We start from the raw sequence: 144,179 nt of genomic DNA on the forward strand, positions 1-144,179 counted from the left end.
CGAAATCGGCGTGACAGCCATCCAGGGCGCAAGAATGTGGCGGTGATCCCTGAGTACGCAAGCTGCGGCTGGCAGACCCAGTGAGGCAGTGATTGTGGACCAAGGCAGAGCTCACAGCCCAGGAGCCCAGAGAAGGGTCTGAGCCCAGGAGAACCGAACTACCCCCATTGTTCCCTCCCGTCCCGCTCCTGCCCCCGCCTCCACATATAACGTCACAATCTAGCGATTGGGGTGCCCAGCCCCGGTGAATACTTAAGGCTCAGCCCCCCACCATAACAAGAGCAACCAGACTGGGGGGGAAAAAACGGAGAGATAGGGAAAGACATAAGATATGTTTCCAACAGAACAGATCAGTCCCCCAGGACTCATCCTTTTGAGCGACCAAGAAATAGCCAATCAGATGCACAGTTCAAAACCCTGGTGATCAGAAAGCTCATGGAATTGGTTGATTTTGGGTGCAAATTAGATGAAAGGATGCAGGTTACCATAAAAGAGACGCAGGAAGATATACGGAGGAGAGCCAATAGTGAAAGGAAGGAATCTGAGTCTCAAAACAATACAGTGGACCAGAAGGAAGATAGAATCAACCAAGTAGAAAAGCACGATGAAATAAGAATTTAAAAAAAAAATGAGGAAAAGCTTAAGAGCATCCAGGACACCTTTAAATGTTCCAACATCTGAATTATAGGGGTACCAGAATCAGAAGGGGAAAAGCAACAAATTGAGCACATATTTGAACAAATAATAAAGGAGAACTTCCCCAATCTGGCAAAGGGAACAGTCTTCCAAGAAATCCAAGAAGCTCAGAGAGCCCCAAAGAAGAAACACACCAAGGCACATCATAATTACATTAGCCAAGGTAAAAATGAAGGAGAGAATCCTAGAAGCAGCAAGAGATAAGGGGACAGTAGCCTACAAAGGAGTTCCCATCAGACTGTCAGCTGATTTCTCAAAAGAAACCTTACAGGCAAGAAGGGGCTGGAAAGAAATATTCCAAGTCATGAAAGACAAGGACCTACATCCCAGATTGCTCTATCCAGCAAAGCTCTCATTTAGAATGGAAGGGAAGATAAAGTGCTTTTCAGATAAAGTCAAGTTCAAGGAGTTCATCATCACCAAGCCCTTATTTTATGAAATGCTAAAGGGACTTATCTAAGAAAAGAAGATAAAGAAAAAATAGGTATAGTAAAAGGACAGCAAACTCACAATTATTAACAACCACACCTAAAGCAAAACCAAAAGAAACTAAGTAAACAACTAGAACAGGAACAGAACCACAGAAATGGAGGGCACATGGAGGGCTAGCAGCAGTGGGGTGGGAGGAGGAGAGAGGAGGAAAAGGTATAGAGAATAACTGGCATAGAATGTAGGTTGAAAATTAGGGGGAGGGCAAGAATAGTATGGGAAATGTAGAAGCTAAAGAACTCATAAGTATGACACATGGACATGAACTAAAGGGGGGTACTGTGGGTGGGAGAGGGGATACAGGGTGGAGGGGAGAGAAGTGGGAAATGGGACAACTGTAATAGCATAATCAATAAAATGTATTTAAAAAAAGGGAATGGAAATAGAATGGGGCACAGGGATGCAGAGAGGTCAGCAGATGATGTATCATACATAAGGGACCTTAACATCTTTCCACTGTCATCATGGTAGCACAGGTCTAGCCTCAGTGCCCACATATAGTGGCCCAGCTTTTGCTGTGGCACATGGCTTACAATTTCTGTCATTCTGAAATCAGAGTCAGGAAGGTAAGAAAGCAAGGGAGGAAGCACAGAGCAGGGCAAATTAAGGGAGGGAACACATTGAATGTGAATGGTGCAGCTGGAAATTGAAGCTTCCCATTCTACACAGAGCCTGCCCAGTGACCAGCTCATGGATGATTCAAACACTCCTTGATCTTAGTGGCTAATGTATGATAGCAGTATAATAGAGATATTAGTTGGGATATCATGGTGATCTCTAGATTGTGTTCTCTCTGGAAAGAGTGGGAAGAATGATGGAAAGAGCACCACTGGCCTGGAGAGGACAAGTCATCAGCACAAACATCACCCCAGAGAGGGAATGAAGAAGGGGCCTTACTTTAAAGTGGTGGAGGAACTGCCTGAGGATCATCTCTTCACCATTAAGTTGCAGTCCCCTCACCTCAAAGTGATCCCCCAATCCACTTTTAGTCATAGTACTATGGGAAAAAAAACACAGAGGTGAGGCACAACAGTCATCCCAGACCATTTTGCCCAAGTCAATCAACCTGACATATTAATTTAGATCGATCACAACAGCAACCCACTTTTTGCCCCAGAACCCTCCTGTGCCCTCACTATACTTGAGTATACCAATATTGTCACGATGACCACCAACAAAACCACATGCCATGGAGACCCTGCTTTTTTTTTCACTCACCTCCCATCCCCTCTTCCTTCCCACATAATGTCCTCTAACTATATTGGCCCTCTTCTCATTACTTCTAAAACTTTCCAGTCACACTCACACTTTGGATAAGTCTCTAAATCTATGATGAATGATGAAAAGTAGAAGGCACCAACAAAACAAATAGTTCTCAAAACAATGTAAGGCTTATGTGCCTGGCTGGTACAACAAACAGTACAACAAAGGTATAGCTACCCAATTATGGAGATCCTCACCCAGTATGGTGAAGAGTAGAACCTCTTCCTTGCCCCCACCCCCACCCCCACACACAACTCCTACCCAACATCTTCATTCATTGATGCTAACACCAAAACTTTCCAGAAAATTAAATCCAGACTGACCCCAACTGGGGACAAGGTAAGGCAAGGGGCTCAGAGGAGCTGAAGAAGTGCAGGGCCAGGTTGCTGAAACTGTTCTCATAAGACTTAAGCTTCTGGTATCCCTGTACCACCTAGTGTGCCTCCAGACACACAAAGCCAACCATAGCTGCTGTGGTAGTGGAATAGCTGGTGTGATCTTCCCTCCAATCAGCTTGCTCAGTGAGACAGAAGGTGGCCAGGACATCATTAGAGACGTTTCAGGTCTTCAGAAAAGTCCAAATGTGGGAGACTCAAGCTTGGGAAAGGGTGGAAAACTAGGTCTTGACTATCATTACCTTATGCTGGTCTGCCTGGGGAATGTTATAGTTCTCTGCCTGGAGGCTGGATGCAGCCACAGTGAAATCCATATGGAAGTTGCTGTCATCATCCTATTATGAGTGGAAGGGGAAGAAGGATAAGAGATACAGGGTGAGAGAGGGAGAATACTTCCTGGGTAATGGAGAGTCAAGTAAGTATGCACCTCAACTACCTGCTTGACCAACCAAAGACTCCTCTCTGCCACAGACCATGAAGTATGACCGGGCTATAAGGCAGGCCTACAATCCACACAAAAGTTTAGGGTGGATGAGCCCACATACCCTTTTGAGGGCCACCTCCCAGCACCTTCTTAAAATTGATGGGGTATGTCTTGAACACAGCTTCTCTGCGCTGGGCAGCATGGCCTTGAGCTGCTGTAGGTGGCTATCATTCACAGGAAGAGATAAACATGTTAGCCCTTTAGGTCTTAGGCTGGTGTCTGAACCCAAGGTGGGCACCGTTGTTCTAGCAGACAAAGTATTTGAAAATGGGAGACACTGTGGGAAAGGCAGCAGGGCAGGAAGGGGCAGAATAGAGAACCACCCCTCAAAGAAAGAGGTAAATGGGTGTGGGGAAATGGAGAGGGACATATCTGGAGAAACTGAGGAACAGAGATAAAGACATTAAGAAAGGATGTGGATGGTAGCACCATTCATAAGTTCTAAGGGGTAGAGTAACCCAAATGTTCACTGACAGATGAATGAAGAAAGAAAATAGATTTATTTTCCCGAGTCAACCTGGTACATTTAATTCTAAAAAAGAAAGAAAGACGAGGTGGCATATCTATTCAGTGGAATATGCCACTCAGTCTGACAGAAAAAAATAACTGCCACTTGCAACAACACAGATGGAACTGGAGCACACTACACTTAGCCAGAGACAGGCAGAGAGGCACTGCAGGATGACAGTCATATGAGGTACCTGGGACAGTCAAACTCAGACAGATAAAAAGTATGAGAGTGGTTGGCAGGTTGGTGGCAGCCATCACGTAGTCTAGATGCAGGATCTAGAAGGCAGGGTATGGATGGTTTAGCATGTCAGTCCTCACTCAGCAAGCCTTAGCCTCCTTCCCACCAAACTACTTTCCACTAGACCATGGGAGACCCTAGGAGGAGACTTACATTATTAACATCAAAGATGAGCGGTCTGGGCAGTGTTCTGGCCCAGACCAGAATGAGATTCCAGAGCTGGTAAGCTAAGATTATGCAGTGGGTATAGTGGAAGAGCAGGACCTGAGAGGAGGGAATTCTCAGACAATCCCCAGCTCCTCATTTGAGCCACAGAAGTCCTAAACTACTATCCTTGGGCACTAACCTTGTTGCCAGACACAGAACTAGGTATCACACCCTCAGATTGCCAGGCATGGTACTAACTTAACTAACCTAAAGTCAACCCATCTTCAGAAGTTTCCCATAGAAAAAGTTGCCATTATATCTGCACCTCAGACATGAGGATGCTGAGCTGCAGCAAGAAAACACTTAGTTTGCATCAAGGTGAAATGGAGCTGGGATTGCATGCATCTACTTCTTTGCTGTCCTACAGCTCTGGCTGGGAACCAGGTCCGATTCACCCTACACCACAGGTAAAGGAAAAACAGCCAACTATCATGCTTCAGAGAAACGGCATGAAAGTAAAACAGGTACTTAACTACAAAAAGAACTGGCTTAAAAATTGGATAAGCACTCTGTGCCTTGGTGTGCTTGCCATCAAGCTGTGATAACCAGTATGAGCCATTTCTAGAACCTAAAGAAAGTTCCCTATTTCCAGCAAACATAGCCTTCCACAGAGACCCAGCAAGTTTGTGAAACCTGGTCATGGGGAAAGTGGTACAGCAGCTGCTGGACGTTGCTAAAGCACTGGCTGTGACAGTGGTGGCAAGCCCAGGTCATACAGTCAGCCTAGGCCTGTGGCCACTGCAGCACCAGGCTGTGCGGCAGGGCCTCCAGTATTTCCAGGGGTCAGATGCCTCTCAAGCACAGCGTTCGCTCCATGAAGTTGGAATCTCTATCAGGAACCAGACAGATCACAGGGACAGGATAATACACTGAGATCCAGATAGTGGGCTTACCTCCATGGGAAAGCCAGACCTGAACCCCAACAACTGAGTGAGGCCCAACAACTCATTAACTTATTCAAAAAGTGTGACAAGTGCTGCTGAGTGCCCCAGTGTCTACAGGATGCCTTGGTTGGCGGGCAGGGGTTTCTCTGAGGGAGCAAATGGACAGACGGCTTACACACATCAGATACTGGTTCGCATTTTTCTGTTGGCTGCTTGAAGGGGCTTTCATACTCATCCTGAGCCCACTGCCCACAGAGAAAATAGCTTATGGGGCATATAGGGGACAAAATGCAGTTCTGAAGGCTTTAGAAAGACCATCAGTGAATGAAGCAAAGATCAAAAGCAGGCTACTGCGGTAAAACAGGTACTTAACTGTTAAAATGTAGTAAAATTTAAAACTTAAATGTTTTTTCAATTCCACTCATATCAGAGGATATGTCTTCCAGGCAAAATTGTAAAAAAGGAAACAGTGGTCTTATGAGTTACACTGAAATTGATTGATTGAATTGATATTTACAGAGCATTTCCTATGTAAGTTATACATTTTTTATTTGTATATATACATAATATGCTGTAAGGTAGACCACTTAAGAATATGAAACATCACCATATGAAACATCACCATAAAGTCAAGAAATTTTGAAACATATCAAGTATCTTACCAACTAAAATGTTATAAAACTAAAAATCAAAAGAAAATATTGAAAATCACCAAAACTCATGAATAGTAACAGGTTGTAAATTAATGAATGAAATAAAATTGAAATTAATCAAAATCATTAATTCAAATGAATTTATGCACCTCTGTGTTCTTTTTGAATGTTTTTCTATAAGCAAGCTCTGAAAACACACATAGAACCATCCTTAAATGAGTGGATAAATTTCCAACGTAGTGGTACATATAAAAGCGGATAACTAAAAATAATAAGTTTTTACCATTTACAATAGCATGGGTAAGCGTAGAAGACATTATGCTCACTAAAATATGTCAGTCAGTGAAAATAAAATACCATATGGTTTTACTTAGACATGGAACTCTGAGGAGAGCAGGATAATTTGTGCCAAGAGAGTTGGAAGCAGGCTTTGGGTTCAGCACAGCTGTCCCGGGCCACCGAAGACTGCCTGATACATTGTTGTAAGGAAAGAATGACTTGGCTGCTTGCTATATCCCTATACCAAGAAGGGGCAGCAAATATTCTTAAAAAGTAAAACATACCTAGCCTTGTGGTTTGTCTTTCTCACACTCTGCTTCAAACCTTACTCAATATATACAGCCTGACTTCACTGATAAACAGTTCCCTCCTCTGCATCCCAGAGAACGGACTCTGCCTGACCCCACTTCAACTCTATCTCTCTATTTCTCAATCCCCTGTCACCTTCCCTCAGGACCTGACTGATCTAGCCATGGCAGTTGAGGCAGAAACCAATAAACAATACAAATGAATAAACATCATATATACAGACCCAAAATTACAAAGAATCTGCTGATTGCCAGAAAGGCATGCAGCCAGTGGACTGCATGAGAGAGGCGGAGGGATTAAGAAGTCCTGATTGATGGTATAACCACTATGGAAAACAGTATGGAATATTCTCAGAAAATGAAAAATGGATCTGAGTTTTGACCCAGCAATTCCACTGCTAGGATTATACCCTAAGAACACTGAAACACCAATCCAAAAGAACCTTTGCACCCCAATGTTCATAGCAGCACGATTTACAATAACTAAGAGTTGGAAGCAACCTAGATGCCCATCAGTAAATGAATGGATCGAAAAACTGTGGTACATTTACACAATGGAATTCTATGCAGCAGAAGGAAAGAAGGAGCTCCTACCCTTTGTGACAGCACGGATGGAATTGGAGAGCATTATGCTAAGTAAATAAGCCAGGTGGTGAGGGACAAATACCATATAATCTCACCTTTAACAGGAACCTAAACAAAACAAACAAGCAAAATATAACCAAAGACACTAAAATAGAGAACAGACTGACAGTGGCCAGAGGGGAGAGGAGAGGGAATTTCAGGGGAAAAGGGGAAGGGTTTACAGGAACAAATATAAAAGACACACATGGACAAAAACTAGGGGGGCAGTGGAAATGGGAGGGAGGAGGGGAGTGCTGGGTGGGTGGGCTGGGATGAGAGTAAAAGATAGAAAATTGTACTGCAACAACAATTAAAATAATAATAAAAAAAGAAGTACTGATTGATGCTTAGAAACTTGTCATGGGAACATAATGTACTCTGTACGAAATATGACTGATTATATAGCAATAACTGGGTGTAGTCCCAGGTATAAACTGTAAATATATCAGGAAATACTTTCTAAAGATTATAATTGAACAGCATGCTGTTCAAATGAAAATAATTAAATATAAATATAAAAAGGAGAGTTATAATAGGATTTATTTTCTACAACAACAGGTCAAGATAAAAATCAGATTAAAAAAAAAAAAACTTGAATAGCCACAGATTGTTTAAACAGTCAACAAACCAAAGGAAAAATTAAAACTAAAATATTTCAAAGGGATAAAAACAAAAACAAAGCAAACTCATGGAACGTGCAAATGTAATGGTCTAGGTGTACAATATATTTATCAAAAATTATTTGAAGCCCTGGCTGGCATAGCTCAGTGGATTGAGCATGGGCTGTGAACCAAAGTGTCGCAGGTTCAATTCCCAGTCAGGCCACATACCTGGATTGCAGGCCATGTCCCCTAGCAACCGCACATAGATGTTTCTCTCTCTCTTTCTCTCTCCCTTCCCTCTCTAAAAATAAATATATAAAACCTTTAAAAAGTTATTTGAATAAACAATTAGTATCTCAAAGTATAGGAAAACTAAAACTAAACCCAAAGCTTGTAAAGGGAGAACAGAAAATAGAAAAATAGAAAAGAAAATCAACAAAGACCAAAGTTGATTCTTCTATTTTGTTTTGTTTTTTTTTTAATTTTTAAAAGATTTTATTTATTTATTTTTTGACACAGGGAAAGGAAGGGAGAAAGAGAAGTAGAGAAACATCAAAGTGTGGTTGCTTCTCATGCACCCCTGTGGACCTGGCCCTCAACACAACTGTGTGCCCTGACTGGGAATTGAACCAGGAACCCTTTGGGTCACACGCTGGTGCTCAATCCACTGAGTCATACCAGCCAGTGCCAAAAGTTGACTCTTTGCAAAGATCAACAAAATTGGTAAGTGTAGCTAAATAAAATAAGAAATTAAAGAGTTTTTAAATAATATCAACATTTTAGTAAGTCTGGATATTACTAGATTCTACAAAAGTTGAAAAAGGAATATGAAAGATGAAGATAGAGGTCAAGTATGTGGAAGCTGAGGCCACTTTCTCTTGTACCCAACTGGACTCTTGTTTGATCTCTGAAAAATAAACAACAGTCAATGGAAACTTAGCTGATATGTAGTTTGGAAGCCAAGGAGTGCAGAAGATGCTTCACAATGGGTAGTGAGGAGGTTTTAGAGGTAGCAGGAGAAATACCTGCTACATTACCTGTAGCTAGAGAGAGCCTCATCAGAGATTGCAACACTGCAGCTCCCTCCATTCACAAGGCAGTGCATCCCCAGAAGTGGTCCAAGAGCCACTTGGATACACAGAGCCTGGGACCCAGATTACACACATACAGTAGGCAGCACACCTATAGCTGCAGGTGGCAAACATTAACTGGGAGAGGGGGTACTTCCTGAACCTGGTTGGGTGGAGGTGCTCAGCTGCAGCCAGTCATTATTGTGAGAGACTCAACTTTTCAGAGTGGTGGAATGTAAGGAAAGCCAGAAATGACTTAATGCTATAGTGGGAGTACCCAGCATGGATTTAAAAGTGGAGCTGAGACACACTGGGCTGTGACCCTGTGAACAGCTTCCCTGTTAGCATTGAGAAAACATTGAGAGCATAATTGACTCCCACTCAGTGCAGCTGGGCTGATTACAGAAAGGAGCAAAGATGAGGTACTTAGTACCAGCCCAGTGCAGCTGGCAGGGCATGGAGGATGCAGAGAGTGGAGAGTGCAGAACTCTACTGTAAATTCAGGGGGATGAAAACTGGAAGGGCTTCTATTGTGCACCTGAGATTATTTAAAGACAGACAGAACCTCCTCCCCCAATGGTGGAGATTGAATCTCCCACAATAGAACATTGCACTCAGGACCCAAGTCCTGCAGGAATGGGGAAGATCTGCAAAACAGGCAGATGAGGTCCAAGAACACTGCATGGCATATTTCTGCAACATTTGGATGGCAAGAGAACTGCTGAAAAGTTCCATTTTGAACTTTCAGAGAGACAAAATGCCTTTGTTCCTAGTGCCCCACATCACTGAATTAACAAAGCAGGGAAATCAGAAAGCAGTGCAGCAAGGGGTAATCAAGGCCATATTAAGCCTTGCCTTTCACACAAAACTGCCATCAACACCAAGGAGAAGAGAGCTGACCCTTCTACAAAGATTGCCCTCAATGATGAGGCAAACAGCTAATTAATCAGAAACCACACCTTATTGGAAATGATCTGAGACAGACCAAGATGGGTGGTGCTGAGCACATCCACAATTTTCCCAGAAAACTGAACAGTGCCTCCCAGGGAAAACAATATGTCCCACCCTTCAAATTGCAACAGAAGCTCCCTCTAGGGACAGATGAATGTAATAAAGATAGTTGCCAGAAGTTGGATGATCCACCCTGGGACCTTGAGCTCATAAAAAAATGGAAGTGGAACAAGGAAGAGAATAAGAAGGTGAATACTAAGGAGCTCAAATGAATTTCACTTCCCTCTCCTTCAGAATTTATTCTTCCTTGCACATAATCTTTTAATATCTCTTCCTTAGCTTCCGTTGTATCCCAGTGAATTAACCATTGTCTTTTCTATTAGTTGTATTCAGATTTTGTTCTTTTTATTATTTCAAATCTCATATCGCACCCTTTCCTGTCTTACTCCATTTTGTTTTCTTCCTGACCTTTATTTTTGTTTTAAATTTTTAAAAATATATTTTATTGAGCCCTGGCTGGTGTAGCTCAGTGGATTGAGCGTGGGCTGCGAACCAAAATGTCGCAGATTCTATTCCCAGTCAGGGTACATGCCTGGGTTGCAAGCCATGACCCCCAGCAACCGCACATTGATGTTTCTCTCCCTCCCTCTCTTTCTCCCTCCCTTCCCTCACTAAAAAATAAATAGATCTTTAAAAATATATATATATTTTATTGATTACGCTATTACAGTTGTCCCATTCACCTCCTTTATTCACCTCTGCCCTGCACAACTCTCCCACCCACATTTCCCCACTTTAGTTCATGTCCATGAGTCATACAAATAAGTTCCTTGGCTTCTACGTTTCCTATAGTATTCTTATCCTCCCCCTATTTTCTACCTACCATTTGTGCTACTTATTCTCTGTAACTGTTCCCCCTCTTTCCCACTGATAATCCTTCATGTGATCTCCAGTTGTGTGATTCTTTTCCTATTCTAGTGGTTTACTTACTTCATTTTTGTTCCTGTTTTTGTTTAGGTTTGGCTGTTAGTAGTTGTAAATTTGTTGTCATTTTACTGTTCGTATTTTTTAATTTTCTTTTCCTTAGATATGTCCCTTTAACATTTCATATAATAATGGCTTGGTGATGATGAACTTCTTTAACTTGACCTTATCTGAGAAGCATAATTGCTTTTCATTCTAAATGACAGCTTTGCTGGATAGAGTCATCTTAGGTATAGAGCCTTGCCTTTCATGACTTTGAATACCTTTTTTTAGCCTCTTTTTGGGTGCAAGGTTTCTTTCGAGAAAGAAATCAACTGACTGATAGGCACTCGTTTGTAGGTAACTGTCTCCTTTATTCTTGCTGCTTTTAGGAATCTCTCCTTATCTTTAATCTTGGCTAATGTAATTATGATGTGCCTTGGTGTGTTCCTCCTTGGGCCCAAGTTCTTTAGGACTCCCTGAGTTTCCTGGAAGTCTATTTCCTTTGCCAGATTGGGGAAGTTCTCCTTCATTAATTTTTCAAGTAAGTTTTCAGTTTCTTACTCTTTCTCTTCTCCATCTGGCACCCATATGATTCAGATGTTGGAATGTTTAAAGATGTCCTGGAGATTCCTAAATCTCTCCTCATTTTTTTTGAGTTCTTGTTTCTTCATTCTGTTCTGGTTGAATGTTTCTTTCTTCCTTCTCCTCCAAACCATTGAATCCTGGTTTCCTTCCTGCCACTGCTCGTTCCCTGTAGATTTTTCTTTATTTCACCTAATGCAACCTTCATGCTACCTGGGTCTTTTTTATGCTGTTGCAGTACCCGGTTAGTTCCTGGAGCATCCTGATAACCTGACGCAGACGCTGGCCTGCAGTGTCCATGGCATCACGGATAAGACATGAAATAAAGTCACACAGACTACCGAGTGAATTTTCCTGTGGAGGAAAAGGGCCGGCACAGCTATCCTCTCATGGGGAGGGTGCCTCAGAGGGGCCTGGCCACTCTGTCAAAGGAGAGCACCCCAATCCTTTCCTTCACAGGATTTTTATTGGGTTTCAATTTGCACAGGAATACAAGTAAAGTTCATTAATCATTGTCAGGCAGTAAGGATCAAACAATAGAATGTGTTCAAAGAACTAAAAAGGGCTCCACTGAGTTGGGGTCTTATTACCTAAAAAACAATACTTGAGGAGCTAAATCCATTTCCTGCCCAGGCCTTCATAATCTAATTAAGATGATTATGGCTTCACAGGAAGCAGGTTTCACAGGAGTTTACATATTCCTTTTTCAGGTCTGATCATCCTGGGAAATCTGCAGTCCCCAGTGTGGATGTACCAACCCTTGTTATTGTCACAAGCTTAAATCAGGCAGAGGAGACAAAGGCAGCCAGGAGATTTGGATGTCTCACAGGCAGAATGAGGACTCAGGCTTTGTCAAAGCTGAGGGGCAAGGGTTGGTCACCCCCTTTTTCCAGAGCCCCCCAAGTCCTTCCCTGGGGCCTCCATGTGATCATGCCCATCTTAGATGATTCCCCCCTTGGAAAATGTTACCCATCATTGGCTAACTGATCAAGCATTTGGGGCCAGGCAAGGAGCAGAAGCAGCACTCCTGACAGGGAGATAAGTTTGTCTCAGTGGCTTCTGGTCCAGAGGTCTCTCACTCAGCCTTAGTCATGGGGGTTACAGCTCCTGAAACCAGGCAGGGTGGTTCCCAACAATGACCAGTATTTTGAACTGTGCATCTGATAGTTTGGCTCTTTGTTGTTTGGTTGTATTTTTCCTGGAGCTTTGATCTGTTCTTTCATTTGGGTCTTTTTTTTTTTTTTTTTGTCTCGGTGCTCCTGTTATGTAGTAAGGGGTGGAGCTTTAGGTATTCACCAAGGTGGGGCAACACATGTCAATTCATTGTTTTGCTGTATGTGGGGGAGGGGCCCAAGAGGGAACAGTGTCACTTGCTCTACTCTCTGCTGGTTTTTAGTCACTTCTCCAGCTCCCCATAATCAATTTGGGCCTTTCTGGTGCTGATTCCCGGGTGGGTGGGTTTGTGTACATTCCGGGACCCTGTGGGTCTCTCTGATGAACTCTACTGTGAGGCTGGGAGTTTCTCCTGCTGCCACCTCAACCCCCATAGGTGTTTTCAGTCAGAGGCTTTGAGGCTTCATTGCCCAATACTGGAACCCTGGGTTGTTCAGTCTGTCTCACTCCCTAGTTGTTCCTCCTGGTTTATCTGCATGTGAATGTAGGACTGCCCAGTCTGCAAGTTACCACCTTGCCTGGTCCCCCAGTTGCTGTCTTGCCACGATTCCTCTCTATCTGGCTGCCCATCTCCACCCCTCATACTGCTCTGGATGAATGTTTCTTTTTTAACTCCTTGGTTGTCAGACTTCCATACAGTTCAATTTTCTGACAGTTCTGGTTGTTTGCTTTTAAATTTGTTTTCCTTCTTTTGATTGTGTGAGGAGGCACAGTGTATCCACTTATGCCTCCATCTTGGTTGGAAGTCTGTAAATTTTGTTTTCCTGTGCTACAACTTATTCCTGTTCCTTATTCTTACTATTTCTACTCCCTTGATCCTCTCAAAAGCATTTCCCCTTCCTTTAATCAGCTCATATTCTTTATTCCTTTTATGATATTCTTATTTTCTTTCCAACTTTATAAATTGTGGCTTTTAAACAGTATTTTCCACTTTCTCAACCTCTGCCCTGTTCCCTCATTATCTCTAAGCTCCTTTCTGAGTCTTTTAATCACCTTGAATTTATTTTTGTGTATGGTGTAAATTGGTGGTCAAGTTTCACTTTTTGTGTGAAATTGTCCAGATCTCCCAAAATCCTGTTGAAGAGGCAATTCTGACTACATTTTATTCTTCTACCCCTTTGTCAAATATTAATGGACCATAGAGATAATGGGTTTATTTCTGAGCTCTCTACTCTGTTCCATTGGTCATTGTGTCTGTTCTTAGGTGAGTACCAGACAATTTTGATGACAGTCACCTTGTAATAGAGTTCCGTATCAGGTATTGTGATTTCTCATGTTTTGTTCTTTCTTAAAATTGCTATGGGTATTTGGCACCATTTATGGTTCCATATAAATTTTTGAAATGTTTGTTCCATACCTGAGAAATATGTCATTGGTATTTTAGTAGGGGTTGCACTGAATCTAAAAATTGCTTTGGGTACTATGGTCATGTTGATGATGTTAATTCTTCCAATGCATGAACACAGTATCTGTTTCCCTTTGTTTGCATCTTCTTTAATTTCTTTCCTCAACATCGTGTAGTTTTGTGAGTAAAATGTCTTTTACCTACTGGTTAGGTTTACTCCTAGGTACATTCTTATTTATGTTGCTATAGCACATGGGATTTTTTTTTTCTCTGATTTCTAATATTTCGTCATTGGAGTATGAAAATGCTTTCATTTTCTCAGTATTGATTTTGTATCCTGCTGTTGGGTCAAATTCAGTGATTAGGTCAAGTAGTTTTTTGATATCATCTGTATGATTTGCTATGTCCCATATAATTTCATCTACACACAATGACGACTTCACTTCCTCCTTTCCAAATTGGATAACTTTTATATCTTTTTTCTCTGAATGCTGGGGCTAGAATGTCCAATACTGTGTTTAATAGAAGTGGTAGAAGCAGACAACCTTTTCTTGTTCCTGATCTTGGTGGGAAAGCTTTTCATCAAGGGAAAATTAACTATGATGTGTCTTGGTGTGCTCTTCCTTGGTTCAAATTGTTTCCAACTCTCTGAGCTTCCTATAATTTCATGTGTTTCTTTTGCCAAAATGGGTAAGTTTTCTTTTACTAATGTTTCAAACAATTCCTCAATTTCTTCTCTTCCTTTCCTCCTTCTGATGCCCTTAAGATACTGATGTTGTAACATTTAAGGTTGCTTCAGAAGTTCCTATGCATCTCATCATTTTTTTTGAACTCTTGTTCTTCATTCTATTTCAGTTTATGGTTTATATCCTTTGTTCCAAATAATTGATTTAAGTCCAGGGTTTATTCCCTTCACTCTTGTTTCCTGTAGATTCTTCTATTGCATTTTGGATAGCATTCATTTCTTCCTTCATTTTGCGTTCAAACTCAGTCATTTCTGTGAGCTTCCTGACACCAGTCTTTCGAACCCTCTCACAGGTTTGCTATCTTCTTGTCAGTTATTTTTCTGGAGTTTTGATTTGTTCTGTCATTTGGACCATATTTCTTTGTCTCATCACACCTATTACATTGTAAGGGGCAGAGCCCTGTGTGTCTACCAGGCAGGCACAACCCACTTTACTACATTGTGGTGCTGTACGTAGACTGGTGTTGAGAGAGAACAGTGACACTTGCTTGGGTCTTGCTGTGCTTCAGTCACTTCACCCACTTCCCAAAAGTGAATTGGGCCCTTTGAGGTGCTTCCCTAGTGCTGATTCCTGGGTAGTGGGCCTCTCCAATGGACCCTCCTATGACACTGGCAGTCTCTCTTGCTGCCACAACACCCACAAGTTTTTACAACTAATAGTTTTGAAGCTTTCTATTCCTGCACTGGAACCCTGGGTTGGATGGTCTGTATTGCCACACAATGGTACCCCTGGTTTATCAGAACTCAAATGTGGGACCACATGGTCTACTAGCTGCCACCTTGCCACATATCCTCTCCACCCTGGCTGCCTATCTCTGCCCCTTCTACCAGCCTGGATGAATATTTCTTCTTAAAGTTCTGGATTGTCAGGTTTCCATACAGTTCAACCTTTTGGCAGTTACAGTTGCTTCTTTCTTTTTAAATTGGCTGTTATCCTTCCTTTTGGTTATGCAAGGACATAAAGCATATCTACCTATGTCTCTGTCTTGGCAGGAGACTCTATTTTATTTTAGCCTTAAAAATACTTTTCTTGTTGACTCTGTCACAGGTTTCTCCACATTCTCCCCTCACCAGCCACTCCCCAGGTCTTTCCCTTCCCTCTGCCTTCATCACATTGTTCTATGTGTCCAAGGGTTATGCACAGAGGCATACGTTTTTTTGGCCAATCTCTTCCAGTCTTCTCCACCACCTTCCACTCTAAGGTCTGTCAGTCTGTTCCATGCATCTTTGCCTCTCATTTTATATAGGTAACCAGTTTATTATTTTTTAGATTCCACATACACATGAGATTATGCAATATTTGTTTTTCTTTAACTGGATTATTTTGTTTAGCATAATAATCTTAAGGTGCTGTCAAAAAGGGTAAAAATCCCTTGCTTTGCAGCTCCTACAATTCCATTGTGTAAATGTGCCATGCCTTTTTACCCACTGATCTACTGATGAACACTTAGGCTGTTTTCAGATCTTGGCAACTGTAAATAATGTGGCTAAATAGGGGTGCATATATTCCTTCTGATTATTTAGTGTTTCAGTATTTTTAGAATTTGGTCTCCCAAGTGGATTCCTATGTCAAAAGGCATTTGCATTTTCAATGTTTGAAGGAAACAATACACTCTTTCCCACCATGGCTGCATTAGTCTGCAACACCACCTAAAGTGCACTGGAATTCTCTTTTCTCCACATCCTTGCCAGCACTTGTTGATGATTTATTGTTGATTGCCATTCTAGCAGGTGTGAGGTGCTATCTCATGGTTTTAATTCACATCTATTTGATAATTAGTGACTCTGAGCATTTTGAAAAATACGTCTACTGGCCATCTCTATGTCTTTTCTGGACAAGTGTCTATTTCAGGTCCTTCACTCAGTTTTTAACTGGATTATTTGTCCTTGTGGTGGTGAGTTGTATAAGTACTTTATTATGTTGGAAATTTATTCTTTATCAGCTGTGTCACTGGCAAATATGTTCTCCCATACAGTTCCCTTTTGAAACATATTGACTACAATATTCTACACAAGATGTCTGATATTTAAATGTCTATATTTGTTTAAGTACTTTTATGGTTTGTGACACAGCTCCTTCTTTACCATTTTGAATTCATTCTTTTTGTATAGTGTAATTTGGTGGTCTATTTTCTTTTCATGTATCAGTCTAATTTTCTTAATGTCACTTATTAAAGCAATTGTTTTGACTCCATTGTGTGTTCTTGTCTCCCTTGCCAAATATCAATTGTCAATAAAAGTGTGGGGATGGCTGGAGTGGGGTAAGTGGCAGGGCTGGGGGAATGGAGACAACTGTACTTGAACCACAGTAAAAAAGGGAAATAAAAGTTAAAAATACATTTTAAAAGTATGGGAAATCTGGGCTCTCTGTCCTATTTTGTTGATCAGTATACCTTCTCTTGTGTCAGTATTGGAAAGTTCTGATTACAACAGATTTGTGGTAAATTTCAATATTCAGTATTTTGACCCCTTCAACTTTCTTTATTTCTCAAAACTGCTGAAAGTATACCAAATATTTTTTCCATATAAATTTTTAAAAATATTTTTGTAGGTCTGTATGTCATTGGTATTTTAATAAGGAATGCATGGAATCTACAGGTTGCACTGGGTAGTATGAAAATTCTAATAATTTTACTTCTAATTCATGAACATATTGTATGCTTTCTCATGTGTGTGTCTCCTTTCATTTAGTTTACAATGTTTTATAGTGTTTGGAGTACAAGTCTTTTACCTCTTTGGTTAACTTTATCTCTGTCTATGTACCTTAATTATTTGTCATTGCTATTGTCAATGAGATTTTGCTTGTTTCTTTGATTTGAGCATTAATTATTGGTGTATGAAAAGTGCCACCACTTTTCTGTATATTTATTTCTTATGGTGCTATTTTGCCAAATTCATTTACCAAATCTAGTAGTATACTGGTGGAGTTCTTAGGAGTTTCTGTGTACAGTATTTTGTCATCAGCAAATAATGGCCACTTACATTCTTGTTTCCAGTTTTGATGCATTTTATATCATTTTCCTAATTACTTTAGTTGCAACCTCCAGTACTATATTAATAAGAGCAGCAAAACTTTTTTTTTATTGTAAGGAAATTCCTATTAGCTTTCACCCATTGAGTATGATGTTGGCTGTAGGTTTTTCATAAATGGCCTTTATTATGTTGAGTGATGAAATCTCTATTCCCAGTCTGCTGACAATTTTGTAAAGGAATTCTTAATGTGATTGAACATTTCTTCTAAATCTATTGTTATAATTATGTCATTTTAATCTTTTGTTCATGTGCTGTGTCACACTTACTGATCTGCATATATTAGATGAAACTTGCATTACCAAAATAAATCTTACTTGGTTGTAATGTATGATTTTTGCATTGATTTGCTGGCTCAGGTTTGCTAATATTTGTTCAATGGTCTTAGCACTTATGTTAATGAAAAATATTGGCCTACACATTTTTTCCTCTGTAGTATTTTTATCTGATTTTAGCACTAATAAAATGCTAGCCCTGTAAAAGCAGTTTGGAAGTCTTGGCTTTGTTAAAGTATTTTGGAATACTTTTCAATATTTTCAAGAGGGTCAGTGTTCATTTTGTGGTTTACTTTTTTAAATGTTTGGAATGAATAGCCTGTAGAGTCATCCGGTACATGACTTTTGTGAAGCTCTTTCCTCAGAATATGTTTACTGATGCTTCAATTTTGTTCGTCACTTCCAGTCTCTTCAAGTTTTCAGACATTGTTTCATTTCTAGAGAATTTTATATTTTGAGGAATTTATATATTATGCCCATGTTGTTCTAGTTGGTGCCAAGTAGTTGTTCATAGTATTGTCTTACAACATTTGTAACCCTGTTGTCACATCACCTCTTTCATTTCTGATTTTATTTCTTTGGATCCTTTTTCCTCTTTTAAAAAAAATGTTGTTCAAGTACAGCTGTCTCCATTTTCCTACCACTACTACCCACGGTCCACCCATACCCACCACCATCAATCCTACACGTCTTTGGCTTTTCCATGTGTTCTTTACACATGTTCCCTAGTGATCCTTTCCCTATTTTCCTTCATTATCCCCAATGTCTCTGGTTTTATTTTGCTTGCTTGTTCATTTTGTTGATTAGGTTCCATTTATAGGTGAGATCATATGGTATTGTCTTTTGCCACCTGAAAGTCTTCCAGGTAAGATATCTAGTCTAGGACTTCTGAGGCTTTTTAAAATCACTTTCTCAACCTCCTTAATGATAACAATTTGCATCATATTTTCTATATTTTTATTATTCAATTTTGCTAAGTTGTGTTTTCTAGATATTTCACCATTTCTCCCAGGTTACCAAATTATTTTAATTATGATGTTCAGAGTAGTTTCTTGTAATTCTCTTAATTTTTGTGGCATCAGCTGTTTATCTCCTTTTTGGCTTTAATTTTTATTTATTTGAACACATTTTTTTTCTTGATGTGTCACCTAAAGATTTGACAATACTGTTTTTCTTTTCAAGGAACCATTTTTTGTTTCACTTATTATTTTCTATCATCATTTTAATGTATATATTATTTTTTTTAATTTACTGAGGTGGCATTACTTAATAAGAGTATATAGTTTTAATAAAATCAGAACTCATAATTGGCTGATGCCCAGCTCTAGACTGAGAAGTCCTTTTTCTCTCCACTTGAATTTCCCTTGATTCTGTCTACTTGAATGGAAACAAAGTTAAGGTTCTTTCTTTCTACAGCTACAGTATGCTTGAGTCTGCCCCCTCAAGTGCATGGAAGGTTGTCCAAGGTGATCCTACTGTAGAGCCTGCTTCCACAGTGTAGCTTCTTTTGTTCTCCCCAAGACTACTTCAGTAAGCCATGTTCTCCCTTATCTCTTGCCTGTTTTTGTTCAGTGTCATGGGTAGAAACTTTCCAATGTAACCATGGATGCTAAGTCAGGCTTGCTTTGCTCTTTATTCTCCTCCATGTCATAGGCAGAACTGTTGACCTTGCAATTTCATCATCCAAGTGCCATCGCAGGCACCCAGGTGCCTGGATATGAATCCTAGCAGGGACAGCCTGCCATGACTGTTTTCACTTGTCCCTTTCCCACTCAGCAGTCAGCCAGGATAAGGGGTTTTGATCCCCAGTGACTACAGCCCTCAAGACAGGTAAATCTGAACTCATTTTACAGGTGTGTCCTGATATACTTTTTGCTGTTCTCACCTTTTCAAATTGTAGTGGGGGAGACAGGTTATGTTTAAAGAGAAAACATGTATGTTTTGCACATACACGTATCATACACAGTAAAAGCCTCCGTTACAACCAGCTTTCCTTGTCTCCATCTCCATTTCTCCCCATTTTTAGCCCTGGGCTCCACCAGCTGTTCCACAGTGACAGCACCTAGCTTCCCTCTGACACTATCAACTGACTGTTTCCACTAGGTACCTTCCCGCTTCCCAACAGATAAGTGAATACTTGATTATTATTTTTTCCTCTCTGTGATTTATCTTTTTTGTTTCTTTCTAGTTAATAAAACTTAAAATTTCTAAATTTACATTTTTATATAGTATGGCAAATAAAAACAAATTGTATACTTGAAAAAAGATTATATAGTTTTGAAGTGAACTTGATATTAATCTGCATAGTCATTACATGCCTATCATCCAAATCAAATCTTCTTCCATCACTATATATGTGTATTTGGCCACCATTATATGCTCTTTACTACCCTCCAACCCCCTTCTCTCTGGTAACAACCATACTGTTGTCTATATCTATGAGTCTCAGTTTTATATCCCATGTATTACTGAAATCATATAGAACTTAAATGTCTAACTACTTATTTAGCTTGTAATTATATTATCTAGGTGCACCCTTATTGTTGTAGTTGCAGCATTTTGTTATTTTTATGGGTCAGTAGTATTCCATAGTATATATGTACCACATCTTCTTGATTCAATCATCCACTGAAAGGCACTTTTGTTCTTCTCTATGTCTTGGCTACTGGGAATAATGCTGCAATGAATACTAGGATGTATACATCTTTGCAAATAAATTATTTTTAATTATTTGGTTATATATCCAGAAAAGGGAATGTTGGGTCATATAGTAGCTCTATTCTTAATTTGTTAAACTTCCATACTGGCTTTATCAGTTTACATTCCTACCAGCAGTGAATCAAGTGTGAAGTGGTATCTTATTGCACTTTTGATTTGCATTTCCCTAATAGGTAGTGAAGTTGAACATCTTTCCATATGTCTGTTAGTCATTTGTATGTCTTCTTGAGAGAGGTGTCAGTTTAGATCCTCTATTCATTGTTTTTAATTGGGTTGTTTGGTGTTGAGTTGTATGAGTTCTTTACATATTTTAGATATTAACCCCTTGTCAGAGTTGCCATTTGCAAATACCTTCTCCCATTCAAATATTTGCCTTTTTGTTAGTGGTTTCTTTTGCTGTACAGAAACGTTTTAACCTGATTTACCTCACCTGATTTACCTCACTTATTAATTTTTGCCTTTAGTTCCCTTGTTTTTCAGATCAAATTAAAAAATGTTCTCTATAACCAATGTCCCTACATGAGTACTTATCTTTTCTTCTGTGTAATTTATTATTTCAGGTCTTATATTTAGGTCTTTGGTCCATTTTGAGTTAATTTTGTGCATGGGTCAAACAGTCATTTTCTGTCATTCTTTTGCACGTTGCTATCCAATTTTTCCAGCATCATTTATTGAAAGAGGCTTTCTTTCCTCTTGTATCTTTTGCAATTTTTTTTATTTGCCCATAAACACATGTGTTTATTTCTGGGCTCTCAGTTTTTTCAACTGATCTCTGTTTATACTTTTCTGCCAATGCCATACTATTTAGATTATCTTAGCTTTGTAGTAAACTTGAAGTCAGTAAATGTGATACCTTTCACTGGGTTCTTTTTTTTCATAGGATTGCTTTTTATATTCAGGATCTTTTGTGGCTCTACACAAATCCAATACATTTTTTTATTTCCTTAAAAATCACTTTGTAAATTTCATGAGGACCGGATAATATCTGTATATTGGTTTGGATAATGTAGACATTTTAACTGTGATGTTTATTTCAACCCATGAACAAAGAATCTTTCTATATGTTTTTCAATGTCTTTAACAATGCTTTGTAGTCAATAATACATAGGTCCTACAAATTCTCTAAGTTCATTTCTAGGGCTTTTATTCTTTCTGCTGATATTGCTAAAGGAATTGTTTATCCTTTTTTTTAAGTTTCACTTTAAGATACACAAGGAGGTGAGGTATAGATGGGTGCTGAAATCACTTGCTTGTGCACACAAGCTGATTTTCTGAAGAACAGAGTGACCAGCCAACAGAATCACAGCTTATATGAAGTTTGAAATCTAAAGATTGCACAGGGTGTTTAAAAATGGATGATGACTTTTGGCCAAAATGGAGGCATAGGTGGACATACTGTGCCTCCTTGCACAACCAAAAGCAGTACAACAACAAATTTAAAAAAGAAAAAACAACCAGAAATGACAGAAAATAAAACTGTATGGAAGTCCGATAACTAAGGAGTTAAAGAAGAAACATTCATCCAGACAGGTAGGAGGGGTAGAGGCGAGCATCCAGATGGAGAGGACTCACGACAAGGTGGTGGCTGGCAGACCAAGTAAGGCAGCAAATGGTGAACCAGGCAAGGCGATAGGTTGTTGGACTGGGTGGTCCCACATTCGCATACAGATAAACCAGGATGAACAACTAGGGAGTGAGATAGACTGCACATTCCAGGGTTACAGTTAGGGAAATAAAGCCTCAAAGCCACTGACTGAAAATACGTGTGGGGGTTGAAGTGGCAGCAGGAGAATCTCCCAGCCTCACAGGAGAATTCACTGAAGAGACCACAAAGTCCTAGAATGTACACGAACCCACCCACCTGGGAACAGGCATCGGAAGAGCCCAATTTGGTTTTGGGTAGTGGAGGAAGTGACTGAAAGCCCACAGAGAGTAGAGCAAATGGCACTGTTCTTTCTGGGGCCTCTCACACACATACAGCATCACAATACAGCAACATGGGTGCCCCACCCTGGTGAACACCTAACACTCTGCCCCTTACTATGTAACAGGAGCACTGAGACAAAATAAAAAATGTCCCACATAAAAGAACAGATCAAAGCTCCAGGAAAAATACAACTAAGTGATGAAGAGATAGCCAACCTACCAGATGCAGAGTTCACAACACTGGTAACAGGATGCTCACAGAATTGGTTGAATACACTCGCAAACTAGAGGACAAAGTGAAGGCTGTGAAAAGTGAAATAAAGGAAAAGGTACAGGAAAGCAACAGTGATGGAAAGGAAACTGGGACTCAAATCAATGGTTTGGAGAAAAAGGAAGAAACATTCAACCAGAACAGAATGAAGAAATAAGAATTTTTAAAAATGAGGGGAAGCTGAGGAACCTCCAGGGTATCTTTTAAACATTCCAACATACACATCATAGTAGTGCCTGAAGGAGAAGAGGAAGAGCAAGAAATTGAAAACGTATTTGAAAAACTAATAAAGGAGAACTTCCCCATCTGGCAAAGGAAATAAACTTTTAGGAAGTCCAAGAAGCTCAGAGTCCCAAAGAAGTTGGACCCTAGGAGGAACATATCAAGGCACATCATAATTACATTAGCCAAGATTAATGATAAGGAAAGGATCTTTTGTTTTGTTTTTTTTTTAAGGAAAGAATCTTGAAAGCAGCAAAAGCAAAGAAGACAGTTACCTATAAAATAGTTCCCATTAGACTACCATTGATGTCTCAAAAGAGACCTTGCAGGCAAGAATTCAAGTCATGAAAGGCAAGGACCTACCTCCAGGATTACTTTGTCTAGCAAAGCTATAATTTAGAATGGAAGGGCAGATTAAGTGCTTCCAGAGAAGGTAAAGTTAAAGGAGTTCATCACCAACCAGCCTTTATTATATGAAATGTTATAGGGATTTATCTAAGAAAAAGAAGATAGAAAATATGAACAGTAAAATGACAAAAACTCACAGCTATTAACAACCAAGCCTTTAAAAAAAACCCCAAAAAACAAACTAAGCAAACAACTAGAACAGAAACAGAATCATAGAAATGGGAGTCACACAGAGGATTATCAACAGTGGAGGGGAAGGGGGAAAGAAGAGAAGAATGTACAGAGAATAAGTAGCATAAATGGTAGGCAGAAAATAGGGGGAGTTTAAGAATAGTATAGGAAATGTAGAAGCCAAAGAACTTACATATACAATCCATGGGAATGAACTAAAGGGGGTGAATGTGGGTGGAAGGAGGTGTGCAAGGCAGAGGGAGTGAAGGGGGAAATGATGGAACCATAATAGCATAATCAATAAAAAATAAAAAGGGATAGTACAGAACCTTTGTAGGCTGATGGGAAGGTTCATCAGCCCTGCACAGGGGACTATGGTTGCTACAGTACCCGGCCCTGTGCCAGGTAGCAAGGTTGCCACAGAAACTTTGAAGGAGAGCCAGATCAGCGATTGTTAAGTTCAGAGTTCCTTACACTCCTAAAACAGGGAAGCCAGTCCTTGCCAGAAGAGACGCTTGAATCACTGGGGAGATAAAGATGCAGTGGGAGACACATAGCAGGTGGTATTCATTGGCTGGGGCTCTGGTTACCAGCTGGGACAGTACTTGAAAACTGGGAAGCATGATGACGCCTAGAGAAGGGAGAGCAGTGGGCCACAACTGACCATGACCTAAACAGTCTTGGGACTGGACAGAGAGTTGGTCTGTGTGAAAAAGCAGGAACTGCCATGACTGTCACAACTAAGGGAAATTTGCTCAAAAAGAAAAGGTTGTCAGCCTCTGTGCAAGGACCTCTCATGCACCGTGGCAAGGCCACAGGAGAGAGTGATTGAGAGGTGTGATTTGCTCCAAATCAGAAGAGTTCATACACTGACTAAAGGTGGGTAGCAAGGACTCAGATAGTAGTTCCCAGAGACATTTAATAGGGGAAATAAACTGCCCTGAAGGGACTTTGCATATGTGCAGAGTCCAGGTTAGCAAAGGGGGAGGAGGAGAGGTACAAGTAGCTCCCACAGTGCACCTCATGGAGTAATCAAAGGGTACCACAACAAAGTGGATTGAAGATGCTAGTCTGGCACATGTGGACAGTGGGGCACATGCAGCACTCTGAAGGCTTGAACTGGAAGCTGGGCACCTGTGAATATGATAGCCGGATTGAGCCCCCATTCTTGCCGAATCATAGAAAAGGGAAAAAATGGAGGCTAGTCCCCCAATGTCTGCAACATCAAGGAAGACCAGCAAAAATCCCTTGGCAGGTATAGAGTGACCAGGAGGTGTCCTCCCTCTCCAACTCCAAGTATAAGACAATAATACCTGGAGCTGTGAAAGGACCAACAACAGATCCAGAGAGAGATCAGAAGACTAATGACAACTGATAAAAAAATCACTTCACTAACCTACAGAAATTGCATTTTATTTTTTATCTATTTGTATCCATTTTTTATTTTTGTTTCATTTTTCTTCTATTTAGCTTTGTTTTGTTTGATTTCATTGGATTTTTTGTTCTTTCATATTGTATTTTAATTTTTTTTTCTTTCATTTCACTCATATACAACTAACACACTGCTCTTGGTCTTTCACTTTTAATTACTTTTATTCAGATCATATATTTCTTGTCATATTACTATTTTCCAAATCCCATAAATATCCCACCCTGGTCTTGGTCCAGACCAAGCTATCTTTCTGAGCTTTATTATCGATGTAGTTAAGTTTATTCTCTTGCACATTATGCCAAGTTTGTGTCCCTTACTCTCACCATATCTCAGCATCTAATCTCATGTAAGTGCTCTGGTTACTGGAGTCAGCTCACACTATTTTATCACTCCAATAAGAGTCTTATCTCTTTCCCACTGAATTCCACAGAACTGAATCCCAAAGAACTGCAGCATAAAAGTTCATCCTATGAATACAGTTGACAAAGCAGAGCACTGGGATTTACAAAAACAACAACAAAAAATAACCTAAAATGGAGAGACAAAAAAAGAACCTGGTGTTGAAAGGAATGGAAGACTCCATAGTAAATGAAATAAATGAAATAGAAGCAAGCAACCTATCAGATATAGATTTTTCAAAAATGGTTACAAGGATTCCCCCAGAACTCACAGACAACTACAATGAACTGCATGAGAACTACAACATTATGAAAAATAAAATACAAACTATAAACAAACAAGGAAAAAATGAATACAATTTTTAATATATTTTATTGATTATGCTATTACAGTTGTCCCATTTCCCACTTCTCTCCCCTCCACCCTGTATCCCCTCTCCCACCCACAGTATCCCCTTTTAGTTCATGTCCATGTGTCATACTTATGAGTTCTTTAGCTTCTACATTTCCCATACTATTCTTGCCCTCCCCCTAATTTTCAACCTACATTCTATGCCAGTTATTCTCTATACCTTTTCCCCATCTCTCCTCCTCCCACCCCCATGCTGCTAGCCCTCCATGTGCCCTCCATTTCTGTGGTTCTGTTCCTGTTCTAGTTGTTTACTTAGTTTCTTTTGGTTTTACTTTAGGTGTGGTTGTTAATAATTGTGAGTTTGCTGTCCTTTTACTATACATGTTTTTTCTTTCTTTATCTTTTTTTCTTAGATAAGTTCTTTAGCATTTCATAAAATAAGGGCTTGGTGATGATGAACTCCTTTAACTTGACCTTATCTGAGAAGCACTTTATCTTCCCTTCCATTCTAAATGAGAGCTTTGCTGGATAGAGCAATCTGGGATGTAGGTCCTTGTCTTTCATGACTTGGAATGCTTCCTTCCAGCCCCTTCTTGCCTGCAAGATTTCTTTTGAGAAATCAGCTGACAGCCTGATGGGAACTCCTTTGTAGGCTACTGTCCCCTTATCTCTTGCTGCTTCTAGGATTCTCTCCTTCATTTTTACCTTGGCTAATGTAATTATGATGTGCCTTGGTGTGTTCCTCCTTGGATCCAACTTCTTTGGGGCTCTCTGAGCTTCTTCAATTTCCTGAAAGACTATTTCCTTTGCCAGATTGGGGAAATTCTTCATTATTATTTGTTCAAATACGCGCTCAATTTGTTGCTTTCCCCCTTCCCCTTCAAGTACCCCTATAATTCGGATGTTGGAATGTTTAAAGAAGTCCTGGATGCTCTTAAGCTTCTCCTCATTTTTTTGAATTCTTATTTCATCATGCTTTCCTGCTTGGTTGATTCTATCTTCTCTCTGGTCCATTGTATTGTTTTGAGACCCAGTTTCCATCCCTTCATTATTGGCTCTCCTCCGTGTATCTTCCTGCATCTCTTTTATGGTAACCTACATCCTTTCATCTAATTTGCACCCAAAATCAACCAATTCCGTGAGCTTTCTGATCACCAGTGTTTTGAACTGTGAATCTGACAGATTGGCTATTTCTTGGTCGCTCAAAAGGATGAGTCCTGGGGGACTGATATGTTCTATTGGAAACATGTCTCTCTTTTTTGTTTTCTTTTTTTTTCCAGTCTGGTTGCTCTTTTTAGGTGGAGGGCGGAGCCTTAGATGTTCACCAGGGCTGGGCACCCCAGTCGCTAGATTGTGACATTATATGTGGGGGTGGGGGCGGGAGCAGGGGCCGGAGGAAACAATGGCAGTAGTTCCATTATCCTGGGATCTCAGTCTCTTTTCTGGGATTCTGAACTGCAAGCTCTGCCCTGGTCCACAATCACTGCCTCACTGGGTCAGCTAGCTGCAGCTTGCATACTTAGGGACCCCCGCTGCATTCTTGTGCCCTGGATGGCTTTCCTGCCAATTTTGCACCCAGTTTTCCCCGACCTCCGCGCACTGCCAACCTGCGCCCGCCAGGCTCATCCACTCCTACCAGTCTGGATATACAGGTCTACTTCAACTTCTTGGCTGTCCGACTTCCATTCAGATAAATCCTCTGTCAGTTCTGGGCGTTATTCTAGTTGTAAATTATTGTTGTTCTAATCTTGGTTGTGCGAGGAGGTACAGTGCATCCACCTATTCCTCCATCTTGCCGCTCGATCGAAGAATACAATTTCTTATATAAAAATCACACTAGAAGGAATTTTAAGAGGCTGAATGAAGTAAAGGACTGAATTAGTGAGATGGAAGACAAGACAGAATTAAATACCGAATAGAGTGACTGCATAAACAATGACACAAAAAATACGAAGATAGCTTAGGGGAAGTGCAAGACAATGTGACATCCAACAACATTTGAATCACAGGAAAGCTGAGGGAGAAGAAAAGAAGCAAGGGATAGAAACCCTGTTTGAAACAAAAATGACAAGTCCCCTAACCTGGAGAGGAGAAACACCATACAGGATCAGGAAACACAGAGGGTCCCAAAGAAGATAAACCAAAGAGACCTATTCCAAGACACATCATAATTAAAATGACATATTTTAAAGACAAGGAAAGAAGTCTAAAAGCAGCAAGGAAGAAAAAGAAATAATATACAAGGGAACTCTGATAAGGCTACAGCTGATTTCTCAACAGAAACATTACAAGCCAAAAGGGAATGGCAAGAAATATTTCAAGTAATGAAAAACAAAGGCCTGGAACCAAGACTACTCCATTCAGCAAGGCTCTCAATTAAAATGGAAGGTAAAATAAGGAGTTGCCTGGACTAAAGAAGGCTAAAAGAATATACCTCCACCAAACAAGGATTCCAAGATATGCCAAAGGGACTGCTACAAGAAGTGGAAGAATAAGAGGGAGAGAGAGGAGAACACAGGTATGAAGGGAAAAAAATGATTAAGTAACTATCAGCAATAACTTTGAAGATTAATGGATAAAAGGCTCCAATCAAAACACATGGGATAGCTGAATGGATAAAAAACACAATCTGTACATATGCTGCCTACAAAGACATCCAACTCAGAAAGAAAGACTTACACAGACTGAAAGTGAGGGATGAAAAAAAGGATTCCAAGCAAATGGACAGAAAGCACAGATAGCAATATTTATATCACAAAAATTGGACTTCAAAACAAAAGCCATGAAAAGAGACACTGAAGGTCACTTCAAAATAGTCAAGAGACTAACTCATCAAGAAGATATAAACATTATAAACATATATGCACCCAACATAGGAGCATCCAAATACACAGAAAAATCTTGGAGAACTTCAAGAAAAATATAGGCAGCAAAACACTTATACTAGTGGATTCTAACTCCACACTGTCAACAATGAATAGATCTTCCAAACAAAATATCAACAAGTACACTGTGGCACTGATCAATGCCATAGATGGCATGGGCTTGTATAATATATAGAACCCTTCAATCCAAAGAAGCAAAATACAGATTCTTTTTTCAAATGCACATGGAACATTTTCAGGGAGAGACCACATAATAGAACACAAAACAAGACTCTAAAATTTCAAGAAAACTGAACCTATAACGTGCATTTTCTTGGACCACAAGGGCCTGATACTAACCTCAAAAACATTCAAATTCATGGAGATTTAACAGCATGCTATTAAACAATGTGTCAAGAATGAGATCAAAGAGGAAATCAAAACGTTTCTGGGAACAAATGAAAATAACCTTTTAGGTTATTCCAAGCTTATTGTTTTAGGTTAAAAGGCCAAAACTTATGAGACAAGCAAAGGCGATCCCTGAGAATGAAGTTCATAGCAATACAGGCCTATCTGAAAATATAGAAACATTTTAAATAAACAATCTAATGATAATTCTGCAACGACTGGAGGAACAACAAAAAACAAAGTCCACAATGAGTAGAGGGAAGTAAAAACCAAGATCAGCAGAGTACAATGACATAGAGATGAAAAGCACAATTTTAAGATCAATAAATCTAGGAGCTGGTTCTCTGAAAAGAAAAACAAAATCGACAAGCCATTAAGGCAGGCTCATCAAGAAAAAGGAGAAAGCACCCAAATAAATAAAATGAGAAATAAAGAGGAGAGAGTACAACTGATACCACATAAATGCAAAGGAGTGTAAGAAATTACTATGAAGACCCCCACATGCCAAGAAATTTGAAAACCTAAGTGAAATGGTCAAATGCACAGAAACATGTAGTCTTCCAAAACTGAAAGCAGCAGCAGCACAAAGCCTGAACAGACTGAGAACAGCTGGTGAAATAGAAGCAGTAATTAAAAAACGTCTGGTACCCAAAAGCCCTGGAATGAATGGCTTCACAGAAGAATTTTGTAATGCATTTAAGAGTTAATCCCTATCCTTCTCAGACTATTCCAGAAAATCCAAGAAGAGGGAATACTCCCAAAATCTTTTTAGGAAACCAGCATCATCCTAAACCCAAACTAGACAAACACACACACACAAAGAATGAAAACTACAGGCCAGTATCACTAATCAACATAGATGCTAAAATCCTCCACAAAATATTGGCAAACCGCACCCCCCAGTATATTAAAAATATCATACACCATGATCAAGTGAGATTCATCCCTGAGTTGAAAGGACTGGACAATATTCACAAATCAATAAATGTAACACACATAACCAAAAGGGAAGACAAAATTCACATAATTTTATCAGTGGATGCAAAAAAGCATTTGATAAGGTACAACACCCATTTGTGATCAAAACAGTTGGCAAAGTGGGAGCAGAAGGAGCATACTTCAACATAATAAAGGCCACATATAACAAACCTACAACCAACATCATACTCAATGGGAAAAAAAAAAGCTTTACCACTCAGATCAGCAATGAGATAAGGAGGTCTATTTCAAATTTCTATTCAACATGGTATTGGAATCCACCCCAACACAATCACACAAGAAAAAGAAATGAGTCATCCAAATTGGAAAGAAGGAATTAAAACTGTCACTGTTTGCAAACAAATATTTTTTCTGTATCTTTTAAACATGTTATCAGGATTACATTGAATTTATAAACTTATTTGAGTAGTATGGACATTTTGATGATGTTAATTTTTCCAGTCCATGAAGATGGTATATACTTTCACTTGTTTGTGTCTTCCTTAATTTCTTTCTTCAGTGTTATATAGTTTTCTGAGTACAGGTTTTTTACCACCTTGATAAGGTTTATTTCTTAGGTACTTTATTTTTTTGTTGCTATATGAAATGGGATTTTTTCATGATTTCTCTTGCTGATATTTCATTGTTTTGTGCAAATGTCTTCAGTTTCTGAATATTGACTTTGTATCCCACTGTTTTGCCAAATTCACTAATTAAGTTTAGTAGTTTTTGGTGGAGTCTGTAGTGTTTTCTATGTACACTACAATGTTTATAATCAAAACAGCCTGGTACTGGCACAAGAACAGACACAGATGCCAACTGAACAGAATAGAGAGCCCAGAAACAAGCCCATGTCTCTATACTAAATTAATTTTGCACAAAAGCGGTAGTAGCACAAAATGGAGTAAAAGCCTCTTCAACAAATAGGTTGGGTGATCTGGAGTTACATGTAAAAAAATGAAACTTGGCCACAACTTACACCATACACAAAAATAAACTCAAAGTGGAGAAAAGACAAATATAAGTCACAACATCTTAAAAGTCCTCGAGGAGAACATAGGCAGGAAAATCTCAGATATTCCACAGAGCAATATTTTCCCCAATATGTCCCCTAGAGTTGGGAGATAAAAAATAAATAAATAGGGCCTCTTCAAAATAAAAGCTTATGCACAACCAAGAAAACAGTGGTGAAAAGAGAAGGGAACCAACAATATGTGGAAACATATTTGCACAAAATACCTCAGGCAAAAGTTTGGTCTCCAAATCATACTAAAAACTCACATAACTCCACTCTAACAAGACCAGCAACCCAATTTAAAAATGGGCAAAGGGCCTAAAGAGACACCTTTATGTCCTTCCCCAATGAGGACATAAAGATGGGATAGAGATATATAAAAGGATGTTCTGCATCACTAGCCATCAAAGATGCAAATTAAAACCACAGTGAGATAGTACTTCACACTAGTCAAAATGGCCATCATCAATAAAGCTACAAACATCAAGTGTTGGAGAGGTTGTGAAGAAAAGGGATTGCATTGTTAGTGGGAATGAAGACTGGTATAGCTACTGTGGAAAACAGTACTAAATTTCCTCAGAAAACTAAAAATGGAACTACTTTTTGACCCAGCAATTCCACTGCTGGAATCATACCCTAAGAACACTAAAACACCAATCCAAAAGGACCTATGCACCCCAATGTTCATAGCAGCACAACTGACAATAGCCAAGTGCTGGAAGCAAGCTAAGAGCCCGTCAGTGAATGAGTGGATAAAAGTCTGTGGCACATTTACACAATGGAATGCTACACAACAGATATAAAGGAGCAGCTCCTACTCTTCACAACAGCATTGATGGAGCTAGAGAACATAATGCTAAATTAAATAAGCCAGATGGTGAAAGACAAATACCATGTGATCTCACCTACAAGTGGAACGTAACCAACAAAATGAACAAGAAAAATATAACCAGAGAGTTTAATATGAACAAACTGACAGTACCAGAAGGGAGGTTACTTAATGGGAGAAAAAAGGGAAGGGACTTCAAGGAATATGTATAAAGGACATATAGACAAAGGCACAAGGCATAGATTCTATGTGGGAGACGCAGATAAGCAATGGGCAGCATGCTAAGCAATGGAGACAAGTGTATTTGAACAGTAAAAAAAAAGTGTAAGAAAATTTTACTTTTAGTATATTAGAATGCAATGATTTTTATACATTTCTTTGTATCCCACAACTTTTCTGCATTTGGTTATTGTTTCCATTCATTTTTGGTTGTGTCTTTAGGGTCTTTTTATTAAAAAAAACCATACCACGTACCAAAAGTAGGTAGTATTTTTTTCCACATTTTGTTTCCAATTTTGAAAGCATTTTATTAATTTCTTCTGCCCCATGGCTCCTCCTAGAAATTCCAATATTATGGTGAATAAGAGTGGTAACAGTAAACATCCTTGTCTTATTTCTGATTTTAGAGGAACAGTTTTCAGTTTTTCCCCATTGAATGTTATAAAAATCAGCTGAGTGTTTACTATTATGACTTTTATTATGTGTAGTTTCCACCTAATACCACATACCATCTTGGGAGGCCTAAGGGAGTCCTCAGGGAGGCCTTAACCAGGACCTTGTCATGGAATACTAGAGGATTCAAGATGTGATAAATATTAAGCAAAGCCTAGTTAAGTTTATTAAAGCTATAGTAAGCAGTTGAGAAGTGATAACAGTGTTCTTGGAGTACTGACAGGTTTATGGCGTCTGGGTGGATGCTTTTCATTAAATATGAGAAAGATGGGAGATAGGGTTGTCTTCTGATGCTAATTGCCAATGAGAGGCATCCTTGTCTCTCCTCTACAGATAGCTACAGATTGTTTGTTTTGGTCCTCCCAATTAGATAATTGGGAAGGGGAAGAGTGAGGGGACAGGTGGTTAGTGAAAATCTCAAGTGTGATATTCAAGCCAAGCTGGTGTAAGGTAGTAGTAGAAATTGAGGACTTTGTTTCTCATTTTGACTTTCCCACCTCATTCCTATAACCATTGTTGAGAATTTTAGTCATAAACGGATGTTGTATGTTGTTAATTACTTTTTATGCATTTGTTCCTAAGATTATATGGTTTTTATCCTGTATTTCCCCAGTGCGGTGTATTACATTGATCAATTTGCACTACACTGAACCATTGTTGTCCCTCTATAATAAACACCACTTGATTATAGTGGGGTGTATTATTTTCTTATCTATTGTTGAGCTGGATTTGCTAGTTATTTTGTTTTGAACCTGTATTTATCAGATACATTTGTTTGTAGTTTTCTTTTCCTCTTGTTTTTATTATCCTTGCTAGGTACTGGATCAGGGAAATGTTGGTCTCATGAAGTATGTAAGGAAGTTATTTCCTCTCATTTTTTGGAAGAGTTTGAGAATGGGTAACAGATCTTCTTTGACTATTTGGTAGAATTCTATACTGTAACCATTTGGTTTTGAATTTTTACTTTGAAAAGGTTTCAGATGGTATCGGTTTCTTGAGTGATGACTGGTCTTTTTAGATTTTCCCTTTCTTCATGAGTTAGTCTACAAAGGTTATATATTTCTAGGTATTTATCCTTTATTTCTAGGTTTTTTAATTTGATGGCACATAGTCTTTCCTAGTATTCTAGCATGATCCTTTGTATTTCTGTGATGCCTATAGTAACTTTTCATGCTTCATTTCTGATTTGGTTTGAGTCTATTCTTTTTTTCTAATAGCTATCTCCTTAGTAAGTCTAACTAGAGGTTTGGCAATTAGTATTTTAAAAAGCAATCTATGTTGAATTATTTTTTATATAACCTCTTTGTTGCCTAATTTATTTCATGATGCTCTAATTTTTTATTATTTCTATTCTGCTTACTTTAGCTGGGTTTCTTTTTCTAGTTTTTTAAGATATAACATTAGTTAACTTGGAAGTTGTTTCTTGAGATATATATATCTATAAAAACCTAAATTTTCATCTCATTACCACTTTTGGTTTTGACATGTCACATTGTTATTCTCATGTTTTCACACCTTTTGATCACTAAATTTTTGACCCAGCTGATTTTTAATGTTTATTCTCCACATATTTATGAATTTATTTGATTTCCACTTTAAATCACTGTGGGAGATACATATATCTTAGTATAATTTTAATGTTAAATTAAGTCTAGTTTTGGGTCCCAACATATGGCTTTCAGGCTGTTCCATGTGCACTAAAAAAGAATGTATAATCTAGTGTCCCGGGATGAAAGGCTTTGTAATTGTCCATTATTTCTATTTGGTTTAATGTGTCACTTAACCCTAATAGTATATTGATTGTTTGGATAACATACCATAGCTGTAAATAGGGTACTTAAGTTTCCTACTATGATTGTAATTTTGTCCTTTTTTCCTTTTGGTTCTATTATTAGCTGCTTTATGTATTTTGGTGCTCCCTGATTGGGTGCATATATACAGAAAAGTACCACGTCTTCTCTATGTACACTTCTATTTTTTATTTTAAAATATCTATCTTTGCCTCTTATTACCTTTGTTATCTTGAAGTCTATGTTAGATATAAGTATGGCTACATTTGCTTTTCCCTGGATGCCATTTTCCTGGAGGATCATTTTCCATCCTTCCACTTTGAGTCTGCATGCCTTTGCAGCTCAAATGGGCCCTAAAGGCAATGTATGGTTGGGAAATTCTTTTTCATTTCTTCATTTTAATTGTTGACCCTATTACAGACATTCACATTTCCCAAGTTTTGCACACCTCCTCTGAGCCATCACCCCCTTCCCTCTGGCCATGACACTGTTGCCTGGGTCTATGGGTTATGTGTATATGTTCAACGGCTAATCCTTTCATTTTTATTCAGACTTCTATTCCTCCAACCTAACAGCTCTCAACATGATTCATGTCTGTGCTTCTGTTCCTGTTTTCTTCCCTAGTTTATTTGGCTCATTATATTCCACATATAAAACATCATATGTCTTTTGTCTTTCTCTGACTGGCTTATTTCACTCAGCACAATAACCTCCAGATCTATCCATGCTGTCACAAAAGGTAAGAGTTCCTTCTTTTCAATAGTAGTCTATTGTGTAAATGTACCACAACTTTTTTTATCCACTCATCAATTGATGGGTACTTAGCTATTGTACATACCTGTGCAATGAACACAGATGTTTTATAGAACTGTACATCTAAAACATACATAAGTTAAACAGTGTCACCTCAATAAAGTCAGTAAAAAGTTTTAAAAGAATAAAAAGAAACATCTGAAAATGGGCAAGTGGAAGGCAGTCAGGGAGGTGGGTAGAAAAAACACAGAAAGTGCCAGGGATGCAGCTCAGACCTCACAACCTAAAGCTCACTGCAGGTCTCAGTCTAGAGAAGGGACAGAGAAATCAGGGTGCCACTGACACTTTCCTCATCTGGAAGGAGGAGAGACATGCCATAACCTTTCCTGAAATAGTGGTAGTACTAGCTGCTACAGAGACCAGTGACCTAGTCAGGGAGAAAACACAGGAGGGTGACCACATTTGCTTAGCAATCACCTTTGCAGATAAAAAAACAAAACCATAGGGCATGATTATGTCTCCTCACCTTCCCAAAGCTTGCAGCAGGCCCTAGAAGAAGTTGTAGTAGTGAGTGATAGGTTGCAGAGTCTGCAAAACCAAAAACTGGCACTACAGAAACATTTTCCCCCTGAGCAATAATCACACTCTATGACTAATATTAGAGTTAGGTAGAGATACAGAGGGGGACCACTGTGGTTTACTAGTAACCATTAGTGGGAAAACAAAGTAACAAAAGCAGCACCCAGCCTCCCCTAGCTCATCTGAACCCCACCACTGCCAGCAGCATCTGGCTACAGTGAACAGCCCTAAGATTTCTCAGATTTGAAACCCTGTATTTCACCATACTCACCCACAAAATTTCTGACCTAGAAGTAAGGGGACATGAACACAAAGGACACACTCACATCACCAAAGAACAAAAGGACATTTTTACCACCAGAAAAGATTTGATGGCCAAAGTAGTCAAGAAAACCAAAAAGCTTGCACTTCACCATCACTTACTAGAAAAGAATAGAAATACTTCCATTTATCAATAGATTACAGAAGTGCTACTCACAGAGAAAAAAATCCATCAAATGCCATGAATAGCCAATGTAATGAAGCAACTCAGAGAGAAAATAAATAAGCACAATTAAACATATTGGAAATGTGAGATAAATAACAAGAGTTGAAAAGTTCTGAAAAACATCCCAATACATACAAGAAAACATAGATAGGTAGTTTAATGAAATAAAAAATAAAATCAGTAATACTAAGGCAGAAAACTGTGCTTGAACAATAAAAAAATGTAGAAAAACTCCAAAAAGTAAAATCAATAAATTAGGTAATTACTTTATCAAAGAAATGAAAACTTAAAAACAGAACCAATTAGAAATTCTGGAGATGGATAACTCAGTAAATGAGCTAAAGAACAACTCATAAACTTAGGCAATAGAGTTGGCCAAGCTTAAGAAATAATTGCTGATACTGAAATGAAGAGAGATAAAAAGAGATTTGAGCATTTAAAAAAATAACAAATGTATGAGAACTATATGACTTCATCAGAAAGAGCAAAATAATAACAACAGGCACTAGAACATGAAAAAGGCAAGAAGGGAACAAAGACCCTATTCAACTAAATGTAACAGTTGACGAGAATTTTCCAAATCAATGAAAAGGTATATCCTTATATCAAATAGCAAACAGGTCACCTAATTATCTCAATTCATAAAAGCCTTCTTTGGGCAGAGTTGAATTGTAAGGAAAGTCTGAAGTTTGTGGCTATGGAGACATAGCGGAAATAACAGGTGCCAAGGATCCATGTGCTACATCCCTCTCCCACACTGTAGATACCTTTTAGGTGAAACACTCCTTTCTAAAGGGCATTATCCTAGGTGAGGGTAACAGGCCCACCCTCTGGAATCCCTTCTGTACCACCCACATCCAGACTTTACACCATGGTGAGGAGTCAACTGCCTTGGCTAGATTGTAGAAATCTGAGCAGACTCAGGGGTTCTCAGTTTCTAAGTTTTGTGGATTTGGGGAAGGAATCATTTCCTCCACACTCCCTTGAACCTGACTGACTGGTACTTCCATCTCATGGAAGATCTGCTAGACCCACCCTCCAGCCTCTAGCTTCAGCAACCACACCCACCCAAATGCTAGCAGTCTGGCATGCTAATGGGGAAAAATCCTGGACAGATTGAGTGGTGTGGCTCCATGGTGAGAACCACACACCTTGCATTCTCTAAAGCCTGACTGGCACCTCCCACTCACAGGAGACCTACTAGCTCTATCATTCCAACTCTTGGCATTCCCACCTTACAGTGTTCCGTCTCCTCCTATCAGAATGTAAGACAGATTGGGTTGCATGGTTCTAAATCAAGGGCCAATTTTTTTCACGCATACCCCAGGATTAGAGCCTTCCCTTCATACAGCCCAATCTTGGTCTTTCAGGGCCTAATGAACTCTGCTGGTCTCATCCTGATGATTCTTTAAGACAGCTACCCCAACACAAAGTACACGAGCACCCAGAAGGTGATGACTAGACTTGGTATACCTGGACACATATGCTGAGGGTCTCACACCCAGCAGTAGCACCAAGTTTAAATGGTTATCAGTTTGATGAACACCTCTTGCTCTGATCTTATGACTCACTGAGAACCTTCCTCATGCAATCTGAATACCAATGGAGGTGCTTTCACTTTATTGTGGACATATGGTATCATGTACACTGATTTGTGGGGTACAGTATCTACAAATCAGTATATGTGATACACCACATAAACAAAATAAAGATGCAATGATCATACAAATAGATGGAGAAAAATCATTTAATAAAACCCAGTACCGATCTGTAATAAAAACTCTTAGTGAGGTAGGAATGAAGGGAACATATCTCAACATAATTAAGGCCACATATGACAAATGCAGAGTCAACATCATCTTCAATGAGCAAAAAGTGCAAGTGTTTTCTTTAAGGTTGGAAACAAGGTAGTGATGTCCATTTTCACCACTTGAATTTATTCAAGACAGTGCTGAAAGTCCTCACCACAGCAATCAGGTAAGAACAAGAAATCATCTGCATTTTAATACACCAGTAATGAACCATCAGAAATGGAAACTAAGAAAACAATCTTATTCATAAGCTCTCAAAAAAAAAAACCTGCCTAGAAACTTAGGAATATATTCACTCAAGGATGTAAAAGACCTATACTTGCAAAATTATAACATGCTGAAGGAAAAAAATGAAAAAGATAACAAATAAATGCAAACATATAACATATTCATCGAAAAAATTAACATCATTAACATGTTATCCTAACTACCCTGAGCAATCTATGGATTCAATACAATTCCTATCAAGATATCAGGGTATATTTCACAGAACTCAAATAAACATTCTAAAAGTTTATGTGGAGCCACTAAGACCCCCATATAGCAACAGTGATCTTGAGAAAAAGCAAAGCTAGAGAAATCATGCAACTTGATGTCAAACTACACTAAAAGGTGAAGTAATCAAAACAGCATGGTACTGGCATTAAAAATAATCATATATATCAATAAAACAGAAAGCCCAGAAACAAACCCACACCTTTGTCAATTAAAGTTTTACAAAGGAGGCAAAAACATACAATAAAGATTATCTATGAAATAAGTGATGTTGGAATATTGGACAGATATTGCAAAATAAATGAAACTAGACTATCTACTTGTACCATACACAAGAATAGACTCAAAACTTATTAAAGACTTCAATGTCATACTCAAAACCCTACATATTCTAGAAGAGAACATAGGCACTACAACTTCATGTATTTCTCAGCAGTATTTTAGTTTGTTTTTTGATATTTCTCCAAAGGACAAAAGAAATAAAAGAAAAATTAAACAAAAGGGCTAAGTCTAACTAAAAAGTTTTGCACAACAAAGAACCAACAAAATGAAAAGACATGCTGAATAGAGAAAATATTCATCAATACATCTAATGAAGGTTTAATATCCAAAATTTATAAAACACCAATAAAAATAACCTATTTTTTTCCAGTGGTCAAAGGGCTTTAATAAACCCTTCTCAACAGAGGGCATATAGATGGCCAATAAACATTAAGATAAGATACTCAACATCACTAATCATCAGAGAAAAAATGCGATGCCACGATGAGGTATCATAATATCTGTCAGAATAGCTTTCATCAGTAAACCAACAAATGCTGGCAAAGATGTGGAATAAGGGAACACTCACACACTATTTGTGGGAATACAGATTGGTGCATCCACTGTGGAAGTCAACATGGAGGCAACTCAACATATTAAATATAAAACTGCTTTATAAATTCCCAATCTGGAAATTTATCTGAAGAAACAAAAAACTCTAATTCAAAATATATGCATCCCTATGTTCACTGCAGTGTTATTTACAACTGCCAAGTTTTGGAGGCAGCCCAAGTGCTGTCAGGGGATGAGAGGATTAACAATGGGGTACTACTGAGCCATAAAAAGGAAATCTTACCCATTAATATATAGCATGGATGGACCTGGAGAACATTTTCCTAAGTGAAATAAATCAAGAACCACAGGATTTCATTCACATGTAGATGTTAATGAACAAAATGAACTACCAAGCAAAATAGTGACAGACACATATAGAAAAGGCTCCCAGTTGTCAGGGATGAGGGGGCTAAGTCAGTGAGTGAAGGGATAGAGAAAATAAAGAGAAATTCATGGACAACACTGTGGTACTTGCTGAGAGGGAGAGGGCTAGAGGAGGTTAAAGGGAATATAGGGGGATAAATGGTGATGGACAGAGACTTGACTTGGGGTGGTAACAACACACTACAATATACAAATGATGTGTTATAGAATTATACACTTGAAATTTGAAATTTATATAATCTTGTTCATTAATATCACTGCAATAAATTGCAATAAAAAATAAATCAGTACATTTTAAAGACTTCTACCCTGAAGTCCCATAGTTAACTACTAACGTTTTCCCACATGACTTTTGACAACTTCATACATGCAATAGGCACACATAGATTTTTGGTGTAAATAGTAAATCTGGAGTTAAAACTTCTTATTAAGAATACTTGAGATACCTTTCCATATCAATTATATATAGCTCTACTTACCTACCTTAATACCTGCAAAAGGATGATGTGACATCTTAAAGCATCATGTGTTTTATGTGTTCCAGATGAAATGATGTTAGGAGCAACTCTTTTAACCAATCTAGTTATGTTTCTTGTCAGCAAAATGGACACAGTCCTAAATACCTAACAAGATAGCCATGATGATTACTACATAGAAAGAGACTGAATGGCTAACAAAGTACTTTGAAACTGAAATGTGCTGGGCACACGTGTGAGATTGGTATTCTTGGAGGAAGGACCACCAACTATATTAATAGTTTATCTTGCCATCATACACAAAATGAACTATCTTTCCCCATTATTGAGACCATCTGTTGAGTTCTTACTTTGCCAGACATTTTTCTAAAATACCTTTACTTAATCACTTCAACAACTGTATGAGGTAGTATATTGTTACTGTCATCATTTCATCGGTGAGACTTAACATAGGTAGGAAACAGCAGCCTTCTGAACTGCACCAAGGTCTGTGCTAATTCGTTCAAGAACTATTTGTTTATTTTGCTATGGTTCAGTTATATAGGCTGTGTGACTTGAAAAGGAAGATTAGGAGTGTGATTGTGCACATTAGGAAAAGAACTGGATACTAAAACATTAAAAATTAACTAACAGAGACACTTCAGTCAAAACAAAGGCATAGGTAAACATGGCTCATTTCTTCACACAACCACAGCATAAATTACAAGCAAATCATAAAACAACTATCACCCAGAATCAACAGAAAATCAAGTTGGAAAGGTGAGGTAGGTGACAGCAGAGCCTTCTTCCCCTATATGCAAGTGGAACACTTAGCCAATCTTCTGAGGAACAGTGTGAACAGCCAAAGTAATCCCAGCTCATATGACATTTGGAGGCCAAAATTGTACAGGACTTGGAAAAACAGACAGTAAGGAGATTGTATTGTGAAGGTAAGGGCCCTGGGACCAGCGTGGGAACCAAGGCTGGTTCAGTGCCTGTTCTGCCACCTGTCACAAGATCCTTGGAGGGGAACCAAATCAGTAGCTCCCTCCCTACCAAAACAGGGAAGATAGAGTAGCACCAGAATCTGGACCTGTATCCTTGAAGAGGCTGAGAGGAATAAAGTGGGAGATGCACAGAGACAGTGTTCACCTGCTGGGACTGTGAATGCTGGAAAGGTCATTATGAAAGAAATTGGGGTGCTGGGTTAACAACACCTGGAGAAGGGAGAACAATTGGGCTATAATGGACCCTGACCCAGGTAGTTCTTGGTCTGGTTAAAAAGCTGGGTTGTGTGAAATGCCTGTGCTTCTTAATAACAGCAGACTTCAGACAACTTCACTGGCAAAAAAAAAGAAAAAAAGGCTCGCTGTTGCTGTTTAAGGAACTCTCCCACCACTGCTGCCTCTCGCCACATCTGGCTTGAGAAGAGGAAAAAGGAGACACCCCATGTGGACCATTCACAGGGCAGAAGGGCTCAGGGAGTTAACTGTACCCAGAAAGACTTAACTTGGTGGGAGCTAAAGTACCCAAAAGAGACTTTGAGAGTGGCGAGTGCACAGCACCTAGGCAAACAAAGACAGAGAAAGTGGTGGGTGAGTTGCCCCTAATTAGTGCACCTGATATGTATTACAGGCACCAGCCTGGTGCAGATGGACAGTGGGGGCACAGGAGTGCATGGAGGAGCTGGGCTGAAGGTTGGACAACTGTGAATATAGCAGCCCAGACCAGGCTGCATCCTCACAAAACCGTATGAAGAGAGAAAAGCAAAGCCTGCAGCACCAAGAAAAGCAGAACTCGTTTGGTGGGTTTCAAGTCAGCAGGAAGCTTCCCAACCACTCCCCCACCCCCACCCCGCCGCCCCTAATAGTGAGAAAGTAAGCCTTGGAGGGTCCAGAAACAGATCCAAAGAAGGAACACAAGGCTAACCCCAACAACTCAGAAATTGAGACAAATTTCACTGTACTATTCTAGAGAATTACCATTTCATTTTCTTCATTTTGTTTGTTTAATTGCATTGTTTGGCTGGTTTCCTTGTTCTTTCATATTATATTTTAATTTTCCTTCTTTCACTTCACTTGTGATTCAATATCACACTACTCTTAATCATGTACTTTTTCTATTATTGTTCTTAAGATCACATATATTTCTTGTCATATTATTGTTGTTCCACTATTATTGTAAACAATTGTTGTTCCATGTAACTATAATGCCATGCAACACCACTTCCTGGTATTAAGCCTATTTCACCATCTTCTGAGCTTTATTACTGTTGTGGTGAACCCTATTCTCTTACACACTGCATCTATTTTCTGTCCTTCACTCTGACTACACATCCTTGGCACCAGGGGTCTCATTTATGGATTCAGCTCACACTTCCCCGTGCCCCCCCACAACAAGTCTTATCTCTTTTTCACTTTTTATAAAAAATGGCTAGTTGGGTGAAATATCAGTTAACATTATACTTATCCAAAGGACCTCCTATGTCTTCTCTACATGTTGGTACTTTAAATCCTACAGACTATTCTCCTGCTGTCCTTCTCCTTGTATCTGATTATATACAAGAGTAGATGGGAATTGTGAAGACCAATATGCCTCCTGGAAAAGACCACCCACCAACAAAGGAACCACCAACAGGTAAAAGCCCCAAGTTCAACAAGAGAGCCCACACACAGAAAAGAAAGGGGAACCCTAGAAAATCCCAATAAGGACATCAAAGAGACCACACCACTGAACCTCACAGAATTCCCATCATAGAAGTTCACCCTACAAGGACAGCTAGCAGAGTGAAACATTAGAAAGTTCAGAAACAAACAGAGTCACCTAAAAGGGGGAGACAAAAAAGAACCTGCAATCAAAAGTAATGGAAGACTCCCCACTAACAGAGCTAAACCAATGGAGGTAAGCAAACTATCAAATCTAGAATTCAAAAGAATGGTTATAAGGATGCTTATGGAACTCAAAGACAAATACAAGGAACTGAATGAGAGCTGCAACAGTATGAAAAAGGAGACAAACTATAAACAAAAAAAGGAAAAATACAATTTCTAAAATAAAAAAATGCACTATAAGGAATGATAAGCAGGCTGCATAAAACACTGAATTAGTGAGCTGAAAGACAAGATGGAAAGAAACACCAAGGTAGAGAAGCTACACAAAACAAGACTCAAAAAATATGAACATCACTTAAGGGACCTCCAAGATAACATGAAACACAACAACATTCAAATCACAGGAATACCAGAAGGAGAAGAAAAGGAATAAGGGATAGGATAACCACAGAAAGAATAACCACAGAAAACTTTCCAAACCTGGAGAGGGAAAATAAAACAGCAAGGTCAGGAGGCATAGAGAGTCCCAATCAAGATGAACCCAAAAATGCCTACTCTGAAAAATATCATAATTAAAATGCCAAGTTTTAAAGCAAAGAAAAATCTTAAAATAACAAGGGAGAAACAAGAAGTAACATACAAAGGAACTCTCATAAGGCTAGCAGCAGATTTCTCAACAGAAACACTCTAATCCAGAAAAGAATGGGAATATTCCAAGTAATGAAAAACAAAGGCCTGCAACCAAGACTACTCTAACCAGCAAGATTCTCAATTAAAATGGAAGGCCAAATAAGGAATTTCCAGGACAAAAGAAGGCTAAAAGAATACACTTCCACCAAACCAGAACTGTTAAGATATGTTACAGGGACTAGTATAAGAAGAGGAAGAAAAAGAGAAAGACAGGAACACAGGTACAAAGAAGGAAAAATGAGTAAATATCAATCATTAATAACCTTAAATGTTAATGGGTTGAATGTTCTAATCAAAAGACACAGAATAGCTGAATGGATAACAAAACATGACCCACACATATACTGCCTACAACATACCTACCTCAGAAGAAAAGACCTACATAGACTGACAGTGAAGGGTTGGAAAAAATATTCCAAGCAAATGGACAGGGGAAAAAAAGCCAGGGTAGCATTACTCTTATTTCAAAACAAAGGTAACTTCATTAATACACACAAGGGGAGAATCCCTCAAGAAGACATAAAAACATTATAAACATATATACACACAACACAGGAGCACCCAAATACATAAGGAAGATGTTGAGAAACTTCAAGAAAGATACTGACAGCAACACAATTATAAGTTGGGGATTTTAACAACCCACCATTAAAAATGGATGGATCTTCCAAACAAAATATCAACAGAGACACTGTGGAACTGAACCATGTCCTAGATCAAATGGACTTAACTGACATATATAGAGCCTTTCCTCCCAAAGAAGCAAAAGACACATTCTTTTCAAATGCACATGGAGCATTTTCAAAGATAGATCACATGATAGACCATAAAACAAGCCTCAACAAATTCAAAAAATTTGGCATCATATCAAGCATTTTCTCTGACCATATGGGACTGAAGCTTTATGCCAATCTCAAGGAACACACTCCAAAACACTCAAATTCATGGAGATTGAATAGCATGCTATTAAACAATGAGTAGGTCAAGAATGAGATCAAGGAAGAAATCAAAAAGTTTCTGGAAACAAATGAAAATGAACTCACAGCAGTCCAAAATTTATTGGACACAGCAAAGGCAGTCCTAGGAGGGAAGTTCACAGTGATACAAGCCTACCTAAGAAAGAAAGAAACATTTCAAACAAGCAACCTAACCCTACACTTACAAGAACTTGAGAAACAATAACAAAGACAGCCCAAAGCAAGTTGAAGGAAGGAAATAACAAAGGTCAGAGCAGAATTTAATGACACAGGAACTAAAAGCACACTTCTAAGGATCAATGAATCCAGGAGCTGGTTCTTTGAATAGATGAACAAATTTAACAAGCCTTTAAGAGCAGGCTCATCAAGAAAAAAAAAGAGGACAAAAACACAATCAGAAATGAAAAAGGAGAAATTACAACTGATACTACAGAAGTACAAAGGATTGTAAGAATTACTATGATGAATTATATGCCAAGAAATTTTAAAACCTAGGTGAAGTGGACAAAATTTCTAGAAAAATACAATCTTCGAAGCTGAATGAAGAACAGACCAATAGCAAGGCAATAATCAAAAACCCTCAGCACACAAAAGTTCTAGACTGGACAGTTTCACAGGAGAATTTTACAAAGCAGTTAAGGAAGAGTTGACCCCTAACCTTCTCAGACTGTTACAAAAATCCAAAAATAAGGGAAGACCCCAAAACTCTTATTGTGAGGCCAGCATCATCCTAATCCCAGAACTAGATAAAGACACAACAAAGAAATAAAACTACAGAGCACTATTGCTGATGAACATAGACACTAAAATTCTCCACACAATATTGGCAAATCACATCCAGCAATACTTTAAGAACAAATATCATGATCAAGTGCAATTCATCCCAAAGATGCAAGAATGGTACAACAGCAACAAATCAATAAACACAAAACATTGCATAAACAAAAGCAAAGACAAAAATTGCACGATCATATCAATGGATGCAGAAAAAGCATTTGATAAGGTATAACACCCATTTATGATAAAAACACTCAGCAAAGCAGGAGTGGAGAGAGCATTCCTCAACATAATAAAGACCAGATATGAGAAAGCTACAGCCAACATCATACTCAATGGGCAAAAACTAAAAGCTTTCCAACTAAGATCAAGAACAAAACAAAAATGTCAACTTTTACCGCTTCTATTCAACACAGTATTGGAAATCCTAGCCATGGCAATCAGACAAGAAAAAGAACTAAAAGGCATCCAAATTGTAAAGGAGGAAGTAAAACTGTCACTGTTTGTGATAGCATACATAGAAAACTCTACAAACTCCACCAAAACCTACATGACTTAGTGAATTTGGCAAAACAGAGGGACACAGAGTCAGTATTTAAAAATCAAATTATACCAACAAACAAAGAAATATCAGAATCAGAAATCAGGGAAAATATCCCAGTCACTATAGCAACAAGCAAAATAAGACACCTAGAAATAAACCTTACCAAAGGGGTAGAAGACCTATACTCAGACAACTATATAATACTGAAGAAAGGAATTAAGGAAGACACAAACAAATGGAAGAATACAGCATGTTCATGGATTTTAAGAATTAACTTCATAAAATATCCACACTACCAAAAGAAATTTATAGATTCAACACAATCCCAATTAAAATGCCCATGTCATATATTAATATAGAATATTTCAAAAATTTATATGGAACCATAAAAGACCCTAAATAACATAAAGTATGAGGATCACAACACCTGATTATCAAACTGTATTAGAGGTGCACTGTGTTCAAAACAGTCAGGCACTATCATAAAACAGACACAGAGATCAACAGAACAGAATAGGGGGCCCAGAAATTAACCCATGTCTCTATGGTCAAGTAATATTCGACAAAAGGGGGAAAGGCATAAAGTGAAATAAAAATAGCCTGTTCAACAAAGGGTGCTGGGAGATCTGGACAGCTACATGCAAAAACAGTAACTTGACCAGCAACTTACACCATACACAAAAATAAACCCAAGATGTAGAAAAGAGGATTTCTGGCAAGATGGAGGCATAGGTGGACGCACCGTACCTCCACACACAACCAAGATTAGAACAACAACAATTTAGAGCCAGAATAACACCCAGAACTGACAGAGAATTTATCTGAATGGAAGTCGGACAACCAAGAAGTTGAAGTAGACCCATTCATCCAGACCAGTAGGAGGGGCTGAGAGGAGGAGCAGGTGAAGGTCACAGCGCGAGGAGATTGGGGAGAACTGGGTGCATAAGGCAACCAGGAGCACATAAGCCTTCTGGGATGCAGCGCTGGATCCTGAGTACGCAAGTGGCAGCTGGCGGACCAAATGAGGCAGTGATTGTGGACCAGGGCAGAGCGCGCAACCCAGAATCCCAGAGAAGGGACTGAGATCCCAGGAGAACGGAGTTACCACCATTGTCCCTTCTGCCCCCGCCCCCACATACAACATCACAATCTAGCGACTGGGGTGCCCAGCCCAGGTGAACACCTAAGGCTCCGCCCCCCACCTAACAAGAGCGACCAGACCGGAAAAAAAAAAAAAAGAGAGAGAGACATACCTCCAACAGAAGAACAGATCAGTCCCCTGGGACTCATCCTTTTGAGCGACCAAGAAATAGCCAATCTATCAGATGCATAGTTCAAAACACTGGTGATCAGGAAGCTCACAGAATTGGTTGATTTTGGGTGCAAATTACATGAAAAAATGCAGGTTACCATAAAAGAGATGAAGGAAGGTGCACAGAGAACCAATAGTGAAGGGAAGGAAACTGGGACTCAAAACAATAGAGTGGACCAGAAGGAAGAAAAAAACAACCAAGCAGGAAAAGAATGAAGAAATAAGAATTCAAAACAATGAGGAGAAGCTTAGGAACCTCCAGGACATCTTTAAACGTTCCAACATCCGAATTATAGGGGTACCTAAAGGGGAAGAGGAAAAGCAACAGATTGAGCACGTATTTGAACAAATAATAAAGGAGAACTTCCCACTCTGGCAAAGGAAATAGTCTTCCAAGAAATCTAGGCAGCTCAGAGAGCCCCAAAGAAGTTGGACCCAAGAAGCAAGGCACATCATAATTACATTAGCCAAGGTAAAAATGAAGGAGAGAATCCTAGAAGCAGCAAGAGATAAGGGGACAGTAACCTACAAAGGAGTTCCCATCAGACTGTCAGCTGATTTCTCAAAAGAGACCTTACAGGCAAGAAGGGGCTGGAAAGAAATATTCCAAGTCATGAAAGACAAGGACCTACACCCCGGATTGCTCTGTCCAGCAAAGCTCTCATTTAGAATGGAAGGGCAGATAAAGTGCTTCTCAGATAAGGTCAAGTTAAAGGAGTTCATCATCACCAAGCCCTTATTTTATGAAATGCTAAAGGGACTTATCTAAGAAAAGAAGATAAAGAAAAAACATATAATAAAAGGACAGCAAACTCACAATTATTAACAACCACACCTAAAACAAAACCAAAAGAAACTAAGCAAACAACTAGAACAGGAACAGAACCACAGAAATGGAGGGCACACGGAGGGCTAGCAACAGGGGAGGGGGAGGAGGAGAGAGGTGGAAAACGTACAGAGAATAAGTAGCACAGAATATAGGTTGAAAATAGGGGGAGGGTAAGAATAGTATGGGAAATGTAGAAGCTAAAGAAATTATGACACATGGACATGAACTAAAGGGGGGGAATGTGGGTGGGAGAGGGTATGGAGGGTGGAGGGGAGTGAAGGGGGGAAAATGGGACAACTGTAATAGCATAATCAATAAAATATATTAAAAAAATTTAAAAAGATGTAGGAAAGAGTAAAATATAATTCACTACACCATAAAAGTCCTAGAAGAAAACACAGAAAGGAAAATCTCAGATATTTCACACAGCAATATTTTCCCCTATATATTCTATATAGCAAGGTACATAAAGGAAAGAATAAACAAATGGGACTTCAACAAATTAAAATGCTTCTGCATGGCTAAAGAAAACATCAGTAAAACAAAGGTAAGCCACCATAGGGGAAAAAATACTTGCCAGTGAAACCTCAGACAAGTATTTAATATCCAAAATATATAAAGAACATGGCTCTACTCCAGGAAATCAAATTTCCAATTAAGAAGCAGACAAACACCTGAACTGCCACTTCTCCAAGGACAACATAGAAGGGTCCAGAGATATATGAAAGGATGCTCACATCACTAGCCATCAGAGATGTAAATGACAACTACAGTGACATGCCATTTCATATCAGTGAGAATGACCTTCATAAACAAAGCAAGAAACAGTGGCTAGCAAGGATATGGAGGAAAGGGAACCCTAGTACATTGTGGTACAAATGCAACCTCTATAGAAAAAGAGTAGAATTTCCTCAAAACACTAAAAATGGAACTGCCTGTTGACCCAGAAATTCCACTGCTGGTAATATACCCTTAGAATCCGAAATGCCAACCCAAAAGAACCTACGCACAGCAATGTGCATAGCAATGTGCGTATCAACACAAGTTACAATAGCCAAGTTTTGGAAGCACCCTAAGTGCCCATCAGTAGATGAATGGATCAAGAAACTGTGGTACATTTACACAATGTAATACTATGCAGCTGAAAGAAAGAAGGAACGTGTACCCTTTGTAACAGCAAAGGATGAAACTGTAGAGCATTATGCTAAGTAAAATAATCCAGGTGGTGAAAGACAAATAACGTATGATCTCACTGTAAGTGGAACTTATAGCAACAAAACAAACTAGAAATCAAAACAGAACCTAAGTCACTAAAATAGAGAACAAACTGACAGTAACTAGAGGGGCTGTGGGACAGGGATAACAAGGGGAACAAAAGGGAATATCTGTCAAGGAACACGTATAAGGAAACTATGGACAAAGAGAAAGGGGTGTAGAACTGAGGTTTAGAAGTTGAGGTGGGTGAAGTGTGGGAGAGTCACAGGAGAAAATGGCAACAACAGTATTTGAAAAAGAATTTAAAAATTAAAATAATAAAGTAATGTATCAAGGAAAATAAAATTGTTAACTGGTATCAAATACACTGGACAGTGATTTACATAAAAATATTCAAATTTTTATTTTTGCATGTTAATCTCAAGTACACATTTACAATAGTGTCATACTTTTCTGTATGAATTTAAGTATTTTACAATGTGTACAGAGGAAGACATATAATATTTAATAGGCTACTTCTATATAACAATAAGTTATGTTCTTGTATAAATCTGGACCTCTTTAAAACATTAAACAGAAACATCCACTTTCTCAGCTTTGCTAATCAAATTGTTTTAAGAAATAAAATAGCCTACAACTAGTATCAGTACATAACAGTAAGAACAATTACATTTTTTGTTAAAGGTTTTATATTCACTAGACCAAATACTTAAATACCTTTTAAAGGTTTCAATACTGTGCTAAAAACAAAACAAACCATTGTGTATGAATTCAGATTGTGAGAAAATAAAGTATGTAACATGTTTTGTTAAGTTTATTTTAAAAATATAAATAGCTATCTTGTTTTAAATGTAAACTTTCATTTAAACATTTCCTTCTATATTACTTCAGGGAAAACAATTTCTTGGGAGATTTTTAAAAAGTTATCACACAAAAATAAGTTTTCAAGAACAGGACCATGGATGAATACTAAACAGGGTATATATATGAGAGCCAAAGGGCTTAAGAGGTACCAAAATCCTTTCTGTGGCTTTGGTTGGCTTTAGGTTTAAATTACTATGTGTCTAAAACATGGAACTAAATTCATCTAGCCTTTACAAGTTCTCAAAACTCCCAAATCATTAGATTTCTTACCCTACAAATATAACTTCTGAATATGAGTATTAGTGGCACAAAGAAAGGCAAAAGGTAAACATATTACAGGAGGAGTAGATGGCAGCACCTTGGTCGAGTTACATTGTAGCTATCAGAGCGAATAAAAATTTCAAATCTCCTTAAGTGCCCCAGCCAATTTAAATAATCTAAAAAACTGTATTAACAAATCCAATACTGTTTGAATTAATTTTCCATCTACATTTATGACTCACTGTTTAAGATATGTTAACTTTCAAATAAAAAGAAAAAACTGTGAAAGACTTGGTGATTCCAAATAAAACCTCACATTTTTCATTATGTACATTATACATTTATCTTCTCTTCTAAAAAAAATAAGTCCGTGTTAAATGTTTTCAACTCTTTTAACTGCTGAAAAAAGGGTGAATCTGTCAAGTATAATTTGCATTAATTCTCTGGTACATGAAGTCACTGCTTCCTTAAGTACACTCTACTTTGTAAAAAGATGTATCTTTTCCAGACTTCTCATTGAGAAACAAGAGATTAATGTCTGGATAGCCAATAGCTTTTCAAAACCAGTAATGAAGTTATGACACTAAAATTGTTAAGAACACATTTTATGTAGAAATAACTTCTTTTCCTAATTACTAAAGATATTCAAAATAAAGATTACCTTTAGTCTTGAAAAATATGAGTGTCTTTCTTTCTGACACTACACTTGAATTTTAATCTCTCTGAATAGGAAGTCTGCAAAAATGGTTTTTCTTATATCCCTGTATCTTCCCATTAATTGTACATTTAATATTTTCCACTGCTGACAGAACTGGCATTGTGTATATATATGTAAAATAAGCAATACAGAAGCACATATTAAATTTAGGGTACATTTTCACATCCAGTTGCAGAAACTCCTATGACCACAATCTACCTCAAAAAAATTTCAAACCTCAGTTCACAGTAAGTCTGATTTGCAGAACACAAGTATTCCCCCCCCCAAAAGCAGTTCAGACATAAGAAAACAGGAGTAATCAAAACCTTTCAGTAAGACTTTTTAAGTGTGTTATATGGACAATATGTAAACACTTACAAAGTCAATCAGAGGAAGCATATTTTGTCCGCTAAACCAAATAAAAAGTAAACACAAGTCTGCCAAAGTTCTCTTAAGTAGCATCACTGTCATGTGATCTGAAAATACTAAAAGAAATTATTTTCATATTATAATTATACCTGAGAGTAGTATTCCCACTCAGCAGATATTTCTAACATGAGAAATTCAAAAATAAAACAATCATTTTTAGAGTCACCAATTTTATCATTTCTCATCTTTAAGTAGTCTGGGAAGAGTACCATCAAAGTGAATAAAGTAAATAGTTAAATAAATAGTACAAGTTCTAAGACTTAAACATTCAACATAAGATCAGAGATTATTTAAATAAAAGAACTTGATTCTTGCTACTTTTCTTTCATTAAAAAAAAAAGAATTCCCTATGGAATAATGTTAAAAAAAAATCAACTAGAAGCAATATTTTATTTGTACACAGTATAAATGAATGTAATGTATGTGAATAAGACTGTGGGCTTTAAAATCAATTTTCTACTTCAAGGACAGGATCTCTCCAAACATCTAGAGTGTCAGGGTGGGCCCACTTCTGTATGATGCCGTATTATGTGCTGGTTCTTTTCTGACGGTCTTCGGAACCCTTTCTTGCAGTACTCACAACGGTGAGGATACTCTTTAGTATGAATGGAAATAACATGCCGTTTAAAGCCTGAGGCATCTGTCGTGCTATACTCACAGTATTCACACTGATAAACTTTCCTGCCACTGTGTGTCTTCATATGCTTTTTTAGCTCATTCTGTTGCCTGAATCCCTTTCTACACCTCTTACACCTGAAGGGAAGATCCTTCGTGTGAATGGAGAGAATATGGCGACTCAGAACAAATGGATCTGCAATCTTAAAGTCACAATGCCTACACTGGTGCATTTTTTTACCCTTGTGGGCAGCCACGTGTTTCTTGAGTTCTGAAGGCCTGTGAAAGCCTTTATCACACATGTCACACTTATGGGGGTAGTCCTTTGTGTGAACTGAAATTATGTGTCGTTTTAAATCACTTGAGTTGGAACTCTTGTGGTCACAATGCACACACTGGTGTGTTTTGCTTTCCTGGTGAATAAGTGCATGTTGCTGTGCCTCTTTGGTATCTAAGAAAGTCAGAAGACAAATGTCACACTTAAATGGTACCTCTTTACTATGCTTAGTTTTTATGTGTGTTTTTAAGTTAGAAGAGTCTGCAGACCGATATTCGCAGTACTGGCATTTGTATGGCTTCTCCCCTGTATGAATTCGCATGTGTTTTTTGAGCTCTGATGGGTGACGGAAACCTTTACCACATTCCACACAAATATGAGGAAAGTTCTTGCTATGAACTGCTAAAAGGTGGCGATTCAATAACCCTTGTTCAGCTGTTTCATATTCACAGAATTTACACTTGTGCACTTTGTTGGCTCCTTTTTCCTTATGCACCATTCTGTGAGTAAACAAAGCCCCAGTGTGAGAGAAATGCTTCCCACATTCATCACATTCAATGGCTTTCTCTACCTTGCCAGTCAGCTTATGGCTCTCCAGATGATTGTGCAAACTTATCTTCTTGTTGGTAGTGTAATCACAGTCAGTACAGTGGTACTTCTTCTTGGTAAGGTGTTCAGGATGATTTTTCATATGCCTTTTCAAAAAACCTCTGGATTTAAACTTTTTCCCACAAATCATGCAAGGATAGACAGTCAAGGGATGTCCATCAGGGCCTATTATTATTGCTAAGAAAAGAAAAAAGTATGATAGAACAAGTTCTGTTTTGATTTCTTCAAGAATATAGTGTATATTCTACACATCACTGGACAAGCACTCCTAAATTGCATTAACATATCTTTTATTTTATTTCAACAAACAACATATAGCAATCTAGTAATAAAGAAAAACTGGTCCAGCCCCAGCTACTGTGGCTAAGTAGATTAAGAGTGGGCCTACAAATCAAAGTGTCACAGGCTCAACTTCCAGTCAGGGCACATGCCTGGGTTGTAGGCCAAGTCCCTGGTAGGGGGCACATAGGAGGCAACCACACACTGATGTTTCTCTTCCTCTTTCTCCCTCCTTTGCCCTCTCTAAAATAAATAAAATCTCTAAAAAAAAAAGAGAAAGTATGGTCTAGAAACTTGACTCAGTATGACTACATCAATCTCATATACTAATTTAAAGCTAAATTTAGATATCTAATATAAATCATTTAAAAAAGAAATTCAACATTAAAAACTTATTTCTTCCATGACACATTTAACTGAAATTTCAACCACAACTATAAAAAAATTTTGATATCCAAATCAGTATACACGATGAGTATGTCTAATAAATAACCAAAGTATTTGTCTTACTTCTCTGTAAATGATGCCTGTTTTATGCTGACAGTAACAAATTCTTTATATATTCACTTAAAGTTAGCAAACATATTCCAGAAATTTATTTTCATTTCCACTAAAATGACCTAAAGTTTTAACTCTTTTTCCTGAATGTCTGAATGTAAAACAATTTATTCTTATCCAAGGTTACCATTCATGGATATCACTGAACTCTTAAAATATATTTGTCAATTCAATACACAAAATACATGTAATCAATCAGCTAAAATGCCATTACAACACCTCTGTGGATACATACCAATTTCAATGACATCAGACATGACCTCTTATTTCAATTTCACTGAGCATCCCATAAAGCACACTATGGTGTTGAACTAATCTGCCCTCACCTGTTTGGTATTGCCTGGAATCAGGTCTTCTCCTTTTCTTTGGTTTTTGTTTAGCCAGTCTGCCAAGCCCAGCCGATTCATCTATGTGCAAGAGGGCACTTGCAGTGCCATTCCGGTTTTCAATTCCATCAGAATTATTATTACCTAAAATGTGCATTAAAAAACAAAATTACACATTATTCATTAACTTTTCAACTACAAGAAATGAAAAGTAAGGCCATCATACTCAAGAATGACAAATCTCCATATAACATAATGGATTTTATGGCCATATTTATAGAGAAGACTGTAAGAAATAACTACCTTCAAATCTAACATCATTTTGCTCCATGAACATATCTTACTATGTTTCAAATTGTAAAATCATGGGCCAGTTATAATCAAGATAAAGAATTTCAGGCTGAAAGCCTATATATATTTTATATAAAACAGACATAAAGGAGTTCTTGTTAAAATTAAATGGAAAAAAAAATCTGTAAGTTTCCTCCTCTTTTTCTTAACTCACTGTGCTGGCACTTCCGATTTCTTAAAGACTGTAGAAACTATTTTCAATGATAAATTTATATTCAAGAGCCATGAATAGTTTGAGCTGCTGTGTCACGTACCATAAGCTGCTGCCCATGCTATTGGCATGAAGGTTTTCATTTCATTGTCATCAATTTGCTGTTCATGAACAGCAGCAGCAGCTGCTGCTGCAACAGCAGCATCCTCCTCTCCTACAATCACCTCCATATACACTTCATCAGCAATTTCTGCAACATCTAATTACAAAATTAATAAGACACTTTTGGGACCAAGTTTGTAAGACATCAGACATGACCTCTTATTTCAATTCTGTTCACAGAGAAAGGTTCAAATATTACATACCTAAAACATTATTTTCATTGAGCAAATGAGTCTACAGATTTGCTGAATAATTGTTTTGCTTCTACCACAATTTCTTTTTTCAAAAGACATCATACACATACATTAAGTGACTAATGTTCTTTACAATATCACATAAAGAATATAAAATATGCCTATAATAGTTCTGCTTATTTTCTTCAAATATGCATCTTAAATTATACAAATACAGAAATATAAAAGTCTCCCATAAAAAGGCCACCTACTTACTTAAATCTTCATCTTCTTGTTGAGAGTCATTGACAGTCATATAAACCATCTTTTCTCTTGGCACACGAATACTGCTATTCTGGTCTAGTACTTCAACTCTATGCTCATTCTCAGTTTCACTCTCCACAATGTCTACAGTGCCACCTAGCACAAAAAATGATAGCTCCAAGAATTCATATGGAAAGTTAATTTTCACCAGTGTCATTTCAACAAATAATTATCTCTTCCAACAATTTATGTAAATACATTGGAAATCTATTTTAAAAGTTATCTTTAGGTTGAGATGTTTAATTAGGATATGTAACATATTGAGGGTCTCCTCTTACCTAAGTCATCCTCTCCAGAATCAGCTTTAAAAATGTACACCTTAATGACTTCAGGGCAAGTGCCATCCACTTTACAAGAACTGATTTCTGACTCTGTGTCTATGGTCATTCCAGGGGAACCATTCTGCTCTATTTTGCCAGCATCATCCACTAAAAAGAGAAAAAACACACCATAAATTAATAGCAGATACTTCAAGTATTACCATTTTCAAAAGTCCTTTTCATGAATACAATCTCTAACTTGATTAATATAAAACTGGATTTAGAAAGTAGAGGATATATTTTGCAGGTCTTCTAAAAGTAGGATGAGATATTAAAGTAAAAAGATACTTTAAAGAAAACATAAAAAAAAGAAAACACATGATAGTCTTTTAATAGAAAGTTAATCGAAAATTTTAAGAAGTTAATAAAATGATTCTGATTATTTTATTCCAAGATATAATTATATTCATTAGGTATAAGCATTACTATGATCTCAAAAATCTTGGGAAAAATATTCTGGTAGTAAAATCAAGAAACACTGGTCTTAAGATAACTCTTTAATCAGTACTATCTAATGTTCACTTCTTAATATTTTCTTATTGGTTTACATTGCCATTTTAATTTATTTAAATATCAAAATATTTTCAGAAACTATACTGCAATATTTAGTGTACATATCAAAAGTACCCATCAAATTGCTTAAACATAAAACTACCCACACACATAACATATACATACACATAACACATATGATTTCATTAAAAAAATTAGTCATAAACAAATGCATCCCATGTGTATTTATAGACATTCTTGCATACCTTAATGTTGGTTGCCTATTTTATGATTTTCAGGAAAAAAATAAAAATAAGAAACCTAACATTACTTACCAATAGAGACAAACAATTCGAAAAAGGAGACATTCAGAGTCTATAAAACATTTTATATTTCACACTTTATAAAAGTAGCCAAGGAAATAGCATAGCATTATGCTTAGGGTTTGGAAAATTAACTAAACTAAAAAGTAATGTCAAAAAAATAGACTCTGGATTGGAATAAACACCAAAAATACAATTTCCACATAACAGAAACCTTTTTCACTCACTTATGGTCATCCACTGGCACAAAATAAAGTTTAATTAAGACTAATGAAAACTTGGTCAATACAACTTAACTTACCACAAAAGTTATATTTACTGATGAGTGCAACAGACAACCATTGAAGAAATGTCCCCTCTACTCTAGACACAACTGGACTGACAGGAAAACATCAAAAGCACATAGTGGAGAAAACCAAATATCAGAAAAAAAGACTAATGATTTTACTTGTCTTCAATACCCTCATCAAGCCTTTCATTTCCCTTTTTCATGTTCCTCTCAATAGAAGTATTTTGTTATCCCTTTGGTTGTACTTTATTTTTTTCAGTTTAACAAAGAATCATAACTGTAAGTCGGACTTTAGGCTAGGTGGTGGGATAACAAGTATGAGAAAGTCTTGGACTCAAGAAGTTTGTAATTCACTGGAAAAGCAGATAATTAACAGATAATTATTTTAAAATGTGATAACACTAATAACACAGCTAATATTTATTGATTACTACCTGCTGGTTATAGTAAGTCTATGAGAAAAATACCAAAATATATGCCAACACTGTACACAACAGAGGAAACTGGAGTCTAAAAAAGCTGAATGACTACCTTATCTGACATAAATAGCTAGTAGCTGGCAAAGCCAGAATTCAAAACTTAATCCATTTGATTCACAACTAACAATCAACTTCTGATATTTTAAAAATGTATATACCCTACACAATTTAAGTTGTTGCAGGCTATAACTGGTAATAACTAACTACAGAGGGTTTCTTTAGTAGATCAGGTAAGTATGTTCATGATTCAAGCACAACTCAGCTAACACTTTGGTAATAATAGTTTTGACTACTAATTATTTTAGCTGAAACTTTTGCTTATATAAACATCAAACTTTACATCTTTAAGATACATCTACAAACTCATCATCATGTCAAAATATCCAAAAATTTCATTTGTCTAAATTGACATAGTTCATATACAGAACCTTAAAATGAATTTAGAATTTCAAAAACCAACATTAAAAAGTAAAAACACAGTGACATTGTATCTAATTTAGTTTCTTATCAGGGATCAAGACCAAACCTATGCCAAATAAACTAACAGCACAAAATATTTCTAAATAGCATCCTGAAATCTTACTTATGGAGATGAACAACTCATTATGCAACTCATGTACAATGCCAAGAAGGAATACCTGCACAGCCCAGTAACAAGACATCACTGACGTTCTTGGTGAAAATGTTTTGGCAAAGGCTGTATGCGGGGGTCACACTAAAATAGGTTGAGAATTCTATGTAAGGCATACTCTTCTTCAAGCTTTTTTGTTAATAAGGAAAGGAAAGAGCAGTAATCAGACCAGATTGCTAGTTCAAACAGATTACTGTCAATTATAAAAATACACATGTTCATAGTCTACATGAACAATAGAGAGGACATGGTGAATTGCTGGATCAAGACAATGACAGAAAAGGAAGATGGTGAAACCAGGAGCAAAGATGAAGTTAAAGGAAAATTAATATTGCTTTTGAAATCAGAAGATAAAAATTAAATATCAACTTGGAACATAGGTATGTTGTTTGGGGGGAGACAGCTAGGCAAAAGTTTGGAATGCAAAAAGAAAGAAGAAATCCTGACTGGCAGCTTCAAATGCATACACACAAAAAGAAGGCAAAGACTTTGGTAAATAGAGAACAGGCAGACTGAGTTAGGAAGCTGAGAAGTGAGGAGAACAAACACAGAGAAAGCTTACTGGTATCAAGGTTCAAACAGCTTAACAACTCATCAAGAATTTATTATAAACAGTTACAACACATTTATAACTTACAATGCATACAGAGTTACATTTGTAAAATTATACATAATACATAAATACCTACATAAATATTTACATGTTTCCTAAACCTTGACCTTAATTACCTAAATTAAAGTATTTTGACTACATTTTACAAATATACTTTGTCGGCAGAAATAGGCACCATGTCCTTAATTCTATTCTGATGTATCTTTAGCCATTTTTTTCAAAGCTAAATATTTTAAAAACATATAGAGCTGACTGAAATGTATTTTCCTTAAGGTGGTCTTTGGAATGTCAGACTATTAACAGGATGAAGATCTTACTAGCAAACCAGACATAAGAATCCAAAACAAATCTATAAATTCTTTAGAAAACTAATCTCTGAGGAATTTAATACTCTATGATGGGGCTGGCCTCCTCTGACAAGTTTATAAAAAGTGATCCTAAACAAGTACTGAAAAATGTGAAGTGCTATGTCTACCACACATTGGATGTTTTTAGAAATTAGTCCTAGAAATGTAGGTAACTATAAAATAAAATCTCTGAGGACTGGAAAAATCTAATAATTTGCAGCTTTTAAAAGGTCACATTATTTACCTATGGTCTGTAAAAGATCTTTCTAGTTACTTCTATTTTTAAAATTATGTAATGGTAAATTTAAATTTTAAAAACACATCAAATATAATGTTTATCCAAGAAAAGCAAAGGTATTCTATTACAAGAGAAAGTCACAACTCACCTTGAAAATTTCATTTCAAAAAGTTGTCTTATTAATTCAATCAGTAAAATTATTTAAAGAAGAGATATTACCAAAGTGACTTACTAAAAAACTTAAAAACTTTAGGTGTCACTATTCACATTCTCACTGATTTTAAAGCTGCCATTACAAAAAAAAAAAAAAGGCAGGACCAAACTTAGTCACCAGATAATATGATTTCTGCACAACTGCCTTTTAAAAAAAGAAATGTAATAACAAAAGAGTTTTAGAGTAAGTCCTCTCCCAAAAAGAGAATGCAATTTCTGAAAATTAAGACTGCTTCTAATACTGATCTTTGTTACACCTTAACACCTCTAATATTTTACATGCTTTACTTCTACATATTTTGCCTCCCTCTTCCCAGATAAAGAAATAAAAGCTTTTGGATGATATGGGATCTGCCTTAAGTAAGCAAGTTCCAAAATACGAGTTTAGGGGAGGGAATGAGGAAGATGCCTGTTTTAATACTCAGACTTTCATTTTCATCTGGTTATGTAAAATCTCATCTCTCTAAGATTTAGAACAAATTCATTGTAATGTGCAAAAAAAAGAACAAATGATAGTGGATTTGCACAAGAACTGTTTTGTGTGTCTCTCACAAACATAAAATTCCTAATCATTCTCAGTGCTCCTACTCAAGTTATGGGTTGCTTCTCCATTCATTTAGCATAATCTATGAAAATCAGGCTATTTTTAGTTTATCCACGACTGACACCCCAGGAACACAACAAAAGGTACATTTGATTTTCTTCTCCCAAGGTTTCCCCACCAAACACCCCTAGTCAGAGTTACTAAGACACACAGCCAGACACCATACTCTTACATTGTTCTTTTCCTACCAAGTAAAACAGAAATCATTCCAGCAACTGCCCAAAGTACTTTCCGTTTTCACTCCTTGTCAAAATACCCACAAGATGCCCTGTGTTTAAGCAATTCTTAATTCTTTTATGCTTCAACTTTAAAAGAAGCTTTTGTGGAGATGATTCACCTTATTGTGTTCAAATCCTATCACCCAGACTGTCAATTAAATTTAAAATATTAGATATTTCCTTATGCATATAAACAAGTAAAAGAATTGAAAATGTAACTTTGTAAATACAAAATTTTTTTAATTAAACCAAATCCGACAATAAAATCTATTAAATTGTACAGCTGATCATTCTATTGCATATTCTTCCAATTCCTATGCTAGTCTCTCATTTCATTACACTTGACCTGAAGAACCACAAGCATACTTAAATGTAAGTTTTTACATCTCTACTTATACAATTACATATTAATGGAGAAAAGAAACTCCGTAATATTTATGGTCCCATTTTTAATATTTGAAAAACTCTATTTCACATTTTCTTCTTAAGACTCCAATACCACCTACTCAATTGAGGTTAACTTCCTAGTTCCCTGAGAACTAAATCACCATAAAAGATAATTCACTACATTTCACTCTGTCCACCCGGCAAAAACTAAATCCAGAAATGTTGTCTTCACTCTGTGTTTCCAAAACCAAATTGTGCTCCTATTTAAAACCAATCCTTCTGCTTAAGCACTAAATTATTCATTCTTTTTCAGCAATTTTCTTTTACATCATTAATTTATCTAGCCTCTACAAGACTGCATGAACAAATAAGCTTTCTTGCTACCCTATTAAAACAACAAAACCATGCTCTCTTGATCCCTATCTCCTGCAAGCTACTGCTTTATTTCTTGAATTTGTCTTATTCCACATTCTCTAAACTCTCATTTGGCTTTTGCCCATGACTTCACAAAAAAATATTCACCACCATTATTCACCACCAATTCTCAGGAAACATTTCACTTGCCCTAGCAGCATCTGACAGATGTTCACTGTCCTCTGTAATGCACTTTCCTCGCTTGGATTATGTGACCGTACCTCTTGGTTCCCTCCTACCTTAGTGGCCATGACTTTTCAGCCCTTTTCCATTGCCTCTTTTCTCCCATCACTTAATGTAGCAAAACTCAGGATTTAATCCTGAGTTTGGCAATCTTTCCTTTGTCTAGAATCAACTATACCTCTCCATGAAGGAAGTCTCTATGAGGGGAAAGAACTTGCATCTATTTTGTTCACGGATCCCAAGAGTCTACAACAATGCCAGGCATAAAAAACTATTCAACTTTCATTTGTCAGATGTTTAAGTGCTGATGTTGAAGTCAACATCTGTAAATCCAAGAAAAATAGATTTTAAAAAGCATGACCATCTAAGCAATATTTTGAAAACAATGAATTTGGAATATTTTGAAGACAGTATCTACCATCTTTTGTTATGAAAAAAAAAAAGAAGCACACTTATAAATTGTGCTATCTGAAATGTTTTCCAGTTAGTATTTTTTAGACAATTTCTGTCACCTAATCTTAATGTCCTGTTTGGTCTAGTTTGAAATTAATTCAAAAAATTACTCCAGTCATTTTACCAACATCTTCATTTTTGCGTCCTTTCTGTTGATTCTTTGTTTGTCCTAGAAATTACTCAGACTTGTCTAAAATCCTGGATACCTTAGAATTATCTATAATTTAGTATCAAAGAATAAGGTGGCTGATTATGAAACTGTTTGAATAGTTTCATCAAAATTTTTACACACTGCTGCACTATCTTATATCATTGTGTATTTTGATATGAGTGCCCACATAACTGATTATCCTTAAAGTTAACTAACATAACTGTGATTATGACTTGGTTGCTTTATCATTGTCAATTTCTTATAATAATGAATTGCCTCACATCATTCATCATTCTTTTTCAATATTGAAATAAAATTCACAAACCATAACACTTATCCCTTTCCAGTATGAGAAGTACAATTCAGTAGATTTTTGGAAAAACTTACAGCTGTGCAACCATCATTACTATCTATTTCCAGAAAATTTCCACTGTCCTAGAACAATAGCTATCTTCTTTAGCTAACCCCTTCCCCCAACCTAACCCACAATTAGATTAGGCAACCCCCAGTTTTTCTTTCCCAATATACCTATTATGGACATTCCATGTATTTCTCATACTTTTTTTAATTTTGGAGAGGGGAAGGTGGGCAGAAAGAGAAGGAAACATCAATGTGTGGCTGTCCCTGACTGGAGACCTGGCCTTAAATCCAGGTACGTGCCCTGACTGGGTATCAAACTGGCAATCCTTTGGTTTGCAGGCTGGAGCTCAATCAACTGAGCCACATCAGCTATGACTATTTCTTACACTTCTAAAGTTCATCCATGTTGTAGCCTGTTATTAGTCCTTCATTTCTTCTGACTGCCAAATAGTATTTCACAGTATGGTGACACCACATTTTTAAAACTAATTTATGAACTGATGAGCATTAGGGGTGTTTCTGCTTTGTGGCTATTATAATTAATAATGCTGCTATAAGCATTTGTGTAAAAACTTGTGTGAATGCCTGCTTTCAATTCTCCTGGGCAAATAGTTGAATATCATGACATCTGTAATTCCATGTTTAATGTTTTCAGGAATTGCCCAATTTTTCTTTTTCTTTAAGATTTTATTTATTTATTTTTAGAGAGGGAAGGGAGGGAGATGAGAGAGAGAGACGGAGAGAGGGAGGGAGAGAGAGACACACACACACACACATCAATGTGCGGTTGCTGGGGGTTATGGACTGCAACCCAGGCATGTACCCTGGCTGGGAATCGAACCTGGGACACTTTGGTTCCCAGCCCGCGCTCAATCCACTGAGCTATGCCAGCTAGGGCTAGGAACTGCCCAATTTTTCTAAGTCGCTACACAATTTATTCCCACTAGCAATTTATGAGTGTTACAAAGTCTTATCATTCTTGGAAATGCCTGTTACTTGCCATTTTTAAAATTCCCATTTCTTATAGTTTTTATTACATTTTTTGTATTAACTAATGATGTGCATCTTTCATATGTTTACTTTCTTCTTTGGAAAAATGTCTACACTTATGATCTCTGACCTACTTTTAAGTGTTGTTTGCCTTCTTATTTTTCATTTGTAGAAGTTACTCATATATAATACCTCAGACCCTTATGTACATACTTCACAAATATTTTTTCAATTTTTTTTATTCTTGACAATGTATTTGAAACAAAAATATTTACAAATCTGTTGAAGTTCTCTCCAAGAATACTTAAAACTATGTTTCTTCTGAATTTTAGAATTTCACCTACCACATTTCAGTCTTTATTGTTTTGAGCTTCATTTTATGTTTTTAGGTAGTGAACCAACTTCATTCTTTACATGTACAGATCTAGCTATTTCAGCATTACTTGTTGAGGAGACTATTCTTTTTCTTACTGACCTGTCTTGGCACCTTTGTGAAGAATCAACTGACCATAGATGAAGGGACTTATTTCTAGACTCTGAATTCTATGTCTATCTTTATGCTGACATTGCAATATGGATCACTGCAGCCTTTCTTTTTGAACCTAAAAACATTTTTACTTCTTGGATATATAATTCTTGGTGACGGACTTTTTTCCCCTTCAACATGCTGAACGTATCACTTCATCTTTTAACCTAGCATCACCTAGTTAGAAAACAACTTTACTTTCTGAGGATCACTTTTATATGATGAGTCACTTCTGTGTGACTTGGTTTCAAGGTTTTTCATTTTATCTTTTAACAGTTTAACAAACATGTTCTCTGAACTTCTTACTGAAGATATGTGTAGATGAGTATTTATCAAATTTGCAAAGTTTTCAGTTATTGGTTCTTAAAATATTCTTTTATTTTCCTTGAAATAATCTTTTGATGCCTTTCCTTCTTCCTCTCCTTTGGGGACTAGGTACATTGGCATGCTTAATAATGTTCTACAGGTCAATGTACCAACATTCATTTTTATTCATACCTTTTTTCATCTCAGACTGCACAATATTATTTGATGTACCTTCAAGTTTGCTGATTCTTCCTTTGGTCCAATCAAACATACATTTTGTGCTCCTGTGATGAAATTTTGATTTCACCTAAATAATTTTTAGTCCAGAACTCCTAGTCAGTTCTTTTTAAATTTCTTATTAATATTCTTTAAATTTTGAGACAATTCTCATACTTTCCTTTGTTTTTTTAAATATATTTTATTGATTATGCTATTACAGTTGTCCCATTTCCCCTTTCACTCCCCTCCACCCTGTACCCCCCTCCCACCCACGTTTCCCCCCTTTAGGTCATGTCCACGTGTCATACTTATGAGTTCTTTAGCTTCTACATTTCCCGTACTATTCTTGGCCTCCCCCTATCTATTTTCAACCTACATTCTATGCTACTTATTCTCTATACCTTGTCCCCCTCTCTCCTCCTCCCACCCCTACTGCTAGCCCCCCATGTGCCCTCCATTTCTGTGGTTCTGTTCCTATTCTAGTTGTTTGCTTAGTTTCTTTTGGTTTTGCTTTAGGTGTGGTTGTTAATAATTGTGAGTTTGCTGTCCTTTTACTATAGATGTCTTTTCTTTATCTTCTTTCCTTAGATAAGTCCCTTTAGCATTTCATAAAGTAAGGGTTTGGTGATGATGAACTCCTTTAATTTGACCTTATCTGAAAAGCACTTTCTCTTCCCTTCCATTCTAAATGAGAGCTTTGCTGGATAGAGCAATCTGGGATGTAGGTCCTTGTCTTTCATGACTTGGAATATTTCTTTCCAGCCCCTTCTTGCCTGTAAGGTCTCTTTTGAAAAATCAGCTGACAGTCTGATGGGAACTCCTTTGTAGGTGACTGTCCCCTTATTTCTTGCTGCTTCTAGGATTCTCTCCTTCGTTTTTACCTTGGCTAAAGTAATTATGATGTGCCTTGGTGTGTTTCTTTTTGGGTCCAACTTCTTTGGGGCTCTCTGCGCTCCTTGGATTTCTTGGAAGACTGTTCCCTTTGCCAGTTTGGGGAAGTTCTCCTTTATTATTTGTTCAAATAACTTTTCCACTTGTTGGTCTTCCTCTTCTGGTACCCCTATAATTAGGATGTTAGAACGTTTAAAGGTGTCCTCGATGGTCTTAAGCTTTTCTTCGATTTTTTGAATTCTTATTTCATCATGCTTTCCTGCTTGGTTGATTCTATCTTCCTTCTGGTCCACTGTGTTGTTTTGAGACTCAGACTCCTTCCTTTCACTATTGGCTCTCCTCCGTGTATCTTCCTGCATCCCTTTTAAGGTAATCTGCATTTTTTCATGTAATTTGCATCCAAAATCAGCCAGTTCCATGAGCTTCCTGATCACCAATGTTTTGAACTGTGCATCCGATAGATTGGCTATTTCTCGGTCACTCAAAAGTATGAGTCCTGGGGGACTGATCTGTTCTGCTGGAAACATATCTTCTGTCTTTCCCTGTCTCTCCTATTATTTTATTTATTTTTTCTCCAGTCTGGTCACTCTTGCTATGGTAGGGGCCGGAGCCTTAGGTGTTCACCAGGGCTGGGCACCCCAGTCGCTCGATTGTGACGTTATATGTGGGGGGCAGGGGCAGGAGTGGGGACAGGAGGGATCAATGTCCACTGTTCGTACTCCTGGAGCCAGACACTTCCCTGGGCTTCTGGGCAGTGAGCTCTGCCCTGGTCCACAATCGCCGCCCCACTGATTCCCCCAGCTGCTGCTTGCGTACTCAGGGATCACCGCTGCACCACTGCGCTCCCACGCCCTGGATTGCTGTTGCTCCGATTTTGCGCCAAATTGCCCCCGACCTCCGCGCGCCTGCGACACGCGCCAGCCCCGCGCCCGCTTGGCTAGTTGTCCCCTACCAGTCTGGATGTACGGGTCTACTTCAACTTCTTGGCTGTCCGACTTCCATTTAGATAAATCCTCTGACAGTTCTGATATTATGACTGCAAATCATTGTTGTAAATTATTGTTGTTCTGTTCTTGGTTGTGTGAGGAGGTACGGTGCGTCCACCTATTCCTCCATCTTCTTTCCTTTAATTGTTTACATGTGGTTTCCTTTAATCATTTCAAAATTCAAAACAGCTGCTTGAAAAATCTTTATTAGCAAGTTCACTGTCTGGGATTCTCAGGATGCATTTCTATGTACTGTACTGTTTCTGCGTGAGTCTATCATGTGTCTCTGTATGTCTCAAAATTTTTGCTGAAACAAAAGATTTTTAAATATAAGTGTAATAATGCTTCAAATTAGATCTTCCCATTTGCTCAGTTTGGCATTCCTGTTCATGTGGTAACTTTTGTTTAATTCCATGAAGTTTGTACTATTTGTTTGTGTGCCCAGTGTGTAATAAGAGAAATGGTCAACTGACTGAGATTTCCATACAATCAGTAATTCCTCCATTTTGCCAAGAAGCACATTTTAGCCTGGCAATTTTTACTCCACAATGACTTTTACTTCCTGCTTGGGCAGAACTTCAAGATAGTCAAAGGTTTGAGGTTAGGTTCTTGCCAAGTTTCTCCCTACCATAGACATAGCCCTTGCATTTTCATATTCAAGAATCATTACACTATATCCCATTTTTTCAAAACTTCCCTCTATGGACATCTCGTTCCACAGATTTTCCTAAGCTTTACACATTTATAACACTTACTATTTTCCCTAATTGTATCTATGGCCTTAGTTAGCAGTGATGTTCAATAACTATCTCTGACCTTTTCTGACAACTCCAGAGAAGTCCTGTTCACTAGCAAACTCAAAATCTCCATAAAAATGGAGAGCTCCTCACAAATGAGATCTTCCAAAGAATAATTAGGTCAAATAATGACAATTTCCTTGAAATGAGACTTGAAGGAGTTCTGACACCATCCTGACCTCTCTAGTAGCTGTCAAGCTATTAATGTTTATCATGGTAAAATAGGATATTGGTTTGAGGGTGCACTCACACACCTCTGAGAGGAGTGGATGTGAACAGTTAAAAGGCCACAAAGCTCAATGTGGTTACAATGAGTTAGCATTTTGGGGAGAATAAACAATTCCCTGTAATGCTGAAAGTCAGTTTCCACACTTCTGAAAGTTTATTTTGGCCAGTTCTATTAAGTATTCTGATTTTGCGTACAGATGACTTTTAATAACTGTCAGATAAAATGTTCTCTCGTAATTTTGCCATGTTAATTCTCTGCAAGGTGGTGTTATCTCCTATTTGTCTTATCTATCAATTTCTCTGTAATGATGTTTACATCTTTCTTTAACCATTTCATTGTGCAACTTTTAAAGCCTGGTCACAAAAGCCCTGATTATAGTCAGTCAGTCACATTATTGTTGCTCCTACACTGGTTTTTACTTAAAACAGTTGGGTTTTTTTTCCTTCTTCATTCTCTACCTTGTACTTTAACAGTTTCCAACTCATTTTACTGCCTTGTAATGTCTCCTGTGAAAATGTGTATCTGCTGCAATATGGTCTGAATAACCTCTAGTAATAAAAAAAAGTACAGTCTGATGAACAAAATATGTTTCTAAATTTTATCAGGACCAATTTTAAAACTTGATCAAGATATCTGTGCTAAAATATTCTTTTTTACTCTCCAGAAATATCACCTTCTTAATTACTAAAACTCCAAAATTTTACTGTTTTACCAGTTAACCCTCCCCCAAAATAAAATCTGGAGGAACCTTAAATGATAAATTACAAAAATATCTAATAATCACCTACAGAAAAAGAAATGAATAAACATATCTATATTAAAAATATAAAATATGTGAAATAAGTATTTTACCATCTTCTGCATTCCAATAACTACCAAATGCAACAAACAAACCAAATATTGTATTGACTCTGAGTTTATTTGTCAGATACAATGGTTTGGGCTTCATTAATTTATTCACTCACTGAATCTCTTTTCACTGAATATTCATTATAACCAATGTCATAATTAGTATGTCAACTGGTCATGGCATTGCAAGAAGCATGGTATCCCTAGAATTTCAATTATAATGATAGTACCTGTTAATTCAACAAATATTTCATACAAATATGCCTATTTCGATGCAAAATATACCTAAGTGAAAAAGACGTAATAGTTTGTCCTCAAGAAAGATATAATCAACTTGAAAGCAATGGTAGTATCTAGGCTGTAAGACTATATATATAATTATGCTGCAACAATGAGCATTTGTGTCCAGATACACTACAACACTGTAGAAAATAAAATCTTTTTGTTATCATTTGAAGAAAGATCTTTAAAGGGAAGAAATTCACCAAGATGGGTTCTAAACATTTTATAAAAACTATTAGGTATATAGAGATCTAATGAAGCACAAAAATTTCTAAAGAGAAGAAAATTGGTAAGATTCTTAGTTCTGTATATTGAATAAAGATACCTCAGAAACTGATACACTTCCATTTCTTAAGCTACAAAAAGAATCAGAAAGGTCATTAAGGTACATGTATAAAGGACCCATGGACAAAGACAATGGGGGCAGGTAGTGTAGTGGAGAAGGACTGATGGGGGAAGTAAGGGTTTGTAGGTTGGGAGAGAATAATAGGGAAAAATGGGGACAATTGTAATTGAACAATAAAAAATACAAATAAATGAAACTGTGAGTATAAATATAAAAACAAGAACAGAAGATTAACTCAACAGCTTCTGTTTTCTCTATTATGTATAAATCAGATCACGCCATAATTTCTCTACCCAGACGCTACCTGCCATTTAAACTTGACTCCAAAGAACTAGTAGCCCCATAAGTTGGTAATTTAGGGTAACCAAGTTATTTAAACCAGGAAGTAGATGATATGACCAACTAACAAACTGAAACCCTATTATTATAGAGAACATATTTAAAAATGGTTGTTAGAAAGCTCAGACACCTATGGGATTTACTAATGGAACTCTTATGACATTTGCTATTTAAACAAAATTCTAATTATGTCCCATTCTAATAAAATCTATATATAGTTGTTTATTTCAAGGCATTAAAATAATATAATTCCAAAGCTAAGAGCTAATTGATTTTTTAAGAAATATAATCATTATTTTGAAGGAAAAGCAGACAACATTCTGAAAGAAAAACAGTAAATACAGAATTGACTGTATAATAAGAACAACTTTTTTTTCAAGCTGAAATCCTTGCAAGTTTCAGGGGTAATTTTCATAAGGTAGTTAATGGTCTAATCACATCTTCATAATTTATCTTTCTAATCAGTACTCCAATCTTACATAGGAATAATACTTTACTTTGTGCCATTTCAGTTTTCTTATTTATGGCTCATCTTATAGGATCCAACTAAAATAACAGTGCTCATAGTTTTATAAGATTTATCTTAATTTTATATTATGTCATGAAAGTATCACTCTGATGTGGTAAGAAAAGACAGCCTTAAGAATACTTTTGACAATCACTGTACCCCAAGACTTACAGGAAATCATAAGGTAGTCCTCACAGTTGCTTTTATCATCATCATGGTGGTCCACAGGGATCCCGCTGGCATCTATGACTGCTTCAGAGGCACAATCTGCTACCAATACTTCTTCTGAAACTACATCAGTTGTCAGAGGATCAGTCACGATTTCTGCTTCTACTACACTATCATGAACGTGTTCAATATGTCCAATGTCAGACACATGTACAGATTCACTTGTCAAGACGTGTTCTGGCATAGACATTGAGGCTGAAGTAATGTCGGAAGCTAAAACATCATCTGGGACTGTGCAATGTGCTAAAGAAACTTCTTCGGTTACATCTGAATAAAGCACTTGCTCAGGAATGATGACATTTTCAGATATATCTGCTTCTTCTAAGATATCTGAGCACTGAACATCCTCAATAACAACATCCTCAATAACATCTTGAATTACAACTGAGTCTGGGTCATCAGGAACAAAGTTATGTACAGTTATATCTGAATCCACAACATCTGAAACAAAAACAGTTTCTTGAACTTCCACAACAATCTGATCACCATCCATGTGTGTAGCATCAGTTCCTTAAAAAAACAAAAATTAAAATGACAAATTTCAGGTAGGTACGCATGACTATCTAAAATGATGTAAATGTTGTTTAGTTTTTACCAGGAAAATGAGCTACATTCTCAGTTTTCTCAAGCATTAAAATAGATTAAAGAAAAAGGGCCTATTTTTGATTCATAAAAGAAAACAAATTTTGAAAACAATGACTATGTTTTACTCAACCCTAATCAATTATGAGGTAAAGAAATACCAGAAAAGCAATAAATGTGGGACAGTTAAAGACAATTATTCACAAAACAATTTATTAGAACATCAACATAAAAACTTCCCAGACAACTACCTAAAATCTTAAAAGATGATAAAAGTAATCAAGTAATGCAAATTCAAAATATTAAACCATTTTCCTTCATATCTGATTTCCTTCTTACCCCAACTCCTTCAATGCATCAGTTTTTTCTTTTTATCACTCTTGGATTTCTTTTTTTTCTTTTTTCTTTCAGATTCTATAAATAATCTTACCACTCTATATTATATCCTTCATCAATGACTGAATACTCAGAAATTACCCTCTGACTTTAGGATATAAAATGACTGAGTCATAAATATGACAGAAAATGTAAAAGTTATTAGCAGAATTAGGATATAAAAGGATTGGTACATATACTAAAGAAAGACAGAAAGCTACAATTAAGGAGGAAAGAGAAAAGGCAAATGGTTAGGACCTCTATGGATAAACAATTAAAGTGCAGCTAAAATGTGGTGAAAGATGAGATCAGCTGGAGCAGAGCCTGCCCCAGCCTCACCAAGATAGAATACTATGCTCTCTCTTCAGCCTTCTCCCATCCCCCGAAAACCCCAATTCCCCAAGCAGCTTCCCAGAATATAAAAAACGCTACTCTAGACCACTCTTCAGTTAGGAATGAAGGTAGAGGGGGAATAAATAGGAGTCCACTGAGATTAAATGAATTCACCAAGATCACAGTTTTTTTGTACAACATATGGCACTTAAGCACTACTCTTAATGAATGCCATGAGTGGAAACAAAAATAAGATATCCTCACAAAAAACCAAGGTAAAACAAATCAGGTATCTTGGTTACAGCTGATTAGTGCTCCTGGTTGAGACTCAGAGTGGCTGAGTTTAAGCAGGTACCTAATTCAATAACTGTGTCAATGGCCAAGCAATCAGAGAAACACACAATTCTTCAATAGACAAAAGTTACCAATAAGGGCCAAAAAATAATAAAAGGTGTTTATTATCTGTATAGTTAATACCCATTTAAGTTACATATAGAATATGAGAATGTTTTCTTTCATGTCTACAGAACTACAAAACGGTTTAAAATCATTTGTCTTCAATAGTTCACATCAAGAAATAGACCTTTTTAACCTGGCTAGGTAGCCCAGTTGGTACACTACAGCTGCAGGTTCAATTCATGGTCAGGGCACATACAAAAGTAAACCAATGAATGCATAAGTAAGTGGAACAACAATGTTTCTCTCTTTTCCCTTTCTCTTTATAAAAAAAAAATCAGTACGTAATTTTTTGAAAGAAATAAATCATTTAAATACCCATTTTAAATACATAAATGTGGAAGTCTTTAGTGGAAAGAGCATGGGTTAAAAAATCTAAATCAGACAAGGGTTTTGTGACCTTGGGCAAGTCATTTAACCTCTGAGTTTGTTTCCTGATCAGTAAAGTGAGGACAGTAATATCTGCCGTGCATACCTCACAGGATTGTTGTGATGATCAAATGGAAATGTGTGGGAAGTGTTCTGAAAAACTGTAATGAGAGGTTTCAGTATTATTAAGACATTTGAAAACAGAGGCATTGGCAGATTAAGTGACTTGCTCAAAGATGAATAAATATGGAAAGTGTTAACAATCCTGGCTAGAATGCAAGAGCCTAGCCCACTTAGCCTATGGCCTAAACTTGCCTCTGGAAAGATTAAGCTAGTAAGTAATTTGAATTTCTTTCCAAAGTACTTCCAGTCTTTCTTTAAAGCACATTACTTATACTTCACAATGCTCAAGTGAAGACAGATTTACAACTTTTGCATGTATTTTAGCAAATGTGAGCCAATAAAACTATCCTCCCACATACACCAACACACTCACTCACACAGGATTTAGGAAGCATACTGTTAATCTTCCTCTTTCTTGGTAAAAGTGAGTAACTACATATATTCCAATATGATCACATAAGACAGTGAATAAAATCACGAAAATTTTTACTTGTAAAAGTACCTATGTAAGAATATACTAATTCTATACAAATTCTAGTACAGTCATTTTACAATATTATGTAGAATCATGAAATTGTGAATACTTTTTTCCCACTGTTAGTTTATGAATACAATTTTCCTTAAGCAGTTGAAGGGGTGGAGGCCAGATACTATTTGCATGATGCAGAAGGCTCACTTTGAGAAGACTTTTTAGAAACAAATTTGTAAAAGTAGAGAACCTTGAGTTTACACTTTATCTCCTGGCAGTGGGGAATAATGATATGATCCATGTGTGATTTTAGGATGAGAAATTCCTGGTATGATAGATAAAAAATTAACCATGAGGAAGTGTGTCTGAAAGTAACAGGAACCCATATGAAGAGCTCTATGAAAAGCAGAATCCCTAGCCAACCCACTTCATCATATCCACCATGAAAGGTATCCATGCTCTAATCACAAACTGTGAACATCTTACATTATGGTTTATGCCATGAGAATTTTGCAGATACAGGTAAGTTCTATAAACCTTAAGATAGGTTTCATCTTAAAGCAAAAAACATACTTCTAAGTTTGAGAGAGATTCAATTCACTACTGCTTAAAGGGGCATTATGAATAGCATGAGAAGGAATACAAGCAGCTGCAATGAACAATGACCAGAATGCAGCTGACAACCAGAAAAAAAAGGGGAGCTTGACCTTAACGGAATATATTCAGCAACTATTTGAACTGGCTGGAGTCAGATTAATGGCTGGACTCCCAGAAGAAACAACATCCTGATGACACGTTGAATTTAGTCATTTAAATTCAAAGGAAATACCCCAGTTTTACCTTGATGGCTTTTTGATCAATAAAAAAATGATGGAGGCTTGGGTAGAAACCCTTCACTTCTTTGCACAACCAAAAGGATAACCAATCTAGAAACAATAAACAACCAAAAGTGCCAGAAAGTCAAATTGCATGGAACTCTGGCAACCAAGGAGTTAAATAAACATTTACCAGACAAGTAGCAGAGATAAAGGGGGCAGCCAGGTGCGCAAGGGGGGAGAGAGGACAGGACACATGGCAAAGCAAGGCAGAGGACTGTGCACTGTCAAGGCAGGGGGTTGGTTGAAAGGGAAACTAACAATTCGAGCTAGTTGTAAACTACAGCATCGAGTTTCATGGCAGGAGAAACTCCCAGTCTCATACAACAGAGTTTACTGGAAAGTGGGGCAAGGGCCCAGCAAGCCATTTTGTTCCCTCTCTGAACCCTCACTCACAAGCAGTACCACAATGCAGCAAAGAGGGTTGCCTCAATGGGGTGAACACTTAAGACCCTGCCTCCCTACAACATTAACAGGTAACCAAAACTAAGCAATATGGCCCAAATGAAAGAACAGATCAAAACTCCAGAAAAAGAGCTAAACAAAGAGGAGACAGCCAACCTATCAGACGCAGAGTTCAAAACACTGGTGATCAGGATGCTCACAAAATTGATTGAGCTCCATTGCAAAATGAAGGAACTAATGAAGGTTACACAAAGTGAAATAAAGCAAAATATGCAAGGAACAATCAGTGAAGGGAAGGAAACTGGGACTCAAATCTGGAGTCCCAGATCTGGAACAAAAGGAAGAAATAAACATCCAACCAGACAGAATGAAGAAACAGGAATTCAAAAAAATGAGAGGCTTAGGAATGTCTGGGACAACTTTAAATGTTCCATTATCCAAATCACAAGGGTGCCAGAGGAGAACAAGACCAAGAAATTGAAAACTTATTGGAGCAAATAATAAAGGAAAGTTTCCCCAATCTGGCAAGGAAAAAGACTTCAAGAAGTTCAGGAAGCTCAAGAATCCCAAGGAAATAGGACCCAAAGAGGAACACACCAAGGCACATCATCATTAAGTTAGCCAAGATTAAATATAAAAAGAGAATCTTAAAAGCAGCAAGAGGAAAGGAGAGGGTTACCTACAAAGGAGTTCCCATTAGGCTATCAGCTGATTTTTCACAAGAAACCATACAGGCAAGAAGGGGCTAGAAAGATGTATTCAAAATCATGAAAAGCAAGGATCTATATCCAAGATAACTCTATCCAGCAAAGCTATCATTTAGAATAGAAGGGCAGATAAAATGCTTCCCAGATAAGATCAAGTTAAAGGAGTTCATCATACCAAGGCCTTATTATATAAGGGGACTTGGACCTAAGAAATAGATGGAGATCAAAAACTATGAATAGTAAAAAATGACAACAAACTCACAACTATCTACAAATGAACCTAAAAAACGAAAAGAAAAACTAAGCAAACAACTAGAAGAGGAAGAGAATCAGAGAAATGGAGATCACATGGAGGGTTAATAGTGGGGAAGTGAATAATGAGGTGGAACGTACAGGGAATAAAAAGCATAATGGGTAGGCATAACATAGATAGGGAGATGTTAAGAATAGTATGGGAAACAGAAGTCAAGGAACTTATATGTACAACCCATGGACATGAGCTAAAGTGGGGAAGGTTTGAGGGTAGGTGGGTACAGTGCGGAAGGGGAGGAAGGGGGAAAAATTGGGAAAACTGTACTAGCATAATCAGTAAAATATACTTTAAAAATTGACACAATGAATTCTGCTGTTTTAAACTAAGTTTGTTAAATTTTTGGTGCAGTAATAGAAACGAACACAGATTCCATACCAAAGAGTAGAGTGCTGACACATCAATACTCTTAACACATCAATTGGCTTTGGAGTCAGACATTCCTTGAATAGACAACTAGGAGAAATACCATATGGATGTTAACAACTCATGCCACTGAATATTCAGAGAAAATGACCAAGGTAGAGAAATTATACAAGGACTTAATACAATACCTAATTGTCATGTAAAGACTATTAAAGGACACCCTGTCTTTAAGAACACTGCTAGTCAGGGCAAAAGCAAGTTAGAAACATGTTAATATAAACTGAAGAAAAAAATATCCTTGATAGGTTGTAGCAGATGTCATAGCAAAACTGTATCTTGCAGTTATGTGGAAGACATAAATTACAACAATGAAGTAGGATATTTAGCTCAGGAGATTTTAGTACAGTGTGGAAGATGTGGCCTCATTTCTTGTTGAGGGAGGTTATTCTGTAGGAACAACTGATTAAAAAACATAGCAGGACTGAATGGGGAAGTTCTCTGCCATCACAGATGTCAACAAGAGAAAAACAGTTAAAATTAGAAAGATTTATTGTTAGGAACGCAAGTTCTAGGGAAAAAGCAGTACGTGACTTTACAATTCTTCCTTGATGACCAAATAATCCAAATATAATGTCCTTTGAGGTCACTAAAGTACACGCCTCAGACAATCAAATTTGGGTGTTTCAGGGTAGCTTAAAAAGGGTATTGTCCCTCAGCCATCTAAGTAGAAGTCAGAAAGAGATGTGATTATCTGAGAAAGGCATGTAAACAAGTTTTGGTCTAACAGAGGAAATTCCCATGACATACACAGAAAATGTACAAAATTCTCTAAAAACTTAAATAATCAGAATCAATGCTAACTTAAGATAGAAAAGGACAAAGAAAGTACAATATAAAGGAGACTGCTAGATTCCCAAATTGTTAAGTGCAGGAAGCAGGCTGATAAAAACTACATAACTACAAACACTCACCATCTTAGATGAAAAAGCCAAGAAGAAGGAGCAATGCCATGGACCATAAAAGATTATTCTCAAGACTGAAACAAAATGGAATGGCTTCATCTTGAATACTGACTACATTTAACCTTCCTTTCACACTGTTTGAACCAAAATATTCAAAACTCCCCTATAATTTCTGTTGGGAGCAATTATACTTAATGAACTAAATACCAGAGTACTTAAAGCACACAATTTAGATGACATTTGGAATTTCTCAACTGCTTAATTTCAAATAACAATTTTAGATGCTGAATCTGGAAACAGATTTTAATTTTGGGAAGAACATACATGTTTGGGGCACCAGATGTAGACAATGTAGACACAATGGTCCTTCAAGGATAGCCAAATCCTAATTCCTAGAACTTTTAAGTATGTTATGTAACATGACAAAAGAAACCTTGTAGATCTACATAAGGTATGGAAGTAAGATAGGTAAATTATGTTGATTGGGGGTCTGGTGGTAGTCAGGAGGATGTGATGGATTGGAAGGCCCAAAATATTTGAAGGATGAGAGGGACTCAACCCATTTTTGTCACAGAAGAAATATGGGCAGTCTCTAGAAACAAAAATGGCACTTGCTAATAGTCAATAAGGAAACAACAATCTCTACCTTAAAACTACAAGGAATTAAATTTGGCCAAAAGTTTGAATGTCTTAAAACAGGATTCTCCCTCAGAGGCACTAGAAATAAATGTAGCTGTCAACATCTTGATTCTGACTTAGTGAAACTATAAACACAGAATACAGGTGAACCACACTACATCTCAACTTCTGATGTACAGAACTGTAACAAATTGGTGGTGTTTTAGGTTACTAAAATTGTGGCAATTTATTATGGCAACAATAGTAAACTTATACAAGTGGAACTGAACAAGAAACACTTTCACATAGTCTTATCAATGCTCTCTGGACTTAGTAGTGTAACTGCAAAATATGAGAAGTACTGGAGATAACTGTTAAGATTTTGATGTTGATGGTGTTACTTATTCTAACTATGATATTTTAATAAGGTAACAAGACACTTAAGTATGAATCAACATAATACCTAGCAATTCATGATCTTGACAAGCAACTCCATATTTGGTAGATGGAAAGCAGAACCCCCCGCCCAAGAAATAGATATACCTATTCCTTCAAAAAATGTGTTTGGTTCTTGAGGGTGCAATTCAAGTTCATCTTCATCCATGGTCTCTGATTCTCATTAATCACAGCTCCTAAACTAGGGAATAAAGTATACCAAACATTAACTTTTTGATGTCTCATATTTAAAATGTGATCATGATATTTACATTTCTAAAATTCTCAAATTTCTTGATTCATCAGAAACCTATCAATGAGAATATACTGACTTCCAGTTACAGACAGACAGCTATCTCGTAAGATACAGCAGTTAAGTCAAGAAGATTGACAATGGCATCATTTTAATCAGTATCACAATATGATACAAAAACCACAAATCTGAAATATGTACTTTAATAATTTGCATACGTAAGTTTACATTACCATCATTCAGATTAAGATAAAGAATGTTTCTTGCACCCCAAAAGACTCCCATGGCCTCTCTTGTCTTCTCTCCATCAGCGGTCCAATTACTCTTAAGTTCAATTTCAACACCTTTTGTAGATTATTGGAAAAATTTCACCAAGATTTTATTACATCTTTAATTTTAATGTAGTAGGCAATCTTCCTACCAACAAATTACAAAATAGTCAAAATTCAAAATCTGTAACAATGGTAAACACTCCTGAGATTTCTGCATAGCTTACAATAACCTATCTTAACTGACCTTTGAATTGTAGAAGTAATTTTCCAAGTACATTTATATTCTCCAATCACAGCTGAATTGGTACCAGCTATAAACAGGTAAAAAAGACTCATCGTTGAACACAACAAAATCAAAGCTCTAGCTATAAGATATCTGAAACCATAAGCAAGACTTGCATATGTTCTCCCCTTCTGGTGAATAAAAATATAACAGATGAATATGAAAGTTGAAGTTTATTCACCAAATTTGGCTAAGGTTAGCAGGAGAAATTCAGTTAAAAAAAAAAAGTTAAAATCCAAAGAATACAATAGCTCTATTATTTGCCTACAAAGCAAGAGAGTAGATACAGAAATCAGAAAGGGGCCTTTTCTATAGCCAGTTTATCTCTTTCTAATTCACCTTTAATAATGCTATTAGGAACAGTTTCTTAAATGTTTATTTTTGTCCACAATATTAAAAATGTATTCTCCTAAGAATACAGTTAAGTTTTCAACAAATATAGTATATTAAGTACATTTTCTTATTGTCTGCGTTGTACATGCTCTTGATTTGGGGCCTTAATCCTGAAGACACAGTCCCTCCTAAAGCTATCTAAATTCTACAGATATCATGTCTCCTCTGTGAGGACATCTTGATATAAACCAACCAGAGTATCCACCACCAGTGAACTTACATACCAAAACAATATTCCCCCACTCTAAAATACCCCAGGCCCAGGTACCAAATAACTAGGTACAGCTCTTATAGCTACATTCCAATTCTAAAATTAGCATATGTGCCCTAACTTGCCCATTCCCTCCTGATGGGCTCTACATCAAGCTGTCCCTTCTCCTCCTTTGCCTTCTTACCAAGCCTGGTCCTTACCCTAAGTGACCTTAGTGCATGGCATGCCTCTCTTTTTCCTTTTATACTGTTTACCTTCCTTCATTGATACTCATTTTTATATCTGATGTTTTACCATATCTAATCAAAACAAATCTCCATCTATATTAACACATGTAAAGGTCACTAGCTCTGATTCGCCTTCTGTTAAGTCAAAGGGGGCCTGGTTAGTTTCTGCTAGGGTACAGATAAATCATATTATTGCTAGGGGTCAGTGAATTTCCCAAACATGAGTTAAATGTCAGGCCTCTGTTTAAAAATAGTTTAATGCCTTTCTGTTGAACTCTAAATAAAATTCAAGCTTGGATTTCAATCTAGTAAGATCTGGCCCTTACTACCTTCTCCCTACTCTTAATTTCCCTTTACTCATCTTCCCCTCCTCACCACCGCCCACCCCCTACATAACCCCAATCTCTGTTTCTCTCCTAGTATAAACAAAAATAGAAAAATTCTGTATGGGTTTCTTCTACCTGGGTTTCTTCTTCACTGTCATGTGATTTATCTTCTTCATCTGCTTCCCTACCACACAAACACAACAAAATGCTATAAATAATCCCTCCCACCTCTGAATTTCAATAGCACTTTATCTTTCTTTGTTTACTCTATTTCTTAACATATGTCATGGTATTTATGCCCTAATGTTCAGGTATTAAATCATATAATACTTGTGGAAGTATGCCAATAAGAAAATTATAATTTATATTGTGAAGAAGTGAATTTATAGCATGTCACCTCTAAAATATATCCAATACATTTTTTAAAAATAATATTTTTGCCCTGGTTGGTACAGCTCAGTGGATTGAGTGCTGGCCTGGGAACCAAAGGGTCACTAATTCAATTCCCTGTCAGGGCACATGCCTGGGTTTCAGGCCAGGTCCCCAGTGGGGGGCCATATGAGAGGCAAACACACAGTAATGTTTCTCTCCCTCTTTCTTCATCCCTTCCTCTAAAAATAAATAAATAAAATCTTTTAAAAATAGTATATATTTTATGACATTTACTCATACCAAATAAAGAATATTTATTTGATAACCATTACAATAATGGTGATAGTAATAGTTTTTAACCGTAAGAAAATGGAAAAGGTACTTGCTCTAAATAGTCACTACTTCCTCACCCCCAAATGCTCTGGCTTTGTACTTCTTTTATCTCTTTAAAATATAATGGAAGGATAACTGCAAAAATATCTTGTTAAGTATAAATAAATGAAACTAAAAAAAAACCCAATTAAGAAGACAATGAAAACAATTTTTAGTTAAGGTTTCTTCAAATTTCTCTACAAAAACTAACCTCCTTAGCCTAATAAAAGTTCTATCTAAATCCTCATGGAGGAATGCTTTCTACTGGCCTTACTGTTCTCATCCCAAAGAACACTGATTGAGATAATCACCCATGGACTTCCACCATGTATGGAAATCCAAGAGTCCACTGGAGAAGTTCCAGCACTCTGTTAAGCAGGAAAAAAAAAATGAATTTGGACACACTGGAGTAGCTGAGGAGCAGTAACACCCTTCCCCAAGGTAGCACAACTCAGTCTCACTTTGTCCCAAAGTGAGAAACTGTTTAAGTCCCCAGCTTCCCATGTATTCAAGATACTGTCTAAGAGGCTCTCTTATTTCTCACCCCATCCAGAATACTGAATGTGTGGTACAATATGGGGCAAGTTCACAGTAGCCCATGTTCTTGGATGCAATCCTATTAACTGCTTCATGATGCGTCAAAAAATCTATCAGGAAATCCATACCTTGCCTATGATCACCCCAACTGGCCAATGGCCACACCCAGTTCTTCTTGCAGATTACTCATGCACATCTCCCATGGTTAGTACCTTGTGTGCACTGCCAACTACAGCAGTACCAGGCCCAACTCTGGGATTAGGAGAAACCACACAAACTTGAGCATTCAGCACCACCTTGGGAAAGCAAACATAAAGTTCTCAGTACCTAGCTTCGTTGTGCAGGGCTGAGGGAAGGCACCCCATCTCAAGAATTCCCGCAAAGAGGGGGACAAAATTGTAGGACAGGCATCTCTACAGAAAGGTCCAGAGAGCCTCAGAATCCCTACCAGGTCTGACAGGAAGTACTTGCAACTATAAGCCCAATAGTAAAGACTAGAGAAGACGACTGATTTCAAATGTAAAAACACTGTGAGACCTCAAAGAATACAAAAAATTAAGGACAAATGACATCAAAAAACAGTAATTTTCTAGCAACTAACCTCAAAGACGTGGAGATTCTGTAATTTGCCATTAGGAATTTTAATTAATTGTTTTTAAAGGAAGATTAGAGAGTTATAAGACAACAAAGAAAGACAATGAAATCATGAAAATAATATTTAAGAAAGATAAAGATCATTAAAAAAGAAATAAATTCTGGAGTTGAAAAATACAAGGAATGAAATTTTTAAAATGAAATAGAAACCTTCAGTAATAAACTGAACCAAGCAGAAGTAGGTGTGAGGTAGAAATAGGGCTTCCAATATAATTTAATCAGAGATAAACAAAGAAAAAGAAATTAAAAAGTAAAGATAGCTTATGTGAACTATACCACTATAGGGAATAATCTAATTATTACTGAAGGCACCAAAGCATAGGAGATAGAAAGGGCAGAAAGTTTTGTTTAAAGAAATAATGACCAAGAACTTCCCAAAACTATTGGGAAAATTTTGGACAGCCAAGTTTATGAGTTATAAATCTCTATACAATTTCAACCCAAAATAATCTTTCCCAGGGCACATTATAATAAAACTCTCAAAATTAAAGAAAAATTTAACAGCATCAAGAAAAAAAATTCTCACATACAAGGGGACCACCAATGAACTAGTAACAGATTTCTCAGATGAAATACTGCAAGGTAGCAGACAATAGCACTACACAAACACAGTACTGAAAGAAAAAGTAGTGCCAACCCAGAATACCTAACCGGTAAAACTGTCTTTCAGAAATAAAGGAAAGATGGCTCTGGCCCCATAGCTCAGTGGCTTATACTGTCACCCCACTATGACAAGGTTCTAAGTTCCATACCCTAACAGGGCACATACAAGAAGCATCCAACAAAAGCTAAAGTTGAACAAGTTGATGTTTCTCTCCCTCTTTTCCTTCCCATCTTTTTATACATCAATAAATAAAAATTTAAAAAATAAAAAAAAAATTTCAAACAAAAGCTAAAGGAGTTAATCACCACTAAAACTGCTTTACAATAAATGTTAAATTAAAAATAGCTCATTAGCAACATGAAAATATAAAGTATACTGGTAAAGTAACTAAGTATATAATCAGTCAGAATAATCCAATACTATAATGTTGATCAGGGTGTAAGTTAAAGAACAAAAGCATTTAAAATGACTATAGTTACAATTTGTTAGTGAGTACACAAAATTAAAAAAGGTAAATTATGACTGAAATATCAATGTGAGGAGAGAAAAAGATGGCAGCAAAGGAGATATGAGCTGAAACTACTTGCTCATGCACCCAACACTTAGCTGATCTTCCGAAAAACGAAGTGAACAGCCAACAGCATCTTACCTGACTTGAAGTTTGGAAGCCAAAGCTGATGAAGAGGACACTTCCAACTGAGCATTAAGGAAGCTTTATAGATGGACAGAAAAAGTCCCCCAGCATGATGCCAAAAATGACGGCTATGCAGTGACATCAGAAAACAGCTGGGTTGCCCTCCCCTCTCAGGCAGGCAAATCAGATCAATGCCAGGAGCGACCTGAATGATAGTCACTGGGGAAAAACAGCACACATGCCTAGAATGGGGCAACAGTCATTGGCAGGGACAGTACCAGAGCGCCAGAGGGTTCATGGCAACACCTGGAGCTGGGAGAAGGGGTGGACAGTGACTGGCTGTGACTGACATAGACTTTTGACTTGCTAGAGAGTTGGAATGTGTAGAAAACCAGACAGTGGCCTGAGCAGCAGTGGGTCCCATAGAGACTTTTTACAAAACGGCATGGGCATGTTGGGCAGGGACCTCCTGCATGCATCTGCCCAGCCAACAGAAGGATTTGCTCCTACTCAGTGCACCTCCCAGACTGATCAAAGGGTTGCAAAGCAAGGTGGTTTTATCACCAGCAGCCCAGTGCAACTGCACAGAGAGTGCGAATAACACATTTCTCTAATGGCAATGGGCTATAAACTGGGTACCTTAAGTTACTGCAGCTCAGACTGAGCAACCTTCCTTGGTGGAACTACTAGAAGAAGAAAACTGAGCACCACTACCCCATAAACTGCTGGAGCTGGGAAGATCTGGAATACCAGGTGGACAGAATTAACATTCAGTAGGTGGTTTTTCTTTAAAAAAAAAAAACAAAAAAACAAAAAAACAATTTTACTCATTATGTTATTACACTTGTCTTAATTTTTCTTGCCTTTATCCCCCTTCCCCCAAAAGCATTCCAATCCTCCACTAGTTCATGTCCACGGATGTACATATAAGTTCTTTGGCTTCTCCATTTCCTATTCTTTTAACTCCCCCTTCTCTATTTTGTTAGCTGGAATTATGGTTCTTTTTCCCAGTACCTTTCCCTGCACTGTCCCTGACTCCTTCCCCACTGATGACAATCCATGTGATTTTCATTTCTCTGATTCTGTTCCTGTTCTACTTATTTCCTTAGTTTGTTAACCTGTTTTTATTTTTCAGTTCAGTTATCCACAGCTGTAAGATTTTTTGTCATTTTAATGTTCATAGTTTTGATCTTTTACTTAGATAAGTCCCTTTAACATTTCATTAAATAAAGCCTTGGTGATGAATTCCTTTAACTTTTCCTCATCTGGGAAGCACTTTACCTGCCCTTCTCTTATAAGTGATAGCTTTGCTGGATACAGTCATCTTGGATGTGGGTGGGTCCTTGCCTTTCATGACTTCGAATACTTCTTTCCAGTTCCTTTTTGCCTGCAAGGTCTCTTTTGAGGAATCAGCTGCGAGTCTAATGGGAACTCCTTTGTAGGTAACCATATCTTTTTCTCTTGCTGCTTTTAAGATTATCTCCTCTTTAATCTTGGCTAATGTAATTATGATGTGTCTTAGTGTGTTCCTCCTTAGGTCCAACTTCTTTGAGACCCTCTGAACTTCCCAGACTTCCTGGAAGTCTATTTCTTTTACCAGATTGGGGAAATGTTCCTTCACTACTTGTTCAAATAAGTTTCCCATTTCTTGTTCTTCCTCATCTCCTTCTGGCACCCCTATGATTTGGTTGCTGGTGTGTTTAAAGGTGTCCCAAAGGTTCCTAAGCCTCTCCTAATTTTTTTGAATTCTTGTTACTTCATTCTGTTCCAGTTCAATGATTATTCTTCCTGCTGTACCAAATCATTGATCTGAGTCCAGGTAATATTTTGCTTTATTTCACTTTCTATAGCCTTCAACTTGACTTCCTTTATTTTGCATCTGTACTCAATCATTTCTGTGAGCATCCTGCTTACCAGTGTTTTGAACTCTGCATCTGATAAATTGGCTATCTCCTCGTTACTTAGTTGTTTCTGGAGTTTTGACTGTTCCTTCATTTGGACTCTATTTCTTTGTCTCCATACAGCTCTTACATTGTATGGGGCACAGCCTTAGCTACTGGCCAAGGCAGAGCAACCCACTTCACCACACTGTGGTGCTATATGTGGAGGAGGGATCAGAGATGGAAAATGCAACTTTCTCAACTCTCAGCAAGCTTTCAGTCACTTCCATCGCTACCCACAAGCAAACTGGGCCCTTATGGTATATCGTACCCAGGTGGGTGGGCTTGTGTATGTTCTAAGACCCTATGGGTCTCTCCAATGAACTCTCCTGTGAAGCTGGGAGTTGCTCCTGCTGCTGACATGCCCACAGGATTTTACAGTCACAGTTCTGAGGCTTTGGTTTCCTGAGCTAGAAACCTGGGTTGTGTTATGTCTCACTCCCCAGTTGTTCCTCCCAGTTTATCTGAACACAAATGTGGGACCATAAGCTCTGCCAGACACAGCCTTGCCATGAGTCCTCTCAACCCTGGCTGCCCATCTCTGCCCCTCCTAGCAGTCTGGACAAATGTTTCTTTATTCTTTAACGCCTTGGTTGCCTTACTGCCATACAATTTGATTTTCTGGCAGTTCTAGTTGTTTTGTAGGGGAGAAAGCCAAATGCCATTTTCTTAAAGCTGATGCAATAACTCCTACTCTTGCTTCTGTAAGCCCACTTGGCCCACAGACACCCACCTGCCCCAGCAGCCCTGGGCAGGAAACCCTGCAAAAAGCGCTGCAGAGCAAGCTAAAAACCATTAGCCCCTCATCACTCACCCTGCTTGTCCAGATGTATAAGAGGGAAATGAAACAGAAGCTCAGGGTCCAGACTTTGGGAGGCTACTCCTCCAGGCCTGCCTGAGTAATAAAGTTCCCTTTGTTACTCCCTGTCTTGCTGAGGTTATTCCAGTCCCTGGTCTTCTGCAACATTTCTGGTTCCCTGACCGGGAATCAACCCACGCAAGCAGGCACTCTGCCTCCAGTGGAGTGGGTGTTGGTTGTTCCAGGGAGCCCTGCGACAAGCAGGAAGCAAGCCACCCAACCCTTTCTTCAGGACCCACCTTGCCCCCAGGGTTCCTGGCTGGCGCCTGGCATCTCAACCCTGACCTGGCTACAGGGAGGAACGAACGGGCAATCAGGAGCCTTGTGGCATCAGGAATGGGTAAATGGTCTTGGGACCCAATCCAATGTCAGGCCCGTCCTTTGGGAAGGAAGGACAGACTGATCATTATCATCTCTTGAGGCCCTCGGGCCGCCAAGTAGGGCCCTCCTGTGAAGGGGGAACAGTAAATAACCTCTGGATACCTAGTGTGATTGTAGTGTGTATGTCTGTGTGGCTCCACGGACCTGGCCCATGGAGTCTGAGTGGGCCCTAACCTGCAGTTCCTGGGTGCTATCATACAGCCTAATGGCTGACTAACCTGGACCCTGCTCGGGAATGCTTAGCTAAGACAGGACCAAGTTCCTCAAGAGAGGAGAGGCCAGGTGGGCAACTGAGTGGTCCCCCAAAAGGAGACACCATTCCTTTGTATGCCCACATCACACCGCAAGGAACAGGTGTGGCAGGCAATCAATTCCCCTCTGTGTTAGATTGTATGCTGCAGAATTTCCACTGGTTTCAGGGCATGGACCCCTCACTAAACCCAGACACTTTGGCCACCTTCTTCGAATCAGAGTGGCCCACTTTTGGAGTAGGCTGGCCCTATGAGGGAACCTCATAGGGATATCCCTATGAGGTTGGGATCCAGAGGGATCCCTATGAGGTTGGGCTGCTCTGGTTATCCCTCCTAGGGATAACCAGAGCAGTCCAACACATTGTGAGGGGTCCCCCAGGCCATCCAGACCAGTATCTATATATAGACTACTGGCAGGAATTAGTACAACAAATGCCATCCTGGTTTCAGGCTTTTGCACCAGCAAAAAGTCCAAGAAAAAGAGGTCTCTGGTGGGGCACATCCAGCCCAAGTGTGTGGCCAACCAGGCAGCCCAACAAACCACACGACACGTATCCCTGTTGCCCAGGGTCCAAGGACAGGAAGGCATCCCACATATCAGAGAGACTAAGAAGATGAATCCCTGATACTAGTGCTTCCACCACCATATGCCCCAGGAGGGCCAGGACAGGAGCCAACACTTGATACGCCCCCGCAGTCAGTTTCTCTGCCAAGAACACGTGAGCCACCTCAAGCAGGCAGTCCAGTAGCAGCCACACTCCAATCCCAGCCAGCAATCCAAATGGCCCTCTGAGAAGCACAAGGCCCCCACCAATTAGGACCAGACAGGACTCCCCAGCCAGGCTGGATGATAGTCTACCACCAGCTCTTCACCACCACAGACCTCCTAAATGGAAATCACCACATCCCCTACCTAGAGAAGTCACAGGCCCTAATCGACTTTATAGAATCTATCATGCAGACCCACTGGCCCACCTGGTACAACTGTCGCCAATTACTCCTTACTCTGTTCAATACTGAAGAGCGGCAGAGGATCCTCCAAGAGACTTTGCAGTACCTCCAGGCCACTGCCCCTGTGGGAAAACTCCACCCAGAGGCATGAGCCTGGGGAACCACGCCTCAAACACAGCCCAACTGAAACCACGGCACGGAGGAGGGCCAAGCAGCACTCCAGTGCCACCAAGAAGCAGTCCTGTGGGGAGTTAGGGAGGGAGCCTAGAACCCCACCAACATGTCAAAAGTTGCCACCGTGATGCAAAAGCCAGATGAAGGCCTGAAGGACTTCTATGAACACCTCTGTGAAGCATACTGCATCTACATCCCGTTTGATCCTGAAAATTCTGACAATCAGCATAGGGTGAATACTGCCTTTGTTACCCTGGTGGCGGCCAACATAAGGAAAAAGCTCCAAAGTTAGAAGGGTTTGCCAGGATGAACATCAGTCAGCTAACTGAGGCAGCTAACAAAGTCTACAACAATTGAGAGGAAGTGGCAGAGAGAGAGGCCAGGAAGAGAATGGAAAAAAAGGGAGCACTACTAGCCACCGCTCTCAGGCAGCAGAAGAGACCACCTAAAGGGGAAACACCTCAGTCCAAGCAAGGGGGGAAGAAGACTCATGGGTCCCTGGACCTGAACCAGTGTGCATACTGTAAAGGTAAAGGGCACTGGAAAAGAGATTGGCTGAACCATAAGAAGGGGTGGTCCCGTCAGAACCAGCACATCCCAGAACCTCAAGCCCCAGCCATGCTAAGTTTGGCTGGGCTTGACTCGGACCAGGAAGGACTGGGCTCCCTCAACCTAGGCCCCCGAGAGCCCACAGTCAGAGTCCAGATTGGGGGGGAGGGGTGAACAATCCCCTTTATGGTAGACACAGGGACAGAACATTCTGTTGTCACCTCGCCGGCTGCACACCCCTCAGGGGGAGCCACCTGCATAGTAGGGGCAACCAGATAGCCAAACGCCCAAAAGACTTTTTGTCAAGCATCCAAGCATCCAAACAGCAGACCACAGGGTCATGCATGAGTTCTTCTACCTTCCAGAATGCCCAGTCCCCCTCCTGGGAAGAGACTTGCTCACTAAACTCAGAACACAAGTAACCTTCCACCCACGTGGGAATGCAAGCCTCCAACTTGGGAAAAGTCTCATTCTCCTGGTTACCGAGCCATGAGAGGAGGAGTATCAGCTCCATACACAGCAAGCTGAGAATCTGCCTGACTTCAATGAGAAAGAAGCAGAGGAACTCAGGGCCCAGTACCCAGAAGTCTGGGCAAAAAACAACCTTCCAGGCTTGGCCATTAACCGTGTGCCATTAGTGATAGACCTGAAACCCAGCACATCCCCCACTTGGCTATGGCAATACCCAATCCCCTGGGAGGCCCAAGCCAGCATTTCTGAAATCATACTTCTGCACAAAAAGAATGCAACTCTCATACTGTGCCAGTCCCCATGGAACACACCACTACTGCTGGTTCAGAAACCAGACAGGAGTGGCTACCAACTGGTCCCAGACTTGCAGATGGTCAATGAAGCCACAATCAGCCTCCACCAAATCAGTCTGAACCCGTATAACCTCTTGGGCAGCTCCCGCCACAAGCAACCTGGCCTATTTGGATTTAAAGGATGCTTTCTGCTGTCTACGGCTGGCGGAACAGAGTCAGCCCCTGTTTGCCTTTGAGAGAAAGATCCCATGACAGGGACTAAGCCCCAATTCACTTGGACCCAACTGCCCCAGGCGCTCAAGAACTCACCCACCCTCGGGGAGGCCTTGGCCAGAGACTTGGGCCCATTCGTGGCCTCAGAGAAAGGGATCACCCTCCTCCAGTATGCAGATGACCTCCTCCTGGTGGCACTGACCCACCAGCAGTGCCTGGAAGGGTACCCAGATGACCCAGGCAGGGTACCTGTCAGGGGCCAAGTACAAGGTGTCCTGGAGGAAGGCCCAGATCTGCCAGCAGCAGGTCAAATACCTTGGGTTCATCACCACTTAGGGAAAAAGGACCCTAGGACTTGAGAGGAAGAAGGTCATACTCACCCTACCTATGCCCAAGAGCTGATGAAAATTATGAGAATTCCTAGGAGCTACAGGATTTTGCCACGTCTGGATCCCAAAGTATGCCGCTCAAGCCAGACCATTACACCAGGCCCTGGTGGGTCCAGGTATGACACCATTCTCCTTGGGACAAGCACAGGAGGAGGCTTTCCAGGCCATTAAGGAGCTGTCAGGGTAGGCACCAGTCCTGGAACTGCCGGATTCAACCTCTTCATCCATGAGGAGGACAAAATTGCCCTAGGAGTGTTAACACAGACAGTAGAACCCTGGCAACAGCCAGTAGCCTACTTATCTAAACAGACTCAGTGGCGTTAGGATGGCCCCCGTGCTTGCAAGCCATTGCCACCACAGTAACACTCCTGCAAGAAGCAGACAAATTGACCCTAGGACAAGATATAGAGGCCCATATTCCCCATGCTGTGGCCAGCCTCCTGACCAAATAAGGACACAAATGACTGTCTAACCCATGACTGACCCAGTACTACGGGCTCCTCTTTAAAACCCCCCAAGTGAAAGTCAAGGAAATACACAGGTTGAACCTGGACGCCTTTTTACCAGCAGAAGATGGGGAGCCTGAACACAACTGTGCAAGAAGTCACCGGAGACGTATATGCAAGCAAGCCAGACTTGCGGGACCAGCCCCTGTATAGCCCCAAGCTGACTCTATACACAGACAGGAGCAGCTACATAGAAGGGGAAACACAGTATGCAAGGTATGCAGTGACTGACAACCACGGAGTTTGGGAGGCAGCTGCCCTGCCAACAGGGTGGTCAGCACAACAGGCAGAGCTAGGGGCATTAATCTGTGTCCTAGATCTGGCCAAAGGGAAGACTGTTAACATATATACAGACTCACGGCTTGCCTTTGCCACGCTACAAAGAAGGAAAAAGAGGTCTCCTCCCATCAGGAGGTAAAGGGATTAAAAATAAAGGAGAAATATTTCAACTACTAGAGGCTGTATGGGCCCCGAAAGCTGTAGCTGTAATACACTGTAAAGGCCATCAAAAAGGAGAGACAGAGGTGGCATTAGGAAACCAAATGGCTGATAAAGCTGCCAAACAGGCAGCAAAAGGAAACATGAAGACTGAGTAGCTCCCAGCCAGCACCTGTCCCTTACTGACCCAAGACCTGCTCAAACTGACATGCACCCTCAAAAACAATGCATGAGCAGAGAACAAAAACTGTGCAAAGACCCTCTCAGGACCATGGCGCCTGCCAGATGGCAGGATATACATCCCCCACAGTGTTGGACCTGGTGTCAGAATGCCATCAAGTTATCCACCTAGGGAAGACGGCAATGGAAGCCCTGCTTAAGAAGTACTACTACATAGCCAGACTCCCCAGCCTCTGCACCTCCATCAGTGCCCGCTGTGTCACCTGTGCCTGGAACAACCCACTGCAGCACCCAAAGGCTCCACCCAGGATCTGGATTACAGGTAATATGTCTTTTGAAGATCTACAAGTAGATTTCACTGGGGGAAAAAAAAACCCCAGCAAGGGCTACAAATACCTGTTGGTGTTCATCTTTCTCAGGATGGGTAGGGTGTACCCAACTCCAACTAAAAAAAGAGTCAAGAAGTCACCAAGGCCCTTCTGAAAGAAATCAAACCCCAATATGGGCTGCTCCTGACCACTGGCAGTGACAATGGGCTTTCATAGCAAAAACAATACAAGAACTGAGCAAGCATCTACAAATCAAATGGAACCTACACGTGGCATACCAACCCCAGAGCTCAGGGAAAGTAGAACACATGAACAGGACCATAAAACCACCCTAGCCAAATTCCACCAAGAGACAGACTGCCCTGACTGGAGCTCTTGACCGCAGTTCTGTTCTGAGTGTGCAACACCCCAAACCAGGCTGGGTATACTCCCTTCAAGCTCCTTTTTGGGAGACCACCACCAGTCTTACCACTACCCCGGGAAGATTCACAAGTTCTAGGAGAAGCAGCACCTGATTGCTGGATCTGCTTACCCTTAACCTGACAGGCACTCATTGGGGTACCCACCCCCTCTAATTGGACCCCGACAGGAACACACCAAGAAAACACCACCATCCTCCTTGGGCCCATGGTGACTAGGGTAAGACTCATTAATATGGAGGCCAGCTTCACCTGCTTAATTCCCCAAGATGACCTTGCAGAACCACTAAGAGTTGGAACGCTCATCAGGTATCAGTGCCAGTGAAACGAGACCCTTAGAAATAAAGAGACTATATGCAACCCCCCCAGGCATTTTCTTTCTATGCAATACTATGGCATACTGATGCCTACAGGCCAACTGGACAGGACTCTGCACACAACTGTTCTTAACTCCAGATATCAATATCTACACCCCAGAATAAGTAAGGAATTATCTCATCCACAAAGAGTGACAAAAAAGAGGTATGCTAGCCACCGCACTTACAGGAACTAGTCTAGCAGGAGGGGTAGGTACAGGTGTAAGTGGGCTGGCAACCTGGGTGGGAGTTTATCATCAACTATCTCAGTAAGAATCAGTGAAGACACTGAACGGGTAGCAGACTCACTCATGACCCTCCAGCAGAAGATAAACTCCTTAGGCCAGGTCACCTCACAAAATTGCTGGGCCCCTGACCTCCTTACTGCTGAGAAGAAAGGAACCTGCATGTTCCTAGATGAGGAATGTTGATATTTCATTAACCCGTCCAGGGTAGTGACCCAGAAAGTAAGAGAGCTAAGAGAAACCATACAAAAGGTCAGGGCAGACTCTACTAGTTCCTGGAGATGGGGCACTGGCCCCTGAATACAGTGGCTCCTACACCTGCTAGGACCCCTGCTCACTATCATAATAGGAATAACTATTGGACCATGTATAATATGGACTCTGGTCCAAACCACAGAAGCCACTGCAACCTGGAGAACCACTGCACGGATACTAGCCCTCCAAGAGTATCAGGCCTTGAATACTGAGGGAGAAAAATACCTAATCCTAGAAGAGCAAAGCGATACCTATGGTGATGCCCTCTAACACAGACATCAAAGTGGGGAAATGTCGGGGGGAAAGCCAAATGCCATTTTCTTAAAGCTGATGCAATAACCCCTACTCTTGCTTCTGTAAGCCCGCTTGGTGTGCTGAAACTGCAGACACCCACCTGCCACAGCAGCCTTGGGCAGGAAACCCTGCAAAAAGGGCTGCTAAGCAAGTTAAAAACTGATAGCCCCTCATTGATCACACTGCTTATCCAGATGGGAAATGAAATACAAGCTCGGGCCCAGACTTTGGGAGGCTACTCCTCTGGACCTGCATGAGTAATAAAGTTCCCTTTGTTACTCCCTGTCTCTTGAGTTATTCTGGTCCCTTTTCTGCAACAGTTTCTTGTTATTCTGTTCATGGAGTGGCAGACTTAATATCATCAAAATGTCTATACTACCCAAAGCAATTTCCAGACTCAACTCAATCCCTATTAAAATACCAATCACATATTTCACAGATACAGAACAAACATTTCAAAAACCTATATGGAACCATAAAGAATCTTGAATAGCCACAGCAATTTTGATAAATAAAATAGGAGGGATCACAATACCTAATATCAAACTGTATTACAAGGCCACTGTAATCAAGACAACCTGGTACTGGTGTAAGAACAAAGACACATAGACCAAAAGAACAGAACAGAGAGCCCAGAAATAAACCCAAGTCTCTACAGTCAATTAATATTTGACAAAGGGGGCAGCAGAATAAAATGGGGTAAAAATCTCCTCTTCAACAAATGGTGTTCAGAGAGCTGTCCAGCTACATGCAAAAAAAATGAAACTCAATCACCAACTTACACCATACACCAATATAAATTCAAGGTGAATAAAAGAAATATAAGTCATAACACCATAAAAGTCCTTCAGGAAAACATAGGCAGGACAATCTCAGATATTTCATGCAGCAATATTTTCATGGATATGTCCCCTAGAGGAAGGGACATAAAGGAAATAAACAAATGTGATCCCATCAAAATAACGAGCTTCTGCACAGCTAAAGGAGACAGCATTAAAATGAAAAGAGAACCAACTGTATGGGAAAACATCTGCCAATGATGCCTCAGACAAGGGTTTAATTTCCAAAATACACAAAAAAGTCACACAACTCCACTCTAGGAAGACAAACAACCCAATTAAAAAAATGAGCAAGGGACCTGAACAGACCCTTCTCCAAGGAGGACATAGAGAGAGCCCAGAGACATATGAAAAGATGCTCAGTATCGTTAGCTATGACAGAGATGCAAATTAAAACCACAATGAGGTACCACCTCACATCAGTCAGAGTGGTCATCATAAACAAAGCAGGAAACAACAAGTGTTGGAGAGGTTGTGGAGAAAAGGGGACCCTTACAGCACTTTTGATAGGAATGCAGGCTGGTGAAGCCACTGTGGAAAACAGTATGGAATTTCCTCAAAAAAGTAAAAATGAAACTGCCTTTTGGCCCAGCAATTCCACTACTGGGATTATATCCTAAGAATACTAAAACACCAATTCAAAAGAACCTATGCATCCCAATGTTCATAGTAGCGCAATTTACAATAGCCAAGTACCGGAAGCAACCTAGGGGCCCATCAGTAAAAGAATGGACCAAAAAACTATGGTACATTTACACAACAGAATTCTACACAGTAGAAAGAAAGAAGGAATTTAACCTTTGTGACAGCAGGGATGGAACTGGAAAGCTAATTGATATAATTATGCTAAATGAAATAAGCCAGGCAGTGAAAGACAAATACCAAATACCATGAAATACCATGTAATTTCACCTTGAAGTGGAACCTAAACAACAAAACAAGCAAGCAAAATATAACCATAGACATTGAAATTAATAATAAATGGACAGTAACCAGAGGGGATAGAGAGGGGAATGGGTGAAGGGTTTTCAGGAACAACAATAAGGACACAGGGACAAAACCAAGGGGGAAGGAAATCAGAGGAGGGAAGTGGGGATGGCTGCTGTTGATGGTAGTTGCAGGGGTAAAATAAAGACAACTGTACTTATGGGATTTTTTTTCAATTTCTCTTTCTTCTCTTTTTTACTATTTTGGTTTTTCTTTGTGGTTGTTGTTGGTTAATCTGCTTCTTTTTTTCTCCCTTTCATAATAAACTTTAACTTTTCTTCTTTCACTTCACTTGTATTCCAAGTAACACACTAACCTTGGTCTTTTACCTTTTATTCTTATTATTCAGGTTGTACATGTTTTTATATTATTGTTATTCCAAATCCCACACAGCACCCTTCCCTATTCTTAATCCACTTTGCCATCTTCCTGAGTTATACTACTATTGTTGTAAACTTTTTCTCTCACATTACACCATGTTCCTGTCCCTAACTCTCACTCTCTCTCCTCCATCTGCCGGGAGCCAGCCCAGCCCTGCTGTCTGACACAGTCACAGAGGGAGCCGCACAGCAGACACAGTGGGGGAAAGTACTTGGCACTCCTGTACTTAATCACTGTATTACTGCCTGTGCTTAGGGTCTATGTGATCTACCATGGGACTGGGACAAATGGCAATTCCACAGAAGAAATACAGTTCTTTGAAAGTAAGCAAGAAAATGACAGTTCATTAGAAAGTGACTCCTCACCAGAGTGTCCTCCTAAGTGGGTTAGGAAGTTCAAGCAACGGGAATGGAAAAGACTCCTAGGATTACTCCCAACAAAAGCCCCTATACCCACCCTTATTACACAATTTCTTAAAACCAGGGCTCTGGGAACTAGAAATAGACTCAATAAACATATTTGGTCAGCACTGTGCCAGTATCCATAGTCTGGTCCCCCTCGAACTCCTAGGTCCATTGATTCCCCTTTACCCTATACCAGAATCTATCATAAAGGGACAAGATGAGTAAATATGAATGGATACTGTAAAGATTATTATAGACTCCCCTCCTATGAAGCACTTAAGCAATCAGGGTCCCCATGGTGTTTGTTGCCAAAAGAGGTCAGACATCAAAGATGGAAACAAATAATAGAAATGCATCAACACCGAGGTAAATGGCAGGCAGCTGAATGGACTGAACAACACAAAGATTACTTGCACAGAAAGACAGGGTTCTGGTGCTGAAGTGAGAAGTGTGAGACAGGTATTAACCACACTGACCACAAAAGCCTTCCGCATGGCCTTTACCAATGAACTAAAACAATCCTGTCCCCAGCTACATGTGGAGCTTGTGGCTTTAGAATATATTGATTAAAATTAAATTAAGCTTTAGAAAATTAAGGTGTTATATAACGTGGTAAAACGTGCTATTGATTAATTGCAAAGATTAGAAGCTAAAAGCTTGCACAATATACAATGGACAACTACTTCCTATTATGTTTGTGTCATATATTCTGCACAACAATGACAAAGTAAGTATGCCCTGAAAACCTCATTTTGATTGCTTTCACATATGCCACATGTGCACACCCAACTATATAAAAATAAGGAACTCAAGAGCCCAACAGAGATGCCTGGCTGTTGAGCTTGAAACTGTACCTCTAGTGTCATTCCTGCACCAATGCCATCCCTCCATTGGGAATCCCTGAACCTGCTGAAGCATCCATCAAACTTTGAGTAACTGCTCTACTTTTTTAAGTCACTTCACATTCTTTTCCACCTCGTATAAATCTTATTTTTTCTACCTTTTATAAACAGTGGATAGTAGGGATAAATACAATCGTAATTGCTGTAATTCTCCCAACAGAACTATTTGCTATTTGTTTGTATTTCAGGTCCCATAAAATACTTTCTCTTTGTAATACTCCATTTCACCTCCTCACTGACCTTGATCACTTGAGCATGGAATTTTATTTCTCCCCACTCCCAGCTTATTTACTCCTTATTCTTACTAGTTTGCTTCCACCATTCTCTCAAAATCGTTTTCTTACTGCAAACATCTCATATTCACTTTGTTTATATACAGTATTCTTGTTCCAGTTCCATCTTAATTAAACTTCATTCAGCTCTCACTATTATAAACCCTGCTGTGGGTTTTTTCCCTGCAATTTTGCTCCTATTGGTCCAATACCTTTTCAATTTTACCTCAAACCTCAGTGCCTGCTTCCTTTTTCTTATCCCATTGTTCCCATCGTCCTTCTGTTTTACTTTTGTCCTCCCCTTTTCTTCACCTCCATTCTACCCCAACTCATCAATTCTCCTCCCTTTTTCTACTAACATTTTCCCCTCTTTTAATTATCTCATATACCCTTTGTCATACCTTATAATATTCATAATCTCTCTTCACATTTATTAATCTTTCTTAAGTTGTGTATAAGATTGCTGATGCAGTAGGGGGTTCTGGAGTAGATTTGGTTGTCTGGTAGTATTTCTTTATTAACCAACATTTGTATAACAACATGCAAGACAAAGCTGTGACTCCCAGTAAGCCTGCTGGAGGGGAGAGCCCACCTAAAAGGAGCCACCATCAAGAAAAGCCCATGCACAACAAGAGAGACCCAACAAATGGAAGAAAGGGCCACCCTAAAGGATCCAGACAAGGAGATCAAACGGACTGCACCACTGAGTCCCACATAATAACTCCTACCACAGAAGTCCACCACATGTAGGCAGACAAGCAAGTCAGAGCACCATAAGACAGAAGCAAGCAAAAAAAGATCACCTAAAATGGGGAGACAAGAACGCCCAATCAAAAGGAATGGAAAAATCCCCAGTAATGAACTAAATGAAATTAAGGAGAGCAAGCTGTCAGACACAGAACTCCAAAAAAAAAAAAAGATGCTCAAGTATCTCAATGACAGAAGGACCTTAAGTGTTAACTGAAACAGCATGAAAAAGTAAAGAAAAACTATAAAAAACAACCTGGAAGAAATAAAGAATACAATATAGTATATACTATATAGTATAGTATATACTATATAGTATATATAGTATAGTATATAGTATATATTGTATTATCCTATATTATATTGTAATATATTAAATAAAAATATATACTAGAAAAAATTACAAGTATGAAGCAGAGATCCAAATCAGCAAATTGGAAGTCGTGGTAGAAAGAAATATCAGCTCTGGCTGGCGTAGCTCAGTGGATTGAGCGCGGGCTGCAAACCAGTGTCCCAGGTTCAATTCCCAGCCAGGGGACATTCCTGGGTTGCAGGCCAGAACCCCCCAGCAACCGCACATTGATGTCTCTCTCTCTCTCTATCTCCCTCCCTTCCCTCTCTAAAAATAAATTTAAAAAATCTTAAGAATATATATATATATGTATAAAAGAAAGAAATATCGATATAGAGCAAAAATGAAAAAAGAATGAGAAAGTATGAGGATAGCTTAAGGAAATTGCAGGACAACAAGAAATATGACAAAATACATTACCATCATACAAACAAGAAAGAAAAGGAGCAAGGAAAGAAAACCTGTTTGAAAAAATAATGGCAGAAAAGTTCCCTAACTCGGAGAAGGGAAAAGCCATGCATGTTCAGGAAACACAGAGGGCCCCAATCAAGATGAACCCAAAGAGGCCTACTCCAAGACACGTCATAATTAAAATGACAAATTTTAAAAACCAAAAGAGAATCATAAAAGCAGCAAGGGAGAAACAGACAGAAACACACAAGAGAGCTCCAATGAAGCAGGCAGCTTATTTCTCAACAGTAACACTATAAGCCAGAATGGCATGGCAAGAAATCGTCCAAGTGTTGAAAAGCAAAGGCTTGGAACCAAGTCTACTGTCCACTTTCACCACTTCTATTCACATATTTTTAAAAGTTCTAGCCACAGTGATCAGACAAAAAAAATAAATGAAAGGCATCCAAAATGTAAAGGAAGAAGTAAAGCTGTCACAGTTTGCAGATGACATGATATCATACATAGAAAATCCTACAGACTCCACCAAAAAACTACCTGACCTAATAAATGAACCTGGCAAAACTGCAGGATAAAAGCTAACATTCAAAAACCAAAGGTATTTTTTGTATTCCAACAAAGAAACATCAGACAAAAAACTAGGTGAGCGATCCCATTTTCTATAGCAACATGGAAAATAAAACATTTATGAATAAACTAAGCCAAGGATGTAAAAGACCTGTACAGAGAGAACTACCCAACACTGAAGAAAGAAATTAAGGAAGACACAAATACATGGATGTATCTTATTCATGGACTGGAAAATTAACATCATTACAAAGTCCATACTACTACCCAAAGCAATTTATAGACTCAATGTGATCCCTAGCAAAATGCCAATGACATATTTCACAGATACAGAACAATTATTTTATAAATTTATATGGAAACAAACAATTTCTTATAGTCTCAGCAATTTTGAGAAATATGAACAAAGTAGAGTGATATCAATACCTTACATCACACTATACAAGGCCACGGTACTCCAAACAGTCTGGTACTGGCATAAGGATAGACTGACCAGTGAACACAATGGGGAGACCAGAATTAAACACAAAGCAGTACAGTCAGTTAATATTTGACAAAGTTACAGGAATACAAAATGAAGTAACTATATCTTCTTCAATAAATGGGGTTAACGGATCTGGACAGCTGCATGCAAAAAAAAAATGACACTAGACTACCAACTTACACCTTACGTGAAAATAAACTCAAGGATAAAAGACTTACAAGTTATGACACCATAAAACTCCTAGAAGTAAGAAAAATTCAGATATCCCATGCAGCAATATTTTCACTGTCACATCCCTTATGGCAAGGGATATAAAGTAAAGAATAAATCAATGGGACTACATCAAATTAAAAAGCTTCTACATGGCTAAAGAAAACATCAACAAATGGAAAGGGAACCACACACATGGAAAAAGATATTTGCCAATGGTATTGTAGACAAGGGTTTGATCTCCAATATATATACAGAACTCAGATGACTACACACATGGCAGATAAACAATCCCATTAAAAAATGAGCAAAGGGCTGATTTCCAGCCCAGATGGAGACATAGACAGATACACTATGCCTCCTCGCATAACAAAAAGGACAACAACTACTTTAAAAACAACAAAAAAAGTCAGAAATGACAAAATCGAACTGTATGGAAGACCAAAAGCCAAAGACTTAAAGAAGAAATATTCATCCAGACCAGTAGGAGGGGTGGAGATGGGCATCTGGGTAGAGGGGACTCACAGCACAGCAGCAGGTGGAGGACCAAGGGAGGCAAGGTGGTGTCTGGCAGACTGGGTAGTTCCACATTCATGTGCAGATAAACCGGGAGGAACAACTGGGGAGCAAGACTGACCACACAACCCAGGGTTCCAGCACAGGGAAACAAAGCCTCGAAACCTCTAACTGAAAACACCTGTGGGGGTGAGGCGGCAATGAAAGAAACTCCCAGACTCACTGGAGAGTTCCTTGGAGAGATCCACCGAGTCCTAGAATGTACACAAACACATCCACCCTGTAATCAGCACCAGAAGGGCCCAATTTGATTGTGAGTATGGGGGAAGTGACTGAAAACTGGCAGAGTGGTACAAGCAGCGCTGTTTGCTCTTGGACCCCTCCCCTACATACAGCGTCAAAACACAGCAAGGTGGGTTGGCCCACCTTGGTGAACACCTAAGGCTCCACATCTTACTACGTTACACGAGCACCGAGACACCCCCCCCCCAAAAAAGGCCCAAATGAAAGAACAGATCAAAGCTCCAGAAAAAATACAACTAAACGACAAAAAGATAGCCAACCTATCAGACACACAGTTCAAAATACTGGTAATCAGGATGTTCACAAAATGGGTTGACTATGGTCCCAAATTAAAGGAAAAGATGAAGGCTATGTTAAGTGAAGTAAAGGAAAATATACACAGAACCGACAGTGACAGGAAGGAAACCAGGACTCAAATCAACAGTGTGGACCAGAAGGAAGAAGAAACATTCAACCAGAATGGAATAGAGAAATGAGAATTCAAAATAAATAAGGAGAGGCTTAGGAACCTCCAGGAAAAGAAAGAGCAAGAAATGGAAAACTTATTTAAAAAACTAACGAAGGAGAATTTCCCCAATCTGGCAAAGGAAACAGACTTCCAGGAAGTGCAGGAAGCTCAGAGAGTCCCAAAGAAATTAGACCCAAGGAGGAACACAGCAAGGCACATCATAATTACATTAGCCAAGATTAGACAGAAAGAGAGGACTGAAAAGCAACAAGAGAAAAAAAAGAGATAGTTACTTACAAAATAGTGCCCATTAAGACTGCCAGCTGATTTCTCAAAAGAGACCTTACAGGCAAGAAGGGGCTAGAAAGAAGTATTCCAAGTCAGGAAAGGCAAGGACCTACATCCAAGATTGCTCTATCCAGCAAAGCTAGCATTTACAATGGAAGGGCAAATAAAGTGCTTCCCAGATAAGGTCAAGTCAAAGGAGTTCATCATCACCAAGCCCTTATTATGTGAAATGTTAAAGGGACTTATCTAAGACAAAGAAGATAAAAAACATGAACAGTAAAATGACAACAAACTCCTATCAACGACTAAACCTAAAAAAACAAAAACAAAAACAAAAACTAAGCAAACAACTACAACAGGAACAGAATCACAGAAATAGAGATCACATGGAGGATTATTAATGGGGAAAGGGAGGAGAGCAGAAGGGGAAAGTATAGAGAATAAGAAGCATAACTGGTAGGTAGAAAATAGTCAGGGGGAGGTTAAAAATGGTTAAGAAACAGAGAAGCCAAAGCACTTGTATGTACAACCCATGGAAACCAACTAAATGGGGGTGGATGCAGGGCAGAGGGGGGATAAAGGGGGAAAAATTGGGGCAACTGTAACAGTATAGTCAATAAAATATACATTTAAAAAAATAGGTACATCAAACTAAAAAGCTTTTTGCACCAGCAAAGGAAACCATTAACAAAGTGAAAACGGAAACCTACAAAATAAAAGAAAATATTTTCAAGCAATATATCTGATGTGAGATCAATACCGAACATATATAATAAATGCACACAGGTCAATGGAAAAAGAATCCGACTGGAAAATGGGCAAAAGAAATTAATTGTGTCAACTAGGACAAACTATGCTATCAGGTACATGAAAACTTGCTCAATATCATTAACTAGGAAAATGCAACCCAAAACTCCACTGTGAGCTATCACCCTGTATTCATTAAAATGGCTGTAAATAGACGAGAGATAACTGTCGCGAAAATGCAGAAAATAAAACCTGTGTGCATTCCTAGTATGACTGGCAATTGGTGCAGCCTCTATGAAAAACAGTATGGCGGTTCCTCTAATAATAATAATAAAAAAAAAAGATCCCCCCTCCCCAAATGCCACTACCATATAATCAAACAATCTCAGTCTGGAAATATATTAAAACGAATTGAAATTGCTATGTCAAAGAAGGATGTGCACTCTCATGTTTACTCAAGTATTATTTAGAGTGGCCCAGACTTGGAAATAACCCAAGTGTGCATTACTGAAATATACATGCATATAAGTACATATGTATTTTACATAGTGTAAATATAATAAATATATGTATTATATCCTATGGAATGGAATATATATTCCATTATGTTTATTTTATAAGCACTTATTTAAAATGTTTATAAAATAAAATATAAGTATTTTATATCTATAAGATGGAATATTATTCATCATAAAAGGGAAGGAAACCCTGCCACTTGCTCCACATGGATGGACCTTGAGGTCATTATGCCAAGTAACATAAATCAAAGTGACAAAGACAAATACTAAAAAAGCCCAATCACAGAAACAAACAGAGAGTAGGATTATAATTCCCAAGGGCAGGAAGGTAGAGGAAAAGGGAGGCTTGTGGTCAAAGAGTACAAACTTCTATTTAAAAGAGGAATAAATTCTGACAACCTAATGTATAGAATTGATCACAACAGTTATCAATACCACACTATAAAATGTAAAGTTGCTGAAAGAGTACATCTTAATGTTCTCACCACAAATTTAAAAAACAATAATTATGAGATGAGATGGCAATGCTAGCATTATTGTGAACATCATTTCACTACATATACATATATCAAATCATTTCACTAAACACCTTAAACTTGCATTGCATGTTTAAACTTGCATTCACATTTCGATAAAGGGGAGAGACATGCAGAATTGTCTTTTCTTAATTGATCCCCTTAAGTTTTTCTTTTAGAGTTTAAAAGATAACTTTGAAATTCTCTGCTTCCATCTCTTTTTTTAAAGCAACATTCTGATTTTCTTCTCACCTTGTCCCACTGCAGGCTATTGTCCCCTGTCACCCCTTATTGCAGTGTTGCCCAGGATTGTACATCTAGACATCTTCTGTTTCTTTTCATACCCACAACTTCCAATACCATGCACAAAAAGGTGATCTCCAAAATCCACAAACTCTATCACTTCTGCTAGCTGTAGGCTGTATTATTTTCATTTGAATAAAACCCAACTTCTCTTGGCAAAATAACTCTCTTTTTCTTTCCTCCCTATTATTTAAGCTTTAATCTTGTTCATTCTCTCTTCCTCATTTAATCTCCACATTTCCTGATTTCTGGATGAAAATATTCAGTCAAAAGGCCTTGCTTTTTTATGCCATTCTCAAGACACACACCAGAAGACTAGGAACCCTATAAGAATAAATTGATGCCGATTTTCAGAAGCAGTCACACAATCAGGAAGATGAACGCTGCCAAACCACTACTTCCATCATGACACACTTTGCTCAGATAGCTTCATCACTTCCTTATTACTTAGCGTTCTTTACAATATGAACCAAAGCTAACACAACAGACTTATTACTATTACCTAATGTTGCAGCCTAAATGGCCAGCATATTCTTCAAGCCTTTTGTGTTTCCTTTAACACTTCTATTACAGCTTTTCACATCAAGGAATTTACTGGGAGGTGAAATTTCTAAAATAAAGTTATGCCTATTCCACTGACGTAAGTAGAGTCAATAAATAAAAGTCAATACTACACAGATATTTACACATGTGGGAAGAAAGTAGTGATATCAGGGGCTTTGGGGTTTAAAACAGTAACCAGTTCACAGAGCCAACCAAATATACCACAGATCACTGAATCCTGGCAATAAAGAAAAATAAAGAAGAGCTCAAGTGAAAATCTACCATTAACTTCCAAGCTGCACTCTAGGACCTTTCTACAAAGTTGGCTAGTAATTGAAAGCCTTCCAAGTATAAGGGTTGACTTCAGCCCATTGGCTCAGCTGGCTGAAGCAGTGTCCCATTCATCAAAAGGTATGGGGTAAATTCTTGGTCAGCACACACACCTGGATTGTGGGTTCAATCCCCAGTGGAGACCTGTCTCTTTCTCCGCCCCTACAGCCCCTCCCACCTTCTCTAAAATCAATGAATTTATCTTTAGGTAAGGATTAAAAAATAATATAGTCAATTTCAATTTCACATCCTCTGCATTTACTAAGATATAGTCTGGCATGTAACAACGTATGCCTATCTAGACTGGTTTTAGTTGCACAAAACAACCATTGTCCAAAAATGTAGTTAATAAATTATTTTCCCCTCTACATCATCTGAAAAAAAAAGCTAAAATAAGCAAAAGAAATTTTTCTGCATTGCAAAGATGGCCACCTTACTTAAACAACCATTCTTGGGATAAAAGTGCCGACTGCCTCCAATAATTAGAAAATCATGTTCTTAAAAAAAAGACTATACTCCAAAGAGGCCCCACAACTGTGATAAACATGAAAAATTATGGTTTGATGCCATACCTGAAAACACTTCAGTGAAGTTGATTTCACTGAAATTGACAATGACTTACAGCAAGAACTATGCCCAGACATCAGCTGAACAGAAAATTAAATAAGCATAATTAATCAGGAAACCAAGTCTAAAGATTAGATGAACAAACCCCACTGTTACCTGTTATTAAATGCCCTGACAACACTTTACTTCAAACCTTCAACACTTTATTCCAAATTACGTGAAACTCAGTTTAACATCTGCCCAAGCTGAAAGCTATCATCTTGAAAATTATGATGCTGACTCTGAAAATTAAGATCATGAGACTCCTGGGAGAAGGCACCATGAAAAAATTTACAGCTGTAATGCAAATGAAGGATTAGGAGAATTCCAGCAAATATGCAAAATATTTTTCCATTCTTTAAAATAATGCCACCATACATTCAAGAGTTTAGCAGTATTTTATCTGTTAAGATACTAATGACTATAATTTTCCCATTATTTACATTTCATAAATCCCGATTCCTAGATAGTTTTATCTAGGAATAAAATTTGCTCTTCTCAGCAAATTTCAAAACAGTGCCTGTTTACCATTATTTTTAAAGAAATATAGGCTTGGTAAAATGTATGCAACAATCAATTTTCTGATTCTCGTCTCCCAAACATACATTAATAATTTTTCTCCTTATATCATTCACGCTCAGGAAACAATGGTTTACATTATATAGTCAGAGAGTATAAAGTTGGCAGAAATTAAATACAAGTAAATTTGCAACAGGGGGTTTCACAGGAGGAAACTAAAACTGCTGAAAAGTTGGGTAATGGCAAGTATTTATTTCATGATGATTAATAATTCTACAAAGCTTCTGAAAAAGCTTCAACATCTTTGAACTTTTCCAAGGGCAACTTATTCTACTTTCATATGTACTGTTTAGCATGTATTAGCAGCAATCCATGTAGTAGTAACCTAATAATGGATATGATTCATTTGAAGTGATAAAAATGAGCATTTCATAATTATTGCAGGCTGTGAGATATACATTTATATATCTCATGACTGCTGTCTGGCCAAAACTGATTCTCAGACCCCATAAATTGTAAAATACATAGATTTCAGAAATGTAAAAATATGAGGGAAGTGTATCTCAGAATGTGTAAAAAATGGTTATGCATATAATCATTCAAAGTTGCATGACCACTACAAAAGTCAACAGTCCATTACAATTCATAACTGGAAATTATAATTTTTAAACCTACTATTCACTATGCTAACAAAACATTAAATAATACAGCATGACACTTAACATAGTAAACATAAAAGTCTATAGAAATAGACATATTTTGTTCATGAAAAGCACATTATCTGTCTATATATTCTTACATACCTCATGGAAATACAAACTCTAACAATTCTCCCAACTGCAAAAAATGACTCTAAAATAAGCGAAAGAAGACAAAGAGATAAAACAATCCCAAGGAAGATAATGCATAGTAAGACTTTAATTGTAAAACTACAGTTTTATAAACAGGGTATACAGATAGGCAATAGAACAATGTAATCAAAATAGACAAATTAGAAATATACCTTAGGACTCCTTTACACTGTAATTTGAAAATATCAAAGAGCTTTTAATAACATAAGTTACACTGTTAACATTACCATTATGAATATTATCCACTGACAAGAAGCATGCTGTAGTACAGAGGGTCTAACTTTTCTGGCCCTGACCCACAAGAAGCAATGTATGGTCCAACATAAAGACACAAATAACATATATATTTGTGCATATAAAAAAAATTTAGCCCTGGCCACTGTGGCTCAGTAGACTGAGTGCCAGACTGCCAACCAAAGGGTCACCCGTTCAACTCCCAGTCAGGGCACATGCCTGGGTTGCGGGCCAGGTCCCCAGTAGGGGGTGCTTGAAAAAGAACCACACACTGATGTTTCTTTCTTTCCTTCTCCCTCCCTTCTCCTCTAAAAAGAAATAAATAAATAAAATCATTTTTAAAAATTGAACATAAATTTTAGAAAGATAAAATTAAAGCTAAGTAATTTAAGGACATTTATGTTTATTCATTTTAAATCATTTTTTCAAATAACCACAGCATTAAACTATTTTCTAAATTAATTTCTATAAATCTCCTTAATGTCTAGTTTAAAAGGTGAATGCACTCATTCAATTTTGCTTCCAATTTTTGTTAAACACCATGTCACACTACCCTTTGGAAAGAAGGCGTAAAGATAAATAACTTCTTAGTATTGTTATGAAAATAGTTTCCCCCTTACTGATACCATAAAGTACCAGAGAACCCTAGGGTTCCTGAACCACATATTAAGAATCACTAGTCGGAGGGAGGGCTGGATTGGGAATAAAAGGGAGAAAACTGTATTTGAACAATGATTAAAAAAAAAAAAGAGCCACTAATCTAGACCCACACATAAGATGATGTAACCCCAAATCCCCACTCTTAAGTGTAAAATATATAAAATGACACATTTAATGTGATAACCTATTTGTAAATTGTTTTGGGTATACAAACCTGATACTAGTTATTTTGGGGAAAAAAAGAATTGGGATGGAGTGAAGAAAACCTTTAACTGCATCTGCAGGATTTCATTTCTTTAAAAAAAAAAACACACGAAACAAAAATGAAATGTTATAACGCATCATCTCTAAAAGTTACACATTTGTATAACTATGCAACATTTCATAATTTAAGTGTCACTATTTTGATGTTAATTATGTACTCTACTTTTTAAAAGCCTTCAGGGCTTCTTTGATTTTTTAGTATGTAGCTCTCTTAAAATTTCACTGAAGCAGGTTATAACCTAATAACTCTTTATGTTATGCTGTAGTATAATAAGAAATCTCTATTTCATAAAAGTTTTGAAATATAGCTCAGTAATAATTATGGGTTGCCCTCAGCTGTTATTAGTGGAAGTTAATGCGAGATAGTTGTTCCTTGAGCTTCTGTTTTTATCTGGTTCCTTCATAACACAATGTATGTTGTATGCTTTAATATTTATTTAATCTATCACAAACACAGTATCATTTTAGGTACTTAATTTCACTGGAAAGCTATTGAACTCCCTATAAATCTCTATTCATTTATTGAAAAAAATACTGAAACAATGTCCATGTGCCAAATCATTTTGTTAAGGGCATAATACACACTGAGAAACTGCCTATAATTAGAACCTTCAAAGTTTAGTGAAGATGTTGGAAATTTAATGCTAAACTAAAGATAATGTACATTGCTTCTACATGACAGAAGAGCAGGTCTACAGAAAAGAACTACAAACAGAAAGAAATCAAGAAGTAGTTGTTTTAGGAATGTTAGTAAAGAAAATATTTTCAATAAATATTGAGCACCTACTATATGTCAGATAAATTTATTTCAGCAATATTGACTTTGAGGAATCAAGAAGAATCTTGGAACTGTTCAGTAGGTGACTAGAAATGCTAGAAGAGGCCACACATAGGCATAGTAAGAGGCTAATGTCAAGGAGTAAGATTGGAGGAAAAAGGACAAAGAACTCAAAGGAGTACTCACACTGAGGTCATGAAAAAAAAGAACCATACTAGACAGAGAAGGCTCAGAGTTTCTGGAACACAAAACACTTTTATGGCACATACCCGTTAACTGTGGAATAGTTTTACAATTCAGAAAATAATAAATTTAGAAACAAATCAGATAAAGAGATATAATACAGATGAAAAGAAAGACAAGACAGATGAAATTATTATTAGATTAACAATGAATACTTAGAAGGAGAACTGAGACACTGCATAAGGCAGAGCAGCTGGGCTTCAAAGGTAGGCATTCTTACAGCAAAAAGAAAGAAAAGTGTAGGCAGAAATAGAGAAAAAGCATCAAGTTAAAGATATCAAGTATTTATTTCACATGACCATTTATCTTTCCCAGTTAAAACAGTAATTATGAGGTTGAAAAATTTCAAAGAACGGGGTTGTGTTTAAGAGAAAATACTGAAGTTTGAAGTTAATTGCTAGTGTGCAACAGTAACAAAAATGATTAGTGAAAATTCAAATGCTAATAGGGTAAGAGAGTAAGTATTACAAAAAGCATGGTATGCTTTATTTTAAGAAAAAGAAAGTAAGCTGCACCTATTTAAAAAACACACATCAATTATAAACGCCTCATTTAACCAAGAGAACTAGCTAATAAAATAGTCTATCAGTTTTCCAGATCATCCAAGTCTACCCCCTTAAGTAAAAAAGTAAAAATTTATATTTAACCATCTTTTATGTAAATTCTTTAAATTATACTTACCTGTCTTAATTATAAACTTGAGTCTAATTTACTCTTAATATTGAATATCCATTGCTGCTGCACTGGAACACCTGCTGCTGTACTGTACAATACACAACTCTATCTTCTTTAGAGCTCTTCTATGTCCTTTCCAGCTGTCAAGATAGAAAGCAACTACTTCTACAATTTATGTTTAGCCTTACTACATCAACAATTGGACTGCTTTAGCAACTTTTAGTTTGCTTTCTGCAATCCAGCTTCTTCAACTTTTCTAATCATGGCCTTTCATGATTAACATGAGAATCTCTCATAGGACATCAATGACTGATCTGTTACAGTGTAGGAACAAGTGAAGTATAAAAGCTTAGCTTAGTGAAGAGTAATAATAAAGATTATTTTCATGCCCTAGGTGGGCAACTCTGTTGAATAGAGCATAATCCCAATCCACTAAGGATGTGGGTTTGATCCCTAGTCAGAGCACATACAAGGATCAACCAATGAATGCCTAAATAAGTGGAACAAGGAATCAGTCTCTCTCCCTGACTTCATCTCTCAAAAATCAATAATTTAAAAATGAATTTAAAAAATTACTTTCATGAGGGAGATATTTTCACTACGGGAAAGGAGGTTTGCATAAGGCCAATTGAAATCCACTGTGTTTTTAGGAATTACTCGTTAGTTTTCAAACTTGCTTTCTAAACTATCCTTGTAATTTTCAACTGTGGTAAATAAAATTCTGTTCACTGAGAAAAAACACTCTGAGCAGATCTGGTGTTTCAATTTAGTATAGAAAAAAGGAATAGGCGAGAAGAATAAAGGAATCACTCAAGAAACAAATTCTTGACATATTTGCAGTAACGAAAAACTGATGAAATTATTTGTCAACACTGAAACTTTTCCAACGGACCAAAACTGCCAAATGAATCTGAAGTTCAGCTCAGGTGTTCCATCACTCTGCTCGTTTCACAATCTGCCTTTTTTAGCCAAATTTCTTCTACTTTCCTGTCTACACTCCAGCCAAAATTAAGTATTTGTTGTGTTTTGAAGAATATGCAGCCTTACAATGCCCCCTCTCTTCTCCCTCCTCCGTGCAACAAAGTCTTAGCCATCTTTCAATGTACCTTCCCGAACTGCTACACTTGAATAACACTCACTCCTTTCCTGATGCTCCAAATTTCAGCCACTTGATGTACATTTTAAGAACCTCTTCCATTTTTTACAGCGGTGCATTCACCTTTCTGGCCTCAAGAGCTTACCAACAAGTTGATCAGTACGAAATCTAAACTACTATAACGAATGATAGAAAATCTCGCACCAGGGTTCATTAACAGGTAAACAATGTACATTCTGTTGTATCTGAATAAGAAAAAATTTTCCACACCTCAAAAAATGATCATTAAAGTAAATATAGGTTGTCAATGCAACTTCTCAATTAAAAAAAAAACTAGTCTTCACATCGTCCTCCGCTTTCAACTTTGCAAAATGCGATTTTACGCCCTTATTAAACCATAGCAGTGATAACTTTCTTCCAAAAAATTCAATTGTTTTTCATCAAATAGTTGGTCAAGCAACTTTTGAAAAACAACTGCGCAAGGGACACACTATCAGCAATAAATCACTCTGCTCAGATTCAGATAAAACTCCTTAGCGTTCCATCTGCCTCGCGGAGCCAAACTTCCTCGGCTCCCACTGCCCAACCCTTCCCTAAGAAAGGCGCAAGGACCTGAATGGTGCCGCAGCTCAATCAAAATACAACTGGAATCAACAGGCTTTCACTGGGCTGAGCGACTCAGGGCAGGAAGGTGGCGCTGTCGAAGAACTCCAACAGTTCGCCGCCGCCGCCGCCAGGGCAACGTCCTAGGGGAAGCAGGCACGCCCCCTCCGCACCCACACACTATTTGCTGCGCAGGGCCCCAGAGGCCCGCCACCAAAGCCGCCACTGCCGAAGCCAGCTCTCCAACTCCCCCCTACTGGCTATAGCGGAATTTTCTGTTCAAACACAGCATTCAAGATGGCGGATTACCCGCGCGGCCATCCCTTAAATCGTCCCGAGCAGTAGGCCTCAAGCTGTCGCCATCTTGTCCCCCGTCCTTCCCCCACCCCTCGCCAATATTTACATAGCGAAAATTCGGCCCGCCGGCCTGCGGCCTTCAGCTCACGCCTGCGGCCTTAGCCAAAGTGCCAGGCCTCGCCCCTACGCGGTATCGGTGGCCGACCAAGCTCCGAGCGAAAGCCCCTCTCGGCCTCCCGAGCCACCAGGCAGCCCTCTCCCAAACCCCTCCCGTTTACAGAGCGTGACACCACAACGGTTCTGGGAAGCCGAGCTCCTACCCAGGCCTAATTGCGGCCTCCTCTGGCCCAATGGACTCCACGCGCTAAGCCGTCCTGCTCATCGGGCAATGGCGCCTGGCAGGCCGCCGACTAGGCCGGAACCAGGCCCCTGCACGCGCTCTAGGCCCCGCAGCCGCGGCGGCGCCCGCAACTCACCAAACCTGGTACCGGCGGTTGGTGTCGGTGTTGGGAGCTGCAGGCTGCCCTCTCTCTTGATTCCTGGGCCGAATTTCGGCTGGCGGGGCGGGAGGAGGGAGGGAGGGAGGAAGGAAAGAGGAGGGGCTGAACTCGGAGATGACAGAAAACGGTACAACTCCCTGGCCCGGGCCTTCCGTCAGTACGTCACGTCACTGCCCAGCAGAGAGAGACCCAGGAAAATGCGGAAGGCTAGAAGTACCCCTTCCGCCCAGTGGGTTCCAGGGTCTCGCGACTCCAAACCGAGTATCTTCGCCTGCGACGGCGTTTCCGGCGGCTGGAATCTGTTTAAACGGGTTCTAGTCCTCCGCTATCCCACCGGCTGCCTGACACGCGTTGCATTCGCCGCCTGAGAGTAGAGCCAGCGTTGGGCCTGGGCCGTCCTGTTCCCTTGGTACCATCTGTCGTTGGCCGTGGTGGCCGCCCCGGGCACTCCCGGGGGACCTGACTTACCCTTCCTGACTGAGGTGCCTGTTCAAATTATTTACAGGTCCATGGATGCCCCCTCATAATAAATGTGTTTCCTTCTTCCCGTGGCTGGCAAAGATAAATTTAGCAACCTGGGCAGTCCCCTGCTATCGTGTGTATTTATTTCAAATATATGTATTTTTGAAAGAAAATGAAAGTAGGTTTGCCAGTCTAAGTGTATACGTGTCAAAGGGGAGGGAATCGAACAACTGCGACACCGTTTGATTTTAAAACTAATGTCAGAAAACCTGATTTGTATGTGAAAAAGACCGAACTTTCCGTGTGCTTTCACACATTTCACCGTACAAAATTTTTAAGGTGTAGTTATATGTAGCTTGTGTTTCAGGAGCTGAGACCCTATGAAGTATGTCTTGTGTTATTTTTTCATAAATAGTAAATTTTTTATTTCCATTAATATAAACGGGATTAGGTATGGGGTGTGTGTCTGTGTGTTTAACAAGTGCTTTGAAATTTAAAGACATTTTAGAGAGAAAGGGAAAATGTATTTGATTAAGGAGACAACATTTATCAACTCCAAAAACTTTATTTGCATATGCATTATTTTACACTCCCATGCTATCTTTTCATAGTGAATTGGGGACTCAAAATATGTAGCATTCCTCTACATCAGGATGTGGATTCTAGACTTCTTAAGTGAGATCATAAGTGATAAATGAAGACATTCTTAAACAATAGAATACAAAAATTACAGTCAATAATACATCAGTGGGAAAACAAAATGTATCTAAGGGGTTTTTTTAATATGTCTTAAATAGGATACAGGTCTAAATGTCAATACTAATATAATTTTTGCTAAACACTTGGAAGACTCAACGTACTGAACAGCAGTTTAACTGAGCAATGAACCAGTCCCCATGGTGTCCAGCTGACAACACACTCTTCTATAAAACCCATGAGAATCAAGCCTTAGGTCCACCACACTTGAATAAATTAGTGTCTCCTGACAAGGACTCAGATCTTGCTGTTGGTACTGCAAGGGAAAGTTGGGCCTGCACTGCTGTAGGAGATTTGAAATTTCTCCATCAGGACAATGGTTTCCAAAGCTAAGTAACAGTCTATTTTATTTTATTTTATTTTTTCTTTTCCTGCTTTTTCCCCTGCATTTTCCAGACAGTCTTTCTCAGCAAATTCATTCTCCTGTGGTAGGTTGCTACCTAAAGCCCTGTTTTGAGTTAGTTCATGTGGATTCTTTAGTCTCTCTAGTTTCTGACTTCTTAATAAACATTTGATTGCCTGAACAAGAGGTCTCACTTTGAAAGTCCGTCTGTAATGCTGTCTCTTGAAACATGAAGTGGTATACAAGCTTTCCTTGTTTAGCAGTGCCATCCTTAAGATACTGTGTATGATATCTTGTGATGACAGCAGTCATTGATCCCTGGCTTAAAGTTTCCTTCCATTACTGACCCTCCCCTTCCATTGTTAGATAGTAAAAATCTCTGCAAGTGGAGGTAGGTAAGACTGTGTTCTTTGACAGCAGGAAGTAACCACAGAATGATGAGGCCTTCATCCATGTATCCTAAGATTACAAGTGTCCAGAGTTTTGAAGTTGGATTGGTTACTGTAAAATAGAGTGCCAGGGGAATCTCCACCCATTGGCCAAGATGGTGACAAGGGGAGGTTCTTAAATGGAGCAAGTCAAAAAGTAGAAAGATAAATGGATAGGACCTGAGCACATGCCAAAAGTTAAAAAGACAAGGCCTGAACATACGCTAAGCTGGAAAGATGAATGGGCAGGGCCAAGTGAGCTAAAAACAATTATAAAAAGATGAATGAATAGGGCCCCAAGCACACGGAAAACTAGAAAGACAATTGGATTAGGGAAAAAAGTCTTTACCTCCCTACCTTTGTAGGAATTATGTGCTTGAGCAGGAAGATTAAGATGGCCTTTGACATATGAGTGTACCATTTCCCCACATTGTGCAGCACCGGAATAAACATCTTTACTTTTTCACCAGCACCTGCCTCATGAGTTTGGTTTTTTTGTGCCAATAAGTAGATAAATAAATGTCTGTTTTTGTTTGGTAACAATTTCCCAACCAGGCTTCTCTAGAGAAATACTGATTCCTGGACTGGACATCTTCACATATCAGAAAATTTTTTTAAGTGTTAAACATTACTAGTGTATATCAAAAGCTGTCAGAACCCAATTTGCAGAAGCTGCCACTTGCTAGAGATGAGAAAATGTAAAAATGAAAACATTAATTATATTGGAGTTAAACATATCAAATCTATCCTGATTTACAAATTTATGGGTTTATTTCTAAAAATAGCTACATTTTAAAAATGCTAGTGAACCAACACATTATTTTGAGAAATTAATGATTAGCAACTGTTTCTAACCAAAGAAGTGATATAAATTTTTTCTTCACAGAAGTAACTAAAAAGGGTCATAGAAATACAATATTGCCTAATCTGAACAATAATCATGCAACACTACTAAAAACAGAGAGAGAATTAGATATTTGCATCATAATGACTGTATATAATACAGTCTGTATATAATTACCTATGAAGTAATAAGTCCATCATTACCTCTCCCTAAAATTAAATCTGAATGTGATCAACACTCAAATTTAATAAACAACTTACAGTAAACACAGGAGTTCAGAGAAACAAAAAACACAGAGTACAGTGACTTAAAGGGATAAACTGACATGCCCAGAAGGTAGGAATCTCTACAAAACAAATAAAATTGCTTGTTTTCATAAAAAAGTTAACATTTATATTTCAAGAAACCTTTCATAAAGCCAAGTATTATAGATTCTCATGGCTTCTTTACTCAGTTTTCTGTCAAGCTAATAATAACTCATCTTCAAATCATCTAACATAACTAAACAACCTATAAACAACAGAGGTTACTTATAATTAAGAGAACATCAATTACTCTCAAATTATCAGTGGAACCATGTTGATAAAGGTTCAGATTTCCTGGGCCTGAACACCTAGGCCAAAAATCAAAAGTTTAACAAGCCCAGGTGATATAGACAAATTGTTACCAAATAAAATGAAGGGTCTGCTGCCAGCTGCAACAAAAATCAAATCACTGAGACCAAAGAAAAGATGTTTTATTCAGATGTTGCACAACCTACGATAATACTAGATTCCTGTCTCAAAAACTATCTCATCTTCCTGCTCAAGCTCACAGATTTTATAATGGTAGGGAAGTGAAGGTTATTTTTCCAATCCAATGATCTTACTAGGTTTGGTGCACTCAGGGGCCCAGTTCATACTTTTTCTAGCTTTTGGCATGCTCTCAGTCTAGCCATTCATCTTTCTAGCTTTCCTTGTGTTCTTCAGCCCTATGCATTAATATTCATAGCTTTCCAGCATACTAAGGCCCTGTCCATTCATCTTTCTAGCTTTTGGCATGTTCAGAGTAAGAACATCCCCCTGCTGCCACCTTGGCCAACAGGGGAGGCTCTGCAGCACTCTGTCCACAGTTAGAAAGTGACCAAATACCAACAATGCTGAAAAATATTAGTATATCTTTTTGTGCACTCTAATGACTTTTGCTTGAGTATAAAGGTAAAATTATTGGATTTAGCATGTATAACCATACAGTGCATTAATATGACCACAGTAATTTTCATTCCCACCAGTAGGGGGTAGCTTCACAATATTTTAAAAATACTGTATTTATCTGCTTATTTTTAGAGTGAGTAAGCAAAGGATAGAGGGAGAGAAACATCAGTGTGAGAGCACAGCTGTCCATCAGCTGTCTCTGGAACACACCCTGTCTCTAGAACACACCCTGATTAGGACTGAACCTGCAGCCCAAGCATGTACCCTGACCAGTAATCACTGGTAACTTTTCACTTTGTGGGATTACACATACACCATTCAAGCCACAGAGGTCAGGGCTAGGTTTACATTTTTATTGGGGCCTACACAGGAGAACTACTCCCTGTCAACAGAGGTGCTCAGTTGGTTCATCCACTCCAAGACTGGGCTCTGGGTATATTGGGTGTGGCTGGGCACCTCAGTCAAGTTCTCATTGCCATGGCAGGACACTGCATAGTTGTTGGGTATAGAGGCTAAAAGAATGGCAGCAGTATTAAGGCCATGGCCACCTTAGTCTTTGCAACAGCTTCTTGGCCAATTCTTGATGTATTCCCATTTTTTTAAAATCTTAAACATCATAAGGGTGAAACCCTAACATTGTTGCTTTAATTTTGTGATTTTGTATTATCATTAGTGATGTAACCTGCCTATTTTATAAATTACCTTGTAATAATGTTTTCTTTTTATCTCTTGAGTTTTTCTTATTATATTAGAAGTATTTTATACATTATGAATGTTAATCCCTTCTGCCTATGTACAAATATCCTCTTCCTTTTATGAAAACTAAGTCCTCCCATTTTTTCAGGACTTTTAGAGGTAATATTTTTTAATATTAAGTAAATATTTTACTTCTAAAAGTCCTGAGCCTAAGAACTTCTTAAGTCCCAAATCGAAACACAACAACTGGTTCCAGTGACAGTTTGGTCACTTATTTTTTTACCTTGTATATAGTACAGTTATTTTAGTCCTAATGAAAATTACCTGTAGCCCTTTTTTAAAATCACTATCCATATGCAAGTTCCAGAAATCTATTTTTATTGTTGTTACCTCAGTCTAACTATATTTTTAAAAAGCTCCTCACAGACCATATTACTATTTAGTAAAGCTAAGAACCACAAATCTAGTGTGTTGCAATTGGAAGTGCTTAAATGTAAAAAACAACAACAAACATATTATACAGCAATTAGTAAGGATATGGCTTTACTTTGTTCTTCTTCATTTCTTTTTAAAGGAATCTAAATCAATCAAAATATACTTAATATTTCTCCTACCACGTGTACAGGTCAAATTTTGCAAGCTATTGGCCTACCATGGCTTGTGCAATTTAAATTTCATATTCCTATCACTTTTATTTATTTACTTCTTGGTCTTTTTTAAGAAATCCAAAGTTTTCCAAGGACACTGAATATCAATGTCTTGATCTTGCAGTAAAATTAGTATTTTTGTCACATAATTTTTTAATCTATCTTGAGGTTTTTTGGGGTTTTGTTTTTGTTTTTTTCGGTAAATGTGTGTGTACGTGTCAGGGAAGCACTAAATTTTATTTCTTCCCATGTGGGAAACCTCCTCTTGTTTTAACATTATTTTTTGAATACCACAACCTTTGTCTACAGGGGTGGACACAAGTAGGTTTGCAGTTGTTTATGTGGAAAAAGACATGCAGGTTATAACTATTACAACAGCTTTATTAACTCTGTGGTTTGCATACTTACAACTGTAAACTTACTTTGCCAAACCCTTTATTTGTATGATCAACTCTATCACATATTATGATTAAATGTTTGCACAAAAATGTTGTAGTGCTTCTGTTCTGGCATACTAACATATTCATTTATTTCTACGAAAGAACAATTCTTTAAAAATTGTTTCCATAGCTTTATTATAAATTTTAATTTTGTTAGATTGCTTCCCACCTAAATTTTAATACCTATTTTAAAATTGTTTTAGGTTTAGAAAAGTGAGCTTAAATCTGTAATAAAAATTTTTAAATCACAAGGTATTTTAAAGGGATTTAATTACACTAAATTTGTAGACTTACATAGGGTAACTAGTGTTTTAATGATCCTTTCTATACATGAATTTGGTATAATAATTTCAAATTATTTTCCTTATATCTATGTCAACAAACTTTCTAATTTATTAAAAATTATCAGAAATTTATTTACATTTATTCACATTACCTTATTGTGTTACTACTATGAATAAGTGATTTTTAAACTATATATTTTTAAAAAATTAATTCTCGCCCATCAATATGTTTGTTTTTAGACAGGCGGGGGGCGGGGGAGAGAGAGAGAGCGAGAGCGAGAGCGAGAGCGAGAGAGAGAGGGAAATGTTTACATAAGAAGGAAATATCAATTAGTTACTTCCTATATGCACCCTGATTGGGATTCAAAGATGCAATTTAGGCATGTACCCTGACAAGGAATCAAATCCACAACCTATTGGTGTACAGGATGACACTCCAATCAACTGAGCCATCTGGCCATGGCTAAGCTATATTTTTAGAAATTGCTTTGTGTAAAGTAAATGAAATTAGAATTGCATAGTTTTTAGAATAGATTTTCTTCACAGCTAAATAATAGGACAAGGAAGTTATTTTTGCCATTCCTGGTTTGCTAGGAATAATTTATATTAGGAGTAAGTATTGAATTGCAATAATCATACATTTTCTTTTTTATTGTATGTCAATTGTACTTTATTTTTTAATATTTTATTCACTTATTTTGAGAGAGGTGAAGGAAAGGAGAGAGAGAGACAGTGTGTGGTTGCCTCTCACATGCCCCCCACTGGGCCCACAAGCCATGCATGTGCCCTGACTGGGAATGGAACTGGATATTTTCTTCTTTAATCTGCACATATAGATCTTTTACTAAAGGTGAACTATCTATTTATTTCACCGATATATTCTACTTAGACATAATTACTTTATAGAAACTCCCAAAAACCCATCCAAGAATAAATGAATAATTCTCATTCTTTTTCTTAAAGTAATGATTGCTTCTAATTTTCTTTTCATGTGAAATCTAGGTTTTCATTTTTTGAAATTTTTATTTGTTTATTTCTAGAGAGAGTGAGGAGAGGGGAAGAAAGAGAGACAGAGAAATTGATGTGTGAGAGAAACATCTGTCAGTTGCTTCTTGCATAAGCCCTGATGGAGGATTGAATTTACAACCTAGCCATGTGACCTAACCAGGTATGGAACAGTAACCTCTTACTTTACAGATGATGCCTATACCAACTTATCTACACTTGAGATCTTGTTTTGGTATCAAGATTAAGTTAGCTTCATACCTAATGAGTTGGGCAGTATTTAAAATAACTTTTAAATAATTAAGATTATTTAAAAATTAAGATTATTGTTTCTCTTAAAATTAAGATTATTATTTTCTGAATATTTAGGATAAAAATTATTGCCTTCTTCAACATTAGGTAAATCTCTGGTATAAAGCCTGGTTTGTGTGCAGCATTGGGGGAGAGAAGAAAAGGGATTAGGTCTTTTTACTGTTATCGTTATGATCCCATAATGACAAGGATATTTTTTGATAAAGATGTTGTTAGGATATTTCATTATTGTGCAAACATCATAAAGTAAACTTACACAAACCCAGATGGTACAGCCTATACTTACCTAGGCTATATAGTAACAATTCTCAGCAAGTATGCTGTGAGAATTTTTAAAGCATGCAATACCTGATTATTTAGTTAGTGTCACTGACATCTTTTCTCTTAGATTAGTAAAAAAGACAATAACCAACACAATAACTGTCTGATGTGAATTAATTGAAATTATACATACTTCTTTGTCGGGTCAGCAAAAAATATATTTTTCGGTGTGCCACAGATTTTTAGTAATCATTTTATATACCATGAGATGAAAAATGCCGAATATAGCTGTTGTATGGCATAAGCTATTATTCCTAGGCCACAAACCTGAACAGCATGTTTTTATACTGAACACTGTAGGTAATAATTGTAACACAATGGTAAATATGTGTGTATATAAACATATTGTAAGTGTTAAAAGGAAACCCTGAAAATATAGTATAAAAGAAAAAAATGGCACACATATACATGGTAATTGACGTAAATAGAGTTTGCATGACTAGAACTTGTGAATCAGTAAGTGGTTAGTGACTGTGAAAACGAAGACATTACTGTTAACTGCTGTAGACTGTAAACACTGTATGCTCAGCCTACACTAAAATTATGTTTCCCATCTTGCCATTTTGCTGAGGATTTTAATTCTAGAGAAACGGTATTTTGACAAATGTTTTTTCATATCCATTGATATGACCATGTGATCTTTTTCCTTCATTTTGCTTATATATCACTTTAATTGATTTGCAGATATTAAAAAAGCCTTACACCCTGGAGATAAATTCCAGTTTATCAGGTGTTTTTGAGCTTTCTGATGTTTTGATGAATTTGGTTTGCTAGGTATTTTATTGAGGATTTTTGAATCATCAGGGAAATTAGCCTATAATTTTCATTTTTTATAAATGTCTTTGTCTGGTTTTGGAATCAGGGTAATGCTGGCTTCCTAAAGAACTTGTGGTACTTGCCTGCTCTTAAACTCTTTAGAATAGCTTGAGGAGGATAGTGTTAATTCTTTGTTGGATAAAAAATTTATTTGTGAATCCAGCTGGTCCAGGCATTTAGTTCCTTAGAAGTTTTTTAGATTACTGATTTAATTTTGTTAGCAGTTAACAGTGATCAAATGTTTTCTCCTTATATACCCTTGGGAAAATTGTATACTTCTAGAAATTTATCCATTTCTGACAAGCTGTCCAATTCACAGGCATATATATAATTGTAGTATTTTTTTACAGTCCTTTGTATTTTAGTGATGTATGTTGTCACTTGTTTTTGTTTCTTTTATTTATTTTTAGAGAGAGGGGAGTGGAGGGAGAAAAAGAGGGGAAGAAACATTCACGTGTGAGAGAAACATAAATCTGTTGCTTCCTGCACACTCCCAACCAGGAACCTGGCTTGCAACCCAGGCATGTGCCCTGCCTGACCAGGAATTGAACCAGTGATGTTTTCATTCACTGGCCAGCACTCAATCCACTGAGCCACACCAGCCAGTGTTGCCACTTGCTTTTCATTTCTATTTTTATTTACTGTGACTCTATCTCACTCTCTTTACTTTTTTGTAAGTTGAGCTAAAAGTTCATCAATTTTGTTTATTTTTCAAAGAATCAGCTTTTGGTTTTATCATCTTATTGTACTTTTTAGACTATTACATTTATTTCTGCTCTTACTTTTATTGTTTCTATCCTTCTAACACTTTTGGATTTGTTAGTTTGTTTTCTGGTTAGGTACAGAACATTACACTATTTATGTGACAGTTTTCTTATTTCTTAAGGAAGCTCTTTATTATATAAGTTTTCTTTCACAACTGCTTTCCCTGTGTCCCATAGATATTGTGTTTTTATTGTCATTTGTCTCAAGGTATGTTTTGATTTCTTCTTTGATATCATTGCTAACCTAGTCTTATTTTTTTACTAACAAAATATTTACTTTTATCCATATATTTGTGTTTCATCAGATTCTTGCTTGTGGTTGATTTCTACTTTCATGCCATTATCATCAAGAAGATGCTAAATATCATTTCAATCTTCATATATATAGAGAGAGAGAGAGAGTCCTTATCTGTTGTTTACCCTAAAAAATGTTCCATGTGCACTTGAAAAATGTATGTTCTGCTGCTTTTATGTAAAATGCTTTGAAAATATGATTTAAATCAACCTGGTGTAATGTGTTATTTAAGGTTATTATCTCAGCCCTGGCTGGCATAGCTCAGTGGATTGAGTGCGGGCTGGGAACCAAAGTGTCCCAGGTTTGATTCCCAGCCAGGGTACATGCCTGGGTTGCAGGCCATAACCCCCAGCAACCGCACATTGATGTTTCTCTCTATCTCCCTCCCTTCCCTCTCTAAAAATAAATAAATAAAATATTTTAAAAAAAAGATCGTTTTTAAAAAAAAAGGTTAGTATCTCCTCGTTTTATGTCTGAAAGTAACATCAATCTACCTATTGATGTTATTCGAGTGTTTAAAATCCCATACAATGACTGCCACTTTCTCCCTTTATTTCCATCAATATATGATTTTTATATTTAGGTGTTTCTATGTTGAACTGATACTTTTATTATGTAATGTTCTTCTTTGCCCCTTTAAAACCTCTGTTGTAAAATCTATTGTGTCTAACATAATAAATATTGCTACCCAAGCTATTTTTTTGTTTCTATCTTCATGAAATATATTTCTCCATTCTTTTAATTTTAATCTGTGTCTGTGTTTTTGTTCTGATGTGGGTCTTATTATTTTATCCATTCAGCTACCCTATGTGATTGAAGCATTTATTTAACCCACTTATAATTGTAGTTATTATGCATAGGTACATTTTACTGAGATTTTATTCTTTTTTAAAAAGACTTCATTTATTTTTAGAGAGAGGGGAAGGGATGGAGAAAGAGAGGGAGAGAAACATCAGTGTGTGGTTGCCCGTTGGGCACTCCCTACTGTGGATCTAGCCCAGAACCCAGGCATGTGCCCTGACTAGGAATCAAACCAGAGACCCTTTGGTTTGCAGTCCAGTGCTCAATCCATTGAGCTACACCAGCCAAGGCATATTTTATTCTTTATATTTACATTCTTCCACCACCTCTTCCTCTTCCTTCTTCTTCAAGAATTCCATTTAACATTTCTTCTAATACTGGTTTGGTTGTAATCAACTCCTTTAGCTTTCTCTTGTCTGGGAGCTTTTTATTTCCTTTCACTTTTAAGTGATAGCCTTGCTGGGTTGAGTAATGTTGCTTGTAGCTTCTTTTTTAAATCATTTTGAATATTTTGTGCCAGTCTCCTCTAGGTAAATATTTCTGTTGAGAGATCAGCCCTTTCAGTTAAATAACAGTCTTTTGCTTACTGCATTGAACATTCTCTTTTCTTTTGCCCTGGCTGCTGTGGCTCAGTGGATCGAGTACCAGCCTGCGAGCAAAAGGGTCACTGGTTTGATTCCCAGTCAGGCCACATGCCTGGGCTGCAGGCCAGGTTCCCACTGTAAGGCATGCAAAGGGCAATCACACATTAATGTTTCTCTTCCTGTCCGTCTCCCTTCCCCTCTGCCTATAAACAAACAAACAAACAAATAAATAATATTTTTTAAAAGATTCTCTTTTCTTTAACCTTTGCCATTTTTAATTAAGATAGGTCTTGGCATGCACTTCTTAGGGTTCTCTGTTTTTTGGACTTGATTGTCTTTTCCCTCACCAGGCTAGGAAATTTTCAGTCATTATTTTTTCAAATAGATTCTCAGTCCATTGGTCTGTATCCACTCCTTCTGAATCCCATATGATGAGGAATGATGTTAAACAGCCAGATGTTATGAGTAGTACTTTTCCATACACTGGAAACCTGGGCTGGGTTTGACATTGTCCCAGAAGTCCCTTACACTATCCTCATCTAATTATTTTTCTGCTCTGGGTATTTTCTGCGTCCTTATCTTCCAAAACACTGATTTAATCTTCTGCTTTATCTACTCTGTAGGGGACCAGCTTGTTTCAGTCTGGCAAATGAGACTCAGCTCTGCATAGAAAACCTTCAGAAGCGAAGTGGTGGGCAGGAGCCAGACCTTCCAACTGAGTTTTCCCATGGGAATCAGGCCTGCAAAATGCATACTGACTGTCACAGCTTGCTCTTGCTAAAACTCCATCACCCAGGTCTAAAACAACAAATGTGTATTGTCTATCTTCAAGGTAATTTCCAAAGCCTGTGTGAATTCACCCAAGAACAGAGCTAATCAGCTCACCGCCTTTTCCCTCCACAGGTTATTTCTATTTCCTTGATCGTACCTAAAATGCAGACAACAATATTCTATGTAATAGATAATAAATCTTCCTCTGATGTAAGCCCTGAGAAAAACAATAAAAGCCTGCCTAGGCAAGGGTCAGGGCCCTCTCCTCTTGAGGGAGTGGCCGAGGCACTCATAGGCTCTCTCTCCCCTTGAGAGAGTAGCCTTGCCGTTCCCTTTTTCTCCACAGGATTGCTGTCGTCTGTGCATTTATTTTCTCTTTCAGCCACAACAGGTGGACTCTGCTGGCCAGAGTCCACCACACTACTCTATTGTTAATTTCTTCTTGTGCATTCTTCATTTCTACCTGGTTCATTTTATGTTCCCTATCTCTGTTTGTATGTTTCCTATATTTTAGTTGAAATTCTCACTCTACTCTTCCCCAAAATGATTCATTACACATCATTATAACCAGTGTTTTAAACTCTACATTTGGTGGATTGGTGTCTCCATTAGCTCTTTTTGTTTTATTTTTTTCATCTGGAAACTGTTTCTTTGTTTTCTCATTTTGGCTGCTTCCCTATGTTTGTTTCAGTCTTTTAGGTAGAGCTGCTTTGTCTTCTAGTCTTTGTAGAAAGGCTTATGTTGTACCTGACTTGTTGGGCCCAGTGGTGCAGCCTCCACAGTCAACTCACCCAGGTGCTACAGGCACACCTCTCCTATGTGTGCTTTGTGACCCTCCTGTTGTAATGGAGCCTTTATTGCTCTTTGCACATCTGCTGTGAAGCCTGGCTGAATACCAGAGAGCATCTGCTGTAGGCGCCAGTCCCACAGGGCAGGATTCACTTCAGCAGATCTGCAGTACCTGCTGAACCTACCCTTTCAGAGTAATGCTTGTGGAGAGGGTTGGGTGGTCTTTGGTGTCATTTGAAGGTGTCCACCAGATGCACTGGTTGTGGGGCCTCCCCTGCGGTGCGGACCATGGTCGGCCATGGCATGTAACCTGCTCAGATTCCCAGAATGAGCTACAAAGTGATCTGCCGATGGCTGCTACTCGTGCTGGACTTGGAGATGCCTGAGAAAGGGCAAGATGCAAAGCAAGGCTCACTACCTAGTACCGGGCCTAGGGACACTTAGTGAGATGTATGGGGCATGCTGAGGCTAGATGCTTCTTGCTTGAGGTTTTTAAAACTTTGAGAAAATTTAAGAAAGTGCATAGCACTAGACAGGCTGTATGGAAATGCCACTAGAAATGGTTTCAGTGGGCTTGCAAATTGGGTGGAGTGGGAATTCATGGAATCACCAAATGGGTCAAACAGTGTGAGACAGGTGGATGGAGACTCAGATATAGTATTTACTGGCATGCTGAGAGCTGTGGGAGGTGGGAGGTGGCTTAGCAGAAGAACTATGGCCTTTAAAAGCACTTCTGTCTGGGTGGAAGGTTCTCACCCTCAGCTTTTACCCTGAGGCCAGACACTTCAGTTGCTTCCTGTAAGTCCCTGGAGCTTTCAGAGATCCTGCCCCCATGCTAGAGCTCAGGGCAATTGGGTCCAAGCAAGTTCATACCCTGGCCCTTTAAGAGTTACTGCCTGGACATTCATTTCCCTAGTATTTTTTTTTCCCACACTACTATCTATTTACTCATTTGTTAATTGCTTAATGAAGTGCCTGCTCTAATAAAAATAATTATAGTTGACATTTTATTTTACAGAGATCATAGCACAGCTTAGCCTTTGTAAATCTTTACAAAGGCCTTAGATATTGCCTTTCTAAAGTGGCTTTACTTTCCTTAGCTGTTCAGTCCCACAAACCATAAGGTGCAGGACATGATGTAGAAATGAACTGTATCTTTAGGGAGCTGGCAGCTTTGCATTCAAAGCAAGGTCTTTCCCCACTGTTAAGTCAGAGTGGCTCAAGAAACCAGATAGGCAAGCTAAGGAGCAGAGTGTATTTGTAGTGAATAAGAGGGAAAAGGGAGCTAACCATGGGAGGCTGGAGCTTGCAGGGGAAAGTGGAGAAAGTGGAGCCAACCAAGGGAGGTTAAGACTCACTCAGTTGTTCTTAGGGCACAGTTTTTATGTGCAAAATCCCTTGAAGGGTAACTGGTCGAGGTGTCACATCTGACTAGAGCTGTCTAGAGCTGGTTGCTGGGTGCCATTTCCGCTGACCATTGTTCTTGATACATCTTGTCAGGCTCAAGTCAAAGCTGCATCCTGTTATGCCAGGTAGGCCGACCCCTGACCCCAGTCTCAGCCGGGCATCTGTTTGTGCTGCATAGGGTCAGCAGGCAGTTTCCCAGGCAGGCATTTTCCCAGGCTACAGTTTTCCACAGTGTAGTTTCCCACCTGGTGATTTCCTATTCTTCCTAGCCCTGCCTAGGGTTGTCACCCATGTGGTGACAGCTCAGGGTAGATAGTGACAAAGTCTGGTGGAGTAAATGAGAGATGGTACCATTACTTTTCAAGCACAAGCATGGCTGTGGCTAGGCAATCTGCACCTTTCCAGACCATGTCTATAGCAGATGCAAACACATTTGCTGAAGGAAAAATTTTCAAATACAAAAGGGCTTGTTCACCAGAAAATTCATGATGTCATTGACTGAAAGGAAAGTTCTGAGAAAAGCATGAAATGCCATCTTTCCAGGTGAACACTTATACTGAGTTGACCTCTTCAACATAGACCTGCACATGACACCATCACCCAAAGGTGGCAATTTAATTTCCTGAGGAAGAGAGCTGACTGAACTTTGATGGTAATAAATTATTTAGGACATTAAAAAGGACAGAAAGATCCTTGCTTTAGTCACATTTTTTGCTGATTTTCATAGTCAGAAGTTATGGGTACTCCTTCTCCAGTCACTGAAACCTTGGGCTGGGTGGCCAAGTGTGAGGCTGAGACCACTTATCCTCAGTGGACCACATATCTCCACAGTGGAAATATGCCTTTTCCAAAGCAGGTCTAGGAGGAATGGAAAATCACCAGGTGGGAAACTACACTGTGGGAAGGGAAATTGCCTGCCGACACTACCCAGGACAAACAGATGACCACCTGAGACTGGGGTCAGGGGTCAGCCTACCTGGCATAACAGGATGCAGCTTTGACTTGAGCCTGACAAGATGTATCAAGAACAACGGTCAGCAGAAATGGCACCCAGCAACCAGCTCCAGCCCGAGTGTGACACCCCAACCAGTTACCCTTTGAAGGGTTTTTACACTTAAAAACTCTGCCCCAAGAACAACGGAGAGAGTCCCAACCTCCCTTTGTTGGCTCTACTTTTACTCTTATTCCCCACTAATAAACCCTGCTCCTTTTCTTGGCTGCGTTCATTTGGTTTCTTGAACGACTCCAGCCTAGCATTCCCCATCTTCATTTATTCTTCCTATATGCTTTTAAACCTCCACTTACACTATCCCTCTTAAGTTTTAATTCTCTCACAGCTGTGTGTGAAGTCAGCCCTTTTGATATTTCCACCAGTCATACTCTTAGTTACAGAGTCCTGTTCAACTAGATTTCAGGTAGTTCAATAGAAAGACCTACAGTAATCACTGGTAACTTCAATATCCTACAGAAACAAAATCACATTATGTAAAGGATGTCAAGAAAAACATAAACTATGTAGATCGAACAGCTGTAACACTCCAATCCAACCAATGTGATAGGCATTCTTCTCAAAAGCACATAAACATTTTTTGGGATGGGTGATATTCTAGACAGGTGTTCCCCAACCTTTTTGGCACCAGGGATCTGTTTCATGGAAGACAATTTTTCCAGGAATGGAGGGAAGTGGGGGATGGTTTTGGAACGGTTCAAGTGCATTACATTTATTGTGCACTTTGTTTCTATTATTATTACATTGTAAGGTACCATGAAATAATTATCCAACTCACAATAATGCAGAGTCAGTGGGAGCCCTGAGCTTGTTTTCCTGCAACTGGATGATCCCATCTGAGGGTGATGGGAAACAGTAACACATGAAGTGTGTTGCTTGTATGTCCAGTCTACTCCGTAATCTTGTTTTGGTTGCTGCCACTGCAGAAAACCCTATTTCACAAATATGTGATACTGGAAATGGAAGCAGGCTTTCAAATGCTTCTGTGTCAATCTCAGCCTTGACTTTGTACTTTGACTTTAGTCTAGAAGATATGCAGATTTGGTGTTGTCTCAAACACACCTTTAAGGCCACTGTAATTTGCAATTTCAATCAGCTGACCCTCTTCTAACATGGACAAAGTCACCTGGCTCATTCACCAATGGGTGGGGAATCCATTCTTTCCCAGTCTGGGGGGTCTTTTGTGGCTGCAAAGTAATGCTCAAACTCTTCTGAAAGCTAAGATAGGTGACCAAGCATCAGCTGGGAGAAAGAAGGCCCTGGGTCAGTCTCTTTCAAAATCTCTGCTAATGTTTGAAACATGTCAAAATCCCAAAGTTCACTCATCGCCCTGTAATTCCATTTTGGCTTTGAATGCAGTCACTTACTCTGCTGCTTTGAACACAGCTGTCGTTCTTCCGTAAAGTGGGAGATTGAGTTCACTGAGTAGGCTGAATATGTCGCACAAGTGGGCAAGTTTTGCAACCCATTCTGTGTCACTGAAATGTACTGCCAGTGGTGACTGTTTTCCTACAAAAAATCTCTGGAGTGGCACTCGTATCTCAGAAACTCTGGCCAGTGATCTACCTTTAGAAAGCCATCCCACTTTTGTGTATGAGAGAGGACGTGTGTGCTCTGTGTCCATCTCCTCACAGAGCTGCGAGAACAGACATGAGTTAAGGGCATGCACGTTAGTGTGGCTGATAATTTTAATCACATGCTGCAAAACGTTGTTAAGTTCAGGTGACATTTTTCGGCTAGCCACCACTCTTTATGGATGACACAGTGCGTAGGCTCACATTCAGCTCTTTGACCCGAGTGGTGAAACCACAAAACCATCCAGTCATGGCAGCCACAACATTCATGCATATACCAACACAGAATGACCAATTCAGTTTCCCTGGCATGTAATCTTTCAAAGATTTGTACAGTTTTGCAGCTGCACTGTGCATTGCCAACAAAAGCGCACATTAACACATCCTCATGCACATGTATCACACAAAAACAAGCATCATCGTGTTGTCAACATCAGTAGTTGGTCAACCTGGATTGCAACCCCAGTTACCCATTAATTCTCTCTAACAACTGTGCCTCAATATCCTCTGCTATTTCACCAATTCGTCTAGTTATGGTGCGAGCTGAAAGAAGAACATGCACCACCTTTTGAACTGTAGGTTCTCCTGAAAGTTCATGACAAATGTCCTTACCAAATGCAGGGTCAACTCTTCACTGACTGTAAAGGGCTTCTTAGCTTTAGCAATGTGGTTAGCCCTGAAGAACGATGCATTTCAGTGCAGACACATTTGATGAAGTGTTGGCCTTGAAAAATTGCTTCTATTTTTCATGTTCACAATTTTTCCTTTTGCAAAACTCCAAAGGCTTGTCTTTTAATGCAGGATGCTTGGTCTCCACGTGGGTAAAGCAGTTTTGAAGGTTTCATGGCTTCACTGGATAAACCAGTCACCACATAATATACAACGCTGGCTTGGGGAATGTGAATCATCTGTTGCCATGAGCCCATAATTGAAGTAGGACTCAACTGGTATTTTCTTTTAAATGCACCTTTCCTTTGTTTGGCAGTCTTACAGTCTCCTGCTGAGTTATCATTGGGTCTTTCCCCCTTTTCAAGGAAGCTCTTCAGCAGTGTTTGTTTTTTATTCATGTTGGCTAGGGCAAGCTTGTGGGTTTCCAAAACTACGACTGAGACAAGAGTGCACTGCAGGAAAGAGGCATGGATGGAAGTGGTAAATAAAATAATGGGCGGGGCCACGTGCAGACAAAAATAAGTGTCGGATTCTAACTTAAAGCTCACCACTATATGAAGCTGTACAAGTGAGGTACATCAACATACCACTATAAAGCCTGCTACCAGATGCAGCCTAATTGTCACCTGCCACTCACTGACAGGGATTTGTTATGAGTCTGCAAGCAACTGATTTATTATGGTCTCTGTGCAGTGAAACCACTCTGCTAATGATAATCTGTATGTGCAGCCAATCCCCAGAGCTAACATCACCACCTCAGCTCTACCTCAGACCATCAGGCATTAGACTGCTAAAGGAGTGTGAAACCCAGATTGCGCACATGTGCAGTTCACAGGAGGCTTTGCACTCCTATGAGAATCTGATGCTGCTGCTGATCTGACCAGTGGTGGAGCTCAAGAGGTAATGTGAGTGATGGGGGCAACTGTAAATACAGATAGAACTTTTGCTTGCTCATCTATTGCTCACATCCTGCTGTGTGGCCCAGCTCTGGAAGTTGAGGACCTCTTTTCTACACAACAAAGAAACTTTCAAGTAGAAATAATGATACCATAAAAAAACTTTTTGGACTATAATTCAAACTACATTAGTTTCAATTAACTGTTGTCAAATAATTGTTTGATGTGGCAGGAGCCCTTGCACAGAGTTTGATCAGGCTGGACAGGTTGACTGTTGGAGGAAAAAAATGCTCCTATCCCTTTCTAAAACATGGCCACAGGGGTAGGTGCAGACCTGCCAGTTTAGCTTAAAAAATGGATGGCCTGAAACTAGAAGCTTCAATGCCTGAAATTTTGGGGCCATGAGATTAATATTTAAAGATTGTATTTATTTTTACAGAACAGGGAAGGGAGGAAGAGAGAGAGAGAGAAACATTCATGAACAAGATAAATTTTGATTAGTTGCCTCTCACACAGGCCAGTGCTCAATCCACTGAGCCACACCAGCCTGGGCTGGGCTGGGCAATATAATCAGAAGGTAGGGAGAGACTTGTTCCTTTTCCCCTTCACTTACCCAAGTGGGAACCAGCTCTCTTCAAGGCCTACTCCTGCATGCTATGCTGCATCCCAGGGATGTGTGCTTGGTTGCAGTTTGTGACATGCCATGGCATGTTTTGTGCTGCACAGATGGTCCTGGATTAAGCACTTCTCTTCCTCTGAAATTTGTACATTGATGTGTGGGCCAGAACACTTGCTGGCATTGGAGGTCCAAGCATCCTTGGGCAGGGTGCCCCACAGACACATCTCCTCAGGACCAGCTGTGTTGGTCTGTCAGCAGCTCCAAGTCCCCAGAGAAGGAAGAAGCAGTGATGCTGCTTGTGCCGACTCCAAAAAGATGCTGGAAGCTGGACTGCAATGGAGAACCAGCTAAGCCACCTGGATAGTTGTACTGCAGTCTCCCATTTTTACAGTTTGTACAGCCTGTGTCTCCCAGTTTTAACTGGCAGACAGCTATAATCCTGGTATAGCCTTGAACTCACCTGGCAATGTGTGGTGGGTTTTTTGTCTGGGTGTCTTATAGGAGATGGTCCCTGAGTCAGAGACCTTTCTTCCAAAATTGTGTAAATTTTGAATGAAAGACTCCTTTTCTTTTTCACCAAACTTCTGCCTCCAGAATTTATGGGTAGTGGGAAGCAGCCCTCCATCAGTGGGTAACAATATGACCACCCAATTCCACTTCTAATTATATACCTAAGAGAAATGAAAACATGTACACTCCAAACATGTATGTAAATATGAATAGCAGTATTATTTAAAATGGTCAAATGTGAAAACAGTCCAAATATCTAACAACTGGCAAATGGATAAACATGTGTTGTATCCATACCATGGATTATTGGTCACAAAAATAAGGAATGAATTAGTGGCATATGCTACAAAATTTATGAAGGGTAAAAATATGCTGAATGAAGACACCAAACAGAAATCATTTGTTTTATGATTCCATTCATATGTAATACCCAGAACAGGAAAAATCGAGTCAAAAAGTAGACTAGCAGTAGGTTAGGGAGAGGCAGGGCTACAAGGTACAGAGAAATGAGTAGAATGGTTAAGTAATATCTAGATTCTCTTTAAGGTGGTGATTGTTCCATATCTATGAAAATACTAAATACTATTAGATTGTATAATTTAACTGAGTGATTCCATAATATTAATTATATTTTAATAAATCTGATTGTTAAAAAAGCCTAATATATATCTTGAAGGAGAACTAGGCAAATGTGCAACTATGTAAATGGATACTTCAGTACTCCTTAATAACTAATAACAAAAATAGGCAGGATACCTGTAAAACTTTAGATGGCCTAAACAGCACTCGCAATCAGTGTGACTTCACTGACAGTAATACAGAGTAAAAATATAAATATAAAGTTTATATTACTGACAGTAATACAGAGTAAAAATATAAATATAAAATTTATATTTTTCAAAATATACCATATTCTGGACCATATGTTTGTCTTAAAACATTAAAAATATAAATCATAAAAATATTTTCTTGGACTATAAGAACTTAGAACCCAGAAATATAAAGGCATTTGGTGACACTCCAAATATTTGGAAATTAATCAATATACTTTCAAATACTCATAATTCAAAGAGAATATCTCAAAGAAAAAACATAAACTAAAAATGGAAACTGTGTATTACAAAATTTATGGTGGAGCTAAACAAGTAGACAAAGAACAATTTATAAGACTAAATGCATGTTAGAAAAAAGCGAGTTAGTATTTTAACTAAAAATACCAGAGACCCACAGAGCAGAAGGAAGAAATTTTTTTTAAGTGCAGAAGTCAACATTGAAATAAGAAAACAAAAGGAAAAAACAAAAAACAATATTGGTTTAATATGATCAACACGTTTACAAATTTCTGTTTGGCAGCTAAGTAGACAAAACAGATAAGTTAAAAATGATCAATATCAGGAATAAAGCTGATTATAACAGTATACACTATCAAATGATGGCAACATTTCATGAGATAAATTCACAACTTATGTGAAATGGACAATTTCTTGAAAGACACAAACTACAAAAAAGAAAACCATAATAGTCTACATGTATAAAAAAGTAAATTATGGGTAAAAAGAATGACATAAGATCACACATAAAAAACCCCAGGTGTCTCAGATGACTTCTGCGTCTTGCATTGGTTTTTTATTCAGACACTTAAGCAAGAAATACTACCATTTCTAGACAAACTCTTCCAAAATGTTGACAATATTCTCCTCAACTCCTTCTAAGAAGTCAGAATGACTCATATTAACACAAGACTATTATAAAATAAGAAACTACAGACTCAATTTTTTTCTTAGCAAAGCCAAGCCAACAATCTATTTAAAAGACATTATATCAAATCAGCTGTTACAGGAATAGGAAAAAATAAATAAAAGAAAAATAAACACAAAACTGGATTAACATTTAAAAATCAACATAATTTAAAAAATAACTAAATCATATGACCAGATAAAAAATCTCAGCAAAACTAGAAAATATTAGCAAAGTTAACCTGTTTACTCTTAAGCAATCATTGACTTAGAAACATTATTCCTGATACCATCTCCACTCTCAATACTTCAAATTCCACATAAATTGTTTTCCATTTAAAAGAAGGCACGTTTTCCAGGTAGTATTTCTTAAGTCCCATCCTTTGAATAAAGAACACTCAATGCATTTGCATAAAGAGATGGTTACATCTCTTTACATATCGTATTTTGCTGCATATAAAGTGCTCCCATGTACAATGCACACTCACAATTTTAGTGCACATTACACATGGTCTATACCCATGTATAATGTGCATCCTTATTTTCCCTTCCAAAAATTGGGCACAAAAGTGCACATTACACATGGCAAAATACAGTACCCTTCTGTAAATGAGAAATATTCACTATAGTTTAGGTACACATAGCATATGAACAGTATTTTAAAGTATCACTCCTGAATGTAGAGAGGAAGATATGTATGATTCCATTGTTTTACTGTTTCCACTCCCATATTTTACATCTAGTGTCTTAGATTGGCATGCATCATTTAAAATTTTTAGAGTTCCCCCTTCGTGAAATTTTACCATCTTTAATTATTGCCTCTATTACAACTACCTGTAAGAGTATTCATTAATCTTCTGTTCTGGGTTTTTTGTTCACTTCCTTAGTGATATAAACCCTTAAAGGTGGTTGGTTATATTTGTCAGAAATATGCCATCAATGAAAAATACAGATGAAAATATCATCCAAGGTACTATTTTTTTTAATTTTATTTTTCAATTTACTAGTTTTTTTTAAGTTTTTATTTATTTATTTTTAGAGAGGGAAGGGAGAGAGAAAGAGAGAGAGAGAGAAACATCAATGTGCGGTTGCTGGGGGTTATGGCCTGCAACCCAGGCATGTACCCTGGCTGGGAATCGACCAAGGTACTATTTTAATCATTTAAGATATGCTGCTTGTTAGATACTAATTAGTTATGCTGGTATAGCTGTATTAACAGCAAATAGATTTTTAAAAGATTTTACTTATGTTTTACAAAGAGATGAAGGGAGACATGGAGAGAAACATCAGTGTGAGAGTGATACTTCAACTGGTTGCCTCTCGTACATGCCCTGATCAGGGACCAAAGCTGCAACCCAGGCATGTGTCCTAAGAATTGAACTGGTGACCCTTTGCTTTGCAGGACAATGCCCAACCAAGCCACAAGGGTCAGAGCAACAGCTGGTAAGTTGTACTAGCCAAAAAGCGTTATGCCATTTTTTCATGACAGTAAAAGAGTTTGTCCAACTCACCCAGTATTTTCAACATACTTATAGCAAAGACTGACAAGCACAGAGGGAAATTGGAGTTCTCTGTTGTTGAGTAAAGCTTTCATAGTACTTAACAAAGAGCAACACAACGAGCAAGCAAAAATGAGAACAGGTAATAGAAAAAGGAATTATGAGTTTTGAATGACATATTTATGAAGCAAAATTTCATTGGCAAACATAAACCACTGCCTCAAATGACTCGCAAACAGACTGTCCAAGATAACTGTGTAATTTCATGGTTAGGGCAGAAACTTTGGAGCCAGATAGCCTAGGTGGAATTCAATTTGCTACTTATTAGTTGTAAGACTTGGGCAAATTTAACTTTTTTGTGTCTTCTTCTTAAAAGGTAAAATGGTGGTAACAGTCTTTAGCTCAGTGGGAATTTGTGACAAATTATTACATATAAGCAACATTTAATAATGTGAAAAACAACATCTACATAAATGCTAAATAGTGTTTTGAGGCACAGGTTACATTATATGGACTCTACATGAAATTTATCAAAGTACACTAGTGACTCTGAATCATGTGGAAAACTGAGTGCATTTTTCTGGGACAATAAAACCACGTTTTTATTCTTAAAATGAATTTATTACCCATATGCCCCAGCTGTGTTAATGTCTTTATGACTTCGTAACATAAGACTCATACTGCAAAAGATGAGTCTTTTAGTATGTAGTGTCACAAAATGTTTTAAAGTGTTATAAACCATTTAGTTAATGAGCTAGTCAATTGTGAGTGGGATTTGTGACAGGATATACAAAGCTAGGAAAATTCCTGGGCAAGTAGCATAGGGAAACTGAGACAAAAAAATTAAACAAGGCCACAAAATGAGGAATTTATAGCCAGCTGGTGAAATCTAAGAGCCTATCTCCTTTAACCAAGAACACAGGAGAGCAAATGGTTTATATCTCTTCTCCCTGACCAGAGAATATATAGCTTAAATCTCCCTGTTCTGGGAGCCAGGTAATAGAGACCCAATCAATGTCATTTCTGCCCGCTAAACCAAAGGACAGCTGAATTCAGGAACAAATGACAAAAATCCTGATGACAGCCAGATAGACCCAAGATAAAAGAGTATCAGACAAAAGTATAATCCCAAAACTTCCTTAAAATTCTCACCTGCAGAAAAAGGATAAAAAGCCCTCAACACAAAGACTCAGGGCTGGCTCCCTTTACAGTGTGCTTGTCCCTTCCCAGCATGAACTTTTTGCTTCCTTCTTAACACCAAGGGACCCAAAGAAACTTGCAGTTAGAGGAGCAGCAGGTAGCAGATGCTTGACTTAGGCTAACTCTGATTGTGTCTTTCGAGCCCCTTTTTCTCTTACTTCCCAGTAAGCTAAAAGCAACCCACATTAGCTCACTTCTTTCTTATGATATTTCTAGGGAGCCAAAATGGAGAAGGCCCACCCCCTCTCCCAATACTTCTACCCTAAGTCCTTCCTTTGTTTCCCTCTCCCAGCTTTAAAACACACTCTTAAAATCACCTGGACTTTTGTTGTGAAATCCTTCCTGCACCAAATCAAATCAAATCTGCCACACTAAGGCAGATTTGAGGCAGACCCACCCTGGTAATAGATTCACTTATTTAATATGTGAGGGCTAACAAAAACATACCATTAAGTAGAATTATAATTTACTTCTCTTGGTTAATGCTTATATTATCAGTGCATTGTTTTCTTTTGAGTTCCTATTTTCTCCAGATGTAGACTAAAATCCTCAACATGCCAATATTGATAACTATTAACTTCAAGTGTTTAAGAAAAAATACAAAAGTTCTTTAAACTTAATAGCAGAAAAAAACTGGTATTAGAATTTACATTATGACCTTATCAATGAACAGTTAAGATAAAACATAAAATAAGAAAGCCATCCAGAAAATTATTTGGTAAGACTCTATATCTTCCAAAGAGAAAACAGTTGTGTTTCAGGAATAACTGGTGAAAAATAAGTAAAGGAAATCACTGGGAGAGGGTAAGTAAAACTGTTCTGAGCTTCCTGTGTTCCATTAAGAACAAAGTAAAGGGAAGGAAAGGTTTGTACAGTCATGCTCTAAAGGTTTAATTTGAACCTATTATTTTCCTAGAACTTAAAGAGAAGGCAACATAACATATGACATAAAAGGGAACTAGTTTTCAAAGAGATTTTGTGTCAAGTTTTTATAGGTTCATCATCCCTCCAAGTCTTGAAAAACTCAAAGACAAATTATGAGAAAGTATGAAGAAAAACTTTATTTCAAACAGGTTCAGTTGTATGTGTGCTACAGGCAAAGGCTTGTTCTGTTTTATTTCAAAACTGAATTGATGTATTAATTTCACAGTTTAGCAATGATATGTTTCTGCTAAAATGTGGATTGAATTCATCTATATACTAATTTTGATATTTACTGTAAATACTATTTTTTATTCTAGTAGTGGGGACTAAGTTTTCCTCACACACACTACAAAATTAGAATAACCTTACAACCTCTAAGGTAACAAGCTGTGAAATGTATTCTGCAGGACTACTTTGAAATTACACACGTAGGTTGGCAAGAGAAATCTGAATTCATCCAAATGTATTTTTTAACTGATACCCTTCATTCATCATCTATTGTTGGCTTGATGGTTACTCCTCTTCTTATCTGACCCCAACCAATTAAACTGAAAAATAAAAAAAAAAGGTTATCATGAATTATTATTTTCCCCTTTTAAAAATTTTCACCTGATTACATGTTTATTGAGCTTAGAAAGAGGGAAACATTGATGGGTTGTCTCCCATACATTCCTTGATTAGAGACAACATGGGATGTGCCCTTTTTGGGGATCAAACCTGCACACTTTTGGTGTGTGGGGTGGAACAATGGTTCAACTAACTGAGCCACCTGACCAAGGCAGAAATCATGAACTTTAAATCCTTCTAATTAGTATTACCACACAATGTTGACACAATTGGTTTCACTTCACCATCCTTTAAATTGAAACTTGTTTCCATAACCTGTTCCTCAATAAAGAAAAGTCCATATTATCTCCAGTTTTCATAATTATTTTTTTTTAGAAGGAGGAGAGATAGAGAGTTGAGACAAAAGAGTCAGAGGGACATCAATTTGTTGTCCCACTTACTTATTCATTCACTGGTTGAGTCTCGTATGTGCCAAGTAGAACCCATAACTAGGCAAATCAGTAGGATGCTGTAAGCAACAAATAAGCAACCCAGCCAGGATAGAGGTGTCTATTGCTTTGTACATGGGTTCTGGTGAGCATGAATGACAGGCAAAACACACAAAATCTACTGCTATAAATATGCTCGTCTTTGTCTAAAAAATATACCTACCCATTTAGAATGAACAAATAAAGAATATTTTAGGTCCCCCTAAGAAACCATGACAAAAGACAAAAGACATCAGCCTAATTAAAAAAGAAACTCACTGTCAATCTTTGTTCCCTTGGTAAATACCTCTTCCATGGTATCTGAACAGATTATACAACTCCGAAGTGAAGTAAGTGAAGAACTAGAACATATAACCTATAAACAGGTTACTCTCAGTAAGGGGTAATAATAATGTCCAGTTTAGTCAAGGAGCTGATTAAATTGCTAGCTCACGTCAACTTTAGCTTCTATAACAAAGCCCACCTAAATATGGAAAAAGAATTACATTTCCAGTAATTATAGTATATGGAGGAAAAGTACCAAAAATGAGGGAGTTAAAGGTTATAGGCCCTTCCTTGTTCTTTCACAGAAACACAAAATAAGTAAGATATGACAACAGTAGCTTTGTTAATCTAATCAACTAAGCAAATGCCAACCAAGAAAAAGCATCACTAGAAAGAGAAGGAAATGTGTGGTATTTTATATCTCCAATGCAGCACAATCAAGAGGAAGCCAGCCAATGCCCAATTCCCTTATAGCAGAAAGAGATATACAATTTTCAAGGTTTTTGGCTTGTCTAGAGCTGCGCAAGAGACTAGTTTCTATCTTGCCTGACTCAGAGTGCCAGGAAAGCCTCGCATAGTTGCATATTACATTGGAGGATTTTTGACAGCAAAATGTACTACCATAGTGAGTGAAATCTTCAGAGACTGTAGACCACACTGGTCTGGAGTAAGAGATGGATTATGAACAGAAGAATACAGTACAATCGGTACAAAAACAACCAAGAGGGAGATTTGGGGAAATTAAAACATTTAAAGCATCTGTATATATGAGCATTGGGAAAAACAATATAATTTCAAGGAAGACACGTGCTCAGAAATGGCCTGAGAAGACGGTAAGCCTTCATACAGTGTTGATTAGTGAAGATCTATTCCTGCATGAAGTCAATCTACAAAGAAAAATGCCTGGGAGTTCAATAAAAAAATCTTTAAAAATAAGTCAACAGGACAAAGAAAACAGCACATAATAAAATAGTAAATATCTTAACATAAAAACTCAATATACCAAAATTTTTGAGTAGCTGCTATGAAAAAGTTGTATGTGTGATACCTTATAAACTATGAACAGAATTACAGTATGATCCAGTGATACCAATTCTGGATATATATTCTACCACCCAAAACTGAAAACAGGAACATGAACAGATACAAATATTTGCACATTCACATACACAGCAGCATCAAGCAAAAGAGCCAGAAACTGAAATGTCCCCACAGCATAAAAAATGAAGAAATCTGCTGTATACTACCATAGGCGTAAAACTTGTGAATATTATGGCATGGGAAATAAGCCAGTGATAGAAAAATGGAGTTCTTGTTTTATGGGTACAGAAATTCAGTTTTGCAAGATAAAGAATTATGAAGATAGACGGCAGTAATGGTTGCACAACAATGTGAATGTAGTTAGTATCAATAAATAATAAACTTCATATTATGTGTATTTTAGAATTAAAAGGAATGTAAGGGAATAATTTAGATGATCTCTTATTTCTTCCAAGTAATACACTTACAAATTTTTTAGCAAAGCATCAAGTTTTATTTACATATTTCATTTGGATTTATAATTCTGTTATAGTGGGCACAACTCAAAAGATCCTTGTTTTTAAAACCTATACTAATTTAGGGAATGTGCCACTCATACTAAATGTAATGCTCCCTGGGAAAGGTCTTGAAAAGTTCTATATTATTTCTACTTATTTTATGACTATGACACTCATTTCATAACAGAGGAAGTACTAAAATCAAATTAGGGTAAATTGCCACAAGGCAGAAATTACTTAAAAGGTAATAAATATTCATGGTTTTAAAATATTAGGGCAGATCAACACTGGACTTCTAGCCAAGATGGAAGCGTAGACACACTTTGCCTCCTGGCACAACCAAAACAAGGACAGCAACATATTTAAAAACAATGAACCACCAGATATTCCAGAAAACCGAACTGTATGGAAGTCCAACAACTAAGTGGTTAAAGAAGAAACATTCATCCAGACTGACAGATGGACAGTGGCGCAGATGGACAGCCAGGGCAGAGAAGATATACAGCAGGGCAGTGGCTGGAGGACCAGATGGTCCCACATTTGAGTACAGATAACAGGGAAGAACAACTGGAGGGCAAAACAGACTGCACAACTCAGGGTTCCAGTGCAGGGAAATAAAATCTCAAAACTTCTGACTGTAGAAACCAATGGGGGCTGAGGCAGCAGGAGAAATTTCTACCTCACAGGAGAGTTTGTGGGAGACCCAAAGGGTCCTAGAAGCCACCCACCTGGGAATCAGCACCAAAAGAGCCAATCTGCTTGTGGGTAGTGGGAAAGTGACCCAAAGCCAGCTGAAAGCTGAGCAAACTGTATTGTTTCCTCTCTGATCCCTCCCCCATATACAGCCACAAGGCAGGGTTGTCAGTTGTCCTGCCCTGGCAAGTACCTAAGGCTCTGCGCCTTATAACATAATAGCTGTGCCAAGAAAAAACAAACAAAAAACAGCCCAAATGAAAAAAGATCAAAGCTCCCAAAATATAACTATGCAATGAAGACATAACGAACCTATAAGATTCAGAGTTCAAAGCACTGGTAGTCAGGATGCTCACAGAAATGGTTGAATATAGTCTCAAATTAGAGGAAAGGTGAAGGCTATGAAAAATCAACTAAAGGAAAATGTGTGGGGAACCAACAGTGATGGGAAGGAAACTGAGACTCAAATCAATGATTTGGACCAGGAGAAAGAAATAAACATTCAACCAGAACCGAATGAAGAAAAAAATATGAAAATTGAACAGAGGCTTAGGAATTTCAGAGACAACTTTAAATGTTCCAACACCTGAGTCATAGGGGTGCCAGAAGGAGAAGAGGAAGAGCAAGAAATGGAAAACTTATTTGAAAAAATAATGGAAAACTTCCCCAATCTGACAAAGGAAAAAGATTTCCAGTAAGTCCAGGAGCTCAGAAAGTCCCAAAGAAGCACACACCATGGAACATCATCATTACATTAGCCAAGATCAGGAGAGAATCTTAAAAGGAGTAAGAGAAAAGGAGATAGTTACCTAAAAAACAGTACCCATAAGACTATTAATTGATTTCTCAATATAAACCTTGCAGACAAGAAGAGTCTGGGATGAAGCATTCAAAGTCATGAAAGGCAAGGACCTATAAGCTAGATGACTCTACCCAGCAAAGCTATCACTTAGAATGGAAGGGCAGATAAAAGTGTCTCCCAGATAAGGTCAAGTTAAAAAAGTTCATCATCACCAAGTCTTAATATTATATGAAATGTTAAAGGAATTTAAGAAATAGAAGATCAAAAACTATGAACGGTAAAATGACAAACTCACAACTACCAACAACTGAACCTAAAAAACAAAAACTAAGCAAACAACTAGAACAGAACAGAATCACAGAAGTGGAGATTATACAGAGGGTTAACAGGACAGAGTGGGAGGGGGGAGAATGGGGGAAATGGTACAGTGAATAAGAAGCATAAATAGCAGATACTAAATAGAAGGGGGAGGTTTAAAACAGTATAGAAATTGCACAAGCCAAAATAGGAGAGGAGAATGCTGGTGGGACGGAGAGCAGGGCAGAGGGATAATGTGGGCAAATATGAAACAAGTGTAATAGTATAAGAATATTTTTTAAAAATCACCAAAAAATTAATAAAAATATTAGGAACAAGTTAGATAAATCTTCTAGATGATAAATGCTTACATTATCATCATGGGCATGGTATTCAGGGAAGATTCAATAATAAAGGAACAGAAAGCCAATTGTAACTTGAATGTTATGGGGACAATAAGAATACATAAGATCATAGTTTAGAGGCTTTGTATGCAAGGAGCAGTAGAAAATATTAGATAGATGAAGCAAGCTCTTTAAGGATTTAAATACTTGTGTGATGTGACTAAATTACTGAGAATACACAGTATGATAACATGTTTTAGAGAAATTAAGTTTCACAGGGCTTATTAATGTCATTAAAAAAAGAAAAAGATAAACCAGGTATCTACCAATAATTAAGTGTAGACTGGATCTAAGATGGGGTCGGAGTAGGAAGGAGCAGATTTGGCTTTCCTCTGCTCAGGGGAGAAAATCCTGACCAATCTATGGAGTAGAAAGGCAAGCAACCAACATATTTCAGCATTTTTGAAAACAGAGGACCAAGGATTGTGGCAGAACCGAAAAAACAAAGAATGGATCCTAAGGGGAGTGCTGCAACAAGACAAAAAAGAATAGGTGGAGGAGGTGAACAGCAGGATACCCACTGGAAGAGGAAACCCAACAACAAAGGAACCACTAACAGGTAACAGCAGAAGAAGGTGAAGGAGGGAGTAGTAACCACACAAACCTCAATCCAGGACTTATCTGGAAATACAACTAAACAGTAGAGACAGTACCCAATACAAACAACTGAACAAGATTTCTTTAAACCTTGTACACACAGAAGAACCAGCTTCAACACAACCTGCCCTCACCAGCACAGCAAAATACAGAAGGTGGTGGACAGAGTGACCCACATTTAACCAGCTGGCGGGAAGGAACCACCAAAGAAAGACTCAACAACAATCAGAACCCAAAGGCAAACACAAAGCCAACTTAAACGACAGCCCAAGACCAGCGAGCTTGGGGGGTCAAGGAAACAGCACCACTGAAACTCACTGCTACTCTACTAAAGAAGTTCACATCATAAACCCAGGGAGCCAGAACACATCAATATAAGAAGCTGAGGTGAACAAGAAGAGTCTCACAAACAATGGGAAGACAAAGAAATAATCCCCAAATGAAAGGAAAGGAGGAAGCCTCAAAAAGAATGCTAAATGAAATAGAGGCAATTCAACTATCAGATATTGAATTCAACGCAGTGATTGTCAGGAAGCTCAATGAGCTCACAATGAGCTACAAGAGTCTACAGGGAAGCTACAATGAACTCAATGAAAACTACATCAGCATAAAAAAGGAAATAGAAACTCTCAACAAGGGCCAAGAGGAAATGAAGAATACAATCTCTGAAATGAAGAACACAGTAGAAGGAATGAAAAGCAGGATCGATGAAGCAGAAGATCGGATCAGCGAGCTAGAGGACAAAATAGAAGAAAACACCCAGAAAGAGCAAGAAAAGGAAAAGAGGCTCAGAAAAAATGAAGAGGGATTAAGAGAAATGCAAGACAACATGAAATGTAATAATATCCACATAATAGGGATACTAGAGGAGAAGAAGAACAAGGGATAGAAAACCTAGTTGAACAAGTGATGATGGAAAACTTCCCTAATTTGATGAGACAAAAAGTCACACAAATACAGGAAACACAGAGAGTCCCAATCAAGAGGAACCCAAAGAGGCCCACCTCAAGACACATCATAATTAAAATGGCAAAATTTCAAGACAAAGAGAGAATCTTAAAGGCAGCAAGGGAGAAGAAGGAAGTAACATACAAGGGGGCCCCAATAAGGCTAACAGCTGACTTCTCAATGGAAACACTCCAAGCCAGAAGAGAATGGGAAGAAATAATCCAAGTAATGAGAACCAGAGGCCTGCAACCACGACTACTTTACCCAGCAAAGTTCTCAAGATAGAAGGCCAAATAAGAAGCTTCTCAGACAAAAGAAGTCTAAAAGAATACACCTCCACTAAATCAGCTTTGCAAGAGATGCTGAAGGGACTGCTTTAAGGAAAGAAAGGAAAAGAGAGAGTGAGAGAGGATCACACGTACATAAAAGGCAATGAATAAGTACCTATCAATAATAACCTTAAACGTAAATGGATTAAATGCTCCAATCAAAAGACATACAATAGCTGATTGGATAAGAAAACATGACCCACACATATGCTGTCTACAAGAGACCCACCTCAGGATAAAAGATCTGCACAGGTTGAAAGTGAAGGACTGGAAACAAATTTTCCAAGCAAATGGACAGGAAAAAAAAGCCAGGGTAGCAATACTCGTATCTGACAAAATAGACTTTCAAAGAAGGGCCATAAAGAGAGACCCAGAAAGTCATTTCATAATACTCAAGGGAAGAATTCACCAAGAAGACATAAATATTGTAAATATATATGCACCCAACATAGGAACACCTAAATACATAAAGAAAATCTTAGAGGACTTCAAGAAAGATATGGACAGCAACACAATTATTGTGGGGGATTTTAACACCCCTCTATCAAAAATGGACAGATCTTCCAAACAAAATATCAACAAAGATATTGAGGCATTGAACAATACACTAGACGAACTGGGCTTTACTGATATTTACAGAACCCTCCATCCCAAAGAAGCTAAATACACATTTTTTTCAAATGTACATGGAACATTTTCAAAGATTGACCACATGATAGGACACAAAACAAGCCTCAACAATTTCAAAAAAATTGAAATCATATCAAGCAATTTCTCGGATCACAAGGGACTGAAACTAGAAACCAACCACAAGGAAAAAAACCCAAAACACTCAAATTCATGGAGATTAAACAGCATGTTATTAAACAATGAATGGGTCAAGAAAGATATTAGGGAAGAAATCAAACGGTTTTTGGAAACAAATGAAAACAAACTCACAACAACCCAAACTTATGGGACACAGCCAAGGCAGTCCTGAGAGGGAAGATCATAGCGATACAGGCCCACCTAAAAAAGTTAGAAACATTTCAAACAAACAACCTAACCCTACGTCTACAAGAACTCGAGGAACAACAACAAAGACAGCCCAGAGCAAGCAGAAGGAAGGAAATAACCAAGATCAGAGCAGAATTAAATGACATAGAGACTAAAAGCACAATTCTAAAGATCAATGAATCCAAGAGTTGGTTCTTTGAAAAGATAAACAAAATCGACATGCCTTTAAGCAGACTCATCAAGAAAAAAGGAGAGAAAACCCAAATAAACACAATCAGAAATGAAAGAGGAGAGATCACAACACATACCACAGAAATACAAAGGATTGTAACAAATTACTACAAAGAGCTGTATGCCAAGAAATTTGAAAACCTAGATGAAATGGACAAATTTCTAGAAAAATATAACCTTCCAAAACTCAATAAAATGGAAGCAGAAAGCCTGAACAAACCAATAACAGCAAAAGAAATTGAAGCAGTAATCCAAAAACTCTCAACACACAAAAGCCCTGGACCAGATGGTTTCACAGGAGAATTCTACAAAGCATTTAAGGAAGAACTAACACCTATCCTTCACAGACTATTTCAAAAAATCCAAAAAGATGGAAGACTCCCAAACTCTTTTTATGAGGCCAACATCATCTTAATTCCAAAACCAGATAAAGACACAACAAAGAAAGAAAACTACAGGCCAATATCGCTGATGAACATTGACGCTAAAATCCTCAACAAGATACTGGCAAACCGCATCCAACAGTACATTAAAAAGATCATACACCATGACCAAGTGGGATTCATTCCAGGGATGCAAGGATGGTACAATATTCGCAAATCAGTAAATGTAATACATCACATAAACAAAAGCAAAGACAAAAACCACATGATCATATCAATAGATGCAGAAAAAGCATTTGATAAGGTACAGCACCCATTTATGATAAAAACACTCAGTAAAGTGGGAATAGAGGGAGCATTCCTCAACATAATAAAGGCCATATATGAGAAACCTACAGCCAACATCATACTCAATGGGCAAAAATTAAAATCTTTTCCACTAAGAATAGGAACAAGACAAGGATGTCCACTTTCACCACTTCTATTCAATATAGTACTGGAAGTTCTAGCCACAGCAATCAGACAAGAAAAAGAAATAAAAGGCATCCAAATCGGAAAGGAGGAAACAAAACTGTCACTGTTTCCAGATGACATGATAGTGTACATAGAAAATCCTATAGACTCCACCAAAAAACTGCTTGACCTAATAAATGAATTTGGGAAAACAGCGGGATACAAAGTCAATATCCAGAAATCAAAGGCATTTCTGTACACAAACAATGAAACAGCAGAAGCAGAAATCAAGAAAAAAATTCCATTTGAAATAGCAAAAAGAAAAATAAAATACCTAGGAATAAACCTAACCAAAGAGGTAAAAGACCTGTATTCAGAAAACTACATAACACTGAGGAGAGAAATCAAGGAAGACACAAACAAATGGAAACATATACTGTGTTCATGGATTGGAAGAATTAATATCATCAAAATGTCCATACTACCAAAAGCAATTTACACATTCAATGCAATACCTATTAAAGTACCAATGGCATATTTCACAGACATAGAACAAACACTTCAACAATTTATATGGAACCATAAACGACCCCGAATAGATGCTGCAATTTTGAGAAAGAAGAGTAAAGTAGGAGGAATCACAATACCTGATACTAAACTA

The 144,179-nt window shown here is 38.2% G+C and overlaps 2 protein-coding genes and 1 long non-coding RNA gene across 10 annotated transcripts in view; 1 reads left to right on the plus strand and 2 right to left on the minus strand.

The window, feature by feature from the left end:
• Window positions 1–49,616: 49,616 nt before the first annotated feature.
• On the minus strand, window positions 49,617–110,233 carry LOC114489884 (zinc finger X-chromosomal protein-like). 8 transcript variants are annotated; one of them, XM_028503734.2, is made up of 8 exons: window positions 109,911–110,214; window positions 77,019–77,112; window positions 69,469–70,035; window positions 55,593–55,742; window positions 55,267–55,410; window positions 54,759–54,914; window positions 54,154–54,297; window positions 49,617–53,167 (listed from the first exon to the last, which is right to left on the minus strand). In XM_028503734.2, the coding sequence occupies exons 2-8, from the start codon at window positions 77,077–77,079 to the stop codon at window positions 51,984–51,986; spliced, it is 2,406 nt and encodes an 801-aa protein (XP_028359535.1). In that variant the 5' UTR covers window positions 77,080–77,112; window positions 109,911–110,214; the 3' UTR covers window positions 49,617–51,983. The 8 variants fall into 8 exon arrangements, with proteins under 8 accessions (XP_028359535.1, XP_035873150.1, XP_035873151.1 ...); XM_036017257.1 differs by lacking the exon at window positions 109,911–110,214 and adding an exon at window positions 107,445–107,893; XM_036017258.1 differs by lacking the exon at window positions 109,911–110,214 and adding an exon at window positions 71,747–71,801 and having other exon boundaries at window positions 77,019–78,612.
• On the plus strand, window positions 78,667–93,512 carry LOC118498611. The gene is made up of 3 exons (XR_004901099.1): window positions 78,667–78,754; window positions 81,904–81,906; window positions 93,502–93,512. It is a non-coding gene; the product is annotated as an uncharacterized LOC118498611 (long non-coding RNA).
• Window positions 110,234–134,808: 24,575 nt separating the features above from the next.
• LOC114489881 (eukaryotic translation initiation factor 2 subunit 3, Y-linked) overlaps window positions 134,809–144,179 on the minus strand; it is a 35,059-nt gene continuing 25,688 nt past the window's right edge. The window contains exon 12 of the mRNA XM_028503725.2: window positions 134,809–135,076. Within this exon, the coding sequence (XP_028359526.1) occupies window positions 135,013–135,076 (64 nt within the window). The 3' untranslated portion in view covers window positions 134,809–135,012. The remainder of the gene's footprint in view (window positions 135,077–144,179) is intronic.

This window comes from Phyllostomus discolor, chromosome Y (genome assembly GCF_004126475.2).
Source record: "Phyllostomus discolor isolate MPI-MPIP mPhyDis1 chromosome Y, mPhyDis1.pri.v3, whole genome shotgun sequence".
NCBI classification, from domain to species: domain Eukaryota; kingdom Metazoa; phylum Chordata; class Mammalia; order Chiroptera; family Phyllostomidae; genus Phyllostomus; species Phyllostomus discolor.

Bases quoted from the DNA above. Each gene is read 5' to 3' on its own strand.
- LOC114489884 (XM_028503734.2), bottom strand. From the start codon at position 77,079: ATGGATGAAGATGAACTTGAATTGCACCCTCAAGAACCAAACACATTT. The intron at 70,036-77,018 runs GTATATCTATTT...TGTTTTTTTAAG, and splicing joins CACATTTTTTGAAGGAATAG to GAACTGATGCTACACACATG. The intron at 55,411-55,592 runs GTAAGAGGAGAC...TTTTTGTGCTAG, and splicing joins TTCTGGAGAGGATGACTTAG to GTGGCACTGTAGACATTGTG.